This window comes from Nothobranchius furzeri, chromosome 14 (assembly GCF_043380555.1).
Source record: "Nothobranchius furzeri strain GRZ-AD chromosome 14, NfurGRZ-RIMD1, whole genome shotgun sequence".
Classification (NCBI taxonomy): domain Eukaryota; kingdom Metazoa; phylum Chordata; class Actinopteri; order Cyprinodontiformes; family Nothobranchiidae; genus Nothobranchius; species Nothobranchius furzeri.
In genome coordinates this window covers 25908582-26052760 of record NC_091754.1, presented here as the reverse complement: position 1 = coordinate 26052760, position 144179 = coordinate 25908582, and the positions used below count along the sequence as shown (strand labels likewise).

Sequence of the window (144179 nt, the reverse complement as noted above, 5' to 3'; positions counted from 1 at the left end):
GAAGATGCTAGCTGATTAAACGCTACTGAGTTCCTTATTATGATTATTATTGTTATTATGAACAAACAGGTTAAAATAGGTTTTTAGGACCTTTGTTTCACAAAGCTAACCATTTTTTTTTATCTAAAACTGCTTTTATAAATATCAACTTCTTATAAGAATGACTGTACTAGTAAAATATTTCTGACAATAAATTAATAAAGACAAAAAATGAAACCCTACGTTTTGGAACAGTTCACCACGTTCAGACTTAATCCTAGACACGTGTGAGCTAGACCTCAGTTCATCAGACTAGATCACAAAAACAAGAGTGGAGACACGTTTGCAGAAGCCGCCTCCTGCTGAAAAAACACACTCACTCGTCTTCGGTCATGAGAAATTTACTCAAACACAAAAACTAATTAAGCTGCACCGATTAATCATAACTGTTGGGTTTTTTTTTTTCAAGAAAAAAACCTCCACATGTCAATAAAATATCCTAATTATTGTTTCACTAATTGCATTATTCTGTTTTCACCCCTTGCATAACCAGCTCTCATCACATTTAAAATGTTAACCATAGTCGATGAAATGACGAGGCGGTAGATTTGATGCGAGATGTTTTCGTCCTTTCGCACACCCGATCAACAGCTAGATTTTTTATTAGGCAGCTATTTCTGAGAATTTTCCCAGAAAGTGTGAAAAACTATAATGAGCTCCTGAGGAAGAGCGGAAGATGAGGCAGATAAATAAATATCATCTGCCTGCAGGAAAGGCAAAAGGAGTCGGTCAGATCTGATCATTGAAGGCTGCTGTCAATCACCACCGAGGCTCCAGCCGCCGTGACCTTCGCTCAAAACTCTTCTTTTAAAGTCAACCCCCAATTCCCTCATTTGGCTGTTCTTAAGAGTTTACACTTAGATATTCATTTTTAATCAACCCCCCCAAACCCAACCACATAAATACTAGGGATGCTTGATATTAGCTTTTTTCTTTACCGATATCTGATATACCGATATTGCTGACCCTTAATTTCTGATATCGGTATAAACAGATATCGATATAAACAGATATCAATCTATGCAGTGTCCCCCTCTCATAAAAAAAGAAACACTTAAAAAATTTTGGTTACTAACATCACCTATGTCCTACAATACACAACCTTTGTCACCACCCTTTCCTTATTCTGCTCTTTCTACTTATTTCCACCTTTCTCGCGAGTCACTGATTTCCCTCTTTCCTAATTATTTTCTCTTTCCTTTCCTTACATTATTAGTTTTTAATCACAATTTTAATAGAAATTTTCTCATTTTGAGCATATTTTTGATTGTTATTTTTGTAATCATTATTTTTTTGTAGATGTGAAGTTCCTGAATGTTATCTTGAGAGGCGCTCGTTAGTAACGCTTCATTTTACAGTCTACTAATTACTAAGTACTTACATGGTAATTACATAGTAAGTTAATGTGTATTATTGTTTGAGTTCTTAAACAGTTATTATCATGTAGCTTAGGTTCAATTCTAGTTTTTACTTTTATTAATCATTCTCAGTAAATACTGATTTACACAATAATTACACTTTATTACAATTATACACTTTAATTACACAGTAATACACTTTAACTTACTATGTAATTAACATGTAAGTACTTAGTAATTATGGGACTGTAAAAGGAAGTGTTACAAGATTGTTTTCCTTCTTAAATTTCAATTTGAGTTCTAAATGGGAAAAGTGCCATCTTTATTTTGTCTCCAACAGCAGCTGAATCTCTTTTTCATGAAGCTAATATGTGTTTAATAGTTAAAAATGTATTTTATCTTCTTCTGTGCATTGCAGTTATGGTGATGAAACATTTATAGAGTAGAAGGAGTCACCGCTCATCTGGGAAAGGTGCTGGATCAAAAAGTGGAATAAACAAAATAAGAATTCGCACACTTCAATCTGCAATGTAGGAGTTTATTGAAGTGTGCGGATTCTTATTTTGTTTATTTGACGAAACATTTATAAAAGCCTTCAGATAAGAAAAGCGAGCCTTGGGTGAAGATTTTTGTTTTATGTTTTAGTGCTTTGTTAGCGGCTAGCAGCTGCACGTCTCTACATGCTATGAGGACAGCGAATGTTCACTACACAGGGAACATTTCTACTTCACAAGTTCTGTCAAATTAACTAAAATATCTCTAAAACTAAACCTCGGATCTGTCACGTGTTGACATTTTGAGAGATGGGAAATGCTTGCTTAGTATGAGGATTGCATCAAGTCACTGACCATTCCTTGCTGGGTTCCTTATATAGGAAACTTTTTACTGACTTGCTTAATGAACTGACCTGTATTGGAATACTTACTATGTGAAGTGCCTTGAGACGACTCTTGTCGTGATTTGGTGCTATATAAATAAACTTGAATTGAATTGAATGTAGCTGAAGAATTTGATGTTTAATAAGTGTGTGTGTGTGTAAAAGTTGTGTCATTTAAAGACTGAAAAGTGAGACCAGTACTTTTCGATATTACATTTTAATGCTAATATTGGTTGATATTAATATTACACAGATAATATCGAACATCCCTATTAGGATTGGGCGATTTGCATAATTTTCCCACCGCCAATCGTCAGTCCAATAAAAGATGATAATCGCTGCTGCGTTTGAATGCACTCTGAGGGAGCATTCACTCGCAGCCAGAGGTCACATGATCCCTTAATCACAGTCATTTTTGTTTTTAAAATAACAAATATTCATTCCATTTCCATTTTTTTTTATTAATATTTAGTCCAAAGAAGCTGATCAGAGCCCCAGTAATGTATAAGCAATGAAATTAAACTCTTTCAATTAAATTAGGAACATTTCACCTGCTGCGGCCCGAACGCACATTCCTTCTGCTCCGCGTAAACCAGGACTGGTCACCTGCAGCGTGTGCGTAATCACATGTCTCTAGAGAGTTGGCTGAAGATGTTATGAGGTTCTGGACTTTTGCCTCAGACTCATGGATGTTTAAATGTTGTTCTGGATAAATCGCAATGTTCTTTGTGCTTAATGTGTAAAATATCTGTCATTATCAAACAAACTCATGGGCAAACAAATAAATAAACAAATGGCCTCTTGCAAAAAACAATTGTAGCGGCTCAGCCCATCGTCGATGGTCGAATAATTTGTGCCATCGCCCAATCCTGATCCCTAATAAATGCATATTTCTTCCACATCTACAGATGAAACCCAACTCAACCCAACTCAAGCTTTATTTCTAAAGCGCCTTTCAGGCACAGGGGTGACACCAAAGCACCGTACAGACATGTATCAGTAATACTGGACAAGGAATAAAACAAGAATAAAAACAAAATAAAAACTGCAAACAAATTGCACTAATAAACTTAAATACAAGCAGACTAACAGCCACGGGTAAAGGCCAGATCAAATAAAAAAGTCTTTACCCTGACCTTAAAAACTGTCACCGATGGTGAAGCACGTACGTGACAGGGTAACTCGTTCCAGTGTTTCAGGCCTGCTACAGAGAAAGTCCCGTCTCCTCTAGTCTTTAAACGAGTCCTAGGAACTGTGAGAAGGAGACTATTGTCTGAGCGGAGTGCCCGTGCCAGTGTACATGGATGTATCAGTGTCTGCAAATATGCAGGAGCCAGTCCATTTAACAATTTAAACCAAAAAACTAATCTGGAAATCCACAGGCAGCAAAGTGCAAGGATTCCAAGACCTGGGAAACATGGTCACATTTCTTTCCCACCAAACATTTTGCTGCCGCATTTTGCACTAGATGCTCTGGTCACTCCAAATAGGATGGAACTACAGTAGTCCATCTGTGTTGTAAAGCATAGACTACTTTTTTCCAGGTGTTGTCTCGTCAGGAATGGTTTTTTTTTAGCTGAACGGCGCAGACGATAAAAAGAGGTGGACACGATACCTGTTTCATGTAGGCATAGCACATCGTCTCCGCCACACGTTTCCCTTCATCGTAGCACGCTCGAGGACCGATCGGGTTCACGTGTCCCCAGTACTCCTCGTTTTGGGGGTGTACCTCAGGGTCTGAAAGAATACGGATAGTTTTAAGCTTCTCGTGACTCAAAAATAACCCTAAACCAAAAATAAACAGGTGATGAGCAAGAGTGGGTCCACTCCCTACTGGTACGCCGTCAGGTGACCAGACAGAAGTGATGATGGGTAACAAGAAAAGAGCTCATCTTGTTAATGAAGGGGAAAGACTTTGCCGTTGGGAGGAGGTGTCGCCTTTGATCAGGGATGATCCGTGTCGTTAACGGCGACACATAAATGTGCAACAGAGAGCTGAGGGCATGAAGAGACGTGCTGCCTCTGTCTACTGACCCTGATCAAAGTCTTAGATCAGAATGGTAAATAACAACAACAACATCACCATGTAAATGGAAGAAAAAATAACAATATATTTATATATTTGTAGAAATTGCACATATAAAATTCAGATAATACACCCAGTAAAACAATCAAAGCTCTGTAAGAGGCATAATTGTTAGTCTGTATAAAGTTTGTAATTACTCACTTTTAATTGTGTGTAAGTGGACAGGAGTTGGGGTTGGGGGGGCTGGCTTGTCTTGGACACAGGAAGGGGATCCTCATGAAGAAAGTCTGGGAATTGCTGGTTTAACTGATGGTTTCATGACCGCTACACAAGCTGTGGAGGTATTTGAACGCCACTGTGCATCCAGGTTTTTGGCTGCAGAAAAACCCTGCAAAAGCACCTACTTTGTCTGCGTGGTGATTAATGCGTCCAAACGGTCCGCCGCTCTCCGATTTTTTGACTGAGTCAAACTCAAAAGCTTGAGGGTAGAGGGTCACGCTGCTGTTTAGCTCTTCAGGTGGGTGTTTCCCAGAGGTTCCAAAGATGATTATATTAAATGTAAATAGACATCTTTATTTTTTTTTTTAATTATTTTATAGCATTGTGTTTAATAGGGAATAGTAACTAAGGTCAATTAAATACTAATTTTGCTGCCTTTTTCAGTCCAACTCCTAGCGGGAAGCTGTCAATCTACACAGGAGTCTGTTTACACAGATTAGAAATGTTCCATTTACTCAGCCGGCATCACCTCCAGAAAGAAAAAACTAGGCGAGTGTTTGTTAGATGAACTTATTGGCTGTACAGGGCTGTGATGATGCCAGTGCCCATCACATTCTGTCTGATGGAGCAGCTAATGCTGGCTTCATTCCTGTGTGAAAACGTGGCATTCATGAAGGAGTTCAATCAGGCAGCTCTCAGGTGTGATGTGGCTGCTGACAGCACGGCCAGCTTTCACAGTAAAACCGCAAAACTCCAATTAGCATTCTCACGTGTCGCATCACTCGTCTAGTTTTTCAAGAACAGCTGATAATGTTGCAAGTTTTTTTTTTTAAAGGAGGGGGAAAACTCACAGGGTCATGACAGGAAGGACAGCAGCATTTCTATTAGTGTCAGAAGCTTCATCTTTAGACTGACTGGAGATCAGATTTTAGAGTTACACTTATTCAACTACATCAGAAACCAATGATATATGATGCAGCTTTGACTAGAACCAGCTTTCAACAGTGTGATGAGTTGTCTGCAAACATTATTTGATTTACAGAGATCAAGAGGAGGAAATAAAGCTCTGCTGTCTTAGATTCTGCATTTCTTTAGAGATAATAGACTTATTGAAAAGGCAGAAAGGGAAAAATAATAAAGATGCAATGACAGAGTATTTCTTACCTCCATAAACCTCAGAAGTTGAGGCCAGAAGAAGTCTGGCACCCACACGTTTGGCAAGTCCTGGAAGGACAACAACCAACTCAAATCTGATCTTTCACAAAACATTTGCAGGTGGAGTGGATGTTCTTGGAAAGGTCAATCAAGCAGAAAAAAACAACAAAGAAATCATAAAACAATTAAAAAGTGACACCTACTTTCTTCAGCCTGTGTCTAAATTCAGGAGTAAAGTTTTTGTGAGAACCTGTCCTACCCAGTCTATGAATGCCCGGCCATTCCTCGTCCACTAAAGCCTGATTTATTCTACTCCAGCTGCGTCGGCATGGAAACACCAAAAGGCGTTACTGCAGTTGTGACAGGATACAAGTCCGAAGTTCAAAAGGAAAAACTATCCATCAGTGCGTGTGTGCAACTCTGCAACCGAGCTGACGGAGAAGTAGGAACCAGGCTAAAGACCGGAAGTGAGCAGCTGTGAATCCTTCAGATTTACTCCACACATCAGCGTATGAATGTCAGCTAGCAACTGTGACGGCGCTCAACAAACTACATTTAACAGTAATACATGAAGAAACGTGGGACCGGTCACACAAGCTTGTTTGGGGACTTTTCTTAGTTTTGACAAAAATGTATTTATATAAAAAACAAATATACAAATAACAGGTTATCACAGCAGCTCAGCACCACCCAAAATCTGGGAAAAGCTCCTGAGTAACAGGTGCAAATGTTCATAAGTAATTAAAATATCATTTATTTTGGACTAAATAATTAATTTATTGATTGTGTTTTGTATGTGAAGAGCAGCTCGAGCAAGAAGACACAAAATGCTCCAGAAAACGATTTCCTATTGCCCATTTAAGCCCTTGTACCTGAACTGATATAATCCGAGTTAAAGATAAGCTGTGCTTTTATTTTATAAAACCATCCATGTCTGGTTAATAATACAATAGTTCAGGCTAAAGACATCGGTGTGTCCCACTACTTAGCCTGCTTGTTGCCTTCTTCGTTTCCTTTCTGCAGTAAGTTCGTTCTCTCTCCTCTTGTTCGTTCGGTTTGGTCGCCTCTCAGCTAAATTTCCTGTCTCATCCTTTCCATCCTCCTTATCTGTATGTGAACAGTTTGAAACTACAGGATTAAGATAACCCCGACTCCATGCTCCAGCAGGTGGGAAGAATTATATTAAATATTGATCCACGTGTGTTTTTGTAATACTTTGATGCTCAGGTTTCAGTCAGGTTCAGCGAGCACATAATAGCCAGACTCTTAACTCTGTGTACGATCGTAAACTTAGCTAAAAATAAAACCTCTGACAGAAAGATATTTGAGAGTTTTATATGATTTAATTATCTCCAGTATGAAATTTTATTTGTATATTTTTAATACAGGAAATTGAAAGTATAAAAAGGAACATTCTAAACGTTTGGCAGCGAGACATTTTTGTACAAGGACTAAGTTTTTTCTGGAGTTTGCCTGTAAACAGAAAACGATTCTTACTTGAAAAGGTAAATAAGATGAGATCAACTTCTCATTTCACCGTAAATCGATGAACCTTTCAGACTCGAGTGTTTGTTGCTATTGAAATAAAGACTCAATAGAATCTAAACTAGTCTTTTTTCAATGAAGAGATGGAATTGGACTTTAAAGTGCCGCTGATCAGTTCAAGGGTCTCAAAAAGTGAAAGACGATAACTTACCCAGCATGTTGAGAGTGCCGATGGTGTTGGTCTTGAGTGTTTTGATGGGATTGTACATGTAGTTTGGAGGAGATGCTGGAGAAGCCAGGTGATAGATCTGATCCACTGGGAGGGAGGAGGAGAAACAGTTTACTCCCGCTAGGAACCGATTTTCATCAGCAGGTGAAGAAATTATACTATTTAGAGGAATAAAACTTATGAAGTTCTAATCTCACTAAAATCAATTTAAGTCTTTTTAGAACAAGATATTTCATTACATTTCATAAATTTTAATTGAAATAAAAACAATTTAAAACATATGATGAAACAAGCTAATTAACATCATCAACTTTCTAATTAATGGATCAACTGCAAGAAGAACGCAGCATTGCCATTAAACCAGAGAAAAGCTGCTACAGGTAGGAATAGGAAGTAATAAAAATGTGGTTTTGGGGTCATTTAGACTCTAAATCAAAATTGAAATACAAATTTAATCACGTGGAAAAGAAAAATATATTTGTAATTTTTGTAGGTCTGGCTTTACTTTCTTAAATACTCAACAAAAAAGAGGCACATGAATGCAGAATATGAGGAATTTTATTCATGCTTTTCTTCTGTTAAAGGTACGGGTGTGTATTGGCAAGATTCTGTCAATACTATATATATATATATATATATATATATATATATATATATATATATATATATATATCACACTTCATGTGTGATAAATAACACACATACGGTAGGTTGCAATCCTAAAAGCCAGATGATATTTACAATTTTTAAGACTAAATTTTATTGAAGGAAAACTCACAAAAAACAGTGTCATGAGTCATCTCAACAAAAATAGGAGGGATCTATGTTTCACTAAAGGAAACAAAAACATTCTCAATATATTACGATACTAAAAGCCAGATGATGTTTGCAATTTCTTTAAGGCCGGATTTATTTTTAAAACTCAAGCCAGAGCCAGACCCTTCCAAGGTGCATCCTGTGTTATTGCAAGACCTTTTCCCGTCAGAATGAAGGCAGTAAAAATGGACCCCACCTAGCAGTCGATGTTTGAATTGCACCGCACTAAAGAAATACAAGTGCTTCCCTTTAATTTCTCAAAAAAATTAATTATGGATATACTGTTTCTAAATATCGATTCAGTATCATAATATGAAAAATCTAGTTAACCCTCCCACTGTCCTGATGGGTGACCCTGCGAGGAAAGTTGACCACTGAGCAGGATTGATGTTTATCCCTTGAGGTCCACGTGGCAGGGTAGAGGTGGTGCTCACTCCTCACCCCTGCCACATGGATCCAAAGGATAAACCATCAACCCTGCTCAATGGTCAACTTTCCTCGCGGGGTCACACCCATTAGGACAGTGGGGGGGTTAAAGGTTTTATAGCGTGCCATTTGAAACCGTCATTTTTCAAAATATCAGTTATTTTCATCAGCCTGAATTTATACCCAGAAATAAAACGCTATTGCCTTTTCAAAATGTGCCTACAACAGCATCTTGGGCAGGTCTGTTGTTGTACTGGCTATGGTAGTCCAGAGGTTAAGGCATCTGCCTGCCAACTCGGTTTGGCCATGCGCTTATGGGCTCGACACACGGGAGGCAACATCGCCTCTCCTCCATTCATTTTCAATGAGACATGCGCGACAAAGTGATAATCGAGGGTCTCCCTCCTACTAAGCGAAATGCGAAAAACGTGCGTGTGAAATTTTGCGCTTGTGCACGTGTCGTGCACAAGCGACCCAGCGAAGCGATCCCAGAAAGTTGAAACATTTTCAACTTTTCATCGCCGTCGCTTGGACGACGACCAATCAACGGAGGTTTCATTCATTGACCAATGAGCGGACAGGATGCTCCGTACATCTCCGAGCAAACATGAAGGAGAAGTTGATTATTATTATGTTTTATATAGTAAAATCAGAAGTAAGGTTTCACATAACTCTAGCAGCACCTTGTGAAACATCATATCTACCGCTTTTAAAACTCTGAACCGCTTAAATAACCTTAATTCCCTCCAACCTGACACAGCCAAACAACGGAAGTTTCGATTTCGCCATGGAACAGAACGTGTAGACGGCTTTGCCGCTGGCCGCTGCCGCAGATCGCCACCCGTGTGTCAGGTAATAAAAGCGACAGCGACAAATTTCGCTGATCGCAGTCGTTTGTCGCCTCCCGTGTGTCGAGCCCATAACAAGGGTTCAACTACTGGTGGTGTGGGCAGTAATATATCTAGCCAGCTGAAGCAGAATTTATGTTGTTATATTTTAGTTTTATTTATTATTTTTTGCAAACTATTTTGTGTCTCTAATAAAGATCTCTGAATGTGGTCATTTCCAAGCAGCATTTTAGTTGATTTAATCTGCTCAACTCACATGGACTTGCACTGGCTAAATAAACAAAGAAAGTACAAAAAACAGATTAGTCCCTATATTTTCAACAGTTTACCAACAAAAGGTTGAAAACATAATACTGGCAAGTGTAGCTAAAAAAGAAGAAAAAAAAATACTGCTGAGATCGGGAGGCGAACCTCTGCAAAACTACATGGCAGCTCAGCACTCTTAACCACTGGACTATCAAGTCTGCTACGTGACACCAGTCGCCTAAGCCACTTATCCTGTGCTGGCCAGGGGAGGCAGGCTTCAGACTAGAGACTAGCTTCCAGGAGAGGCGCAGGGCCTGATGACAAGACTAGCTGAAACAGGATAATGCATGAATGCAGCGACAAACTATTTTCTTTCCCATGAGGAAATAATATCACATGGTAAAAAGTCCAAAAAGAGGATTTTCTATTATATGGCTCCTTCAAAGGCATAAACAAATAAAATGTGTATGAAGTGGAACATCAATTCATAAATAATGCTACAAAATTAAAGTTGGCTATGTCTAAAGAGATGGATGTTATTTATAACCGAGAAAAAATAAAGGATGTTATATGTAAATCAGCGTCTTGAGTGGCACTTTCATCAATAAAACAGCACATTTCTGTGATGCTTTCTATGCATGTTATTATTGTAATGAGGAAGTCCAAGGTCTCCCAAGCATCGGTGAGGTGGTTCAAGGTACACAACCCGAGTGATTCACTCATAAAAAACACAACAGCTGTAAAAATTCCCTCAGCTGCTTGGCATTATCTGTCCCTTCAATCCTCGCTGACATTGCTGCTTAAACAGCAGTTCATCAACTCCACCTGCGACTCTCTCCAGCAGAGCTCAGGGATGTGTTTACAGGTGGTTCAGCAGAGACAACAAACAAAAGATGAGAAATGCAATGGTCGCTTTGGTAAACGGTTCATGGTGGATCAGATACTTTAAAAGCCTGCTGGGAAATTAATCTGCGATTCGTCTACACTGAGAAAAACGGAAAGCTGTCAGGGGAAGATAAACATAGGGTGCAAACACTAATGTCAGAGCAGAGTTTCTATGTTTATCTTGTTTGGCATCCTTAAAGACTCTCAGTACACAAGTCATAAACCTGCTGTCTGATCAAAACAGATCGAAACCATGGCAACAAGGATAAAACACACCCTGGATCTTTCATTCTTTTCGAAATAAAATTTAATTTAAGAAAATCTATATTTTCAAACTTAGGATAATAATTCTCCCAACCCAAAGGTCTTACGATGCCGTTTACATGAGGACACCAAAAACACCTGTTGGTGCTTCATGTAAAAGCTAAAATTAGTTTCTAACATTAATTCATCTACTTGAGCATTTAGAATAATTATTCCAAAAACAAATGAAATTGGGCAGACATGTCCGGTTTTCTAAATCCTGTTACCTTCTATGTAAAGAGGCTCCACCACATCATGGTTAATGAGTTCAAAATTCTCGTGGCCGATCCAGTGCTCCACGTTTCGTTTCCTCCCAGTGAAGAAGTTGTCGACCACCGTCACTTCGTGGCCGTCCATCATCAGCTTGTCAGTCAGATGGGAGCCCACAAAGCCAGCCCCTCCAGTGATCTAATAGTGGAACGAACACGGACAATAACATCAGACAGTCACCTGTACTAGGGGTTTCCACGGTAACTGGAGTGGACTCTAGTGTTAGGTGAGCTAAATGTAATAATTTGTGCTCCTTTTTCCAATGTGGAGCACCGAGGAATGGAATCACTTACTAGTTTAAGCTTGTGAATCTGAAGGACTGAGCAATAAGGGTTGATTTCTTAAATAAAGAACAAAGAAACTTTAGATGACAGCAGGTGACATTCATCTAACTCCTGTTTCCTTGAAAAAAAAATCGAATGACAGCAACACAAAGAATGTTATTACAGCTTAAAGCTACATCTGTGCAAATGTCACAGAGCTTTCTTCTTTCTAAAAGGGCGATGGAAAAAAAACAGGTTAGGTTTTTCTTCTTGGACTAAATGGTACAAGGTAACATTTTTGATATGTACAAATTAAGTTTTAATTGGAGTTTTGTAAACTTGAATGTTTTTCCAAAAGGTTGAGCAAACTATCTGATATCTTGCTAATGAAACCTTTAGATGGAAGAAGAAACAGCTCGTCCACAACTCCAGCCTCGTCTATTAAACAACGATGCCACTTTGCTGCAAATCAGGAAATCTTTGGTCATTCATAAGTGTTCAGCCTGTGGTGGTAATGTAGCATTATATGTAGCATTGCTCCTTTTCCAGGAGCCGCTCCAAAAGGTGGCGCTCATTCACAACCCCTGTGAACAGTCTGGTGACCTGAGCTTCAGCTCTTAAAGTGACAATGTGCCGTTTTCACCTTTAATCTCTGGAAATATCCATTGAAGTGTTGTTAAAAATGAATTAAATGATGCCTAGTTGTTGAAAATATTGGCGGCTTCTTAACATACAACCATAAAAATTGGGTCTAAAATACATGGGAGCGGGTCTAAGTCTCTGGGCGATGCCATATTAGATGCCATTTTTCATTCTACGGTAGTCCATGAGGACAAAAAGCATTTACTGGTTTTGCAACAAACTGTTACAAAACTTTCACCATTCATAAATGTCGTTTTACACATTTGCCTCTTCGCTCGTTGCCAGTAATGAAAGATCATTATATGTGTTTGTTATTTTGCTGGAGGTTGAACGATCTGACAAATTACTTGTTCAAAAATTGCGCTCCCAGGGATTTTTGACCCTTATGACAATTTGTTGGTAAGATCTTACTCGAACACAAAATACTGCATGCTTACAATGATTTAGGTGTGTACTGTCCCCTATCACCAGGGAAAAAACACAAAAACTCTTTAAGGGCAAAAACTCCAGGAACCCTGCATCTCTCCAGTTTGCCATCACAGCTAATTCCGTTTACAATGTGAAACCTATATTTATGTCGATGTGTGAAACTGACTGCCTGTGTTTACTTTCAATATTTATGTTTTCCCTGTGGATTTCCTGCAAAATGGTGCTGGGCATGTGTTTAGTTTTAAATGAGTAGGACAGTGGCGTAAAACATATTTTGTAACTTGAATTAATGTGCTCAATTAATTTGAAAGTATAAAAAAGCTGTGAAGTGAGAAAAAAATACAGTAAATAAAACAAAAACAAACAAAATTATATATATATATATATATATATATATATATATATATATATATATATATACATACACACACACACACACACACACACACACATTTAATTTGGAAAACTCAGGTCAGATGCTTCCACGACACATCCAGTGTTCTCGCGAGATCTCATTGTTCCGTTAGAAAGAAGCCTTTAAAAACTGCTGCCACCTAGCAGTTGGAGTTTGAATTGCGCCGCACAAAATAAATACAGCAAATGTTTGTCTGTAAATTCTCAATAGGGATGGGTACCTTTGACATTTGAATTGATCCGGTACTAATTCCCGGTACCTACGAATCGATACCGGTACTTAACGGTACCAATTTTCGATACTTTTGAGTGTTTAAAATTTTTTATTCTCTTTTATAATTAAATATATATTTTTCTCAATATATAACCATATTTGATAAATATCACGATAAATAACATTCAACTGTTTGTATTTTAACATCGTTCTTGTAGTTTTATAAGCTTATAATTAAACTGAAGCAAACATCTTTACTGTGAACTAAATTTACTGTGTATCTTCATTTCTTTTACCGTCTTTTTTCATTTGATTTTTCCTACTGGGAAGTTAGAATTTCCGAGGAGAAAGCGAACGCACCATTAGATGATAACAATGGTGGCATAGGAAGCTAACATATCAAGCTATGTTATCTTAAACAGTTTATTTAACTGCTGGAGCAGATTTCAATGATGATGCCTCACACTTAAATCATTGTCACTGGTTTCATCTTCACCCAATCACCCGTCGCATTTAGTAAAGTGAAGCCAAACTTTAGAGCGCGTTCATGTTCTAGTCGAAATTTCGAAGTTCCGAGGAGAAAGCGAACGCACCATTAGTGAAACGGAAGCTAACAAATCAAGCTAACGTTATCTTAAACATTTTATTTACCTACCGGAGCAGATTAAGATGAGGATGTCTCACTTAGATCGTTGTCGCTGGTTTCATCATCACCCAGTTACCCATCACATTTAGTGAAGTGGACCCAAGCTTTAGTGTGCGTTCTTTCTACCATGCTGCTCTGTTTACAACTCGCTCGCAGCGACCAATGACATAACACTCTTGTGCATGCGCAGCTGTCTAGGCAAGTTCTCGTTGTGAAGGACGGGTACCGAAACGAGGCACCGTTTCAAATGAAGTGAATCGGTGCTCCGTCGGTACTGTGGAATTCGGTCGGTACCATAAAAAGTACCGAATTCGGTACCCATCCCTAATTCTCAATAAATAAAATCAATACATTGCTAGTAAAAATCACTTCACTATCAGTGTATAGATATTTTCTTACAGTCCTATTCACTTCCCTTATGAATACACTTAATTTTTCATTCATTTAATGGCAACCAAACCAAACCCTGTTTTCCTCCTACTGCTCCTCTCCAAGTACATTCTGTGAGTCACGATATGTTTACAGTTTATTTACTAAATTTGTGTGGAATACAGGAGAGCTTCTGCACATTATCTGTTAGACTTTGTATATGATAAAGAGCTCAGAGAAATTGTTATTCAAAGAGCTACTATGCTTTGATAATTGCCACTTACCAAAATTCTCTTTCGATCCTTTTCAGAGAGAAATTTCACCGGCGGGTATTTCTGTGAAAAACTAAGCAAATTTGAAAGTAAATGAGAACAAAGCAAAAGAGAGAAAATTACAAATAAGCTGAGATTCACTAAAGTTTTTCTAAACAATCTGTTCTGATTACACAAAAAGTGAAAGACATAAAAGTATTTTTTTCCTGGTTAGAGGGATGTGCTGTCGATCATTTATCTGCAAAGAATTTTCACATGTAAAACATTTTCAATCCTATTTAAAACAATCTTTTATATAATTACATTCTGAGTTGACATCTTAAGGGACAATGAGGTATGAAACAAACAAACAAAAAAAACACTTCAAGATAATCCAAAACAATTCCTCTATTGTCAGCATTTCATGTAAACATGCTTTTGCAACCTTTAGAAACAGAAGTTTTGATGCCATGGAAAAGTTAAGCTGCATCTCTTTTAGTTATAAACAATAAAAATCACAACAATCTGCCTCTGCTCTCATCTTCAGGGCAGGTTAAACTGCTGTTATTTCAATAAATAATTCACAATGTAGATTTTTTTCAGAAAGGATGAACAGGCTTAAAAAAATATGACAAGCTGGGAATATAAAAAAATAAATACCTTTGCTCAAGATCACGAATCTTTTCTCTCAAAGGAGACACGACCTAAAGCGAGTTGAGAAGGGAGAAATGAGTCAGCTGTTGGTGAATCAGAAACACTGTGTTGACTCCGGTTTGTTACAGCAGCAGCTCGTTTAAAGCAGGTTTATAGGCGAAGATTTCACCTTTCTGTGTCGATTTATCCGTGAATCATGTTTTGAGTAAAAATTGTCACCACTATTTGCACAACAAATATTCTTTTAAACTAACGGCGTTGTCGCTGCGTGCACCAAGAACCCATCTCAAAACCTTCGATTCTTTTTGGTTTCCTCAGAGACAAAAAGGTGAGACATAATTTCTTGCAATTTTGTGCCTTCAATTGGTCACAAAGAGTAATAAATACCTCATGTTAGCAAGAATGAAGTTGTCAATAATGAAACCAGTGATTATGGTTAGACATAATGTGTTTGATAGTTATCATTTATTCAGTAGATTTGTAACGAAGCAACAAGCCAGAAACAGACTTTCAGTGCATTTAAGACAATTAGCAAACAGGCACTTTTCATATCTGTTTAGCAGTTATTTCCTAATCACACGGGCCAAAAGGAACTGACCTACAATACATCTAAACACACACAACAGAAAACAAACCAATAAAAGCACCAATTAAAAGTAGCTCAGCTGCTGTAAATAAACAATTATCACCTGCCAATCTGGACGTCTTAATGAATTTCTAGTGTACAACGTGTAAAAACACTTATTATATTTTCACATTAAAAGTTTAATAATTTTAAAATAACTATTATTAACAGCCCGCATGCACATGAGTCTAAACTCTAATAAAACCTTCTGGTTCCAGACTTCATCACTGAAATTCTCACTGATGTTGGTACTTCTATATAAAGTCAAGGCAGCATCACATACGAGGCTTTCAGAAAAGGAATGAGATTTCAAAGACTTGCTAACTCAGTCAACTGTAAGGTCAAAGTGATAACAAACCAATTAATTCAGTACGCGTTAGAGTTATGTGATAAGCACATGGTCGATTCAACAAACTGTGTTGGCTCACGCTAAATTCACTTATTTGCCAATTCTTTAAACTGGATGTTTAATTGAAAATCACACGTTGAGAAAACTTAAACATTGGATTTTATGTCAGCAGCATGTTTTTAGTAGTTGAACATGTGAAGATGAGAGGATTTTCAATATTAAGATGGACACACATTTCTGAAAGATCTAGAAGTTTAAAAATTCATTCCACTTTGATTTGAACAGGCACATTGGACATCAATGTCCTCTTAACTGTGACATTCCAAGAAAACGTTCCGCTTTTGGACAATCAGTTCCACAAACAGTGGAACCAGCTTCCAAAAATGAGAAATGATCTGATAATCTGTGCTCACAACTTAAAAACATACCGTAAATCCTCTAATACAGGCCCGGGCCTGTATTTGACTCAAGCTCATCAAGCTCCGGGCCTTTATTGGAAGGAGGGCCAGTATTAGAGGCAGGCATCTATTTCTATTTGAGCAAAATGAACTAATGGTTCGCTGGAGTTTTTGACAATTAAAATTGCGCCCACATTTTCAAAGTTAAACACATTTCTTTTAACAACGGTAGTTTCTGCTTCAGCCCTCTCCCCCCTCCCCCTGCGCAGCGGCCGCAAACTCACTGATGCGCCTGCAGCCTCTCAGAGTTCCTGCTGCTCTAAACATTAAAATAATTATTTCATTTTTTGTTCCTCACTTCTGATTACCTTCAATGGTGTCTGTTTGTTGCAACCACTACAAAAACTAACTTGTTTTTATTTGACTATTTTTCTGTCCTGCCTGTTTATTATCTTCCTGCATCTCCTCTCAATCCTAAAGAGAAACTGCTACCTGGGTTCATATATATTCACCTTATGAGTTACCTTTGAACTGCAGTTCTAAAAGATCTACCGACCACAAAAACAGCAGAGTGCGCGCTGCTTGCCAGCCGCATCAGTGATCAGTGCATCGGAGGACAAGGTGTGCCCCGCTCCAGCAGCGAAACACTAGCCTGGCAAGCCAGACTAAACAAATGTATTATTTAGTCTGGCCATGCTCCATTGACGGCTCTGCTGCTGAGGTTCCAATGGAGCATGCCTAGACCAAACTTTGCAAAGCAAGAATTTGGTCTCGTTCACTAGGCTAGCAAAACACATCAGGCGCAAATAACACTCTGGGGAGCAGTAGCAGGGGTTGTATGAACTAGACGACTTCACTATAGTGACTTTTTATGCCTGTCGTCGACTAGTCGCTGTCACGTGATAATGACCGGCAAGATGCAGCCCTCGAAAAAGACAGCAGCCTGCTGTCAGCAGGTGACAAGCTCCTGCGCTCGGGGGGGGCAACGCGCTGTGCCAGTGTGTCGGTACTGACACGCGATCATTCATGTCGGTTCATTTCCTTTGATGTTTTCTGTCTTTTATTTGCGCCTGATGTGTTTCGCTGCTGTGAAGCGGGGCACATCACCTTGTCTTCTGACGCACTGAAGGAAAGGAACGATCGCGTGTTAAATAATTTGGCAACACCTGATTGTTAATGTGGCCTTGCTCAGGAGGCAGATCCGACCGCAAAAACAGCGGAGTGCTCCCTGCTTGGCAGCCGCATCAGTGATCAGTGCGTCGGAGGACAAGGTGTGCCCCGCTCCACAGCAGCGAAACACATCAGGCGCAAATAAAAGACAGAAAACATCAAAGGAAATGAACCGACATGAACGATCGCGTGTTAAATAATTTGGCAACACCTGATTGTTACTGTGGCCGTGCTCAGGAGGCAGATCCGACCGCAAAAACAGCTGAGCGCTCCCTGCTTGGCAGCCGCATCAGTGATCAGCGCGTCGGAAGACAAGGTGATGTGCCCCACTCCACAGCAGCGAAACACATCAGGCGCAAATAAAAGACAGAAAACATCAAAGGAAATGAACCGACATGAACGATCGCGTGTCAGTACCGACGCACTGGCACAGCGCGTTGCCCCCCCGAGCGCAGGAGCTTGTCACCTGCTGACAGCAGGCTGCTGTCTTTTCCGAGGGCTGCATCTTGCCGGTCATTATCACGTGACAGCGACTAGTCGACGACAGGCATAAAAAGTCACTATAGTGAAGTCGACTAGTTCATACAACCCCTGCTACTGCTCCCCAGAGTGTTCTGCAGCATAATCAGCACGTTCTCTTTGAACTTGATATCAAATTTTCGCCTCCTCATCGTCTCCGCACGGTTAAAGTTACCCTCACGGTCTATCACTGGCAAATCAAAAGTGAGACGATGACACAACCGCCCCCCGTACTTGCTTGTTACCACATTCCACCCGGCCACAATAAGAGACCGGCCATTATTCACCTCCGCTGACTCCGGCACCGGCCAAAATTGGAGACCCGGCCTTTAATTGAATACCGGCCTGTGGTATTTGTAATAATCAGCTGGGTCAACATCCGTCACGTTAATACGTTTGTTTTTATCTTAAGAAACAAAGCCTACTATTGACTTTAAATATGTTATATAAGTAGCTGCAGAGGTAAGAGTTCTTTTAAAGACGAAGATGTTTAATCCTTTTTGTGAATCGTTTTATTGGTGTGCTCACCTGCACGGGGACCGCAAATGGAAATTAGCTTCAGCTAAACTAAATCTACTATAAGAGTAATGTTTTTGGACATGGTCTTTGTCAAATCAATACCATGAAACAAAATAAAATAAAAAACATAAAAAAGTAGATAAATAATAAAATGTAACTGAAATATTGACCTTTTGAGTGCTCTGGTGGTACAAGAGGGCTGGGCAATTTGGCCTAAAATCAATATCACTATATACTGAGGATTTCCCCTAAATAACGATAAATGGACAATAACTACATGTATGCGCAAAAACAAAAGTGGTCCACTAGATGGGGCTGTCCCGTCACGTGTATTACATTTCTTATGTTGTCATGTGACTCCAGGTGGTATAGCTTCTTAATTCATCCACTGCCAGCCGTTTCTTGATCAGAAAATCCCTTCGCTACCAGCGTTTTTCAGCGTTTTCACTGTTTTTTGAAGAGTCACAGAACGTTGCGCTTTATGATGATGTCAACACCAAAACTACCAAAACAAAGAGGAGACTCACCTCTCACATCAGGAAGAATCCGCGCGTTTCGAGCGTTATCCATTCTTTAATAATCCGTTGTCGAATTGTGATCGGCAGAAGCTTTTCCGGTTCGCGGCTAACTTTTTTTTACAGCAGCGGCCCAAAACGATCTCCTAACACATGGATGTTCTACTTCCTGATCATGTGACGTGTGACGTATGTGGATGAAGATCGGCTTTAGAGCTGAGATGTTTGTTCACACTGTGCGGGGGCACGTTCCAATGCCCACACAGTAAAAAAAATCCAAATGACGACTTTAGTCATCAATGGCAGTTAATGAGTTAAACTGACATGCACGTACACATAATATCAATTAGAGTCAGAAATTTCAATAACTATACATTTTGGATATATTGCCTAGCCCCGTGGCACTAAATGTAAAATATATCACATTCATTGTGATGAATTTTTAAAAACACAAGTATGTTTTTATAATAAATAAAATATATTTTTTAAATATTATCTTGCTAAATCGTTCCTAATTTGGAAAAAGCCCCATCATTAGTTTGGCACTGACAGGTTTATGTTTATGTTTGGCAGATGCTGCAGGTGCACCTTCAGGATTGGTCAACAATGTGCAGCTCCAATTTACTGAATGACTGGTTTTCTTACACTTTACTGTCCCAATAGTTGGAGACAGCTCCTGGCAGTCACAGCTACTTTCTATTCCCAACTATTTCAATTCACAGTTTTGCTTGACACATCTTTGGTGCATCCGGCTTTTCTTGCTCCATCACCGATTACAAGCCAGCTGGAGCTTTATGACACAAAATAAGGCAAATAGTTAAATTGAGACTAGATCAAGACGTTTTAGCTTTCTAGCTACTGTTAAAGCTTATATCTTTTGTTTGTTTTTAAATCAACTTTGAGATCTTGAGCAAAAACAATGGCTGTAGATGTTTATAAAGTCAAATACCAAATTTGATCTTACTTAACCAATATATACTTTTTTAAACTGTAATTCCTTCTAAGAGAACAAAATAAACCAGAGCCAGAACTTCTGTCCAAGGAGAAAGAAAGCCAACAATTTAGATCAGAAATTCTCCCTTCAACAACCTTTTAAATATCATATATTCTTCTAGATATTTTGTCCATTAGATAAATAAGAACATCAATTAAGCTGCAAGGAGTCGGGGTCTGTCTTATTTATTCGCTTTACCCATGAACTTCGGGCTCATTCTCACACCCACACAGGTCTGACGTGAGTTTTGTAGAAGTCTAAATAATTACAAACTGATATGCAACAAGGCTAGAATAACACAACTGATTATCAGAGAGGAGATTGGTTTAGGGAAAAAAGGATGTTTACAGCTGCTGGTCAGATTAGAAACAGGCTTCATGTGTTAAAAACAGAAGACTAGTGAAGCTTAGCTTTATGAAGCAAAACAACAGCAGCTTATCTACAGTTGATGAGAAAATGACTCAACTAACAACCAACACATACACGAAGCCATGTGATCAAACGTGTCCTTGGGTCTTTAACTTTGGCAAAAAGAGGCAGCAAATTGACACTAACACCTATCATTTCATTCATAACACAAGATAATAAATCACTGCTTATTTTATCAATGACTTATTAGAGGAAACAGATTATGCAATCAGTGTGGGAATAATGTCCACTCATGTTAAATCTTTTGACAGATTTAGGACAGAGGAGATTTGTCCTCTGCTGCTTTCTTCGTAACTAATTAGTGACCAAACTATTTAGTCTGTTCAACCTCCAATCAAAACATGAGCTCACTCACAACAACAGAGCTTGTTTTGGGACAATAATAATGTTCTTCAGCCCCTGATGTTCAATTCTAGGTCTGCTGCTGTTCTACAGCGCATAAACTCATCCTAAGATGTTTCTCATTGTAATGTTTGCAGCCATTAGAAACACTTTAGGTATAGACGTGTGTGTGTGTGCGTGCGCGCGCGTGCTTGTCTTTGCATCAAAGTGAGGACCAGTGACAAACTTTTCACCTGTAAAGCGAGGACATTAGTAGCGAATTGAGGACTCTTTGCCTGGTCTTCATTTGGTACAATGCTAAGCGAGGACATTAGTAGCGAATTGAGGACTCTTTGCCTGGTCTTCATTTGGTACAATGCTAAGCGAGGACATTAGTAGCGAATTGAGGACTCTTTGCCTGGTCTTCATTTGGTACAATGCTACAGAGGTCTACTCGTTAGTTTCAGAGGTATGGTAAGAATTAAGTTTTAGTTAAGGTTAGGAATATACTGGTTATGTCTTCTGTAAACTGGTTATGGTTAAAGTTAGGGTTAGGGTGAACCCTTCTTCCCACTGCACGGTAATGGGTTGCGAAATGTACTACATAGCAATTAGCCGCCGTTATAGTGGATGAGTTCCTTTCCACCAGCAGCGAAGTATGACATTTTGGACGCGCCCCAGAAGCAAGGGCACTCTATCTTTACGTTTGAGTCCACTTTTTACATGCTATGCTTCCAAAACAAGACAAACTCCACAGTTTAGATCGCGCAAGACAGAATGTTAAACATAAAGCAGTGTAATACACATCCGGAAACTTTCCAAATTACAGTAACATGCAGGTAAACGTATCATGTCATGTCATTTCCTGCTATAACCCCCATAGCCAAAGTAAACAGCAGAAAATCAACCACAAACCTCCCGCGATTTTGTGACGTCACGGGATCAGCTGTATGGAACGCTTTCACTCTCGCTTCACGTCAGAATTGCTCCCGGTTTGGAATGAGGTTGTGGGTAAAACGCCTCTATTACATTAGGCGAGCGCTTTCATAACAAGTGGAAAGCTGGGGTGAGGCACAATCCAGTCATTAAAATGTAGGAAAGTCAAAGGCGGTCTTCACAACGAATAAAAGACAAGAATGTGTGTGTGTGTGTGTGTGTGTGTGTGTGTGTGTGTGTGTGTGTGTGTGTGTTCTCAAACCCCCAGTGACTCACAGCAGATGGCTGCTCATACTCAGCCAGGTTGTGTTGGAGGTGCAGAGCATCAGCAGGGATGAAACCCAACGTCTGGTGATGTCTATGTGTTCCAGACTTCAGGCTGTAATTGACTTTGCAACCAAGTATTGAAATGTATAAGTTTGATTTATGGTTCTTATTCTGTCCCATTACTTTTGGTCCCTTAACAAGTGGGAGGCACATATGCAAACTGTTGTAATTCCTACACCGTTCACCTGATGTGGATGTAAATACCCACAAATAAAAGCTGACAGTCAGCAGTTAAAGTACATCTTGTTCCTTTCATTTGATATCCACTGTGGTGGTGTATAGAGCCAAAAATGTTAGCATTGTGTCGATGTCCCAATATTAATGGACCTGACTGTATATATTGAGTTGTTACTTGTATTTGCACTTTAAGGCTCTTCGGGCTGTTCAAAATGTCATAATGATAATAAAGTTAATGACAAATGTACCAATGACCAATCTAAGTATTTTATGTTATGAGTTTTATTATTGTGAGCATAGCCACAATATCGCAATAAATATCGTATCGTGAGGTTCATATTGCGACAATATGGTTTTGTGAGATTTGGAAATTTTTACACCCCCATTTCCTATGTGAAGTGCCTTGAGACAACTCTTGTGATCTGGTGCTATATAAATAAAACAGAATTTAATCCAATTATAAAACTTTGAAAAAATGTCAAATGGTTTTTCTGCTTAATTAATTAAGATCGAAGTGACCCAATGTATGTTTTACAACAAATGGAAATAAAAGGCACCAGATTTTGGTCTGTTTAACACATTTTCCCCTCACTGGCTCTCATACTCACAAAATTAACTATTAAAAACTAACAAAAAGCCTTAAAGTGACAGTGTGTATTTTTCCTGGCGATAGGAGGCAGAAGATACCTAAATCATTGCAAGCAAGCAGTATTTTTGTGCTGGAGTAAGGCCTTACCAATAGATACCCATTAGGGTCAAAAAGGGTCAAAAAGCCCTGGGGCCTCACTTAAAAAGCTTGCTTACGCACAAAACGCGGTCGGTAGGGCTGCTCAATTAATCAAATTTTAATCACAATTACAATCTGAGTTTTGAACGATTATAAAAACAAGCCGATTATTTACTCCTCCCACTTGCGCTGCCCTGAGTTGCAAATGAAGCGCTCCTCCCACAGTGTTGCCAACTTAGCGACTTTGACGCTATTTCTAACAGCTTTTCAGACCCCCTTCTTGACTTTTTAAATCTTAAAAGTACCTAGCGAACACCTCAGAAACATCTCTGGTAACCCTTAGCTACTTTCTGGATAACTGTCGTCGACATTTCCTGCAGGTTAGCTAAACACTCCGGACCGTTCTTCAGGACATTAGGAAAGGGAATGATGTAGTGATGTGTCAGTCGCTACAGAAACGGCTCTCAGAGCCGGCTCCCTGTTGGAGTAACCAGAGTGAGTGACACACACACCGCACCTGCGGGCTCCTGAGCCGCTAAAAACGGCTAAATGTGCGTGTGTGGCGCGCTAAACACACGTGCAGCTTGCCCTTGATTGCTGTGAGACCGGGTTGGGGGGGGTGCAGCTGTGGTTGGGACAATTATTACATTAACTGATGTACTTGTAAATAAATATTTATAAATAAGGTAGAAATAAGTTCCTCACGCTGATAACTAACTAATCTCTCTGAGGACACGGTGCTAATGCACGCTCCTACAGCACCTTGACACGACTCAATAAATGTTACACAACATTTTCTGAACATCAATTTATTTGTTATAAATGCCACTGTATAATTCTTGCTGTCAGTATTTGCAAGATATTGGTATTTGGGTCTGTACTGGTTAGACTTAAATGAGTTAAACTAAGGTCTATAGCCCTTGGGTCATAAACTATGAGCTGTAAGTATATTGGTCTTTTTATACTGGGAATCAGGAGTTATTTTAGTGACCATCTTGTTTCTTATTTATTTTTGTCCTGATTGTGCCCTGAGCAGTTTAATGACTGAATAAAAACAAATAAAATCAGCATAAAATGAAAAATAGTCTTAAATATTCAAGATCTCTATTTCAGTCACAATACTCATGATTATTATTTTTGCCATAATCGAGCAGCCCTAGCGGTCGCAAAACTGCGTAAGCAACTTTCCATGCAAACTTTGGGATTTATGAAAGAAAACTTAGCGGAAAAATGTGCGCAACTTTCAGTTGACTAAAGCTGGGCGGACACTGTGTGACTTTTTCACTCGTAGCACTCAGCTTCAGCTCAAACTGTACGACTTCCTCGCAGGGTAGATCTCACGAGTCATGTGCTCACACTGCACGACCCAGTTCTCGGATGCGACCTGACTGCTCACACTGTACGTCTGGTAGCAACACATCGAACCTAAAAATATGCTAAAAAAAATGGCAGTTTTTACACAACACGTCAGACTTTTTTGTTTTGTTTTGCCTGTTGTCCTTCGGGAGTGCTGCAGGAGGACACACAGGGAGTTATGGGGGTTGGATGAGGAAAACGAAATAAAGAAAGTAAATCGGTCTTTTGTGATCAGTTTAATTTGACATGAACACGACAAACACGCTTTCTTGACAATCCTTGTCATTGTGTGTAAAAAAACATGTAGAAACAAAAACGAACAACGGGCGAGCTGTGTTGATGCATAACTGCGCATGCGCCGTGAGCGGTTCTGGTACTTTTTGGGTCGCGACCGCTCGCTGCACCGCTTCACCCATCACAAGGAACGAGCAAAATATCAAACACTCTTGAAGTCCGTGCAAGCTCACGATTTCTGATCGGCAGCTGACAACGTGGTGTTAATCACCTCTCGTAACCCCCTGTACACTACACGACGATTTATTATTTCTATACATGTTTTGGCTGTCAAACTTCCATAATGCCCTAAGGACTTTGTAAATATTTAATCTTTCAGTTTTTAATATTCTAATCAAAGATTAAATGCTTTCTTTAAATAGTCAGTTTCATTTATAATAAAACAATTAACAAGGGAAAAAAATATTTTTATCTCCAACTCACTTCATCAATTTTCTGTTCAATCTTCACATCTCCTTGTTCCTGTATTAGCCTGTAACAGAACAAATGAGAAGCTTTAACACCTGTTAGACACACCTTACTTAAAAAGATGTGTAATAAACTATGTCATTTACCTCATGTTTGTGTATGTTCCCCAAACAGCTGAATAAAGGAAAAGTGGAAAAATAAGGTGCAGATTAATAATAGAGCATCAGATGTATTTAAAATACAAAATGCACTGATTCTGCCATACTTAAATTATTGTGTAGAAATCTGGGGAACTGCATATAGAACGTATACACAACCTTTGTTTGTTTTGCAGAAAAGAGCAATGAGAATTATAGACAACACTCATAGTACAGCTCCATCTAACCCATTATTTATAAAATATAAAGTAATTAAATTTCACGATTTGGTCAACTGGAGAATATGGCATATAATGTATAAAGCAAATAAAGGTACATTGCCAAAGAATATTCAGCATATATTTGAAAAGAGAGATAGCAGTTATTCGTTGAAGGGATTTGAAATCTTCAAAAAACCTAGATTTAGAACAAGAATGAAGGAAATGAGCATATCTGTGAATGGTGTGAAGTTGTGGAATTTCCTGGACAGAGAATGGAAAGAGTCAAGAACTCTAAAAGTGTTCAGTCTACACATTAAATCACGTGTGTTGAGTGGATATGACAACGGACAATTGATGTGGACATAATAATTAACAAATGTGAACAGTTACGGGACTGAAAGAACTGGTGAGGGACTGCACAAATATAAATTGATATTTAAGTTTAAAAAGGGGGCAGAAATAATAAGATTTTTCTTCTATCTGCTCCCTTTCATTCAAATATATATTGTGTTTTCATGAATATTGTTTAGTATCTGTTGTGTTATTTTTTTTTTGAATGAAATAAAGACAATAAAATAAAAATAAAAAAAGCATCACAATCAGAGGTAAAAGCTCAGAGTTGGAGAGCAAAAGATTCTGAGAGATCATCTGAAAACAACAGGAGAAACCCCAACTTCTAGGCTGTTGTGGACTCTGAAATGGTGGCAAAGGCAGTTGTATAGCATGAAGGGGTGAATTTTCATCAATATTTATAGTAATTACCTTGTTTTAACTCATTTAATGTTAACATAATAGAAATATTTTATATGTTTGTTCCTCAAAAGCCGCATAGTCAACATGGAAAGAAGACCAAGCAAATTAACTTTGCACAAAATGTGACAGCGGCTTCTCTGGATTTAAATATATGTTTGCAGCAGAAAGAGGGTTGTTTGCTGAAGGTCTGGGGAAAGTTACTTGGAGGTTTGGAGCTGATTGGGAAAAAATGTTAATAATGGTGTTCATAATGCTGAGAAACATGTGGCGTAATACTATCAGGGAGGTGGGTGAATCATTTTGCAACTGGCATGTTGGCCCTGAACAAAATAATCCAGTGTAATTAAAACTATCTTTAGTGTTATGAAGAACAAGAAGTCAATGATTCACACCAAGTGCTGATCTCAACATTATTAGGTATGTCTGGGTTGCTTGAGAAGATCTGAGCCAATCTACATCCTCAGGAAAACAAGCTCATCAAGAAGTTAGAACACATTCCATTCAGAGGTCTCTCAATAAATGTGAGCAAATATTCAGACAAGAACGTAAATAGTTTAGAAGGTTACTAAATATCAACTTATTTAATATTTTGCACTGTTAATAAAAATACATTGTATTAATTGTGATGGTATTCCTACCTCCCACCCACCTAAAACCTACACAGTTAGCACTTTGTGTTTATTCTGCCTGTCGCCTGTGGATCATTCAAAGCATTTTCCAGATTAAGCAAAGGTTTCGCAAATAGAGCATGCATAGTGTTGTTTAGTTCCCACAAACAGTAAAGCCCAGTGTTGTAGAAATGTCCATAGAACCTACAAAGTCTAACGATATCAAAACAATCCAGATTAGTATACTTACAGGCAATGTAGGCGATCAAAGCGAGGGCAAAGAGTAGCTTCATCATTCTTCTATTTAAGCCTGAAATCAGCCGGACGACCCGCTTCATCATCCGATCAATGCAACCGGTCCAGGAAACCAACCGGCCACTCGTTCAAGTCCAGCTAGAGCATTTTGAGTTGTAGTTCATGCCATCGGAGGATTTCTTAGTCCATAGGTAGGCTGGCTGTGACTTCAGATGTGAACGGCCAGGCGTCCAGCCTCTGCTACGTCAACACCAGGAGCAGGAGCAGTTTACGTGGCCAGCAGCGTTACTCTCTCAGGTAGCTAACAGTATCAGGTGTCACTACACCGTAGGATGATAAACACGCTCAACTACACCTAAACACATTTACCTGCTTCATTTACCCCAAAGCAGATATACCGTGTATATTTTAAAAATCTCAAAGTTAAAAAAATAATAATTCACCAGCCTTAATAATACGCTCAGAAACTAATGGTTCGCCGTTAGCTCCAGATTAGCTGCGTCTTGCTAGCAAGTTTCCATTCCGACAGCGTGCACTTCTTGCGCTGTGCTAACGTTCAGCAAAACATAAACCACACTTCGTATTTCACGTTTATATTTAAGAGGGAAAAAAAACAAAGTAATCAGCCGGTCGGTTTAATGTCGCAGAAAAGTAAACAAGTCGGAATTTGCTCTCTCAGCTGGGCCAATGAGTAGCAGATGATCGATTGCTCATTGCTTGATTGAGCAGCCTGATATTCTTTTCGTTCAGGATGACGTTTTTCACTTCATAAATCACAAGAAATTATTTAAACAATTTATTCTCGTATGTTTTCTATATTTTCACAAATATATGAGCTATATTGACGAGTATATTCTATAAAAATGTTTTGCATGACGTTTTGTTATGTTTTACAGGATGTTTTAATGGAACCATAACAATATAAATTGACTGAAGGGGAAAATATCGAGCGAGCTCTAAATCATTAGTTGTCTGATTCTGATAAATTCCAATGAGCTAACTGCAAAATCGTGCACCCTACACTCTTAAGATTTTTTAATTTTAACTGTAACACCCGGTTTTTAATCTAAATGAATCACAGTGAGAGCCTTCAGCTGCTTTTAAGGAAACAAAAACAAGAGATGCTCACTCTGTAGCCAAGCCTCAGCTCCTGAGAAGAGCGACCCCTCCGCGGGTGAGGAAGTACAACGAATACAATTCTGTCAACCATTTTCAAAGGTGGTGCTTTATTAGCAACCTAAATTTTAAATGCTGGGGTTGTTTTTGCAAAGCATTACCTGAAAAAGTACTAACCTTTATAGGTTAAATATGTTGTTTGTTCTAGGATTTCAGCTGCATGTACTGTGATCAGTCATGAATAAAATCAGAAGTGGCAGAATGTGTTGAATATTTTTCCTGAGGCTGCTGCTCTGTCATTCCTCTTTGTGTCTATCTCATCAGCCTCGAGCTCTTCAGATGCTTACAATCCACATCAACATTACTGTCTTAAATCTCCTAGAAGTGACTTCTTCACAGCTTTATGAAAATGAAGAATTTGTGTTTTCAAGATTTTTGGTGATAATCTGTGAAAGAATTAGGTTTTTCTACTTTTTCTGATGTGTAAAGGTTTTTCTGCTTTGGCTTGAGCAAATAATGAAAACTATTATCATTTTGAGGAAAAAAATAAAAACCTGACAGCAACCAGACACACTCATTTTGTTGTTTGAACTAAAAAGAATGTTAATTTTTCCTTCACCCATTTCACAAGAGCTTTTGTTTTTTTCTGGCATTTTGTGTTTGATCACCTCGAGATTTGTTTCTGCTTTAGAAATTTACCCGTGCATATTGGTTTATTTTCCATTGTTTTAGCGACAGTTAGAATGTGGGTTTCAATATTTAAATCACACTTACTGTATGTTTTATGTGCATACCACAGATGCTGAAAAGCTACACACACACACACACACACACACACACACACACACACACACACACACACACACACACACACGCACACACACACACACAAACATAATCCAGTAACGTGGTCAGTATGCAAGGGGCTTGAAAGGCTGAAGTAGAAAATAGGGAGAATGCCATAAAGTAGTGGTCAGGAAACAGAGCAGGGGTCATAGTTCAGAAACCATAAGAGCTATATGTTTGTGTGTATATGCAAAGACCAAGGAAGGAAAGGAATATTCTGGGGACATGAACGTCGTTGACAACTTGTAAGCAAAACTAGAGCATGCAAGAACACTAGACCTCAACTGGCACAAGATAATCTGGCAGTAAGGCAGAGACTGAAGCCTTTGTTTACACCGAGTATAGAACAGAGCATGGCTGTTTACAAGTGGCTGAAGATAGACAGGCACCTCCCCAGATATAACTTTAAAGTGACAGCGTGCATTTTTTCTGGCGATAGGGGGCAGTAGATACCTAAATCGTTGCAAGCAAGCAGTATTTTTGTGTTGGAGTAAGACCTTACCAATGGATGCCCATTAGGGTCAAAAAGCCCTGGGGAGTGCTAATTTTAGCAAAATAACAAGCACATCAGACTCCCTGTCATCACTGGCAACAAGTGAGGAGGTAAATGTGTAGAACAACAACGTTTAAGAATGACGAAAGTTTTGTAACCGTTTGTTACGGCTAGGAAACATGGCATCTAATATGGCGTCGCCCAGAGACTTAGACCCGCTCCCATGTATTTTAGACCTGATTTTTATGGTTATATGTTTTGAAGTCGCCAATATTTTTCAACTATGGAATAATTTCATTCATTTTCAACAACATTTTGATGGATATTTCCAGAAATTTATGGTAAAAACTACACCTTGTCTCTTTAAAAACTAAGAGTAAAATATTAAAATCAAGTCTAAAACTAACTGATAGCCAGTGTAAGTCTTCCAGCACCGGGGTGATGTGATCCCTCCCCCTTGCACCAGTCAGAAACATAGCCGCAGCATTTTGCACCACCTGCAATCTGTTTATGGAAGCCTTACTTGCCCAGTTTGAACAGAATCACAGTAGTAAAGCTTCAATGTGATAAAAGCATGGATTACAGTCTCAAACTGCTTCCTCGAGAATATTGACTTACTCCTGGACATGTGGCATAAGTGGAAGAAGCATTTCTGAACAGCTGTGTTTATATGCTAATCAAACCAAAGGACTGCATCAGTCTTCACCCCTTAACTGGTCACCACCCTGGTCTCCACAAATGAAAGTTTGGATAAATCCCCTGGAGCCAGGCAACTATTCCCTGAGCCCGACCTAAAGACAATCAACTCAGATTAACCTCATTTAAACAGAGAAGGCTGTCTGCTAACCAGACTTTAACATCCTCTAATAGAAAGAAAGAAAAAAAACATCATTTCTATAGCGCCTCTCAAGATAAAAATCATGAGGCGCTTCACAAAAACAAAAAATTTAAAATATAAAAAGAATTTAATGTATGATGGTGCTTGACCATGTAGGGCCCTAAAGACCAGAACCAGGATCTTGAAATGAACCTTGAAGTTAACTGACTGTCAGTGAAGCTGGAGGAGAGGCGGGGTGATGTGGGTGTGTTTGGAGGACTTGGTCAGAAGCCGAGCACAGACATTTTGAACCACCTGCAGACGGTTCAGGGAGGCTCTGCTCAGACAAGTGAAAAGAGTTGCAGTAGTCTAAGTGTGAGGAGATAGTAGTAATCTATTTTCAAACTTATTAACCTTATCGTGGTAATTAAAGTTCTTATTCACTCGTAATTTCATTAAATCTACTGTGGTCTCTAAATGAAAGCATTTTGATTTGTTCCCTAATCTCTGGTTCTCCTGTGGGGGGCAGAAAATGGCATGATTCTTAGTCTTACACATATTTTTAAAATTTAGCCTCAGCTTACAAATATATCAGCTTCTCTTTTTAAAAACGATTTCTGCATGTTAACTGGAAGTAAGTTGTTGCTTACTTTCTATATTTTATGATGTTTTCAACTAAACTGGAGTAAATGACTTGGGAATACTAAATTGACTGAACAAAAGACCAACAGGTCACGACAACTACCTTTATTTTAAGTAGCATCTGTAACGTACCAAAAGGAACAATTTTCACCTACATATTGATCAACATAATAACCTTTCATCTACTGAAATAAATCCACTTTCTATTTGGCCTTCCAGATCCAGAAGGTTCTGCTTAGTGCGTGCTGACATACCATGAAGACAAAACATTCAAACAGACACTCTGTCACAAGGTTCTGCACTCTTCTGCGTAAAAGCCTGGCTGCTGCATTCCTCAGTCTGACTAAAAAGTGAACCTACTCGAATCCTACATGACTTTACTTATAAGTTAATCATATGTGATGAATGAACAAGATGATTAAATGAAATGTTTGGATAGCCTGTGCTTAAATCAATGAATTAGAAATGAATATTGTTCTTAATGATCCGCTAATATCACAAATCACTATGTGTTTGATTTAACAAGTTAATCATTGTTTACACTCATACACATTACAATAAGATACATATTAAGGCTAATATTCACCTTACATAAGAGTTTTGAACATTCTTATTCACAGTGCTTTGTATCTGAAGGAAGGCGTGGCTTTCTGAGGGATGTTGGTAAATACTCAGAAACGTGTCAAATTCTGATTTGCCAAACTTGGCCGAAACTCATAACATGGTGGTTTATTAAAACAGGATTTACTTCCCAATTAATTCAGTTTCCAGCTGACTCCCGATTCGGCCAAATCGGGAAAGAAGCATCTCTTTTGAAACCATCTCCTTTGACCTTAAGTCAAAAACCTTTCTGCGACACTGCAAGTGATTACAGACACAACAGCTCTTTTCAGAGCTACTTCAACTCTCAGACATCCACCTTGGACACCTAATCTGCAGACCCCGGGTTGCATCTCATGGCCGGGGAAGCTGAACTCAGGGGAAGATACTGATCTCTGAGTATTGTGGTTTCGACGTCCAGTGACCTCACCACTCGACCGCACCCCTCCGGACCGCCGGGAGCAACTCAGTCTGATGAGGTTTTTAATCAAAACAACACTCTAGTTATAAACAACAATATATTATATTACAGCCCAGACTTAACATTTTCTCTCAGATACAAAGCTTCCATTATATTTCACACATCACATTAAATCACTCCAGATCCATCACATCACATCTCATTATTCATATCTTGTCATGTATAAATTGCTAGTTTGGGAAAAATAATTAAATTCATTTTATAAACTATATACTGACTCTGACTGAATTAATACGAAGTGTGTTTATGGTCCCTGAATAAGCAAAGAAGAGAGGGCTGGTGACTATCTCTAGCGGTCAATGGGCAATCAGGCAGGGTACACCCTGGACAAAGTGCCAGTCCATCGCAGGGCAACACAGAGACACACAGGACAAACAATCACGCACGCACACACACACACACACACACACACACACACACACACACACACACACACACACACACCTAAGAACAATTTAGACAGACCAGTCAACCTAATCGGAGTACCCGGAGAGAACCCACGCATGCACAGAGAGAACATGTAAACTCCATGCAGAAAGATCTCAGGCTGGGAAGTGAACCCAGGACCTTCTTGCTGCAAGGCAACAGCTCTAACCGCTGCGCCACTGTGCAGCCCAGCACAAACTGTTGCATTTGTAAAACCAGATGTAGGAGATTAGTGTAAACATTCAGCAATTTTAAATTGAATTTTGTTTGTCCCCTCTCCCAGGGACACAGTAGATGGTGACTTTGCCATCACAGTCCTTTTCACAGCCTTTCAATGTATTGTGAAATTGATGTTTGTTGTTCAGAGATGGATTTGTGAGTGCAAGCAAAGTAAACAAACATTATGTTTTATCAAGTCAGACGTCAATACTCATGTAGATTCAAAAGTGAACATTTTCTTTAGAACAAAAGTCTGGACCTTTCAAAATGACTCTTAAAGCTGCTATGTCAAATCTGCCAAAAAAGCTAGCTTAAAACTTTTTAATGCCTCTTAACAACATTCTAACATATTATGGCTATAAATATAATGTGGATATTAAAAAAGGGAAGAAAATAATGAAGTGGTTCTTTTGCATTTGTCCAAAAACCTCAGCCGAAAACACGGCTTGGTCCGGTTGTCCGTCTCACCAAACCTGCACTTCTACATTCACCTGGGTCCCCCACTCATTATGCATCATTTTGCAACAGAACACCACTGGTGTTCTCCGCTCAGTAATATCAGAGAAGGAGAAACAGCCGGCTGCTACCACTTCAACTTTAGGAAAAACTACCAGAGTCCCAAAAACACCATTTGAAGTTGCGGACAACAAAAGACATTTGGACCAAGAGGGAATTTCCAGCTGTGAAGCCAACACGGAAGTGACTACAATTGGAGTTCCCCCCTCATCCACTAGGGGCTGGATCCAGAAAGAAGCAAGTTCCCATTGACTCCCATGTTAAAAAGGTCAACTTCACAGCAGAAATAAACATGTTCACAACCTGGTACAAAAAATGTTTTTAGGTTTGTAGCTGCCGTCAATAGAAACATACATGTAACAAGGTGTAAAAGGTCAAGTTGAAACAACTCTGAAGGGTGTGGATTTTTTTTATAACTCGTCCAATTAGATGTAATTAAAGCTTGAAATTATGAATAATTTGGGGTATGTCTTTTTGATTGACAGATGTTCAATGAGCCGTCAGTGCTAGTGCTAGCATCTTGACCTCTTACTTGCTCCAGGGAAGGCCTCAGCCTCACGTTAAAAGTGTTGCTGCCTAGAAGGCAGAGGGTAGCAGAGTTGCCCAACCACAGTTTTCAGGCTTCAAGTGCCTGCCAACCTCCGTTAGCTTTGGTTAGATCAGTTTGCTTGGATCTACAGCGGGGAAAATAGGTATTTGACACATCAGCATTTTCATCAGTAAGGTTATTTCTAAGTGAGCTACTGACACAAAATTTCCAACAAATGTCAATTTCAACTCAAGTATTTAATTCATGCAAAGATATCTAAACCTATAGATCCATAAATTGAGTTATGTGTAATAAAGTGAAGAGACACAAGGAAAACGTATTAAACACATGAAGATAACAAGGTGCATTGTGGCATAGAAAGCCAGACCACCTGAAATCTGTTACTATTGAGAGAGAAAAGCTGCCCCCTATCAGTGCTAAACCTCTGCGTAATGCGTACCATGCACTAGAACCAGAGCCCTGACCGCTGTAATCATGAAATGCTTTGAGAAACCAGAAATAAATAAACCAGTAAGTTCATCTGTATCCTAATGTATTCCCCAACCACCTCCACCGAGCACCCCCCCCCCCCCCCCCCAAATTTCACAACATTAAACAGCTACCTCCAACCCTCAGCAAACCAGAGAACCAGACCGCCACAGACCAATCGCCTTGACCTCCCATCTGATGAAGACGATGGAGAGACTCATCTTAAACCATCTACATTCAGTGGTGAGCCCGGTGATAGACCCTTTACAATTTGCACATAAACCAAACATGGGGCTGGAGGATGCGCTCATCTACCTGCAGCACCGGGCTCTGACTCACCTCGAGATGCAAAAACGCACTGTGAGAATCATATTGTTCGGCTTCTCAAGTGCCTTCAACACCATCCAGCCGTGTACTACAACAGGAGATGAGGGGCACAGGAGTGGATGAATATCTGACTGCATGGACCATCAACTATCTCACCAAAAGGCTGCAGTATGTGAGGCTTCACAACTGTATGTGTGAGGTGGTTATGTGCAGTATAGGAGCTCCACAGGGTACGGTGCTCTAACCCTTTCTATTCACCTTCTACACCTTGGACTTCACATACAACACCAGCAGCTGTCACCTCCAGATGTTCTCTGATGACTCGGCCATTGTCAGCTATGTGTCTGAGGGGAAGGACCAGGAGTACAGGTCAGTCATCATAGATTTTGCGGACTTGTGTGAGCTCACTGACCCTGGTCTATGTTGTTCTACCTGCATGTGGCTGAACAGTTTTCTAACATGTCCAGCTGATAAAAGTGGGGAATAAATATTCATCCGTCACATTGGTGAATGTTGGCACCCCTCAAAAAGCTGTTGCCTCAGCCCATTGCTGTACAGCCTGTACACTTGTCACTAATCACTCCTCAAATAACAGTGTTAATCTCACAGATGATACAGCAGTAACTGGATTTAACACAGATGCTGGTGAGACAGCATGGGATGAAACACACAACTTGTCATTGTGATATCGTGACAACAACCCGACCCTAAATGCAGAAAACAACAAAAAACACAGTCAAATGTTCTAGGCATGGCAGAGATGGACATTGTGAGCAGCTTGGTATTTTAATCTGTGGCTTCCTCTCATAGTCTGCACATAAATAAAAGCAACTTTACTTTTCTCTACAAGATTTTATCTCAGAAAAATCTTATCTGGATGCATACTGGTTTGGTTTGGAAACATCACAGCACATGATCACAAATCAACGAGCAGCTTAAACTGCCTCCAGAAATATCGATTCATCACCACCCCAGCTTCAGGACATCTACGCCACCCGCTGCAACAGGATGGAATTAAATATCATTGAGGACTAGAGCCAAGCTCTACAGAGTCTTTCCTCTCACCTCCCCTCAGGGAAGCGCTTACGCTCTATTAATGCCCTGACCTCACGCCTCAGAGACAGCTTCTAACCCACGGCTGCCAGACTCGTAAACACTGACTCCTGCAGATTCTGTGAACTGCTTCTGTTACTTTGAGTCTTTACTGATGTTCTGATTTTTTCCTCAGGGAAAACCTTTTCTTATGTTTTCCTTTTTTTTAAGTGTATTTTCCAGCTTTTATTCTAGTCTTTGAAAGACGAGATAGACTCTAAAATAAAGTAAAACGGGAAAAAGATAACACTAGCAATCTGGTCATTAGATTTAAAATATACACCTTAAAGGTCATTTCCAGCCATCATCCTGCACTGGATACAGGGGTCAGAGCGTGGCTGCCCTATCTCTGAACAAGAAGAGAGAAACAGACCATGCATGGTGTCAGTAGTCAACCTTTTTGTAACACCAAATAACCTGACAGCCTGTGCCAGGTTCCCTCACATTGCTACACTGAACAAAAACATAAACACAACACTTTAGTTGTTTGCTCCAGTTTTTCATGAGCTGAACTCAAAGATCTGAAACATTTTCTATTTACACAAAAGACCCATCTCTCTCAAATGTCATTCACAAATCTGTCTATAAATGTGTGTTAGTGAGCACTTTGCCGAAAGAATCTATCCCTCCTCACAGATGTGGCATATTAAGGTGTTGATTAGACAGCATGACTGTTGCACAGTTGTGCCTTAACCTGGCCAGAAAAAAGCAGATTGTAATTAGCTCAGTGATTCTCCTAATCTGGTAATCTTGTGTTTGCTTTAGCTTAGCATGAACAATGTAAATGGATGGTAACAGTTAGCATTTCACGTGTAAAACCCTAACCCAAACTACTCAGTAATAATCATAACTTTATCTTGGTGACCTCAATAATAAAAAGTAACACAAAGAATTTAGAGGAGCTAATTTAGACTTGGGACTATGCTACGACAAAGAACTGCAGTAAACCGCTGCTGCAAGGTGCAAGGTCACAGCAACCCCAAATACCACCTAGTCTAAGCCAGCTGCTGTAATTCCTTCGTGTTACTTATTATTTTCATTTGCAGTGAGTATGATTATTGAGGGCACCAAGAGAAAAGTATTATGAAAAAAATTTCATCACTTTTTACATGATGCTAACTGTTACCATCTGCTTACCTTGATTATGCTAAGCTAAAGCTAAAGGTGTGCTGCCAGATTAGAATGATAGGCTGGTTACAAAATGCTTTATCCTCACTAATCTACCTCTGGGGAATAAGGCAACAGACTATGTTTAATTCAAGGGTGGAATATCCCTTTAAGACCTAAGCCAAGAGGCATTTCTCCTTTTTATTGATATTTTAAATTCATTTTTATTTTTTAGTCCTTATGGAGCGCCTCTTGATTTTTATCTTGAAAGGTGCTCCATAAGATAATTTCTTCTTAATCCTCTGCTTCTGGTCACCATCTTCTTGTGTTGCTGTAAAGGTTTTAGCAGTAATCATCTAGTTTGCCTGTACCAACAAACCAATGCTTCATCATCTCTCACCTGGAAGCACCATCATCCTCCACTCTCTCCAGTGCTCCTCTGACCTCTTCCCTGGGTTTCCCCCTCTATACTGTAAGACGGAGACAAATAAAAACAAATGAAAAATACAATTTACAACAAAAAGGTTTTATGTTAGCAACAACTTTGACTTTGTACTTTTTTTTATTATGAGCCCCACTGCGCAAAATGGTAAGAAAATTCAAATTAAATAATCAAAATGCCAGTAAATGCTTGGTTGTTAAATGATGTTAAATGGTTACCATCTTTTACTGTATGTGTTGTAAAGGGAATTAACTCTACAAAGACTAAAGCAAGGAATACCTGGTGACTCCTCTCACGAATTCCTCCTTTTGATTGAACATAATTTCTTTATCAGACTGGAGGGAAATTGGATGAAAATTAAATGTCAGGAGCAAAGAAAAAATACTATTTTTTTATAATAAAAACATTTATGAGTACAATTATCTCTAATTAGATATTTAAGTGTTAACGCGGTTATATGAATGCTTAATGATGTCCCTCAGGGGAGAATTTCAGAACAAGCCATCTGTCAGGGAAGTTAGGACATCTGACAGCTGTAAACAGTCACAATTAGAATAAAAAATGTTTTGCAGTCTGTGGGGTTTAACAGTTTCTTTGTGAAAGTCCCTCACAAATACTGATTTGACTAAATACCTGTCTGCAAGAAAACTATGAATCAACACTAAAGTTAGTTAGAGGTGAGGAAATACACAGTCTGTCCATAACTTTTTAATCCTGCAGGAAAAGGGACAACTTAAATGTGCAGTTACACAACTGCATGATGGGAAAATGAGTTTTTCAAATGAATGGCAGGTCAGCATAATAAAATAGACACAAAATAGAAGATTTCTGTTTATTCTAGACAGTATTTTAAAAGTGTAAATAAATGACTGCAGGTCATTTTGAACTGAACAAAAGCATGTGATGCCTTTGGAAAGGTTTTATTATTACATACATTTTAATTAACAACTGACAATGAAAACACCGGCAGTGAGTGAGTGTGTGAATATTGGAAAGCGCTATTTAAATATATAATAATAATAATAATAATCATAATAATTATTATTATTATTAATGTCCAGTTCTGAGATTTTGTTTTTGTTTGCTGACAAATGTCAGGTAGGAATGGAAACTGAATCTGTGCAGAAGAGAAGATTATTTGAATCGAGGCGTTTGTGTTATAGTTTTCTGCTGAGCAAAAACATCCAGGCAAAGTTTGACATTTCTGTGCAACAAGCTCTGCTGCACAAGGTTGAGCCAAAATCAAAGCTACATTTGAACCATGCATGTGAATATTTTCACAAAGCTACTGAATGTATGAAACTAGCCAAATGATCCAGCTAATATCCTGCATGTTGGATTTTGTGTCAAAACATATAAAACAAGGAAGAAAAACTGATGTTTGGGTGTTATTTCTCATCCTTTTTTACTGTAACTCTACAAGAATGTATCAGTTACAAGTTATTCCCATAAAGATTACTTTTATTGTTAAGAAGCACCATTACTAATTGAATTAGTACTAATTTCCTGATAGGACGACATTTAAATCAGCTTCTTTTAAGCTTTAACAGTTTTGATGATTTAATCATTATTGTTTTGTTGTGCAGTTCATTCAGGTTTTAGTTCTTTATTTAGCCCTAAACTTTGTTTTGTAATGATTGACCTTATTGTTATTTTCTGTGCAGTTTGCATTTTGGATACTTGATGACATGTTATTCTTGGTTAAAAAAAAAAAATAAATAAAAGCTGCAAATTATTTAGAAAATAAAAGAAAGAATCGATTCACTTCCTAACAAAAAAATAAACAAGCCTGACTCATAAATAAAGTAATACTGTCATTTTTTATGATCACGCATACTTCGAATGTCTAAAACGGATTAATATTTCATCACATGAATATAAAACCAGTCAGAAATTCATGCAAATGGACCTCGTAGTCCCAAGCATCATATTTTCTGGTGACGTAAGAGTGGCATTTCCTATAAAACGGATGCAAAACTCTGCTCTCCTCTCGATCGTCCTGGTGGAGTCTGCACTGGCAGACAGCCGAGTAGAGTGGTGACAGGATTTCTCCAAACATTAAGCAAGAAGTAATAGACTGCGTCTGTGTAGAGTTAAAAGAAAGAGTCAGACTGAGGAAGTGATGCGTAACAGGTGGTAAATGGGGTTTCAGGAACGGGTTGTGTGTCTTGCACGCAACATGGATTTCTCAGGTCCAAAAGAACAGAAATCACGATGAAAGAGTCAAGAAGGCTACAGAATTTAAAAACTTTTAAAAGGTTTGCAGAAACCCTGCAGAGTGAAGTTTAGACTTAGATGAATGGACCACGGGATGTTTTCCAGCCAGGCTTGGCTGAATTACAGCTTCAACCAGAGCGATGGTCGGGAGCCGGGGGACGCGTCTGCGGGCGAGGCGAAGCTCTCCCCGGTGGGCTTCGCGGTGCTCTCCGTGGCGCTGGGCTTCATCATGACCTTTGGCTGCCTGAACAATTTCATCGTCCTGCTCCTGTTCTGCAAATTCAAGAAGCTGCGAACGCCGGTGAACATGCTGCTGCTGAACATCAGCGTGAGCGACATGCTGGTGTGCTTGTTCGGAACCACGCTCAGCTTCGCGTCCAGCATCCGCGGGAAGTGGCTGCTGGGGCGCGGCGGCTGCAGCTGGTACGGCTTCATCAACTCCTGCTTCGGTAGGTTTCTCATACAAAACATTTTAAGTGAGGTTAAAGACATTTAGAGTTTAATGCATGTCCAAGTTGCTTTTGAAAGTCATTCGGGTTGTTAGGAAAGAAGTCCTTCAGGTTGATGTTGTTGTCACTGCTTCTATTAAAGCTTCTTATAATAATGTGATGAGTCTACTTTGTATTATCAAACTTAAATATAGAAGCTGTGAAAAACATTTGATCTCAGAGCACAAGAATCTATCTATCTATCTATCTATCTATCTATCTATCTATCTATCTAAAATCATATCTATATTACATAATCTCATTTACAGAAAACAGTTTTAAAAAATTTAACAAATAGTTTCTGGCAGTTGTGCATAGATAAACTCACATGGAAAGTGTCAGACACAACAATATATATTTGATCTTTTAATTTCATCCATTTTCCTTCTAATGTGATCTCTGAACACAATAATTTAGATTTATCTCATCTTTAGATGGATTTGCAGGATAATTCACCTGTTTGTTTATAATGAATTTTTAAGCAGGGCAGCATGTGTGTGTTGCTTTTGAGCATTGTGTTGTGGAATTATTGACAAATTGTTTGTGTTCAGGTGCAGAAGCATTCACTAGAAAACCTACCCGCTGCTTATATCAAAATGCCTGCCATCATTTCTACAGCTCCGCTGGTTTAGACCATCCCTCTCACGACAAGAAAACCCCAAATATGTTCATTGTTACGATCCAGGCTGTCTAGGGGGCCTGGGGTAACAATTGAGGACGCATGTTCTCGTGTTAAAATTAACAATACAACATTTATTTATATAAATATAACACACAACACAGATTATTGAAAAAAGACACATCAGCAGCAACTCAAAACTAGTAACAATGACTAAACGCTCTCATTAACCAAATCAATACCAAAACTTCGAAAGACCATCAGAGGTGGAAAGAGTACTAAAATTTCCTACTTATGAGTACCAGTACTTTGATAATTTTTTACTCAAGTACAAGTAAAAGTACTTGCCTGCATTTTTATTCAAGTAAAAGTAAAGAGTATCGTAAATAAAATGTACTCAAAGTAAAAGTTACTTAGTTACATTTTTGTCAGTGTAAAGATGGCTACATCAGTGCAAAACCAAACACCAGTTCACAACACGCTCGTGTGTGCACGCACACACACGGACACACACACAGTTTGATGGAAGGATTTCTATCCAGTCAGTGAGAACAGGATGTGCACATTGATTGGACGAGGTTTTTCTAGGATTGTACGTTAAAATTATTCTTTATTTTGAAAAAAAAAAACCTGTTAATTTTTAGATGCCATCAGTATGTGAGGTAGCTCAATGTTCTCATGACAAAACTCTAACATGAGATTGTGCTCTAACCTGTCACATAACAAGCTAAATGAAAGTCAAACATTTCAGATGGACCGTATGACAGCTGCTAACGTTGGCCCTGCCCTACTTTACCTCTACATTACAGTTCCTTTATCCATGTCCATCCTAGAGCTCCTCTCTGACCTTCATGCTTATTTAGAGCAGCTGATTTTTAAAGTTAGCAGAGTTCATCCTTGGTTGTGGGTTCACTCACTCATTTAAAGATATCGGTCAGAGGCAAAATTAGTTTGAACAGCATGTGTAAATGTGTATTAAAACCTTAGATGAAAAAGGTTTTTGGATTTTGATGGCTGGAATTGTAAGAAAATCTGATGTTTGTGACTGGCGCAGGAAAAACAGAAACTAACTTCCGGTCTAAGCCCTGGGCAGCTGGTGACGTTTCACATGGAGCTCTGCTGAAACAACTGTGGTAAATAACGCCTGACTCCGGTGTTTTTGCGTTAGCGTTATAGCAGAGAACAATGTGTCATCAATCAGATGTAGCTTCTGAAGCCTCTACTAGTCTATCAGATTTGTTTTTTCTCTGGGACACGGCGACGAGAACGGATATTAGATTACCGGAGCAGTTCAACCGAACGCTGACCCCGCCTGCTGGATATCACTACCAGAGGTGCAGACATGTTTTAGGCCCTGTCCACACGTAGCCGTGGATCTGCCAAAACGTAGATATTTTTCTACGTTTTGGCCTGTCATCCACACAAAAATGGAGTTTTTTTCACACGAAAACGGATCTTTTTAAAAACTCCGGCCAAAGTGAAGATCTGCGTTTTCTCCGTTTTGGGTGTCTGCGTGTGGACAGACAAAACCGGAGTTTTAAGGTCCGCAACGTCACTTTCCGCGACAAAAAATGCTGATATCACATGTGCGACCTGTGTTTACACTAGCCGACAGCATGGATGCCCTCAGAGCTGCGCTCGCTTTATCAATTGTCCAAGCGCTTTTTGCTTGTTTTTGCAAGCGGAATTACTGCTCCTTGCGGAAGAACACAGACGACGCTGACTGGATACAATTTGGGGGAAGTACTGCCGCTTACAGGTCTGGCATGTCCTTAACAACGTATTCATCCTGGTACATGTGGACAGAGTTTTTTTTAAACGAGGTGGTGTGGATGCAAGTTTTTGGAGGGGCGGATATTCGTTTTTTAAAAAACCCGGCTACGTGTGGACTAGGCCTTAGACCGTTTGACTCAGAAGACCTGTGACCCGATTTGGACATAATTCAATTTAATTCAATTCAAGTTTATATATATAGCGCCAAATCACGACAAGAGTCATCTCAAGGCACTTTACATAATAAACATTCCAATTCAGATCAGTTCATTAAGCCAATCAGAAATAATGTTTCCTATATAGGGAACCCAGAAAATTGCTGTAAAGTCACTGACAAGTGTCAGTGACTTTACAGCAATCCTCATACAAAGCAAGCATATAGCGACAGTGGAGAGGAAAACTCCCTTTTAACAGGAAGAAACCTCCAGAGAATCCTGGCTCAGTATAAGCAGCCATCCACCACGACTCACTGGGGATCGAGAAGACAGAGCAGGCGCGCGCGCACACACACACACACACACACACACACACACACACACACACACATACACATACACATACACATACACATACACACACACTCACAAAGACAAAGTAATGTGTCTATAGTTATATTGTGATGTCTTAGTAAATATTCTATTTGGTGAGAGATAAACTTTATTGTATTTATCCTAGTGGATCTATAATTAAACAGATAAACTAGTAGTAGCACATCCAACGTCAAGGAAAGCAAAAAGTTATTATCAGGAGAGGGAGAATGTTTAAGTGGTTAGCAGCAGTGTGCTGGACGATGGCCCCCTCCATGAGGCCACCACAGCTCAGCAGAACATAATTGTAGCTTCTTCTGGGGAGAAAAACACTTAGGAAGAAAATAAAGTTAACAGCTGAAATTGCAGGAAATAATGCAGTTAAAGAGCAGATTGTAGAAGAAAGCAGTAGAGTGTGAAAAGTGGTCAGTGTATCCTCCAGCAGTCTAAGCCTATAGCAGTATAACTACAGAGATAACTCAGGACTATCTATCCTATTTAGATGGAGGCATGTTGGAGGCAGGGCAAGGGAGAGCCATCTTTACCGACTGTACACTCCACCTCCCTGTACTCCCCCACTTGTCCAGATCTAGGCTAACATAAGATTTTAACCATAGGCCCTATTAAATAAAAATGTTTTAAGCCTATTCTTAAAAGTAGACAAAGTGTCTGCCTCGCGGAATAAGGCTGGGAGCTGGTTCCACAGGAGAGGAGCCTGATAACTAAAAGATCTGCCTCCCATCCTAATTTTAGATATTCTGGGAACCACCAGTAGACCTGAAGTCTGAGAGCAAAGTGCTCGGTTAGGAACGTATGGAACAATCAGATCACTGATGTATGATGGAGCTTGATTATTAAGAGCTTTGTTTGTGAGAAGGAGGATCTTAAAATCTATTCTGAAATTAACAGGTAGCCAATGTAGGGAAGCTAAGACAGGAGAGATATGATCTCTCTTTTTAATTCTCATCAGAACTCTAGCTGCAGCATTTTGGACAAGCTGAAGGCTTTTAACTACATTCTGTGGACTTCCTGAGTGCAATGATTTACAGTAATCCAGTCTTGATATAATAAATGCATGAACTAGTTTTTCAGCATCACTCCTGGAAAGGATGCTTCTTAGCAATATTCCAAAGGTGGAAAAAGGAAATCCTACAAACCTGTTTAACCTGGGATATGAATGTCATGTCCTGGTCAAAGATAACACCAAGGTTCCTTACTTTGTTCTCGGAGATTAATATAATGCCATTCAGGTCAGGTGATTGGCTAAGCAATTTCCTTTTCTGGATTTCTGGTCCAAAGATGAGAACTTCCGTCTTGTCTTGATTTAAAAGCAAAAAGTTTAGAGTCATCCAATTTTTTATGTCCTCAAGACAAGCCTGTAATCTACCCAACCGATTAGGTTCATCAGCATAACAGTGGAAGTTTATCCCATGCTGTCTAATGATTTTACCGATTGGGAGCATAAATATAGTAAAAAGAATTGGTCCAAGCACTGAACCCTGTGGTACTCCACAAGTAACCCTGGAGTATGAAGACGATTTGTCATGTACATTTACAAAATGAAATCTGTTAGACAGGTAGGATTTCAACCAGCCTAACGCTGTTCCTTTGATCCCTGCAACATGTTCAAATGTTTCTAAAAGAACATTGTGATCAACTGTGTCAAAGGCAGCACTGAGATCAAACAAGACTAGAACAGACACAAGATTCTTATCTGACGCCATGAGAATATCATTTGTAACTCTCACTAACGCAGTTTCAGTGCTGTGATACTCTCTAAAAACTGACTGAAATTCCTCAAACAGAGCATTAGTGTTTAAATGCTCACATACTTGGATGGCCACTATTTTCTCCAGGACTTTGGATAAAAATGGAAGGTTAGATATTGGTCTATAATTCATGGGGTCATCTGGATCCAGAGAAGGCTTCTTAAGTGAAGATTTGATTACAGCAACCTTAAAATCTTGTGGTACATACCTATTTACTAAGGATAGATTGATTATATCTAGAATGGGGCAGTAACCAAAGGAAATGCATCTTTAAATAATTTGGTTGGGATTGGATCCAAAATGCAAGTTGAAGTTTTAGATGAAGCTAATATTTTTGATAACTCTGAAAGCTCAACTGGATCAAAACGGTTCAAGCACAGATGAGGTTCTACAGTCACCTCTGATGCTGCCTCACTTACTGAGGAAGAAGAAATCGCATTAGGGAGGATGTTAAAGATTTTGTTTCTAATAGAATTAATTTTACTTGTAAAAAATCCCATGAAGTCATTGCTGCTGAGGGCTGAGGGAATAGATGGCTCAGAGCTATGATTCTGTGTAAGTTTAGCAACTGTACTGAAAATAAATTTAGGATTATGCTTATTCTCCTCAATTAGTGCTGAGAAATAAGCAGTTCTAGTTAGTTGAAGCTTATTTTTATAAAGCACAAGACTATTTTTCCAGGATAGGTAGGCCTCCTCATGGTGCGTAGAGCACCATGTTCTCTCCAATTTCCTAGAGTTTTGTTTTAAGGCTCGTAAATGAGAATTAAACCAGGGAGCCAACTTCCTGTCCCTAATTACCTTCTTTTTTAAAGGGGCAACATCATCTAATGCCACACGTAAAGAGGAATTAACATGATGAACTAAGGCATCCATTTGTGAGGGGCTAGAACTGAAAATATTGCCCTCTGCTACATGCCTCTGAGATGCTGAGGACAGTAAAGATGGAACAGTTGATGTAAAAGATGCAACTGTGTTGTCAGACAGAGACCGACCATAGAGGATTCTGTTCATCTTCAGAACCAAAATTGGTACAGTTTGTTTACTTTTCTTAAATATTTCATTTCTGTGCTCCACTGGGAGCTCTATGCTGACAAGTTCTCAGCTGGTCTTAGCTCCATCATGTGTCCCAATATAGTTCAGTAATCTACAGTTTTACTGCTGTGTGTATTTATTGATATAACTCTGGAAAATATTTAACCGACAATTTACCAGAATAAATCTTCCTGATGCTGGAGTAACTCCTTAGCTCAATTTGTTGTTTGCACTAATTCAGGATGTCAAGGAGGTTCTAATGTTGAAATATAGAGATCTTCTTTTAGATTATATCTGTGTGTGTGTATGTGTCCCAAAGGACTTGTTCTTTCCTTACCGTAGCTAACACGGTTAGCAGTTTTGATGCAGTCATGCTAATGGGACTCGTCTGGAGTCCAGAAGTAGCGTTGCGGTTCTAGATGGATTTATAGATGTAGGTTATTATTTTAGATGAGACCTGTTATTTAATAATGCATGTAGGACAAGGGACACATGGCTCAGACCTTTTGCTGCAGCTGTAAATGCAATTTTACGTAATAATTAGAAGCATGAAAGTAAACAAATAACAGTGACTCACAATACTAGCATCAGCAGCTACCTTGTTTCACGTGCTGGAGTGACGTATGCGAAACACAGTTCTTCACTGTCTGGAGGAGAGGATTTGGATTTTCTGTAATGATTTATGACAAAAGTCCTTAACAAAATAAAAAACTGAACCCAGTACATGTTTATATAGATGGTAAAGTGTAGTTATTCTGCATTTCTACAATTTTAATGCCGAGCCAGTACCTTTAACCCTTCACCATGGAAATCAGTTTGTTCATTCCAATCCTCCTAAATAATCCTCCAATCATCCAGCTAGAATCCTTAAAGGTCCCGTAACGTCCATCCTGTCAGAACAGGCCTTGGGAGCCCAGGTGTTACTAGAACTAATGGTGTCTCCTCACCAGCGTGAGCCTCGAAACTGTGAAGGTTGGTCTCCAAACATGAACTTTAAATTCATGATTTTATCTCCTCTTGTAACACTTTAACATGTTTTAAAAGGCTTGTATCATGATAAGTTACACCTCCCAGACCAAAGACAGGTCCAAAATAAGTTAAAATATTATCATAAACACTGCAGAGACGTCATTATTTATGAAATATGTTATTTTCCTGAGCCATTACTTCAGCCTAGATGTAGGATGCATGGGTTTGATGAAACCATGCTGTCTCATGCAGTCCTATATGTGTAACACACACACACACACGCACGCACGCACGCACGCACACACACACACACACACACACACACACACACACACACACACACACACACACACTGCAGCATGTTAGAATCTTTTGAATGGCTAATTTAACTACATTTAATTGTTTTTGTAATACTTTAATCTCATATTCTGGAGTAAAATAAAGAAACAAGCTAAATCATCACATATCTATGGCATCAAGAAGCATCTTCTGAGTTCAAATACAGGGATGGAGCACAATGTTTACACCTGAACAGTATCAGGATGTTTTAACTCACAGAGGCCTGCAGGTCTTCTGTTTTATGAGCAGAGCGCTGAGAATCCGCTTGTTATGAGCGCTAAACGCCATCTTGCCGCTTCCGTGTGGAGCGGTAGGGAAACACATTTCAAACACGAAACGGAGTCTGGCTACCAAACCAAGCAGAATTCTGATGATGTCACACCGGTGCGCGAAGGTGCGGCTTCCAACCATCAACATATAAATATGTAAACAGCAAGTGGATCACAGGGACTGAACTGATGTTTTCGAGCAAAACTGCGGTAAAAATGGCTGTTTGTCTTCATTATCAAAAGTGTACCCCCCCGGTTTAGATGCGGTGCTCATGCAGGTGTCTCTCTGTTCTGACGCTGCTACACGTAATATTTTTAATTTATTAAGCCTACAATTCATTTTTACTCAGTTACAGATATGATTTAAAATAGCGAATTACAATTCTTTTTTAAAAATGTACTCAAGTAAAAGTAAATGGTAAATGGTAAATGGCCTGTATTTGATATAGCGCCTTCTAGAGTTCTTGAAACCCCCCAAGGCGCTTTACAACACAATCAGTCATTCACCCATTCACACACACACATTCACACACTGGTGGGGATGAGCTACAATGTAGCCACAGCTGCCCTGGGGCGCGCTGACAGAGGCGAGGCTGCCGAGCACTGGCGCCACCGGTCCCTCCGACCACCACCAGCAGGCAACGTGGGTTAAGTGTCTTGCCCAAGGACACAACGACAGTGACAGACTGAGCGGGGCTCGAACCTGCAACCTTCCGATTACGGGGCGAGCACTTAACTCCTGTGCCACTGTCCCCAAGTACAGATTTTAAAAACGACAAGTATAAATATACAAAAAAGCTACTTAATTACAGTAACGTGAGTAAATGTAATTCTTTACTTTCCGCCTCTGAAGACCATCACATAACTTCCATAACCAAGTGATATCTTATTAAAAGCAAAGCAAAGTGTAAAGTTTCCTTTACACTGAAAATGGTTGCAGCTAAGCAGAGAGTTTTTCAAAGCACCCACCAAAGTTGTTACATTAAACTTAATTTAACAAAATCAAATGCTGCTGAGGAGATAACAGACCAGAGAACCTCTCTGTTCAGCTGCTCACTGAATTGGGGGCTGGCTGATTTTTATGTTGCTGGCAGAGCTGATCATCAGGAACAGCTGGGAGAGTCTAACTGGGAGGCAATCTAGTGAGATGGGAGACAGGTGCGGCATCTCCTCTCACACACAAACACTCTAAAACTCAGGGAAAAACCCAAATGGCCCTGGGCCATAACTATCATTATGAAAAGCTATGGTTCCTAAAACCACTCAGGCATTGTCATTACTGTTTTCTTCTTTGTGAGGCTTAAAATTAAATTTTAATTTAAGTTTCTTTTAGAGCTGGTCAATACGGCCTAAAATCAGTATCACAATATACTGAGGATTTCACCTCGATAACGATAAATGGACAATGACTACAGGTATGCGAAGAAACAAAAGCTGTCCAATAGATGGGGCTGTCATTGTTGGGTCACATTTTTACATGACTCAAGGTGGTACAACTTCTTAGACAGACATGAACTTTGCCAACCTACACACATATTTTCATTTTTTATTATCAAATGAGGGTTGGACAATAAATAGAAAATTTAACGTTATTGAAATTTCTGACTCTTATCGAGTTAATTTTTCCCATGTCAGTAAGTTTGATAATAAAAAAATGAAAAGATGCGTGTAGGTTGGCAGCGTTCATGTCCCTTTAAGGAGCTGTACCACCTAGAGTCACGTGACAGTCCTATCTAGTGGACAACTTTTGTTTCTGCACATACCTGTAGTTATTTTTTGGGTGGGGTGCTGTCATGTTGTCTGTTAGATATTAGATGCTCTAACCACATATCACCACTAGGGTATGCCAAATTACCATTCTTATGATAGAATCCACGTTTTCCACCGCAACAATGACACTAAATAAAAGGGCTGTAATAAAGCTAAATACACATCTCGAGAAAAACACTAGCAACAATGCAATGTGATCCTATCAACAAGCAGCCGTTTAAAGCCCAGACTCATCCTCTTTACAGCAATACAAGTACCATTACTCTACCTGCTAAACTCAAGGAACGTAGCAGAGAAACAAACAAAGCTAATTTCATGAAGTCAAATGCATAAATTCAGTCTTACCTTTGCTGGTTTTTGGTAATCTGTGTTATTGTAAAAAAAACTTGATTCTGTAGTCCAATGTCTCAACATCACACTGAGCAGGTTCTCGTGCTTTTTTTACCTGCTGGAATGGTTACAAGTCTCTGATGCTACATTCCAGCATTTTCTGGTTCTTCATAATAAAAAACTCTACGAGGTGTACTCAGCTGCTCTACAACAACAAAGGACGGTGAACTGTGGAGAATTTCCGCTTCTGTCCTGACCTGAGACTCTGTCCTTGTGGTCTTCTGCACATGTCTTCACGGTCGCTATACCTCTGCCCCCAAAGGCTCTCCTATTCTTTGTTTTGGAGGGAGGGATCCAGCACGCATGCAGCAGTTAGCGTAGGTCTATGGTAGAGATTGCTGCACCCTAAAGGAACAGGAAATACTTGGCAAGACGATTCAGTCGTGGTAAAAGTGTGAAAACATTTTAAACACCTAAATGCAAATTAAATACAGCACTTATAGTATGTCTGATGTATATATTGTTAAGTTTAATATTCATGTATTTTTAATAAATATTCTGTTATGCCTATCTTCTTCCTCTTCCTGTGAGACTGGTGGGGCGGTGCCCTAGCGCCCTCTATGGATGAGCCACCATTGGGTTAAAGTTGAAATTAGTCTCCTATATCTATTTCCTGCATTAGCCACTGATAGAAAATATAAAGAAAAATTGAAGACATTAAAAAAAATTATTTATAGACTTCGACTCCCCATCTTGCCTCAATACCGGGAAAGGCTGTTGTTGGTTGTTGTTGTGGTTGGTCCAGGAGAGAGCAGAGCTCGTCTCAACCTTCGACATATATACTGGACAATCCGTTTCCATAGGCTCCAATAATAAGTTTTTAAGCCAAAATGGGAAGTGGCCACCACCGCCATTTTGACCGTGTCACAGGTTCTGTCAAGTCCAGACAATTCCACAAAAGGGAAAAGAAGTGGAGCTGAGGGTGGGGCTGTAAGGCTGGGATCAAATCTCGACACCCGTCGAACTGAAGCGATGTAGCTAAAAGCTAACCCAAAGCTAACACGGAGGTGGGAGCTAAGCAAACGGAGGTAGCTACGTAGCTACAATCGGAGTTAACTGTGCACAACACTGGAGCTTCTGAGTCAGAGATGCGCCAGGCTGACCGCTGGGTAAAACCAGGTGGAACACAGAGGTCTCCTGAGAGCTCCACAAGCCGGCAGCCACGCAGCAGACAGGCGCCGCTGCGGTCAGAGATGCGCTGAGCTGCCGCTGAGTGGAGGGAATCATACCGATAGTAGGAACCCAGCTCCACCAACATGTTGTATATCAACCCATTTTCAAAAATGCAGCGTTATGTTAAATGCACTGGGTTTTACCCTATTACATTTAAATTTCATGGTTAAACAGTACATGTTAAAATCTAAGCTCAGCTAGTGGAAGAGCGGCAGTGACCTAAAATACATAAATATAATTTTACTTACCGAAAAAAAAAAGGAATTTTTAAGTGGCTAGTGCTCCCTTTTCAGAAGAACAGATTGAATTTGTTAATATTTATTATCTGGAATTGTTGGTATGATATACCTATGTCATTTACCTATATGCATATGATCTCCCATTTTCTGATGCTTTGGCCAATTGTCTAGATCTGTGCTAAAATTCTAAATATCCAGGGCATAATGAATATATCCGGGTACCAGCAGTTCAAGCGGAACGCAGATCGGGTGGTCGCCAAGGCAAAAACCCGGGCATGGGAGGAGTTCAGTGAGACCATGGAGCAAGACTTACGTACAGCTTCAAGGAGATTCTGGTCCACCATCCGGTGCCTCGGGGGGAAAGCAGTGCACTACCAACACTATCTGTAGTGGGGACGGTGTGCTGCTGACCTCTACTCAGGATGTTTTGGATCGGTGCAGTATACTTCGAAGACCTCCCCAATCCCACTGACACATCTTCCAGTGAGGAAGCAGAGTCTGGGGACTTTGGGTTGGCCTCTCAAATCTCTGGTGCTGAGGTCACTGAGGTGGTTAAAAAGCTCCTCTGTGGCAAGGCTCCAGGGGGTGGATGAGATCCGCCTGGAGTTCCTTAAGGCTCTGGATGTTGTGGGGCTGTGTTGGCTGACGCGGCTCTGCAATATCGCGTGGGCATCAGGGGCAGTCCCACAGGACTGGCAGACCAGGGTGGTGGTCCTCTTATTTAAAAGGGGGACCACAGGGTGTGTTCCAACTACAGGGGGATCACACTCCTGAGCCTTCCTGGTAAGGTCTATTCAGGGGTTCTGGAGAGGAGGGTCAGTCGGATTGTTGAACCTCAGATTCAGGAGGAGCAGTGTGGTTTTCGTCCTGGCCGTGGAACACTGGACCAGCTCTATACCCTTAGGGGGATCCTGGAGGGTGCGTGGCAATTTGCCAAACCAGTCTACATGTGTTTTGTGGATTTGGAGAAGGCGTTTGACCTCGTCCCTCGGGGGTCCCAGTGGGGGGTACTCCGGGTGTATGGGGTACCAGGCCCTCTGATACGTGCTGTTAGGACCCTGTATGACCGGTGCCAGAACTTGGTCCGCATTGCCGGCAGTAAGTCGGGCTCGTTCCCAGTGAGAGTTGGACTCCGCCAAGGCTGCCCTTTGTCACAGATTCTGTTCATAACCTTTGTGGACAGGATTTCTAGGCGCAGCCAAGGTTCGGAGGACATTTGTTTTGGTGGCCTGAGGGTCAGGTCTCTGCTTTTTGCAGATGATGTGGTCCTGTTGGCTTCATCAGAACGTAATCTTCAGCTTTTGCTGGAGCGGTTCGCAGCCGAGTGTGAAGCAGCTGGGATGAGAATCAGCTCCTCTAAATCTGAGACCATGGTCTTGATTCGGAAAAAGGTAAAATGCCTTCTCCGGGTCAGGGATGAGGTCCTGCCCCAAGTGGAGGAGTTTAAGTATCTCGGGGTCTTGTTCACGAGTGAGGGAATACTGGAGTGTGAGATCGATAGGTGGATTGGTGCTGCATCTGCAGTGATGCGGGCGTTGTACCAGTCTGTTGTGGTGAAGAGAGAGCTGAGTCAGAAGGCGAAGCTCTCGATTTACCGGTCAGTCTACGTTCCTACCCTCACCTATGGTCATGAGCTTTGGGTAGTGACCAAAAGAACGAGATCGCGGATACAAGCGGCCGAAATGCTTTCTCCGAAGAGTGGCTGGGCTCTCTCTTAGAGATAGGGTGAGAAGCTCGGCCATTCGGGAGGGGCTCGGAGTAGACCCGCTGCTCCTCCACATCGAGAGGAGCCAGTTGAGGTGGCTCGAGCATCTGGTCAGGATGCCTCCTGGACACCTCCCTGGTGAGGTTTTCCGGGCACGTCCAACCGGGAGGAGACCTAAAGGTAGACCCAGGACACGGTGGAGGGACTATGTCTCTCACCTGGCCAGGGAACGCCTTGGGATTCCCCCGGAGAAGCTGGCCCAAGTGGCAGGGGAGAGGAAAATCTGGGCCTCTCGCCTTAGGCTACTGCCCCCGCGACCTGACTCCGGATAAGCGGATGAAAATGGATGAATGGATGGATAATAAATATATAAATAGCCTGTACTTAACTTCTTATCTATGTATGTCTGTTACTTTTAGCTTTTATGTCAATGAAAGTATTTTATTAGGAATTAACTTTCAGTTAAAATTGATTCCTGGAGATTATTCCAGGACCCTTTATTAGAGTGGGGTCCTGACCCTTGCTAAGATATGGTGATCTCAATAGGCTTTGTAGGAGATTATTATTGAGGTGATTGTCGTATGTGATTTGAAATGGCATCGGAAGGGGGGGGGGGGGGGGAAACTCCAGGAATGTTTAACATGCTTTTTAACAAAAGTTTAATCTTTTAAGGTGACATTTAACAATCCCAACCAGCTGAAGGAGGCAGGTGGTTGGGATTCAGGTAAAAGTACAAGAAAAGATCATGCAGTGACATTTAAATATCCATAAAGGAATGGAGCTGGTATGCATGAAAAGGGAAGTGAATTGGGGACTTCATTTTATGTTATTCTTAAAAACAAACATAATTTTTAATACCTGTCTTTACATATGAAGCCTGTGCTCCAAGGGACTAATAATGAACTTAAATAATTTTTGGTCTTCTCTTGCTTCCTTCTTTATCACATCAGTGTTTTTATTTTGTCATAACAAAAACACATTTCTTCCCCTGGGATTTTTCAAATTCCACTTTAATTTATTGTCATGTCCTTGTTTGTTTGCTCATTCGTCGTATCTCTGTGGGTGTTTTGGTGGAGCAGAATGTTCATTTACCTAACAAACACAATCATGTACTTCATGCTGTGTTGAGATCGGCGGGTGTTTTGACTTAGTTTCTTTTTACTTTACTGATGGCCTTCAGGATCTGCATGAGAAAACCTTGATTAGGTGGATCCTTGAGCTGATTGTATTCCATGCATAAGACCAGACACAAGCAATTCCAACAGATGGTTTTATTTTAGAATAGACTGAGCTGAAGTTACGGAAAAGATGGAGGAACACCAACTGGGTGAACTGGTGTTGGACCATTGGACAAAAAAACCATTATGCCACCTTATTGGTGTAGTCTTCTCCACCCCTACCCTTGGCTCCAACAGATGCTCCTGCTTCACCAGACACATCTACATTACAAACAAATATCTAAAATAATAGTTATACGCTGAAAAATCGCAATAATTTGTTTTTTGATTCTGAACCAAAATTTATTTGTGTTGATTTTTATTTAGAATTCACATACAAACATTTACTGTATTTCTTCTGTGTGGTGCAATTCAAACTCTGACTGCTAGGGGGCAGCAACTTTCACCACCTTAATTCTGATGTAACTATGAGATTTTGCATTAACCCTGGACATGTCTTAGAAGTGACTGGTCTGAGTTTCTCAATAGAGTTAATTCTTAAATCTTACAAGTATCACCAGATTATTACCGAATCACAAACATGTCCTATAATACCAGCTTAACCCACTGAACGGTCTCAGTCACTTTAGATGGTCCTTAGACACCATAAGCTGTCCCAAGTAGCTCACAACTGGTACAGACTACTCTTTTTTTTTGTTTCCCATGTTCAGAATTCCTCCATCCATCTAGTTTGAGTAGGACTTTGTTTTCTTCTTTTTTTTCTGGATAATCTGCAGCTTATTTAGTTTTCCTGAATCTTGCATGCAGATCTTTGATCCACCAATTGGGAAGAAAGCCCCTCCTGGGTCACTGCCTAAGGAGAAATACTGGGCATGGATGGATGGATGATTGAGGACAGAGAAGTGGAGCTATGGTGGGTCAGACGGCAGATGGGTACATGTGTAAAGGAGGTGGGGGGTACTGTATCAATCTGGGTTATTGCTCAATGAAAGGAAGAATCTGAACAGGCTGCCAGACGTTCAAGGTCAGAGTGATGATACTCTACGATAGGCAGTTTTGGATTGCTTTTGACACCCTGTAGTGTCTGGTTTGGTGAACCAATGTCTCCCCAGCCTTCATTAGTGTCTACAGGAGCGATTCACCACTAAATTAAACAAATCAGCTGTGTTCATGATCTAAAACACACAGGAGATGTGCTAGAACCAGACTGCCGCGCCAGGTATGTCAGCTCAATTTTTTTTACATGTCCCAACAGAGTCTCAAGTTGCTAGTGGCATATTCTGGCCGGGGGGGGGGGGGGGGGGGGGGGGCTGGGTGATCTTTCATTAACCCTGTAAAGGGTCAAAATGTTTAAAAAAAAATGAAAAGGTCGCAAAGTATGCAAAGTTTCCCTTAAACTGTTTGCCTTGTATTCTGAGGGTTGCAGGGTTAGGGTTAGGGCCACAATGTGGCCACAATGCAGCTCTTCATCATCAGTGTGTGAACTGATGATCGACTGACTGGCGCCCTGTCAAACACAGGCAACTTGTCACCATGTCAACTGGTTCCACTAAACCTAGTTTCTTAAATGTGGAGAAATATACATTCTTATACTTTGCCATAGGGCTGGGCAATTAATCAAAAATTTATCATTATCGAAATTTCTGACTCTTATTGAGAATTTTTGTCATGTCCCTTTAAGAAGCTGTACCACTTTGAGTCACGTAAAAATGTGACTCAATGTAACACCTGTGACAGCCCCATCTAGTGGACAACTTTTGTTCCCGCGCATACCTGTAGTTATCGTCCATTTATCGTTATCGAGGTGAAATCCTCAATTTATCATGATATTGAATTTAGGCCATATCGCTAGGGCTGCAGCTATCAAATATTTTTGTAATCGAGTACTCTATCGAATATTTTTTTCGATTAATCGAGTACTCTAATAAATTACCCTTTTGTGTTTGTAAACCATTATATCAAATAGCATGTTATAATTATGAAAGACCTCTTAAAATGAGCAAGCAGTTGCCAGTTATTCTTCAAGTTTTATTCAAAATTAGTTTGCAAAACTTCAGCACTTCAACTTTACTTCACAGTAAACAAATGCCTGTGCAAAAAATAAGTACACAACTTGAGCCGATTTTCCCCTCGTGCGAGAATCTGCTAGCCTGCAAGCCAGAGGATAACTGTTGAAGTAGCGCTGCGGGCGGCTGCGGCCGGCTGTGGCCCAAACAGAACCAGAACCGCTCACGGCGCATGCGCAAACAGCTCGCCGGCTGTTTCCCTATTAACACACGTCCGTTTTAATTTCAACACTTTTTTTCTCACACAATAACAAGGATTGTCGAGAAAGCATGTTTGCCGTGGTTTTGTCAAATTATACTGATCACAAAACATTTATTTACTTTCTTTCGTTTTCCTCTCATAAATACCAGTAATCCTGCAGCAATCCCGAGGGACAACAAATATCAATAACAACACAGTAAAAGTCCGACGTTTTGTGTAAAACTGCTATTTTTTAGCACATTTTAAGTCCGACGTGTTGCTACCAGATGTACAGTGTGAGCTGAAACTAAGTGCTACAAACGAAAAAGTCGCACAGTGTCCGCAGAATATATAGAAATACAGGCTAAAAAGCATTATCTTGTAGAGGCTCCGAGTCCGCTTGCAGAAGTGACATTTACAGGTGCTGCAGCATGGAGGATGTGGTGTTGTGGTAGGCTAAATCCATTTTGCAGTATTTTCACTGGACTACGTTTTCCACCTTACAACGTGAAAAATGGTCCCACATCTTGACATTTTCTGTCTTTTTCGCACTCCACCGGGGTTCAAGTTGTCCGCCATAGCTTAAGAGAAAGTTAAGTTACATTCCCTACTCGCGTGTGCGATTCAGTCCAGTGGGCATGTGCGTCACTTATTTCAGTCCGGGTGAAACATGACCACGGGCGACTGCAAAGCCATGAATTAATTAAATATGAATTAAACGAATCCTCGAGGCAGAGAATTTGACTCGAGGATTTTTTGGACTCGAATTATTCGAGGTACTCGAGGAATCGTTTCAGCCCTACATATCGCCCTGCACTACTTTGCCATGTTGAAAAAATAAATGTACATTACTCTTTACATTTAAGAAACTAGGTTTAGTGAAACAAGATTATATAACTTGGATAAGAAAATTCAACACTTCCTTTCTTGGAGTGCAGTAGCATATTTTAAAACCATACAAATCCAGTTTCTTGTGATTATCAGTTCACTATATTTGAAGAAGACTGAGAGCTCACCGCCCATCAATGTCTGACTTTGTTCATTTTCTTTGTTTTTATTTTAACCATGCAACAATTCTTTCTTTGGTGGTTTTACTTCTGCGGGAAACCTGTTTCAATACATCATCACCAGCTAACAAAGATTTACAGTTCATCATTTGTTGCTGTTGGTTTGCTCAAATCTTAAAAAGATCCCTTCACACTGCCATTAAAGCTGCTGTCTTTTCAAACTTCAGTGTCATATCTCTCTGTAGTCATCCTTTCATTACCCTTGGTTCTGTTTTGGGAACCATGTGCCAGGAACCTGCAGGATGACTCACACTTGTCACCCTTCATTTAGCTGTTGATGCCTGGTTTTCTCACGCCCATCAAAGGTCCTTGTCCACCAACATCCAGCCTACTTCCGACTGATTTATTTTTGTGTTGACATATTTTGATTGTTTTGGTTGTCTGTGGAATGTGAGCTGCATGTTTTAAGTACTTCTAAGCATGGGAAAATGTTTTGCCGAGCCCTTGAAATACGCTCCTGGGAAAAGCTGTTGATGCCCTCAGTGTCAAGTACATCACAGTAAACACAACTGTCTAAAGAATCCTAAATAATAGCTAAATGATCAAAAACCTGCCAATGTTCCTCTGATAAACTTTTAAACGGTTACATTTCTATGCCTGACAGATATCTCTGTTTAATTTCACTACAATCTGCCTGACTCATTAAATATACGAATCCTTCCAACAGAATATATCCTGAAGGTATGGAAAGCTGTTTATGGGATATGCAGTGTGCTCCAGTCTGCAGCAGACTCTTTGTGTGAAGGATTTAAATATCCAGATGGGTTCATTTAACCCAAAGGCAGAGTTCTGCAATATTTCAAAGGTTACTTTTTCCTCAATTTCACAGAGAAATATGAAAATCCTGCTGCCCTTGACCCATGCATGACCTAGAAGGGCTTTATTTTGCTGCTCACTTAAAAAAAATAAAACCACACAATTATAATTTGATCACTTTAATGCAAAGTTAACATAAAATCAAAATTTTATTGAATACAATTTTCTAAAATTCACTGACAAATTTGGGATGTTTTTGTTTTAAGACTTTTGCGTAACGGGCTGTTCGGCATCACAGCCCTGCTTATCAGCGCATTCTGGAGACCACACTTTTAAAAAAACATGTTAGTTTCCTTACATTGATCTAAATAATTACACCGACATTTCTTTATTTTACCAAACAAACTAGAGGAGGCAGACACGGCAGACTGACCCGTTGTTGGCCTCATATCCCTGTCTTTATTTCCAAGCTTTTCCAGGCTCAGCGCTCTGATGTTGGAGCTCAACAGGCATTTATTTCATAACTTTCAAACTGAAGCACATTTAATAAAGGCTGAATTATCCCATTAAGTCTGATGGCAGGGTAACAAAGATATGTCATGCATGATAGTGTTGTTCATTAACATTGTTTTATTGGATTATTGTATCTCTCTGACTTTGCTGACCATAAAATTTATCAAGTCAACAAACATCACAAAATGTCATTTTTTTTCTCTCAGTCAAAATGCCATAATCCTGACCATGAGTTTTGCAATCATGTATTTCATTTATCATTATTTTCCTTATGTCCACTGTTTTTGCTTGAATGATTTTTATTTTTCTTTGTCAGTCTTTATGACTGTAGTCTACATAGCATTTGATTATTGTGAATTGTAAATATATATTATCTTTAAATGTCAAATGGCTGTTTCATCATCAACATAAACATGCAACTTGAACACTTAAAGAGCAAGTCACCCAAAAATCAACTTTTTTTTTGCCGATAAGCTACATAAATGAGTGTATAATTGTGCTGTAGACACGTGTAGTCAATAATTTGGCACTTCAGTGCATCTTAGTTCAAATTTAAATATTCTACCTAAAACTGTCAGTGTTGCGCCGTCGTCAGGTAAAAACTCTGTACTGTATTTGGATTTCAATCTGCCACCGCTATTGGCTAAGAGGTATGCTATAATGTTAACTGGTACATTATGATGTCACAATGCTGTTGTGAGCTTGTGGGCGTTTCTCAATGTCAAGGCGCCTGGCCTTGCGAGGTGATGTCTTGAGAGGCCAGGCGCCATGTTTACGAGGACACCGTCCTTCCTTGGTCAAAGAAAACAGTTAAATGCAACAGACTTGCATCGCGGTCACGTAACGTCACGTGCCACAGGAGACAACGTTATATTTTATACGTATTGGTTTCAATATAAATATATAATGAGTCTTTAACTTTTTCAATTGTGTATAAATTTGTTAAATTAAATATATGAGTTACTATCCGCTAGCCACTGAAGCTGCAACTAACCAACCATAGCTAACTTCTTTGGATCTAAAAAAAACATTTAAAATTAGTTGACTTACTTTTAAACTTGAAAATTGTCCCCAAAGTAGCTGCCGGCTTCTGATCCGCCATCCTTTTGGAAATATCGCAGTGCGTTCTGGGTAATTTTTGACCAAGGCTAGGCTACAAGACACCTTCCGTGTATCCTTGCTCAGCTAGCTAAACGGCTAACAAACGGAGAACTCACACCTCGGTAGAACATGAACATTGGAACACGTCTTGGCGGCTCACAATAACGTATCTCCTAGGCAACCGGGGCGGGGCCAAGACATCAAGGCAAGGTTCCTTGGCATTGAGAAACACCCTGTGTTTGTGTATTTGTTGGCGGCTCCGCCCTCTCGGTCTGCCAGGCAACAGCATTTCTTGCATTTTTCGAACATGAAGTGGGAGAGAAGTAAGTTTCTTGTAGGGGGTGACTTGTTCTTTAACCCTCTCACTGTCTTTATGGGTGACCCCGCGAGGAAAGTTGACCATTGAGCAGGATTGATGGTTTATCCCTTGAGGTCCACGTGGCAGGGGTGAGGTGGTGCTCACTCCTCACCCCTGCCACATGGACCCAAGGGATAAACCATCAACCCTGCTCAGTGGTCAACTTTTCTTGCGAGGTCACCCATAAAGACAGTGGGAGGATTATGTATACAGTATCTGTTCCCATGGCGATGCTCTTAATGTGAATTAATCCCCTTTCGTTGACTCTAATTAGCTTTCATCAGTGTGTGTAATGCAGCTTCTGATAATTCAATTACCACATTCTCTCAGTTCCCATCTTAATGACATTTTTAGAAACATTCTTATGGGATCTTCACCTCATCTAGAATAAATCTGTTTGTGGTAAATTGCTATTGTTTTGCCTTTTATTTGTTCATCATCTCTTCTTTGTTGCTTTTACTACTTTCTGTTTCTCTGAGCCTGAGGGTGTAGTTCTGGATTTAAAACTTTGATATTAATTGTGCATTTGAGTCAATTCTCAGACTTTCCATCAAGTTGCTGCTGGTTTCAATCAGAGAATGACCACGGCTGCAGCAGGGGGATGGCATGGTGTTAGGCTGGGATTTATCTTCTTTGTAATTGAAAAAAAATATGATGGCTTTTTGGTTCCAGACCATATATATATATATATATCTATGTATCTATGTATCTATCTATCTATCTATCTATCTATCTATCTATCTATATATATATATATATATATATATATATATATATATATATATATATATACAGCAACAGGTGAATTAAACAAAAAAGACATTTTACATAACATTTCAAATAACTGAAATGTATTTTTCTTAAAAGCATTTGTTTTTCAAATTGGAGTTAAGTGTTTTGGATACATATTGTTTATTTATTTTTTTTAGTTAAAAACAAGTGAAGGAGCAATGCAATGCATCGCCACAGGCTAAACTCCCAGAGCTACCACAAGGACCAATATAGTGTGCCACCCCAGCATTTCTTTGGTCCTGTCTGGCCACCCTTATCAAAAATTTCTGGGGGCGCCCCTGGACAAGACACAAAAGATTTCAAATTAAGTTGAAAGTTATCTTCTGACTGTAGGTCATCTTAATATTCAGGAATGGGTTAGCCAGAGTCAAACATTGAATCTGGTCTGAGAAGGTAGTTGGAGGTCAAGGTGATGATGAGAAGAGCTTCTAGCCTCGCTGCTCATCACTAAAGAAAATATAAAGTCTGTAAAGGCCACCAGCTGCTCTCATAGACAGCCTCCTATAGCCATCAGCTGACTAAGCCATTACTTCTGTACCATTTAAACAATACCGCTAGGAGTATCCAACCCAATTTGTCCACCAGTAAGCTTAAAGTCTCTTTCCAGAGTATTTCTCTTATCCAATGGCACCATCTAGTGGCTGACAAGCATATCACACAAAAAGTCTGTCGCTCTGTTCTTTTAAGATGGTGACTTCATGTTTCTGTTTATAAATGGGCTGCATGGTGGCGCAGTGGTTAGCACTGTTGCCTCGCAGCACGAAGGTTGCAGGTTCGAAACCCGGCGCGGCTGCGGCCTTTCTGCGTGGAGTTGCATGTTCTGCCCATGCATGCGTGGGTTTCCTCTGGGTACTCCAGTTTCCCTCACAGATCACAACATGCCCTATAGGTTATAAATCGTAAGTCGCTTTGGATAAAAGCGTCTGCTAAATGAATAAACATAAACATGTGCTTCTGTAGCCGACAAACAGCTAAAACACGTTTTACAAGTATTATTCTCATGTCATGTTGTGTTTTCATATTTTTATATTCTAAAGACTTTCTTGTCCATGAAAAGTTCATTAACTTTGCATCAGCTGAGGTATTCCTTAAATTTGAAGCATCTAAGCAGTAGTCTAACACTATTGGTTAGTTCTGGTCGACGCTCCGTTTCCTATTGCACAGAGCTCTGCGGGGCAGGGGGCGTGCTTAGCAAAAATAATAATAATAATGACATATTGCTTACATTATTTCACAGTTCATGATAAGATAATCACTTTTACGGATTTCTGAAAATCCATACACAATTTATGAAAGTAGAAAACTCCGGAAAGCCACTTTAATAGTTCATCAGATGTGTATTTTCATAAATCACTGCTCACTGTTTCTCATTAATTTAGTCATGCACATCTCTTAAGGTTGGTCATTACTGACCTTTTCGTAAATGTTTTCAGGATGTCATTAAAATTTTACTCATTAAAGTCTGAATAGATTTGTCTTCAGTGGAAGATGGCTCTGAATGGTCGATTCTCCTTTTGTTTTGATAAAGTGAATGGCTGCTGACGATGTTTTTCTAGAACTCTTCAGGCTTTTTTTCGAAGGGTTGCCTTTTAAAGGAGTGAAACACTTATTAGTCAATCCATTTGCAGTGGTCTCTAGTAGGAATTAATGCCTTGTAAGTTGTATTCTGGGGAAAACAAAGTTCTAGTGCACCATTTTCAGGAACTAGAAGTGAGCCACGCCTAGACATGAATACGTAGATGTCCCATTGGGTGCTGGAGAGCGTAATAGCGTCACCGTCATATTGCGTGGGTTCCTCATGCTCCAAACCCAACTGAAGTCAACACAGAGTTAGCAACTATGCCTGTTTTTTGTGCAGCCTAGGTTTTATTTACCATCAGAAGGTATAGCTGTATGACGCTGACCGTCCCTGTTATACACCTCTGTAGTCTAAGTGAGTAAAATAAACTTTTTAGGATGCTGGAATAACTGCAGGATATTTTCCGCTGTCTGCTGGTCATACGGGTAAGGGTTAGGGTCAGGTCTCTGAGACAGGGGGGATCTCTTCTCTGTAAAATGGGGTAAAATATGAAGGGTTTCCCACCCAAAACGGGAGACTGACAGCTATGCTGATTGTCCAGATGTGAAGCTTCCATAAGCGTCCCAACAGAGCAGTGGAATCATCTGGCCTCAGGGGGCGATAGAGGCTGGGTGGCCTTTCATTATCTCTGTAAAGGGTCATTTCAGCACAAACTGGCTATAGAAAATAATTTAAAAGTATGAAAAAGCTGCAAAGTATCCCTATAAAAAATGAAATGATAAAATGTGTATTTTTTTGTTTGTTTGATCTTGTTTGGTGAATTAGTTGAATTAGTAGAAATAAATGCACTGGGGGCAAATCAGAAAATAACATGTAATGATAAAAAAAAAGTTCAGTATTCCCCATTTTAAACATCATCAGTTTTTAATTAATGAAGTTATGAAGAATCTATATCTGTTATTTTGCTAAGATGTTAGGTGTAAAACTGACCAACCAGAGCTTGAGTCACATGATGTTCTGCAAGTTCTTATATTAGGTTTGTTGTTTGGTCACAGAAGAGCCACAACGTGCAACAGCAGCTTCGTTCTAACACTACAAATCCGTGTTTGCTGTTGTTTTTCAGGTTCAGGTGTTTGTAGAACCAAGACACAATGGAATATGGGAAAATAAAAAAGGCTAGTTCTGCAAACAGGAAAAGCTCTGAAGATGTATCACAGAGATGGATTTAAAAACAAGGCTATTTTCCAGAACCAAAACAGTATTCTGTATTCATAATTTGTTTTCTGAGTGACCTATAATGAAAACATAATGCAGACCCTGCAGGACAGAAAATGTGGCTCTGTGCACAAAGCTGCTACAGGGTGGACCACTTTTCCAATTAGCCATGATAATAATAATAATTCAAAAAACACAGATAGTGTAAGGGAACTTACTAGAAATGAACGTGTATATCAGGGGGAAATGTTGCTGCAGTGATAATACAGCAGAATCGATCTACTTTTCCCCATTTTAAAATAAATTGCACTTTCACAGCTTCCAGGCTGAATTTATATTCACTCTGATTCGTTTGTTTCCTGCACCATTTAAAAGGCCCCTTACAGATTAGCTTTAGAGTTTGGCTTAATGCGGTGACATATGCGTAAAATAACGCCACCGTTCAGGAGTTTTAAAGACATGCTGTAGTTTTTTTTATTTTTTTGCAGATTAAAGTTGGATGGAACTCTGATAGAAAGCTTCTTGCGCCTAACTGCTTTTCTGGTCCAATATTTCCCAGAAACCATTTAAGCACTTAAATCTGGATGTGTTAGGCCTGTCTTTGTCTGTTCCTGGACTTTTAAACATATTTCTTCCCACGGGCTGTGTGTCTTTCTGAGAATGAGGGATGAGAGGTGCACCGACTTGGAAAGAATTGGGTTGAACTTGGAGACCGTCGGGATTGCTCTGGTTTTGCTCCGACACCATAAACTTCTCAGCAGAAGCTCATAATTGGGAGGTGTTTGGTTTCCTGATTTCTTGTTCGTCATATAGTTTTTATTAAGGTGACAAAAGTGTCACATTTTGAGTCGGCATTTCGTCTTTTGGTCCTGCGGCGTAGAAACGTAGCCGTTAAACTTTTAGAGAACATCTCATGTGGAAGATGCTCTAGATAAGTTCCAACATGTGTCGGTGATGAGCCAAATTTAATTAACTGCTCAGTGAGCAATCGCTGAAGCAGCAGTAAAGGCTTTGCCATGCCTCAGAGAGTAGCTTTAAATCAAAGGAGCAGCTGACGGTTGAGTGGGGGTTTTAGTTTAGTCACTTAGGGTGAAAATTGTTTCCCTCAGGTCCAAAACCTCTGATTTGTCATTTATGACCATATATCTGCAGGACTAATGCCCCCATACCAGTACCAGCCCCCAATGAGTGCAACCTCAGGGTTGTAGGTAGTTTAAAAGGGATTATTTGGGTCATTTTATATAAAAGTTATGAATAATTGACACCCTACTCATTGTTTCCTGAACAGCTTTGTTTTAGAGAAAAATAACTGATGGCCTTAAGGATGTGCAGTCAAGACCAAAGTGTTCAGTGTCCTAAACCTTGCAGCAGTTCATGCAACATGCATTACATAATAATTTTGGTAATACTGTTAAACAATTGGAGTTGACCTGTGGATGCTTTTTAGAGCATCTAAAGGTGTGCGTCTCCTCCTCAGGTATCGTGTCCCTGATCTCGCTGGTGGTCCTCTCCTATGACCGCTACAGCACGCTGACTGTTTACAACAAGCGTGGACCAGACTACCGGAAGCCACTGCTGGCTGTTGGGGGGTCTTGGCTCTACTCCTTGTTTTGGACGGTCCCTCCACTACTGGGCTGGAGCAGCTACGACATAGAGGGAGCGGGGACAAGCTGCTCTGTGTCCTGGACGGCCAACACCGCTCAGTCACACGCCTACATAATCTGCCTCTTCATCTTCTGTCTGGGCCTTCCTGTGATGGTGATGATTTACTGCTACGGCCGACTGCTATGGGCGGTCAAACAGGTAGAGTTGATGTGTGTGCGTTCATGTGTGTTTTACACCTGGTTTTGGTCTATTCACCATAAAAATGTACCTTAACTATACAGTAACTCGTCCCAACAGCTTGTTAACACCTCAGTCCAAAGTGGGATTGAGTCACGAAGCTGGAGTAGCAACGGCAGGATTGTTGCAGCTGTTTGACATGTTTTAAGGCACAGGCAGCCTCCTGTCAGCGGAGATAAAATGAGCCGTGAATGGTTATCTCAGAGTCCTGATCCATGAACGCGGTGAACCATGTGCACAAAGGAGGGATCCATGTTTTATATTCAGATCAGTGTGGAGCTAAATCAGTAGATATGCTGCTGTTCTCTGTTAGAGGACCGAAACTAAGCAATACAAAAAAGAAATACTGAAAACCTGACTGTAGCAGCTCTTTACATCTCATAATTGTATTAAAATAAATCCCTGTTAAGTAGATGTAATCAGTTAATGAAAAAAGAGATAATAGAAGAAAAAGGAGGAGGGGGTCGAAGTACCTTGAAGTGTAAAAATGTTCATTATTATTAATAAAATATCAAAAATATAAATGTGCCTAAATCAATAGTGAAAGCACAAAGGTTACATTATAGAGACTCGTCAGACCAGGCAACTTTTTTCCAGTCTTCTATCGTCCGGTTTTGGTGACCCTGTGGGAAATGTAGCCTCAGTTTTGTGTTCTTAGCTGACAAGAGCAGCACCTGGTGTGGTCTTCCGCTGCTGTAGCCCATCTGCCTCAAAGTTTCACATGTTGTGTGTTCAGAGATGTTCTTCTACATACCTTGATTGTAACGAGTGGTTATCGGAGTTGCTGTTACCTTTCTATCAGCTTGAACCTGTCGGGCCATTCTCCTCTGACCTCTGGCATCAACCAGGCATTTCGACCACAGAACTGCGGCTCATTCTCTGTAAACCCTAGAGATGGTTGTGTGTGACAATCCCAGAAGGTCAGCAGTTTCTGAAATACTCAGACCAACCTGTCTGGCACCAACAACCATGCCATGTTCAGAGTCACGTACATCACCTTTCTTCCTCGTTCTGAAGCTCGGTTTGAACTGCAGCAGATCGTCTTTATCATGTCAACATGCCTAAATACATTGAGTTGCCACCATGTGATTGGCTGATTAGTAACATGTGCTAACAAGCAGTTTTCTGGTGTACCCACTAAAGTGGCCAGTGAGTGATTTTTTTTTTATTAATTCGGTAGGTTTTTGTTAAGTTAAATGCATTTTTCTACACTGTAAGAAAAGAAAAAGTTGAATTTACCTGAATCCTGAAAGACGTTTTAGGCAAACAAAGAAACCCTAGAGGCGACTGCTGGGTTGGGTTTGTGGAGCATCAGGGAGGGACTAGAAAGTAGTTGAACTCTCAATGGTTCATTTTAGAGAGCAGAGGAAATGGCAGTGGGGGAGATTAGAGCTGCATTACGCCTCGAACAAAGCCTAAACCCAAACCCAGTTTTTTTGTTGTTGCTTTAATCCACAATAAAGCACCTTTAGACCTCAAACTGACCCCACTGTATCAATAAGCAGCTTTCACAATGTGCCTTCTAACTGTTAAGATGTCAGTGCAGGTCACTTTAGAAATAGAGGTCTTGATTCTGGTTTCTTCTATTTTAATGTCCTTTTCCTTTTCAAACAGAATATGATCATTAAATTTTTGTGTGATTATCAGTGTGATTTTATTTTTAATGTCTACAATGACTTTGTTATTATTATTATTATTATTGTTATAATAGTTATTTTTATTCTTATTATAATGTTCGAAATAAAGATTTCATTCATTCATTCATTCATTCATTCATTCATTCAAATGTCTTTGAACCAGCTGGGTAAGAGAGGGCTTTAGATTTTGTGACGTTTCACCAACTTTTAATCAGTTTAGATGAATATTAGGAGATTTTAGGCCATCAGTGCTTTGCCTTTGTTTGTTTTATAACACTGCTTTGAAGAAAGTTGATTTTATGTTTCTATCTAGCAAAAAGGAGCTGGACTGTTTGGTTTAATCAGAAGAAATAATTGGTAAAAAGGAATTTTAAGAAAAAGATTCTGAGTAAATGAACGTTCCTGCTAGTTAATCAGGCTCTGACTGTTCAGATGATTACAGATATTCAGTGCATAGATGCATATCATGTGTTATATAGAGAGGTTTTCTCCATAGAGTAGATATTAAATAAACATGTTACCTAATTCCTTTAATACTATTGACATTAAAGTGGTTCTTTGCAGCGGTCTGACCCTGTGTGTCAAAACTGTGCTCAGCTTTAATGTCCTTGTCTTCCTTTCTTCATAAAAGAAGAAAAAAGCAGAAACATAACAAGTGTATAATCAACAAAATATTTTATTTTCTCCAAAAGTTGTGAAAAATTCAACAATCTGAACTGGAGGTCGTCCCATTTAATATATTTTAACATTAACGGCCTCATTCCTTGACAGATTGAGGATCGACAGACTCCTTTCATGCACGAGCGTTAAAGAAGTGAAACGGTGCAGTTGGAACGCTTTGATCCCGAATCTTACAAGACCTCTCGTGATTATGACTGACTCTCAGCCACAGTCACATGATCTAATTTCATCCTAATATTTGTAAAATTGACCAAGTTGTTTGTTTTGAATGGAGCTGACAACAAAAGGTGTTCAGTGGTAAATAAACATTCATTGATTATTTTCTAACTGGTTGATTAAAGTCAATCCAGTGGTTGATGAGATAGTCCTCGAACACATCAGAAAAACATTTTGACTGTTCGCTCAGAGCTCAGCATCTGTTTTCTATAAAGATCGTTTTGTTTATTAATGCTGAAAATGTTAAAACGTCCCCGCTGGTCGAGTTCTGGTTTTTGAGTCATGACTTTCTGCTGCTAAAAGGTTCTTTGAGTCAATAGAAAAGCTTTCTATTTTAGATCAATACTGGATTTACTCAGCAGGATGGGAAAGTTCAAGGAGCTCAGTGCAGATTTAAAATGTGAATGCAGAAATGTCAACAGATCATAAGACGACCCATTCTGTCACTTTTACACATTATGGTGATGAGACGCACCATATCGTAGGGTCTGATTAAGATGTCATGTCATGTGATATAAAATAACCCAATTTATTTCTGATTTGACCCGATGATAACAACAAATGGAGCGGATAAAAGCTAAAAATCCATCAGAAGTGATTTAAATATCATGCTAAATGTGCTGAATTTGACAGATTGTTTAATAAAAGTGACCGAAAGAACAAGATCGCGGATACAAGTGGCCAAACTGAGTTTTCTCCGCAGGCTGTCTGGGCTCTCCCTTAGATATAGGGTGAGAAGCTCGGTCATCCGGGAGGGGCTTGCAGTAGATCCGCTGCTCCTCCATGTTGAGAGGAGCCATTTGAGGTGACTTGGGCATCTGGTTAGGATGCCTTCTGGATGCGTGAGGTTTTCCAGGCACATCCAACTGGAAGGAGACCCAAGGGAAGACCCAGGACACGCTGGAGGGACTGTTGTCGCTCGGCTGGCCAGGGAACGCCTTGGGATTCCCCTGGAAGAGCCGGCCCAAGTAGCTGGGGAGAGGGAAGTCTGGGCATCCTGGCTTAGGCTGCTGCCCCCGCGACCTGACTCCGGATAAGTGGCTGAAAATGGATGGATGGATGGATGTTTAAAAAAAAGGCTTTTGTCCCTGCAACAGTAAAACCTTTCCAGTTCCTGGCCTAACAAGACACAGTTAGGAGTTCATTGGCACCACTGATGCCCCCACCCCCCACCACCAACCCCACCCCCTCCAAAAGGAAATTTACAAGTAGCAGTGAGAAGGAATCAGCTGGGAAAACAGATCCATCCGAGCGCACATGTGCATAAATATTGAAGCTTAGTAAAGTCAACAATGTCTAAAGCTCGACACACATGGGTGTGTGTGTGTGGGGGGGGGGGGGGGGGGGGGGGGCTTTTGTTGTTTGCATAAAAGCATTTTTTTATTTCAAAGATGACTAAGGACCTAGACTTCTCCAACATATTTTCTTTTTTTAACAAGAGTAACAGATAAAATGCATCATGCATACTGCTGTAAAGCCATAATATACAAAAGTAGTGAGATATTAAATCTGCTAACGGTTCTAATAAAGCCTAGCGAAGAAAGACAGATTGGACCAGAGTGCATGAAGTGACTGCAGTTTTAACTCAATGTGACCCGAGTCTGAAAAAGACATCTCATGCTCCCTGAACCCCATTGGTGAAAACTTAATCCTGGCATTGTCATCTTGAATTATACTTGTCCCATCACGGAGGGAAAAGACAGCAAGACAGACACGCTAAGATAAGATGATTACTCGACTTTATTTGATGTTCTTACTTCCCTGCTGCACACATCGCTCCGGAACAGGGTGAACTCAAACCCAGCAGACCGTCTTCATTACTTCAGAGTTTATTCTTCTTGACATATTAAATCTTTATTTAGACTATAGTTGTTTTTTTTAGCTTAAATTATTAAAATGTGTCAATTCTCTGATCAAGATTCTCTGGCATTTTTACTCCAACAATCCGAATGGGTGTGTACATGGACGTCAATCGGAATGATGATCGGACAAAACCACCACTGTCATTAGAAATGAAATGTCATTACGATCGGGCCGTATCAGATCAGAATATTCCGGTTTACATGAAGAGTTTTTTATTTGACAGGGCATTCATTCAGATTATTTGCGCATGTAAATGTAGTATTAAAAATCCTCTGATGTCCCAAAAAACATTTTAGCCTTACCCCTAGAAATCGGATAAACGCAAACCTGACAGCCCAGACAGATACACAGTCAAAAATAGGGGTACTGAAAGGGTACATTGTTGCGCGCCAAGGGATAAAAATGATGTTGACCCAGTCTAAGGATTATTATTGTACCTCAGGGTATCTATCTGTACCTTTTTTGTTGTTGGAAAGGTACATATATGTTCCTTAGTAGCAAAAAGTACACCTTTATAACAATTCTTTCAAAAGGTAATGTAACCGGATTACAGGATACAATAAGATAATTAAAAGAAAAAATAAACAAATGGGCCAATAATTAGGTTCGGGGAGAATTGGAGGTTGTTTAAGAATGACTGGAGTCACGGGTATAGCATGAAACGGTTTATATACTAAATTTTAATAATAATGGGAAATATAACATAAAGATAGCACACAAAAACAGATGAAAACAATCGACAATAGTAAAATGGTCGGTATGAGATTTGATCATATGAGTCACAAGTCAGCCGGCGTCAAGTCAAATCCCCACGCTTGGGGTGAAAGTCAGAGTCCGGTGGTGCGATTTTTTCCTACCGCACCGTTGAGATTGTTCACAGAAGAGAGCAGTCTGCTCTTCAGTTACTTGAGATGTCCTGGTTCGTTCAGTGGTTAAGGCTCGCCATCTCCCTCGTCAGGAAGAAATCCAGTTCTCGTTCCAAGTGAGTGATCATAGGAGTCGGGATCAAACCCAAGGAAAAAAAAAACCCAGCCTGTAAACAACAGGACTGTTAGCGAGTTGGCATCGACCCTTCTCGTCACATCACAGCATAAAGTCTTACAGACTTAACAAATGCTTCACTCTATTGGCATAGCCAATCATGTTTGGGTTCACAGTTCAACTAACATAACATCAATTTGATTGTCTATTAAAATAATTCTCAGTAGCTCTGGAAATATAATTACATATGACAACAATTGTTCAGCTCAATAGGCTCAGTTAGATTCTATTACTCTACACTATTCAACAAGAAATACATTCATGACAACAAGGATACATTTAGTTGTGTTTCTATACAGCATTGTGACACCTTGTATATCTGTAACACAATAAATAAATAAATAAATAAATAAATAAATAAATAAATAAATAAAATGTTCTATAACAAAATTCAACAAAATATAAATTCTGGTCCTTTGGTCCACCTTTGTAAAATAATTCCTCCCTAATCAGTTAGCTTTTATTTATTTTTATTTATCTATTTTTTTTTATTATTAAATGTTTGGTTAAGGGACGCATTGCTAATTCTATGGCGTTAGCTATAACGCCCCTGAGGACCTTGTACATCTAGGCCGTACCACCATTAACTGGCGGTTTGAGCCGTTAACTCCTGGGAATCCTATATGCCGTACCGCCGTTAACTGGCGGTTTGAGCCGTTAACTCCTGGGAATCCCATATGCCCTACCGCCGTTAACTGGCGGTTTGAGCCGTTAACTCCTGGGAATCCCATATGCCCTACCGCCGTTAACTGGCGGTTTGAGCCGTTAACTCCTGGGAATCCCATATGCCCTACCGCCGTTAACTGGCGGTTTGAGCCGTTAACTCCTATATGCCCTACCACCGTTAACTGGTAGTTTGAGATGTTAACTCCTGGGATCTAACGTCTAGCAGCCCACTGCTGTCACCTCGGTTGCTGTAATTAGCTTTTTGAATTTAATAATTTACTGAATTTAATCTCATTCACTCACCAACGCGCTCCAACGGTTCCCTCCTACAGAGGATTGGTTCACTCTGTCGTCTCCACACAAATCTATAAGAATGGAATTAATTTGATAAGCTATTTAAGTTTCCTTTTTTTTTTTAAGTTGCATCGTTAGCTTTTTCTCTTCTTTTTTCTTTACTCACCGCGTTGGTTCCAAGTTCCTAGCTCTTATTAGAAGGAGTCAAGTCCGCCTCTCCCTCTATCTATGCGGCACCCAAATCAGGGTTCTTCACGGCCTCGACCGTTGTTTTTTTTTCTCTCTCTCTCTCTCTCTAACCGCTCAGTCTTTGCTTTCTGTATCTGCGTGCTGCACAGCTGTTTGTCTCTCCTCTCGCTCAGCTGCGTCGCACGGTTTTATTTCGCGGAGGCGGGACTTATTTCTCTCAGCCAATGAAATTTCAGATTCCCACCTGGACCAATAGTATACAGCTTTCCTCTTCTGTTTCTGTTAGGGATGTTCAAGATTCTTGTTTTAACCGATGTTTAATATTAAACTCGTTATTTTAGTTATTCACCCTTCCAATAATTCATTATGAAATTATCTATTAGTTAATTAGATATCTATTAATTAGTATTGTTAATTTCCTTAATTTATATTTTATATTTTATCTAAATTGAGGATGGATCATATTAGTAAGCCAATTAGTTAATACCTCATTAAGGTTCTAGCTTCTGGGTTACATCCTCCCCCATTAAATATCATGCACGTCCCTGTGCATTGTTTCTACGGGGTACACAACTTCTTGAGTAAGAGAGTCAATAAAAGCTTTATTAAGTCCTTGGAAAAGGGACCTAACTACGGTCACTAGTGGATTGCCCAATTGAGAGTAAGTTAGTCTTTGAGGAGGCTGACTACTTCGTTCAGATCTCCTGACATACATCTTTGGTTGCACAGTATCATGCTCATCCGTTTCGGTTTGATTCTCAACTGAGACAGGACGAAGTGAGCTCTCTGTTTCCGACAGAGCTGATGAGCTATTCTCTAAGACTTTGGTCTTTTCAGATGTATGTGTCTGATCGTGTATGATGGGTTCAAAACTTACATCACGTTGCTGCGACTTTAGGACACCATCCAATTGAGGTAGGTTTGTGTTAGTTTCATCCCCCGTTTCTACGTCAGGTAAGTATACTTCGTTTTTTTTCGTTTTTTCAGGTAAGTATGTTGCTGCTTCTTTCACTCTTTCAGGTAAGAATGTCGCAGTTTCACTCATTCTGTCAGGTAAGAATGTTTCGGTGTTGATGCCTTTGTCAAGTAAGGACAATTCAGCATTTTCATTACCAGCTAAGGTTGGTTCCTTGCGATCCCCTGTGTGTAAGGATAGTGTGTTTTGTTGTTGAATATTATTTGAATCTGCTATGAGTTCCCTATTTGGCAAGGTGACCGCTATTTGATAGGATGGTCGGTTTAGCACTTGTGGAAGATCAGAGTAATAAAACTCATCTACCTCTTCGTCAAGTGGCTCATCTGGGTCAGGTTCTAAGGCTGAACTCTGTCTTGTATGAGGTCTGCTAGGTTTCGTAACGCGTTCTGTTTCATTTTCTAATGAAGAGAGAAAACCACAAGGCAGTAAAAGATCTCTGTGGAGTGTTCTGTTGGGTCCTTCTCCGTTCTCTGGTTTTACAGTGTATACTGGCAAGTTTTCCATCTGTTTGAGAACTATATACACTGTTTGCTCCCATTTGTCTGCTAATTTATGCTTTTCTCTTAAGCGAAGATTTCGGACTAAAACACGATCTCCCACACCTAGTGTGGACTCACGAATGTTTCTGTCGAACCGTTCTTTGTTCTTCCTCGCTGTTTTTTGAGAGTTTTTTATGACAATGTCATAACTCTGTTCCAGATGACTCTTCAGTTCTTTAACATACTGAGAATGAGTTATAGAGGGCTTGTTCAAATGCGGTAACCCAAAGGCAATATCTATAGGCAACCGAGGCTGCCTACCGAACATTAGCTCGTAGGGAGAGTATCCCGTCACGTCATTTTTTGTACAATTGTACGAGTGAGTAAGTGGTTTTACAAAATCGCGCCAGTGATGTTTCTCAGTGGCTTGTAAAGTTCCCAACATGCTGAGTAATGTACGATTGTACCGTTCAACGGGGTTGCCACGAGGGTGATAAGGGCTCGTTCTGACTTTACGGATACCAAGTAAAGAACAAAGTTCCTTGATTGTACGTGATTCGAAATCCCGTCCCTGATCACTATGAAGACGCTCAGGAAACCCGTAGTGGACTAAAAAATGTTCCCACAGGTTCTTCGCGACGGTGGTGGCTTTCTGATCTTTGGTTGGGATGGACACTGCATACTTTGTAAAATGGTCTGTAATCACTAAGACATCTTTAGTGTTCTTACTGTCTGGTTCTATGGAGAGAAAATCCATGCAAACTAACTCCATAGGTCTGGTGGTGGTAATACTCACCATTGGAGCAGCTTTGTCAGGGAGGGCCTTCCGACGGATACATCTTTCGCAAGTTTTAACTTTGATTACGATATCACTAGCCATTCTTGGCCAGTAAAAACGGGACCGAATGAGATCTGTCGTACGTTCAACCCCAAGATGCCCCATATCATCATGTAGGCTTTGCATGACTGTTGAACGTAATGAATCAGGCAAGACTAACTGCAATGATGTCTCTGGTCCTAATTGGCGTCTCCGGTACAGTAAATCATTTTGAAACTCAAACCGTTTCCACTCTCTCAAAAGGTTAAGAACCACCGGGGGTTCTGCAATAGTATCAGTTGGCGGTTTATTGTCAGTCATAAGCAGCTGAATGACTCGGCCAATGGTTGGATCTTTCCTCTGCAAGGAGACAAGGTCAGCATGGTTATACTTGGGCACAGCAAAGAAACTGTCACTATTGTCTTCCAACTGGAATAGGTCTGGAATGGCCGCTGCAGACATGGCAAGTGACTGAACTAAACCACAAGGAGAATCAGCCTCATCCAAGACCATGTGCTTTTGGCATGTTGCCTTCACTGCTTCGGCTTGAAGTTGAAGCTCGACTTCTTTGACAGAGGATAAAAGATGAGATCGGAACTCATCTAGTCGTTGGCATTCCTCAGTGAATTTTGAGTTGTCTTCAGGTTTATCATGCAGCCTCCTAGACAGGCCATCCGCGTCAACGTTCTGTGTACCTGCACGGTATCTGATGTCAAAATTATAGGTGGACAACGCAGCTAGCCAACGATAGCTCGTTGCATCGAGTTTTGCCGTTGTTAAGAGGTAAGTTAACGGATTATTATCAGTAATGACAGTGAATGTGTTCCCATACAAATAGTCATGAAACTTATCTGTTATGGCCCACTTTAAGGCTAGAAACTCCAACTTGTGCGCAGGGTACCTAGTTTCACTAGAGCTTAAACCGCGACTTGCATAAGCGATTACCTGTGTGACACCGTTTTGCACTTGGTATAGCGCTGCACCGAGTCCGGTCGTACTAGCATCTGTGTGTACTAGATATGGGAGTTTTGCGTCAGCGTAGCCAAGAACTGGCGAAGTGGTAAGTTTTTCAATAATAGTTTGAAAGGACTTCTCACAGTCTTGGCTCCAACGATTCCCAAAGGGTTCTTTGGGGTTCAAGTACTTTGATCTACATGGTGGTGTTTTAAAGTTTTTCCGTTTGGGTGGATAACCAGCCGTGAGAGATGTTAGTGGCTTGACAATATTTGAGTAATCTTTAACGAAGCGTCGGTAATAACCGGTGAATCCTAAGAAAGATTGGAGTTCCTTCAAAGTCTGAGGCTTCGGCCATGTTTTGAGTGCTTCCACCTTATCTGGATCGGTTTTTATGCCATCTCGAGATACTATATGTCCAAGATAACGCACAGATGTCTGGAAAAAACGACACTTATCTGGTGATAGCTTGAGTCCGTATTCTCTAAGCCGTTCAAGAACGTGAGAAAGTCTGGTTTCGTGTTCTTCCAAGGAGTTGGAAAAGACGATCAAGTCGTCTAGGAAAACTAACACTTCCTTCAGATTAATGTCCTTCATACACTTTTCCATAACCCGTTGGAAAGTGCTTGGAGCATTTGTTATTCCTTGTGGCATACGGTTAAATTCATAAAACCCAAACGGGCAAACAAAAGCAGTTTTAGGTTTATCCTTTTCACACATCTCTATTTGATAGTAACCTGACTTGAGGTCCATCACAGAAAACCACTGTGATCCAGCGAGAGCAGAAAAGGACTCCTCCAAGTTAGGCAGGGCATATGCGTCGCGAATGGTTTGCAGATTAAGCTTTCTATAGTCTATACATAGACGTACCTCACCATTCTTTTTCCGAACTACCACTATTGGTGAGGCAAATGGAGACTCCGACTCTCTTATTATACCGGTTTCCAAGAGGGCTTCCAAATGTTTTCTCACGGCTTCATAATCATGTGGATGGATCGGCCGAGATTTCTGTTTGAATGGGGTCTCGTCTTTTAAGTTGATGTGATGTCTTATCTGTTGTGTATGACCAAAATCAAGATCGTGGTGCGAAAACACATCGGAGTAAGTGTTAAGTTTGTTGGTGATCCTCCCTTTCCATTCTTCGGACAAGGGCGAAGTACCGAAGTCAAAACTGAGAGGAGGGTTTGAAGGTGAAGTCTGTTGCTGCGAACTACACGCCGCAAGTACTTTCTGATCACTTTTGTCAGGTTCTGGATATGGCATAACACGATCGGCTTTAACTAACTCAGCGATCACACAGTTTGTGGGTAATGTGATGTCATGGTTAGTTTCGTTTCTTAGTACAACAGGTACTTTGTATGGACCATGTGAAGGTAAGGAAATGAGGCAACAGTCTACAATTATACCCCCTGGTAGAGAACCATTGGTGGGTTGTTCAATGAGTGCATAAGGCTCATGCTTGTTTTGGCTGGGTTGCATAAACCCTTCTAGTAACAGTTTTTTATTTGCAGGGAGAACTTCTTGGGTTCTCCCTCGAAGCTTCACCACACCAACTCGTCCATCTTTGCTTTGTTTTTTTCTGACTGCTAAGGCTTTTAGCACGTGTTGGTACCCATAAGAGAGTGCCTTGGAATCAGGTAAGTTATTGGCAGACAATTGCTCATACAAAGGATCGAGTGTGTTTGTGCCAATGAGTAGTGGTGTATCAGAGTTTGAGCTTATATCCGGAACCACTAACGCAAGGGTAGGTAACTCAAGTCCAGACTGATCGAGCTCTTTTGGAAATGTGACACTTATCTCTATGTATCCTAAATAAGGAACTGCTTGACCGTTTGCGCCCTCGACTTCTAACAGATTACTGATGGGTTTAATTGAGAGGTCAGGTAAGTGTTCTTGGTAAAAAGAATTGGCAATGGTGGTTACCTGGGACCCTGAATCCAGTAAACAATTACATTCAACACTGTTAACTGAGACTGTAGCTGTGCATCGCCCACCCACTAATCTTTTGGGAAGTTTTGGCACTGAATGAGCATGAACTGGCTTGCAAAAAAGTCTCTCTGTCCTTTCCTTAGAGGGACTTGGTTCTACTTTAGCACCTATCTGTCCCACGATAGGAGCTTCTACCGGTTTAAAGGAGGAGACTGAGCAATTGGCTTTGACATCTCCCACTCGCGCTGCTTCTGTCTAAGAGCAAGTCTTTTAGTTGCAACTAGTGCTGGATTTGGCTCGTTGCTACAGCTAGAAGCTATGTGCCCATCTTCTCCGCACTTAAAACAGTATCCAGGCTTTGGTCTGGGCACCACTGCTGTTATCTGCTGAATCTGTTTGGGCTCATCTGGAATTTTAGTCCCCACACGGGGTTTTGACTCTTTTTGAGTTTTCTTTGCCTTTTTATCTGTGTTGTTAACCTTAAGCTGTGCAATTTGGCTCCTGAGCTCAGCGATTTGTTTGCGTAAGTCATCACAGTTATCATCTATTTCCAGTTCACAAGTGTTTTTACTCTGAGAGCATGTTGTTTGCACATTTGAATACACTCTAGTTCGTTGTGCCCCTAAGTGTTGTTTCATGCGTGCTGCTTTAGTAGCCTGTTTGTCTTCTTCAGTGCGCAGTTTGAGGAGAAGTGCTGTAAAATGAGGCGGGTTGTCTTTCTTTTGTTCGAGTTGCAGGTTTGAAATCAGCGAGCTGTCCCAACAGCCTCTGCAAAACTGCTTGAGCAGCTGCTGGTCGGCGTCACTGGAGGAAATTCCATTCCTCTGAATAACTAGGTTTAACAAGGTGTATAACCTCTGAAAGTAATCGGAAGGTTTTTCACCACTGTCCTGGTTTGTGTTTAAGAAGCGAGCAAAGAGCTCGTCGCCGTCTTCGACAGCTGCGTAAGCTGAATCGAGATGTTCAAGGTACGTTTCCGGGTCGGATTTTGGACTAAGAGCTTTAACGATGCTCGCTGCTGGGGCTGACAGACTCTCCACGATTCTTCGTACAATTTGGGACTTGGTGAGTGAAGGATCATTTATGCATAACACTACACTACTACGCCAAGTATCATAGTCAGTTTCAAAAGAAGGGTGTGGAACTCGCCCTGAGAACGGTTTTAGTCTGTATTGTGAAGTAGGCGGAGGGATAACCTCACTGCTTTTAACAATGTGTTCCACAATAACTCGCTGAACCTCAGGTGTGTTTAAAAGATTTGGTGGAATGCAAGGGTTTTGTTTTCCAGTCTCTGTAGGTGGACAATTGTCCTTTGAGTTGTTCATATAGTTAACTTCTGGTGTTAAAGGCAGGGAATATGTAACTTGGTCACTATGGAGCATTGGCTCTGGTTCAGTGACTGGTTCAGATGCATGGGTATCCCTTCCTAAAGATTCCCCAATTTTTGCCAGTTCCTCCATTAGAAGGTCTTTAAATGATTGATTGCTACGCGCAGCTATGTCCCTGAGCTCTGACAGATAGGCATCAGTGGCAGATGTGCTAGTTTCTAGACTGTACGCGCTGGCTAGGTCTTGAATATGAAAGAAAACATCTGGGTTCCTAGTACAAGGTTTGTCATAGGGTAAACATTGTTTCTTTAATTCCTTAACAGTGGCTTCATGTTGAAACTCCACAATAATCTGATCACAGTTTGGTAACTTAATGCGCCTGTTAACTGGTCCGAATCCTTCCATAAACCCAAAGACTTCGTTATCAAGGTCTGTATCAGTTAACCCACTGATTAAAACAGCATTTGAAACTTTGACCTTTTCTGTTTTCACAACTTCCATTTTAAAACACTCAAAAGTACCAATAATGCCAAAATGGCAAACCACTGTGACCTCCAGGCACTCTTATGATGTCAGTCAATGGTTAGCTAAGGTAACAACTCTACAATTCTCCTGGCTGGCTCGCCAAGTTTTATGTAACCGGATTACAGGATACAATAAGATAATTAAAAGAAAAAATAAACAAATGGGCCAATAATTAGGTTCGGGGAGAATTGGAGGTTGTTTAAGAATGACTGGAGTCACGGGTATAGCATGAAACGGTTTATATACTAAATTTTAATAATAATGGGAAATATAACATAAAGATAGCACACAAAAACAGATGAAAACAATCGACAATAGTAAAATGGTCGGTATGAGATTTGATCATATGAGTCACAAGTCAGCCGGCGTCAAGTCAAATCCCCACGCTTGGGGTGAAAGTCAGAGTCCGGTGGTGCGATTTTTTCCTACCGCACCGTTGAGATTGTTCACAGAAGAGAGCAGTCTGCTCTTCAGTTACTTGAGATGTCCTGGTTCGTTCAGTGGTTAAGGCTCGCCATCTCCCTCGTCAGGAAGAAATCCAGTTCTCGTTCCAAGTGAGTGATCATAGGAGTCGGGATCAAACCCAAGGAAAAAAAAAACCCAGCCTGTAAACAACAGGACTGTTAGCGAGTTGGCATCGACCCTTCTCGTCACATCACAGCATAAAGTCTTACAGACTTAACAAATGCTTCACTCTATTGGCATAGCCAATCATGTTTGGGTTCACAGTTCAACTAACATAACATCAATTTGATTGTCTATTAAAATAATTCTCAGTAGCTCTGGAAATATAATTACATATGACAACAATTGTTCAGCTCAATAGGCTCAGTTAGATTCTATTACTCTACACTATTCAACAAGAAATACATTCATGACAACAAGGATACATTTAGTTGTGTTTCTATACAGCATTGTGACACCTTGTATATCTGTAACACAATAAATAAATAAATAAATAAATAAATAAATAAATAAATAAATAAAATGTTCTATAACAAAATTCAACAAAATATAAATTCTGGTCCTTTGGTCCACCTTTGTAAAATAATTCCTCCCTAATCAGTTAGCTTTTATTTATTTTTATTTATCTATTTTTTTTTATTATTAAATGTTTGGTTAAGGGACGCATTGCTAATTCTATGGCGTTAGCTATAACGCCCCTGAGGACCTTGTACATCTAGGCCGTACCACCATTAACTGGCGGTTTGAGCCGTTAACTCCTGGGAATCCTATATGCCGTACCGCCGTTAACTGGCGGTTTGAGCCGTTAACTCCTGGGAATCCCATATGCCCTACCGCCGTTAACTGGCGGTTTGAGCCGTTAACTCCTGGGAATCCCATATGCCCTACCGCCGTTAACTGGCGGTTTGAGCCGTTAACTCCTATATGCCCTACCACCGTTAACTGGTAGTTTGAGATGTTAACTCCTGGGATCTAACGTCTAGCAGCCCACTGCTGTCACCTCGGTTGCTGTAATTAGCTTTTTGAATTTAATAATTTACTGAATTTAATCTCATTCACTCACCAACGCGCTCCAACGGTTCCCTCCTACAGAGGATTGGTTCACTCTGTCGTCTCCACACAAATCTATAAGAATGGAATTAATTTGATAAGCTATTTAAGTTTCCTTTTTTTTTTTAAGTTGCATCGTTAGCTTTTTCTCTTCTTTTTTCTTTACTCACCGCGTTGGTTCCAAGTTCCTAGCTCTTATTAGAAGGAGTCAAGTCCGCCTCTCCCTCTATCTATGCGGCACCCAAATCAGGGTTCTTCACGGCCTCGACCGTTGTTTTTTTTTCTCTCTCTCTCTCTCTCTAACCGCTCAGTCTTTGCTTTCTGTATCTGCGTGCTGCACAGCTGTTTGTCTCTCCTCTCGCTCAGCTGCGTCGCACGGTTTTATTTCGCGGAGGCGGGACTTATTTCTCTCAGCCAATGAAATTTCAGATTCCCACCTGGACCAATAGTATACAGCTTTCCTCTTCTGTTTCTGTTAGGGATGTTCAAGATTCTTGTTTTAACCGATGTTTAATATTAAACTCGTTATTTTAGTTATTCACCCTTCCAATAATTCATTATGAAATTATCTATTAGTTAATTAGATATCTATTAATTAGTATTGTTAATTTCCTTAATTTATATTTTATATTTTATCTAAATTGAGGATGGATCATATTAGTAAGCCAATTAGTTAATACCTCATTAAGGTTCTAGCTTCTGGGTTACATCAACATTTCAGGTTATGATCTCTTTCACTAAAACCACCCATTAGCAAAGCTTCTGCAAATAAATTTAATAGTTTCACAGTTTTTGTAAAAACAAAAAGATCATTGTAAAATAATTTGTTGGATAAAAAATTATAAATTTTAAATATTTATTAACTAATTCATTATTTTTGAAAGCATTAGGGATATGAGAAAATATCAATATGACAATATATTGTGATTTTTCCCCTGTGATATTATATCGATATTCGAAAGCTGTGTATCGCATTTTTAGAAGAATTTACATGCAAACATTTGTATATTTTCTTTTTTTGTGTATGTAATTCAATCGTCGACCACTAGTTGGCAGCAGTGAGCAACATGTTTTGTTTCCACCAATGAAATGTAAATCCCTCTATTATGGTTCTGATACCGCATGTTAAACATGTTATTTATTACGTAATAAATTAGTCCAAAAAATTGCTAATGTCGTGTGGCTGAATATATCGCAATATATCGTTACATATCGTATCATCTCCCCGTATCGTGATACGTATGGCCAGATTTCACCAATACACATCCCTAAAGCACTTGTAAGTCGCTTTGGACAAAAGTGTCTGCTAAATACATAAACATAAACATAAAGCATAAATATTGGGATAACAAGCATTATTCTAATAGGATTTAATAGCTTTTCACACGTATTATTGATAACAGTTTGTAACTGGGCTGCACTGTATTTGAAAACTCAATAAATGTAGCAAGTATTTTTTTTCATTTGGATATGATATTTTTGATCTTGAAATAAACACACACACACACACACACACACACACACACACACACACACACACACACACACACACACAGAGTGATGCAGTGGTTAGCACAAATTTGTTCCCTGAAGTACAGGTTTGGTGTGTAAAAAGATACAATCTATAAGGGTACTGATTTGTATTGTGAAAGGTACCAAATGGTACCTTTGAGGGTACTACGGCGACAAGCTATTGAACCCCTAAAGGTACAATTCTGTACTTAAATTTCTGAGTGTGTAAGATGATTTAATACTTTGGCTTCAATGACTTTTTTTTTTACTTCACTTGTTTCAATGTCATGTGAAATTGAATCATTATGGAAACTACAGTTTCATGTGTGCAACATAAGCTCCTTTTGGCTCAAAACAAATGATCACAGAAGTAATAATTTTTCTATTTGGTGTCTGAAAGAAAGGAAGACAGATGCATATATTACCTCTCACCTTATGGTCCAGGCAGCAGCTGTCTGAGGTTGCCTTTTGTTCTTGAATTAGTTCAATCTACGAGCTCAGGTCCAAATGAACTCCTGATCTTTATTTTATAATGTCTGGGAGCCTGAAATGAGTCTGTGACAAAATACAGGATTACATATGGTGCCTGATGATCTGAGTGAGGGGAGAAAATCACACAACCTCACCTTATTCATCCTGATGACAGATAATTGGATGAGATTAAAGGAGAGCTGAAGACGAAGCCTTTCGAAGAGTTTCATTTGGAATAATTTTAAGTGGTTTAAGGTGCTTTATTTTTTTAGATCTTTTGATGACTTTTGTGAAAATATTTGTAACAATTTAAAGTTGCATGAAGCTCTGTCATTGACCACAATGTGGAGAAATTGTTGACAAATGGCTAATCCAAGCATTGGTTAAACAATAATCTCTAGCTCTGTGATTATTCGGATATGAGAAAATATCGATACACTGAAAAATCACAATATTTTGTATCATGATACTGAATTGAAATCAGTGAATTTTTGAGAATTTCTATTTAAACATTTACTATTTTTAGTTTGTGTTGTGCAGTTCAAACTTTGATTACTAGTTGGCAGCAGTTTTTACCGCCTTCCATCTAACAGAACAACAAGATCTTGTGATAACACTGGATATGTCTCGGTCCCAATCCCAATACTCGCACTACGGTCTTCAGCAAAGTGCACTTGGAGGAAGTGCGCAGTAAGGCTTTGAGTGTGTAGTAAAAAGTGTGTAAATAACTGATGGTTTGGGAAAGCGACCGTTGCATCATCAAAGGTGCTGATCAAGGGTGCAAAAGCAGCGTGATCAACTTCCACACTTGAGCATCAGGACAGCCTACGCTCTTGCAACCCTGGATTGGAATGCGTGATTGAAGGGCACGAGGGTAGAAATGCAAGTATTTGGGATTGGGCCTTGGAAGGGTCTGGCCTAAGTTTCCCCAAATTAATTCAGTCTTTAAGGTGATTTATGTAGAAATAAAGTAAAAATGACATCCTGTGGTAAAAATTGATTGCTGCAACTACTTTAAACAACTCTGGAGCTTTTTTAAATTGTTGGTGCTACAGTTTTAGCTCACAGGAGACACGGCAACCCCACATCACTGATGGTGAACAGTAGCTACGTCCCTCCTTCCTTTGTTTTTAAAGGAGAACACCCGACAATCCCCGCAGCCAGATGGATATATGTTTCAGTATAACCTTCCTACCAAAATGACTGAAACATTAGACTCTTCTGACTCTTCTGGGATTTTTTCACTGTAAAATTCTCACTATATTCTTACATACTGTGCCTTTAAAAACTCTAAATAGTGTCTGGCTTTTAGTATCACAGTAGCGTCTCCCGTGTATTGTGATATATATTGTATCACCAGATTGTTGCCAATAAACATCCCTAGTAAGCCGTAGTTTACATACAGTCTTGTTTATAAGGACTCAGATATTAACCATCTTCTAGTTGGAGACAAAAATTGGCGAAGAGCAAGTTCTCTGAAAAGCTGTGGTCACTGAGATTTAGAAGCATGCTGAATATGAGAATAGCCTTCTACCCCTATTTCCTGTATGAGCCGCCAATAGACAGAAACGCTAGGATTAAAAATGTTACTCAGATCAACGTCACACTGTTAATTAGCATTTATGGACTCATCCATCCTGACTGGCAATGTAGAAGGCTGTTGATGATGTAGTGTCCAGGAGAGAGCAGATCATGTTTCAGCTAATAGAAGCTAACTGTTAGCGTTAGCAACTCCTCAACATGACAGAAATCTTTCAAGCTTGTGCTATTTGTGGAGATAAAAATGTGCTGAAAAAACTTTTAAACAAAATAGAGATTTGTGATTTGGCTGGAAGATGTCAACCAGAATTAAGAATTGTAACTGTGGATTTCCATCTGATTTTCTTACAGGTGGGGAAGATCCGAAAAACAGCAGCCAGGAGGAGAGAATACCACATCCTGTTCATGGTTCTGACCACAGCGGCCTGCTACCTGCTCTGCTGGATGCCTTACGGCGTTGTAGCTATGATGGCGACATTCGGCCCGCCCAACACCATTAGTCCTGTGGCCAGCGTGGTTCCATCACTTTTAGCCAAAAGCAGCACAGTCATTAACCCTCTCATCTACATACTGATGAACAAACAGGTGAGCAAACTTCCTTTGTGGTACACAAACGTTAAATCATTTGAAACAAATTGGAATGTAGATTAACTTTATTTACAATGTAAAAAGGACATAAGGGCTGAAACCAAACAAATGGCCCATTTAAAGCTTCCTTCCGGAGTATTTCTCTTATTCAATGGCACCATCTAGTGGCTGACAAGCGTATCACACAAAAACACTGTTCCTCTGTTTAAGATGGCGACTTCACGTCTCTGTTTTATAAATGTGCTTCTGTAGCTGACAAACAGAGCTAAAACATGTTGTTTTACAAATGTTATTCTCATGTCATGCTGTGTTCTCATATATTTATATTTTAGAGACTTTCTTTTCCGTGAAAAGTTCATCAGCTCTGCATCAGCTGAGGTTTACCTTAAATTTGAAGGGTCTAAGCGGCAGTCTAACGCTATTGGTTAGTTCTGGTCGTTGCTCCGTTTGCTATTGCACGGAGATCTGTGGGGCAGGGGGCGTGCTTAGCAAAAAAATAAAAATAATAAAAAAGACATATTGCTTACATTACATCACTTTTACAGCTTTCTGACAAATCATAGACAATTTCTGAAAGAGGAAAACTCCGGAAAACAGCTTTAAATATCAGTAAAAGAAAAGAGCATTTACAGAGAAACTTTAAACCATGATCACCCAAAGGCTGCTGGGAGTAAAACAGGATTTTCACCCCCACAGACCTGCAGAGAGGAAAACTATAACATTCCTTCTGAGGCGGGATTGTTATGGAAATTCCTGCCTTATTTAACCAAAACAAGATACTACAGATAAAAGGAGAGGAACATTTTAGAACCACTGTCTTTAAACATCACCTCACTACTTCACCACCAACACGTATTAAGCCAAATTAAAGAGTTTGGCACAATAAAACGTAAAGGCGCCACACTTAATCGAGCACCTTCAGGTGATTACTGAAAGCTACTCTGCAGGTGGATGTGGTCCACAAGCATGCATTAATGTTCTCATAAACCACTTTGAAGAAAATACAAACTTAAAGCACCGTCGCCTCCTACTTTAATTTTGATGACAGTGACTCGCAGCACGACACAGACAGTTGAGGACGGAGCCCTGATCCTGATTTGCATGCTCTGTGTACCAGAAGGTAATCAGAGGCAAGCTGGACAAGATGTTCAGGGCTTTGTGCACCTTCTCACAATCACAAGCATGTGCTTGGGGTGATTTATCTCTACTGAGATGTAAAAACCTACAGGACTTAAGAAGAATCCTCCAATTTCCTTTAAAGTGTTTTCTTCAGCCTCGATCTTTGCGGTGAAACGCTATACTAGAGCTGTCCCTCTCCCGGGGCTGGGTATTAAACCTGATTCTCTTTATTGTGATAACAATGAGTACAAAACATCTCTAAGCACTGATCAGCAGCACTTACTGACATCAATCCTGTATCATCTCATCAGGGAAGTGCTTTCATGGTTTTAAGTTAAAAAAAATTGAGCATCAATGTGATGAAATTCCTTTAGACTCAAGGTAATTCACTGAATTAGTTTTGATGACATAATCTCAAACACTGATCAACACAACATTAAATCTTAGAAATTAATCTCCTTAGAATAAAAATCCTTAATCAGCAGGTCAAGGCAGGGTGAGAAAGAGAGAACTGTCAGCAGATTTTTACCAACATTTAGTTTTTATATTATTTTAAATGTATTTTATTTTTCATTTTGCAACAAATTGGCCCAAGTGGTGTTCTTTTCCAGGTTGTTGCACACCAAAGCATTTTTCATGCAAAGGAGTACATGGATTTAGGGATGTTTTGCTGCCAATTTGAAGTTCAACTGGAACATAACGTTCCTCCTGAGACCCGAGGTTTAGTTTGATGTTTCATTTTTTACTTTCCCCTAAACACAGTTAGTAGGCTTTATAATCAGGTGCCTTCAAGAGCAAGTCTCCCAAAAATACGGACAGCTAGTTTAAATTCTGGTGCAGGATAAACCAGTGGCCTCATTAGAGGGTCCCAGGACGAAAATAACCACATTTACCTAAATAACGTTAGAATGTTGGTCCTTATTATATAATTGCATAAACAGGTTTAGAAAAATATCTATTTTCTATACTTTTTTTTCAGGATTTTTTAAAAAGGTATTAAAGCCTGAGATGTTTAGAATCAGCACCTAGTGGCTGTCTGTGGTATTGCAGTTGATCAGCAGTCCAAAACATTACAGCAGCTTTATTCATGACATGTGCAGTATGTTTGCTCAGTGGTTGGTAACAGTAAGAATAAAGGTTTTTATTTTATTTTAATCAGTTTAACAGTGCAATCAGAACACTTACTGCGTCTGCAGCCCAGGAGAAATGCAGTCAAGTTCTCAAAAGCTACGTTTTTCCACACATTGTTATTGTGTAATTAAACAGACCTGTGTTTGACCTCATTACATCTACTTCACTAATGGGACGCTGTAGGCAAGCAATCCCCCCCCCCCCCCCTTTTTTTATATACATATATTTCACAAGTTAAAAACTGAGAATAGAAGTTAAAATAGAAATATTGTTCATGCTGATGTCTGAAGTTTAGTTGTAAGCATGCTAAATGTTGGCTGAGCAAACAAAATCCACTAGACTGTCTAAAAATTATTTTGTTTACATGTGAAGATGCTTCAAGTCCCAGAGTGGTACAGCCCGGGGCCATCTGTGGCCCTGGGGTTAGTTTTGTGTGGTTCCCTGTTTAATTTCAAGAATGGTGGAATTTCGTCATTTCAGCAAATTTGACATTTTTATGTTCAAATTTGTGCCAATTTGAGTCATTTTTCAGCAAATTTCTGTAACACCCCCCAGGGGAACATTGGACTTGATTTCAGCCCTCGTCTCAAACATTTGGACACCCCTGTCCTAGAGTAGTGAACAGCTCCATGGCCAGGTGTTGGGACACTTCAGGACACACAATACTCAGTAATCAGTCAGGTTTTGAGGGACATCAACATGATGTGAGCCAGGTGGGTTTAATGTTGTGGCTGATCAGTGTTAAATTATTTACAAAATGTACAAGTTTACAGTTTATTTTAACATGTATAAAAAACATTGATCTGAAAAATGGCACCGGACATGTATAAATACAGCTACATTTAATTTAGGATTTTATTTTTATTTCTTTTTATCAAATTCTAACAAAGTGATTCATCTTTTTTTCCGCCGTTTTAATACCCAGCCCAGGTGTAAAAGCTCTATTCACCTATCTTTTCTTAAATCACTACAAAGGTCACATTTAAAGAAAAGAAAAATACATTTATTTTACGCAAAATACTTTCTGGCTGCATTTCAGCACAAAGAAAAACACTTTCTTTACCATGCCTAACTCGCACCTTCACAGCTGCATGCAGATGTGGCTCCACCTCGTTGTAAACATAAAAAAAAATAAAAAATAAACAATTCAAATCCAAAGAAACTACAGGTCCATGATACTCTCCAGTCTCAGTCGTTTAATGCACTTCACGCATTAAAGACAGAACCCTGCAGCGAGCTGCACGTGTGCAGACAATACAGCAGAGATGAGCTCCAGTAGGGGTTTGGCCACAACAGCCAGTGGTTAAATTACATTCAAGACCACGTGAACAGCGGAAGGAGCAGCAAAGAAAAACCACAGGGGGCTGGTGGACGTCGAGGCGGAGATGAAAAATGCTAGTAAAACACGACAGCTCAACGAGTCTCGTCGCCATCAGAGGGACTGGTACTGCAGTCCTGCCACAGTACCAACTGCATGTGTGTGAACGTTCACAAGGCAACCAGAGGAACGTGTTCAGCTGACCGCCAGGCACGGGGTTATGGCTGATCTGAGCACCTGGTTAGGTTTTGGCCCCATTTACTTTCATGCTTACATAATTGCACTCAAAAGGAACTGAAATGTGAACTCTGCTCTCTTTGCTCACCGTGCTCAGACAGGAATTAAATACTAATAATATCAGTAGTGGGGAATCAACGAGCATATGTACAGTAGATCCACCTGATGTGTGTGAATGTGACATTCAGAGTGGATGGTTTGTTTACACCACTCAGGACTATCAAATAGTAAAAAAAAAACAGTGGTATTTCCTCTCAGTGGAGTACCTGGAACTGTAAGACACAGATATTTACTTGACACCACGTTTTTGAAAACTCACTCTTCTAACTAAAACACACACCTGGTGCTACCCCTAATCAGCTTCCAAGCTGACATGGCTCAGCTAAAGCAGAGATTTTTTTTTTACCAGCTCCAGTCTCTGGTAAGGTCACCCAACTTGATGAAGAGGAGGTCTTTAGACCATCTCCACATTGATCCCTCCCCAGATGGCTATGGCTTTTGCTCTTCATGGGTCTGATTTCAAATTTCAGCCTTCATCTACTGCGGCTTTATTGCAACTCTCCCTAGAGCAGCCAGAAAAGGCTAGTGTATGTTAGTTTATTTAGGCTCAGGGTAGGGCGGGCGGGGGGGTCAGGTTTCATATTTCAGACGTCACAGTCGATGGTGCTAAAGCCTGGAAGAGTAGCGCAGCCCTTCATCCTGAGGTCGCTCTCGGGGCCAGAGTTGACCCGCTGGATCAGACTCTTTTCGTAGAGGAGGGGGTGGTAGGCTCCTAGCGTGCAAGCGGCGTCGTAATAGTTCTCGTGGTAGTGGCACAAATCTGTCTGCCTCAAGGAGGGGATGTACTCGTACACATGAACCTCCTCGCACAGCGCCATCATCAGGAGGATTCCTGTGGAATTAATTAGAAACAAATACCGTTAGTAGTCACAAAGGTGAAACAGGGTTTTAAAGCATTCTACTTTGGTGTGACTAGCAATAGCGTATCAATCCAATCCAAATGAAGCAGTACTGATCTAAAACTAAGCTGTTCAAATAGCTTTCTCTAATAGCTACAATATAAAATGCTTTCCCCACAACTCCTTTAAAAAAATCTGTTTTTTTAACAGCTACCGCTATTTGTCCATGCTGTCCTCAAAGAGGAGAGAAACTGTTCTAAAACCAAGTTGAATGGTTTGAGTCACACAGAACAAACTCATGACTGCGCACGTCTCAAGAGAAGGTTTGTTGAACCAACGAGACTAACGCAGAAGTCAGGTAAAAATAAGTGAGACCAGCCTCTACCAGCTGCATTTAACACATGTATGGAGGTTATTTTAGTTTATCTAGAAGGTAAGGCTGTAACAAACAACTCTTTGGATCATTGATGAATCGGATGGGGTCTCGACTCGGTTAATCAGATTAAACGGGAACATTTAAGCATTGCTAGGGAAACTACTTTACTGTAACTAGAAAACTGTTCAATAGCGTGCTAAACAACATGCTATCACCTAAAAATACCCCAATATATCCACAATTAAACTATGATCAGTCAAATTTTATGCATTTCATCAACATGTTCAGTAGTAGCTACTGGAAATGCTAACATTTAATTTCTACTGCTTAAAATGTAATAGTGACATATCTATTATGTACGGGTTAATAATAATCTAGTTTAAATTACGTTCACAGATAGACTTGTTTGTGAGTTAAATGCTACAGTGGCTTGCCGTACACCTTCAGCAGCGTTGGACAAAGCAGACTCGAAGCAGCAACCTGACTGCAGCGGCGCCGGTTCTGCTCTGCAGCGCTGCAGACAGCTAATGAACAGGATGATGGGGACTTCTCTTCCGCTTGTAGAGTTGAGATGTTCTTAGTTTCACAACTATCTTGCTTTTTCGGAACCCAGCTACCCTCTAGCATTAGCTAATCTGCTTGTAGTTACACTTTTGATACCAAACTTTGGACTGTTTCTGCCCCTGTGTCTTTGCTGGTTTCTCCGTTTTCCTCCACAGCACCTAGATTAGCACATTGTGCGCCAGTGAAAAGCATCTTCATTACACAATAATTATACGGGCAACATATTTGTGTCTCTCGTTCTGATCTGCCTCGGTCTGCTCTGCAGCCGCATCAGACTCTGTGAAGTCTCATTGGCTGTTGCATAAAGGATGCACATGAAAACAAGTTGAACTAATCAATGGCGAAAAGCGTTGCGAACGCATTTCTTCATCGAATTGTATCGATTCGTTGTTGCAGCCCTACTAAAAAACAAGAGTAGGCTGAATGAATACTATTAGTGTGAGTTTTTGTGTAAATCCACATCCAACTTTCGGAGTTTCTATGCAAAAAATGCAAGAAAAAATATTTACAAAAATAACTTTATGCCACTTTCCAGAGCTGGAGATGTGAAGTGGTTCGTTTTTGGCTTAAATAAATAAAGTTTAAATCTGAACCAAACTTCTCACTTCTCAGGTGTAAAAATAATAGAAAGCTAAACTTCAGCTTTCAGTGAAAAGCATCACACGTGCAGAGTTAAAACACGTTCCATGAGATGACTGAAAGGGTCCTTGAAGGTGATTTTTTTAAAAGGGCCTTGGTGTTCCCTTCATGAGCTCCTTCCTAAGAGCAGCTGTCGTGCAGTGTTCCCTCGCTGCTTGTCACTCTCCTGCTGATTTCGGTTTATCATTTTCTCCCTGGTGGTTGTTATTCTGTTTACCACTCTCCTCCATCTCCACTGCTTCCCTACCGCTGTTGCTACTGCAAGAAAGTAACCCAACTGATTCCTCGCTTTAGTCTGGGGACGTGGTTTGATTCCCTAAAAAGGTTTTAACGGTCTCAAAAGTAAATCCAGACAAGATGGTCAGAAAACACACACACAAAAAAAACCTAACTACCTTAAAGTGAAAAGGTTCATTAATCACGTTCTCTGTCCGTGTTCCTCCCAGTTCTACAGGTGTTTCCTGATTCTGTTCCACTGTTCCCATTGGTCGACGGAGAACGGCAACATTTCCATGCCCTCCAAGACGACCGTCATCCCTCTGAACCGCAGAGTCTACAGCAACACGGTGGCTCAGATCTCCACTGATGACCTCAACTAACATGTGCTCCCCCCCCACCTCCTCAACAAGCCAACACCTGGACCCCCCCCCACCACCACCACCACCATTCCTGGACCATTTGCAGTCCGGATGACTTTATTATTCCAGAAAGACTTTCCAAACGTTTTTGGATTCTGGCTGCTTGGCTTTGTTCCGCTGGTGATGGACAACGACGACATCCGGCTCAGTCAATCTGAAACATATTCCACGGATTTATGCACAAACCTTAAAGTTGTTGCGTGTTCGTTTCGTCCTCACAAACTTTTCACCAGACAGAACTTGACTCCTCTAAATGTTTTTTGCAACATTGTGTGAAACTAATGCAAAAGTATAAAACGTGGATGCAAGTTTCCAGCCACTGTTCATGTTTCTGGTCTTTTAGTTTGTTAAATATACAAATATAATCAAAAAGTGGTTAATTTTATGCTGGACTGGAATATTTTTGTTCTCAGTGTTGCAGAGAAACGTTGCACATCTGGTTGCTTTTTATTTATTTATTTATTTTAAACCAAAGTTTTGTTTTTACTTGGAAAAACTGCACCTGCAAGTTCAAGGATTCAGCCCATGTAAACACTGTTGCTTTCACATAGAAAGACCATCATTTTGAAACAATCCCACATTTGTGCTTTGATGCATAGTTTAGTGGAAGTCCCTTTTCCCGTCTTCACTCTAGCTTTGTAGTGTTGTAAACGCTAATCACCAACCTTCATCTTGTATTTAAAACGGTCTGCATGAATTCCACTTGTTTGTCATTTGTTGATCTTTCCTCCTAAACTATTTACTTGGTCCGGTTACCCAGTCTGTTTTCTCTGGATGCAAGTTGTGTACATGTTCATCGTGAGGATTTGTCTCATAATAAAAAAATTCTACTTGCAACACGAGAAAGGATTCATGCTGCCAATAAAAACACTGAAGTCTGAAGTTCTAAATATTTGTAAAACACCAGGTTTGTTGGCCAAATGTGGTTCATTAAATTATTTAATCTCTCCAACAGGATCATAATATTCTAACCAGCCTGTGGATGTACAGCTGAAATACCACTTGACCTACAAGTCCCAGAAAGCACCCGGGCATGCGGCGCTATCAGCTCCTATATATTCTGCAATAGTTTGATTTAAATGATAAATAAATTACCTAAAGCTCTGTGTTGGTTTAGAGCAGGAATCTTTTTGCATCAAACACATTTATAAGCACAGCTTTACTCGTTCATTTATTCATGCTCCCGTGCCCCCCCCCCCCCCCCCCCAACACCCCTTTCCTCAACATTAAACTGTCCCTGCACTTTTGATTTAACTTATTTAAATAGATATTTTTTAATTATTAAAACCTCCTTTGAGTAAAAGACATTTTTAAATAACATGCACCATGCCGCCCCCTTCTGGCCATAAGATGTGCTTTCAACTGCAGATGTGGAGACTGAAAAGGATTACATTTTCTTTAGTTCTTAAAAGCATAGAAATTAGAAAATCCTAAATGAAATGTCTCTTTACAAAGAAAATCAGCTGCAGATGATTATTATGTAAACAGCCATGTTTGGGTTATGCTCACATCTGCATATGGTGGTAGTTTATTAGCTTACCAAGAAAATGTCCAACATGCATTACAATAAACTGCAACTTCCTGAATCCAAACACTAAAATAACAACCCCGCCTCTTGTGACGGAGGTGTTTTCAATGGTGACCCTTGTTGAGATCAGCTACATTAAGCCCCGTCTCAAGAGACAACGTTATTGGCTGATCTTGAATTGATCTTTTTTTTTTTTTTTACCTTTTAATAAAACCATCTTATGTGTGCAAACAGGTACTGAAAGCTGGACATGATTACTTTTATGAATTCGCCTCACAGTATTTTCAACTTGGCTGAGTTTGAAAAGGAATAAAGGCTTTTTTTAAAGTCTACGTCATGAGTGAAACTAGCTGCAGATTGGAAATCTGTCAATATGTTTGTGTTTGGCTGAATTAGGAAACTAAAGACATGGTCAAAAATAAGAAATCACGTCTGAAGCATAAACACACTCATGTGTTTCTGATGATGTGTCTCACTTCTGCCATTTCCTGCAAGATGCACCAGAGACCAAAGCAAACATTAGCTGCAGGCTGGAAGACTCTGAAGTCTGAAAACAGGTCTGAACCAAAACAACATTCATAATGAAGTCATTATTTATTTGAGCTGTGTGCAGGTCTGATAAGGCAGCGAGTCGATGAATGGATGGAGGAAACTGTAGGAGAGGAGTTAGGCTCTCAGAGTGTAAACTCACCAATAAATCCAGATGAGGGAGGATTAGGCTGGATGTTCTCCTGAGTGTTGCTCTGGATCAAATCCCAGAGTTTCCACACATAGCTGGGGTGAAGGATGTAGGAGAGCTGGTCCGGGTGGCTCAATCGATGATCCACATATGGAACGAACAGGTTGTAGTCTGGATTGGCATACCACTGAGGAGAACAAAAACTCATCAGTCAATAAAACAATAAGTCAAATTTTATTTCTATAACGCCTAATAATGCACAGCACAGGAGCCACCACAGAAAAAGATCTACCACCCTTAGACTGATCAGCTGATCTCAACAATCTGGATGGAGCATAAGATTCAATAAGTTCACTCAGGTATGAGGGAGCTGGCCCATGGAGACATTTAAAAACCACTAACAATATATATCGATAAAGAAGCCAGTGAAGATCATCCAGCACAGGAGTAAAATGGGCAGTTTTCCTTGTCTCCATCAAAAAAGCTGCATTCTGCACACTGTAAATGCTTTACAGCATACTGTGGTAATCTGATGTACAGCGGCGCATTGAAATAATCCAAACGAGAGGAAATCAGATCATGGATACAAGTCACCATAAGATCAGGTGGGACATAAGCGTTTATCTTACTAAGGAACCTCAGCTGGACGAAGCTAGCCTTAACCACAGCACAAAATGTGTGATATTTTCAGTAATACTAGTGGGCTGGAGGGTAAACAAAATTTCATTTGAAATCATCATCAACATCATGTAAATAAAAATTATAACTGTTTAAATTGGTGAGGCAGTTGCTGCACCCTTTCTTTCATCTTTTCAGATAAGCTGGTGCTTCAGATCCATCACCTGTCCTAATGCACCGTTCACACTCTCACTGGAATCAGAAACAAAAAACAAACTGCTTTCTGAATCTTAATTTAGTCTCTGATCACATCAGAGCAGAAGATCAATCTTTTTCATCTTAGTCAACAGAACAACAGGCTAATGAAGAATTTATCTCTGACCGGTCGTAGATGGTTGTTTGGCAGATGAGCTAACCATTAGCCACAGTTATGTGGATCTCAGTGGTCTTAAAAACAGCCAGTTAGAGTTTATATTCAGCATCCAGCCAGCTGTCAGAGTCTCTTACATGCTTGTTTACGCAAAAATGAAGTAAAATGCAGAGCTGGAACCGCTACAGATCAGTGATTATTTGTATTGTGTCAAACGTATTGGGAAGTTTGCATATGAACTCATGACATCATGTTCCTTTAATCTACAGGGATTAAGGTGAAACTGGCCCATCGTTGCATTTATAACAGCTTTAATTCTTCTGAGAAGGCTGTAAACAAGGTTTAGGAGTGTTTGTATTCTCCCAGAAGAACATTTGTGAGGTGATGTTGGACTAGATGGTCTGGATCACACATCTCTGGTCTGAGCTCAAGATCGGGTCTCTGCAGATGGAACTTTGATGGAACACCTTAATCCACTGATTTGTTGGAGCGTTCAAATACTGTTGATTTAGTGTTGCTAGGTTATAGCTAACTTCTACAAATAACCACATAATTAAATGGCCTGTTTTTGTATAGCACCTTTGTGGGGTTATACCACCCCCATCTTTGACTAAAACTAACAAACTACAGCGTTGCGCGATACAGTTGTCATTTCCGCCTTTTTCCTGATTGGTTATTTTTTAGCTGGCTAGTCCCGCCCCTCATGGTGCTCTCTGCCTCTGAGTATCCAGACTTATCCTCTGTGTAGAGTAGACAGTTATGTAACTTTACCACTGGAGAGCACTTGCCCAATTCCCAACATTTACATTAAAAAAGTTAGCTTAAAAACTGAGATGCCGGATCCTAGCAGACAGTTACCGGACATGTACTTTCAAAATAAGACAGGCACAAATTAAGCTCTGGCGCTAACGACAGTTATCCTCGTTTGAATACAGTGAAACGACCCGCTGCACCTCCTTGCTGTGAACCTGTTCCCGGCTTCACAGACGACCATGTACGCAACATTACTTACGAAGCCAACAGCCCAAGCCATCTGAGATCTGCGGACGGAACATCACCATGGCAACGCTTCCAGCTTCTGGGACAACCATGTTTCTTTTAACCATACAAATGTTGTGCTTGTTGGCAGCATGTACAGGTGCAAGAATGGAACGCAGCATTTGTTAATACTCCTGTGCCTTTGCTACCTTTGCAAATTAGCAGCTGCTGTAACACAGACCTAGGTCAAGATATTGTTGGTTGCCCTCCCAGATATGCTTTCTTTAAATGATCTGAATTATTTCATTTAAGTGGAATTACTTGATAAAATCACAGAAAACAGGGCTGGCGCTTATGAAAAGTTGTGATTTAGATAAACCTTCAACAAATCAAGTGCCTAAATTCCCTCTGATTAGCCTGACGCTAACCCTTCTCTAAATGCTTCTAAAGTTTCTGTGTTTTACAACTGAAAGGTTCCTCTAGCAGCACTGGACTGATTGATGCTGTAAAGAATAAAAGTTATTTCTCAAAATTAGATGGAACAAAGTAAGTGACTAATATCTGGGGGCATTTTTAATGTTCCATCGTAAAACAGGCAACTAAATTAAAAGCAGGCAGGGAGCGGGCTTCCCACGGCTTCAGCAAAAATGCAAATATATTTTAATTACAAATCAGAAAGCAGCAGGATCTTTGATTGCAACAAAAAAATTCAAAGGATGCATGAAAAAGATGAGGGGTAGAGCAGGAGTCTTCTGAGCTCTGTTAGAAATGACCACAACTGTTGCCATGGCAACATGAGAGAGCACGAACATTCACATACAAATACTCATAAGGCTTTCCAGTGTTTTCCACCCGTCAGGATGGTGCAGCCATCGTGTCTCCTCCACCCGAGTGGCTCACCTTGTATAGGTCGATGGCGTAAGGCGCAGGATCCCACGCCACCAGGGCGACATCCTTAAACATGGAGCTGGTGTTGAACTGATGACTGGGGTTTGTCAAAATCTGCGGAGAGAAAATAAGATGAGACATTCATTTGGTAACTATGAACACAAAGCACGACGCCATCATCTCATTTCCAACAATATAAACTTGTTTTTCCTGAACGTTGATCTGGAACATAAAACATGGATTCATACATCTGTAGCATGTTATGATTATGCTGAGGCGTCCAAGGCCAGACTCTCTCTTACCTGTGAATTTATTATTCTTATTGTAGTTTTGTTCCCCACATCTCGCTCGTAACCCTCTGTAGGCGCAGCGTTGAACCGTAAAACTGCATCATGCGAGTCTGAAAGATGAAGCATGAATTGAGCCGAGTTTCAGGTAGACGCATTATTATTATTGTTATTATTATTATTATTATTACTATACAAACATGAACAGTTAGGAAGCAAAAATAAGGCCACTGAGCTTCAGTTCAAACATCAAATCTCTGACAAACACTTGAACATGATGCAGCGTTTTTGTCAAGGTCGGTATGGAAATGTGTGGCTGCAGCGATGAAACAGCCAACAGCAGGAATGAAGTGCTCTCCGGTGGTGAAGTTACATAACTGATTAGTAAATAAAATAATTTTTTTAAGTAGGTTTTTTTTTGATAATTTTTTTCCACAGTTCAACAAAAAGAAAAGTCTGACATTTCCAAACACATCTCAGCTTGTTTGCTGATCGATCCATCAACTCACGTCGTCTTGCTCTAGTGTCGATCTGACATTTAAGTGGATGATCCTTCAGCTCAGATGTGATGCTGCTTCATCAAAAACTGGAGGAGCTGCTCTTCTCAGTCAATAAAGCATCATTAACGAGGTTTTTCTCCAACAGAACTAGACCAGAATCACACACATTCACAACGATTTTTCATCTTCATCCAGGCAAAAAACTGGAGGTGAAATGTCAGACCTTTTTCCCATCACTATAAAGTTGAAGATTGATATATGATGTCACAAAGACACACAAAAAAAAGATCAATGTTGTAATGTTAAAATGAGAAATCTGAAGTTGATGGTTTAATTTATTCTAACAGCACATCAGACAAGAACAAAGGTTCTTTAGCACCTCCAATACTTATAAAGGCGTCCCCCAGGGATCCACATTGGGTCCAACTTTATTTCAACATTCATATAAATCATTCATTATTGTGCAGATGATGCCATTTTATAAAGAGTGCTATAAAACATCTGCAATTGTCTTTATCAAGAAATTATGAATCAAAGAAAAATGATTATTACATTAAATCATAAAAGTGTTCAAATACCTGGGGTTAACTGCCTGATGAAAAAACTTCACAAGGAGCTGTAATGGTGATAGTGCCTTTTAAAGTATTTGCGCCCATGGCTTAAGAGTCAGAGACATCTTATACTGGATTATCTCACGATTATGGATGATTTTAAAAGTGGGATTAAGGATTATTTGAATGCTGAATGCACAAATCCAATTATTGCTCTTTAACTTGTGTTTTTTTATGTGCAACTATGATGCTCTCTCTGCCAGAAGGGAATCCGGATCTCAAAGGGATTATTCCTAAAGAAATAAAAATTAAATAGTAAAAAAATAAAAAGTTCTGTCAAATATAAATACACCACAAGAGGGCGACAGTTCCAAAGTAACTCTGAACATTAATACGGACCTTTATCCTGTTTACCATGTAAGACTGAAGCAAATTCCAGCTTTTAAATAAACAGAATAAGACTCCCAAATGTTTCTGTCAAAAGAAAATCAGAAATTCCACTAAAGAACATTTGCTTGTTTGCAGCAAAAATGTGGATCTGCCTTCTAGAGCTGAACTGATGGCATTTTCTCTGTTGACCAGGTGGTGGCAGACACACACCGTCACACATCCAGACGTCACACAAAACCCAGTCCTGAGTGATGAAGCCCACACATCTGGCCTACACATCTGGCCCTCAGCCAGTGAAAACGCCTAAATCTAAATGCCAAATTATCTGCATGTGGCACAGAAAATAGAGCAGATTCTCATCCTGAATCAGAATAAATCTCAATAATCATGCAGGTGATGCAGCGTCTCGTTTTTACTATAGACAGAAGCAAAGAGAACATCAAAGCAGTTGTCAAAGCTAAACCTGACGCTGTCTCTAAAGCAGCTGCCCTATTCTTCAGGATGCATCTGGAGTCGTCTTTGTTTCTCCTTTTAGAGAATCGAACCCAAGGATGACGAAACTCTGAACCAATACCTGCTGTTATACGTTATTAACATCCATGTGACAGCTCTCGCTGAGGAGAATCATCAATATTTACTCACTGATCTTCCTTCTTTAAAATGTCTTCATGGAATCTGACAAATATCTTTAACTGATCTGTGACAGCAGGGAGAGATCGACTTCCTTTGCTTGTGGATGTGAATCTGTCACATCACAGAGCAGAAAGCTAAAAAAGCTTTAAATAAATAAGTGACAGTAAATGTGCTTTTACAGACTTTCAGGTGCTCTCAAATCCACATTTAGTCAGCATTTCAGGGGATTTGCAGAGAACCTGTTAGTGCCTTCAAGCTACTTCACATAAAGGAGTGTGGAGAGTGTTGACCGTCTAAAGCAGGAAGACTGATGTTTCCACTGACACAGCACAACAAGTTAATTCCACTGTGACCACAGTGTCAAGTGCAAATGCAGCTTCCCATTACCTGCATCTGATTTTCATAGAAACCATTTCAGTCTCTCCTATTCTCAAGGACAACCTTATATAAAGCAATAGCCCTTTACATTAAGCTCAAACCTTACAGAAATGACGTTATAAAGCTCAAATTGTCATGTTTATTTCAGCGTTCCCTCCAAACAGATAAACTCTGATATGAATGCAAAGGAAGCGAGCTATGTGTGATGTGAAGAAGCCTGATTGGATACCAGAGGGGGTTCTGCTTTTCCTAGTGAGCCATCTGTCGTTGAGTTCACACTCTCCCCGCTCACCGGAGAGCCGCCAAAAGTCTACTACCCAAAAACGCACGCATGCAAAAAAAGACATGCAACCTATTAGGCACGCACTCAAGCAAACACACAGTCGGTTTGATGAGTTCATCTGTGAAAGCAACAGAAAACACGAGCAGAACAAACGTCAATCAAGACATACGCAGGTTTGTGGATCCCTTAAGGAAAGGAAACGTGACTGAAAAAGGCCTCACAACAGTGGTGGCACTGAGGCGCCACCCTCCCTTTCATGAAGGGAGAAGAGTAACACACACACACACACACACACACACACACACACACACACACACACACACACACACACACACACACACACACACACACACACACACACACACACACACACACACACACACACACACACACACACTATCACTCCTGGGGCACTGGGGAAAGCACAGCTGGCCAATTAGCATCACAGCATTTTTTGTCTCTGGGTGCTAGCCGATAGCAACCCTAGTGCAGAAAATAGCTAACTACCATGCTAGAAGGTGTTGGATCCACAGACATCATATAAGTAGACTCCCTGTGTACTGCAGCTGTCTATTGGAGCTGGCTTAGGAGTGGGCCGCCATCTTGGATGGGTCCCTATTTGCATCTAGTGCACTCGTTTCAACTGAGGAGGGTGCTTACCCAACTTAAAACATTTTATTTTTCAGAAAGTCAGACATATAGTAATAATTAAAACATAATTTAACTAATTAAATCAAATATAAGATCCTAACAGGTAGGCTGGAAAAGTTTTTAGTAATCCCACGTGATCGGTTTTCAATAGTGCGTCGGTTGTTGCAACCATAGGCTGCACAAAACAATGGGCATTGTCGCCCACTCTGCGTTGACTCCATTTGAGTTTGGAGAGTGAGCCCATTATAGTGGCAATACTGTTACACTGTCTAGCGCCCAATTCGGCATAAATAAGCCACCCAACCAGCTACGGTTGTGTTTAAACATACAGAAAGTTCCTATCTTTGTGTTGAATCTACAGTATTTCAACATCGAATAGTATTTTTACACCAACAGGATAAATTCAAAAAGGAACAAAGAGGCTAAACTTTTGATAGTTTTTTCTTTTCGTTAAAAAGATCACAAAACTAGATGAGTAGAGGACAACTTTGTAGCTAAGTTGTGTTGAGACAGAAGAAGGGTCGCTCTCTGATAAACAGGAAGAGCTGGTTTATAGAAAGCTGCGTATAAGGTGGACCTTGCTGATACACAATAACCAAACTTAAGACATGCTGGTTTCCCTTAAATCATGATTCCAATATTATGTAAGCAGTGTGGAATGATGTTGCCAGTAAAACAAGTCAAAGATGAATTACAATGAACTCAACAACCTTCCAAATGCCTGAAGAACACCTCGGAAACTCAGGATGTGCAAAAGAAAACAAAAGAATTCAACTATTACAGCTCGTTGGAATCAAACGATTTTCCGTGTTTACTGCATTTCCATTGATGTTTGAATATGTAACAAAATTAATCTGCAAAATTTCCCATTTTACATTCAAATTATAAAAAAATGGGCATCGCTCAAGACTAGCAGAGATGCTGCAGCTGCATCAACAAGGATTTAAAACCTAATCCACAGATTTGCTTGATAACTTGCGCGAATTTGTTTTTTTCTTATTTATCTTAGTAACATTAATCCATTTCAGATGCTCCCTGGTGTCCTTGACAGGTGAAAGCATCTTGTTTTACTCAAATCGACTACATTGATGTTTCTTGCTTCACATTAAGTACAACAAATAAGTACCCACATTAAGGTACAGTACAGAGATGAGAAGTAAAGAGATTTGAAGGATTGTCAAAAACCTAAATCCAAATGAAGCCTGATGACTATAAACTCCATAGTTGGAGCGTAATGCCATTTGGCAACATTTAACCACTGCAGAATTAGATGATGCAGCTCACAACAAGAGGAAAAACTTCATTTATAAAAGGACCAACAAAATAAAAGCATGAACAAGTTATCACTTACCGATTTCTTTCCCCAGTCGCGAGCGCAGGATGGCACCAGCAGACGTGACCACTGCGCAGCTCTTGAAGTTGTTCTTCAGTCCTTTGCCGAGCTGCTCCAGAGGAAGTGACGGCACAATATCCATCCATCCCAAAGAGCGGAACGGCTCCTCCATCCCGTCTACTGTTCTCAGTTTGGCCTGGGCCTTCATCTGACAGAGCAGCTGCTTGGCTGTCAGTGAGGTTGTGCGATGTCCTTCATAAATGACATCATGCTTGTTCGTGTTCATGTAGGCCTTGAAGGCCCGCTGCAGACGGGGGCTCAGCATGCTGAAGGACACGCGGCCCTTCCACAGCCCCTGCATCAGAGACTCAGACTTGTAGGAATAATATTCGTCTAGCTTAGCAGCTCTAATTTTGCTCCTGTCTGCTTTAGCTGTCTGTATGTTTTCCATCTCGTCATCATTCTCCTCCTCTTCACCATCTTGGTGATAAGTGGCATCAACACGGTTCAAATGGTCTTTGATCTGAGTGGTTCTCTCACGACTCCGGAAGGCAGGATCTGAATAGGAGTCCACATTCTCTGTGCCAAAGGAGGACCAGGCAGCTAGGCTCTGTGGGTCAAGATAGTCCTGGCGGTTTGCTTCCTGGCTGCTATAAGTAAGGTACGGATCATTGTCTGGGCTCCGGTTCACCTCCACAATGGGTTCTGGGGTTGCAGAAGGTCCCAGTTCTGGTTTTATTCTGTGATATGTTGGGCCAAAGTTCAGAGATCTATCTGGTCTGGAGTCCGGGATGGCATGCTGATGATGGGAGGCTTGTAGGGAGGTCAGCCGGCGTGTGTCTGGGTGCTGAGAGAGCACCGAGCCGGCTGACGTCAGAGTTTCGTCTGCATGAGTATCCAGGAAGTAGGATAATAGGGCGAGAAATACCAGTACCCAGACCAGCATGGCCACCAGAACCTTCTTCCAACATTGCTTCATTTTAGACATCATTACCTCTCATTCACATAGACTGGGCTGGCCCACCAACCACAGCAACCCTGCAGCCAGGACTGGGCCCAGAGGTCAGCTGGAGGGCCTGTAGAACAAAACTCAGTTACTCCCTCAAGGAAGTTTTAAAAAACAACCAAAAAGCAAAAGCTTTAAAGTTTTACCTGAAGTAAAGCTTTAATTTTTCTTATCCATCTGTCCACCTGGATATAAACATGACCCTGAAAGGAGGAGTGGAAACAGTTAGTGGAGCCAGGAGAACACATGCAGGCATGAGGGCGTGTGTGTGTGTGTGTGTGTGTGTGTGTGTGTGTGTGTGTGTGTGTGTGTGTGTGTGTGTGTGTGTGTGTGTGTGTGTGTGTGTGTGTGTGTCAGAGACAAGATGCCTTCATTTTTCTTGTATTTTACATAAATGACCTCTTTGCAGCTTCGATGATCAAAACTTGAGAACCAAAGGACAGTTCTAGTCAAGTAGGAAACGCTTCATCAAATGAGATTAAATGAAATTTAGATGTTGCACAGACAGGAAGATGACCTTTAATCCTTGTTAACAGTTAAGCTTAATTGTATCCCATCATTTGAAAGCAAGCTTTAAATTCTACTTCTGTCAGGGGGTTGAAGGTAACACTTCCTCACCTTCAGCCAAATACCAACAACTACAGTACAGCGCTACTCAGTTGCTCAAATGCAGTGTAACATTGGTATTGGAACTTGAATATTAGTTTGATAATCTAAAGATTTGAGTAAACATGGCACATAAACCTGTGGCATTCCCTCCGTTCTAAAGTATCAGAAACATGGTACCCGTTTACACAATAATAGGCCAAGTCGCACCTCTGGTTCTCATTAAAGTAGTAGAACAGGCTCAGACATATTATCCTAAAGAATTGAAAAGGACTGAACACCAAGGCTTACGGCTGATTTATACTTTTTCGTCGGCTCAAGAGTGGAGTCGCGCACATGCACTGATGGAGAAGTTTCCCTTTCAGACTTCTCTATCAGCTGGGGAGTGTTGCAAAACAATTCCCTGCCACAACAGAAGAGGGCGTAGCGCTATTTGGGGGTATTCTGCCACCACAGTCATGTATACTATCAGATTCTTGTTAACACTGATATATTTGTCCTTCATTCTCCTCCACCTCTTCACGTGGTCAAGACCTCTAAACCCACGTTTTCCGTCATTTTCGTCCACGAATAAAACGCTTGTGCGTATGTTCGCACTCCTTTAACGGGTGAATAAACATAAGTAACTTTGGACTTGTAGTGTAAGACTTTCTTCAATCTGTTCCATGTCTGCTGCTAAATATCTTTGGCTCCCTTTAGTTTTTTGAAGGTGCAATGGTGGTTCTGTCGACAAAGTTAAAGAGCTAGTCACCTACTACCAGAGTCTTACTCCACTCCCACTTCCTGTTTGAAAAATGCAACAAATCCTGTTGTCTGGCGGACCGAGAGGGCGGAGCTGCTAACAAATACACACGCAAACACACACACAGGCTTACAACAACATTGTGACATCATAATGTAGCAGCTAACATCATAGTGTACCTATTAGCCAATAGCGATGTTAGATTTAAATTCAAATGTAGTGTAGAGTTTTTACCTAATGACGGTGCAACACTCAGTTTTTGGCAGAATATATTAATTTGAACTAAGATGCCCTAAAGTGCCAAATTATTGACTACACATGTCTACAGCACGATTAGACACTCATTTATAGAATTTATCAGCAAAAAAAGTTGATTTGGGGGTGACTTGCTCTTTAAAGGTAGCAGCATCCTGACCAATCACAAAACTTGTGGGGTGTTTCTCCATTTCAAGGCAGTGCCTTGGTAGGCCAGGCGCCTTGCTTACGAAGACATTGTCCTTCCGTGGTCAAAGAAACCGTTAAACAGATGTAGCTCACATGACGCATGAGGTAAAGTTATATTTTAAACGCATGCGTTTTAATATAGATGTAAAATTAGCCTTTTACTTTTTAAATTGTGTATATATTGGTTAGATTAAATGTGTAAGCGAGTTAGCACCTGCTAGCCAACAAAGCTGCAACTACTAAGCAACTAACCAAACAGACAACTGCTTTGGATCTAAAAAACATTCATATCAGCCCGCTAGCTACAATTAAAACTGGAAATTTCCCCCGAAGTAGCTGCTGGCTCCTGATCTGCCATCCTTTTGAAAATACCGCGCTGTATTATGGGAAATTTTTGACCAAGAGAAGGCAACAACACACCTACTGTGTATCCTTGGTCAGCTAGCTAAACAGCTAACAAACAGACAGACGCCTCTGTAAAACATGAACATTGGAACATGCCTTGGCGGTTCCTAGGCAACTGGGTCAGGACCAGGCCCCCCACAATGCAGCTCTGAAATTGAGTCAAACCCGGAAGTGAAATAAATTGCAGTTCCATCCTCATCCGCTGGGGGCTGGTGTCAGAAACGAGCAAATCCTCATTGACTCCCATGTTAAAAATACCAATTTCACAGCAGAAATAAACATGTTTACAGCCTGGTACCAAAACATGTTTTTGGTTTAAATGATCTAGTTTACACTCATGACAACTCTGAGGGGGGTGAATTTTTTTCTCACTCTTCTGTTTAAGTGTATTAAAAGCCTAAAATTCTGTATAATTAATCAGCATCCGACCCACGTGACCGCAGAGCTAGCTCCGTGGAAAGGCCTCAGTAGAGCCTCGGTCTGGCTTGGAAACTGCTCCGGGATTTTGAGTCTCTGTGTTTGTGTATTCTGTTTTGGATATTTTTTTGCGCAATTGTTGGACAAAATGACTTGATGTGGCATTAATTGCACTAATAGAGCGTCCAAGGAGTCTCCACTTCATTTTTTTCGGTAAGTAAAATTATATTTATGTATTTTAGGTCACTGCCGAGCTGAGCTTAGATTTTAACATGTACTGTTTAACCATGAAATTTAAATGTAATGGGGTAAAACCCAGTGCATTTAACATAATGCTGCACTTTAGAAAATGGGTTGAAATATAACATGTTGGTGGAGCTGGGTTCCGACTATCGGCTTGTGGAACTCTCGGGAGACCGATGTTTTCCACCCTTATCCCCTCCCCGCAGCTTGGCGCATCTCTGTCTGATCGCGGCTTCTGTCTGCTGCGCGGGCGGCAGGCTTTCAGCAGCTTTCGGGAGACCTCTGTGTTCCACCCGGTTTTACCCAGCGGTCAGCCCGCTCAGCACCACCTCTCTTCCCTTTTATGGAATTGTCTGGGCTGGACGGAACCTGTGACACGGTCAAAATGGCGGTGGTGGCCACCTCCCATTTTAGCAGAAAAACGTGTTATTGGAGCCTATGGAAACCCATTGTCCATATATTTATGTCGATGGTCAGGACCAAGGCATCAAGGTGAGATTCTTTGACATTGAGAAACACTCGCGGTCTCCATCACTTCCAACGGATAGTTAAAAATTTGGAAAGGTCTCTGTCAGTCTCTGTGAGGCTGTCGGATAGCCCTTGTGCCGATACATAATGGCGTTGCGTGTCTCTGTACCCATGCAGACGGAGAAGTATAAATCAGCCATTAGGTGTAGTCTACCATTTACAGGTACTGCCAGGGTTCAAATTAAAAGGGGAGCCCAGCTGACTCGAACGACGGGCTCCCCTGGAAGCCCTCAACATACACACCCAGGGGGAGACTAAAAAATGTTTCTGGTTCTACCTAGATTACATTATTTATGTGAATTCTCCGGGGATTCTTTTGAGTGAAGAGGACGCAGAGCCCTGATTGTTGATGGGCTCCAGGCAGCTGCGTCCTACACACGGCCACATTCTCAGTGTTGCCACCCCCAAAAATATAATTAACGCACAATTGTTTATGCCAGCTCATATCCTTTGGTGCTTTCTGTCTTATTTGTGACTGATGCACTTCGCTGCTATTGGAGCGAAACGCATTACTTGTGTTGTGCTCCGGTGACTTCACCTCATTGGTGCACCCAGAGCGCGGTGCACACTTCGCTATTTTTGCTTTGATCTGCTTAGTTCAAAAGTAATTGATGAGGTTAACATATAGGAAGCCAGGCAGCAGTTTTTCTGGAGGACAGAGAGTAGATGCAGGAAGGTCAGAGGCAGACTGGACAGAAAATTTGTCAAATAAAAAACAAGAAAACTAAACTAAGTGTTTAAAAAGGAAAATGTAGGTAGATTAATCCCACTACACCTTTTTAACTTTCTAAAGCAATAATTTATAAGCATGTAATTTTTATATATTTGATACAATTCAAATCACTTTCAAAACTCAGTCCCACATCCAGGGTCGTTTCAAGGCATTTCAGGGACCAAGGCAAGAATACAGCCCCCCACCCTGTCTCACTGGGCTCCCCCAGAAGCCTCTATGTAATTTGTATCCTGGGTACTGCCATGCTTTTATAGTATTAGACAAGGGTGTGTACATTTTTTCAACATAAGAGCTCAAATCCTTCAAGGCCAACAAAATATCTTTTTTCTATTTGCTTTATTCTATTTTTTTATTAAAAGAATGCTAAAATTATTCATTTATTTCATGATTTTTTATTTTTACTCTTTAAATTGGGTCCAAAAGGCACATAAAGGCATACATCTGAACTTAAAATGAAAGAATTGATGAGCCTACTGGAGAGATGAAGTTCATCATTCTAGAAATGCAAGGGATGCAATGAAGACATACTTGAAGAGTCTGCACAATCCTGCCAAAGTCCTGCATGCTAACTTGTACATGTTTTTCTACGGATTCATTTAAGTTTACTTTAAAACCAGCACATTTTTTATTATACAAAAACCATAATAATGCCTGTCGTAATAATGCCTCCCCAAAACAGCTTTGATAAAGCTCTGGTGTACAAACTGTTTGGCTCACTGACAGATTGTGTGAAACAACAAAGATGAATAAATGAAGCAATAAAATTGTCCAACATCAGAGGAGAGAAAACCTCTCAGCCACACGTAATTATGACTTTAGGTCTCCTAATGGGCGTGAGTTTATGCCAATAGAGAGAGAGCTGCAGAGAAGAGTGTCAAGTCTCCACTAGTCCTAATTACAGCTTCCTGTGTCTGAAGCCGCTGAGCCCTGCAGAGTGCAGCAGGAGAGATTTCAGGTGTCCCCCTGCGGCCCGCCCCCTCACCAGACCTCTGGGCCACACAGACGCTCACCCTGCTGACCCGGTTCAAGCAAGAAGAAAACAGCAGGAAGAGACAGAACCGCGGGGAGCAGTAACAGCGTGGGGAGAGAAAAAATAAAACTGAGAACTGATGTGGGCCTGAACATCTGCACAAATACACAAATCTGATTACAAATTTGTGTGCTCAGCCTTAGGCCACAGGCAGGTTGGGGGGGGGATCAGCATGTGATCTGTTGTGGATCAGTTTCAACATGTCTAGCACAAATGAGGTTAAATGTTGCTCTGAGTAAAATGTGGCTTTCAACATCTGGAAATAACAGCAATTATAACACTAAACCAAAAACTAATTGAGAAATAAACAGGAAATCATGTAGCCGCCTGGTGGTGACGTTGTGAAGAAACAAATGTCAACGCACGTGTCGCTGCCAAAGCCCACTGTGGCAAGTATCCCGAGGCATATGGAGCAGGAGTGTGTGTGTGTGTGTGTGTGTGTGTGTGTGTGTGTGTGTGTGTGTGTGTGTGTGTGTGTGTTCTAGCCTCACCTGGTTGCAATCAGGAAGTGGGTTTCATTTACTGTGTTCAAACAACACAAATGCGTGGCACAGATGGAGAGGCGGAGGTGGAGGACGGCGCTACACAAGGAAACAACCAAATGGGAAGCAGAGGAAAAAACACAGACTGCCAGACAGCAAACGGTGACTAAATGATTTGGCAAGAGCCCGTGAGCAACGAAAGCGAGTGTTACAGATAGAAAAAATAAAAGTGTAGGTCTTGTAAACATGAAAGTCAGACGCAAATAAACTGAAATGAAAGCGCTGAAGCTTCAAGAGCAACGACGAAGATAAAGGTTGGTGAACCAAAGCTGCTTTGAGAGACAGAAATAAGAAAGCAAAACAAACCGAGAAAAAACAAACACAAAATACGGATCTGATCAACTGCAGAGGAAATTCGATAAAGCAACGACTCCCAAAAACCAGTGAGAAGCAACGAGCACGCCCATCCAGCTGTGATGATGATGATGATGAGTTAATTTGCCTCACGCTGCTCAGGTCAATGAGTTGTGCAATTATAGGATTTTATGTCCTCTACCTCCTAAGTCATAAGTCTGTTAGTTGCATTTTTAGACTCACTAGGTTGTTAAAAAGATTTGTACACGTTAACGTCAGCTGGAAAAGTCATTATCTCACTTCCTGTGTGATCTTTCTAAAGTGCTCCCATCAGCAGAACTTTTCAAGAACTTAAGACCTACAAGAAAGGAACATGGAAAAGTGCACAAATGTGATGAACAGAGACACTATTCTGACTACTGTTCACATAAAGGGGTTCCACTGCCAGTCTATTTCTGTCATTTACAAGAAATAAAATGTCAAATTCTACATGAAACTCGAGTTTAATTCTACAAAAGTCACTTAATTCAGATTTTTTATCCAGTTATGGGAATACTTTGCACCTTTTTTATTTTTACATCCTTTTCTTGAGCCAGTGTGTGCTAAAATGACCGTTTACAGGGTCAATAAAAGGCCACCCAGCGACGATCGCCCCCTGTGGACAGAAAGTTCCACTTGCAGCTTCAGAGTGCCATCTGGTCGGTTGAACGGACATACCTGGTGCTGCAGTCTGATTCCAGCATGTTTCCTGCATGTTTAAAGCCTAATTTATACTTCTCCGTCTGCGTCGGGACGGACTCACGCAACACTATTATCTGTCCTTGCGAGCCTGTTGGAGAGCCCTCGTAAGGACGGATGGAGTCGAGCTCTCTTTTCTAAACATCCATCCGTCGAGATGGAGAACGCAAGCTTGTGATTGGTCAGGATGCTGCTGTCGTCTACAGCGCAGCCATTGTGCCCTCGAAAAATGAGTCGAGGATATCTCTGCTGTCGTCTACAGCGCAGCCATTGTGCCCTCAAAAACAGAGTTGAGGATATCTAGTGGCAGACATGGAGCAGCTTGAAGAATACCTTGCAGAAAAACTCTAAAATATGAAAGTTTTATTCCCCCATGACTGGAGGAGTGAAAAGATGCGCAGCAAGCGTTTTATTTGTGGACGGAAATGACAGGAAACGTGGGTTTAGAGGTGGCGAGCGCACGAAGAGGTAAAGGAGAATGAGGAACAAATTTGTCCGTGTGAAAAAAATCTCTTGAATACTAAAAAATAAAAAACCACAATATGAACACACCATCTTGGACCAGATACATGACTGGATACCACAGAACAGCGCTACGCCATCTGTTGTCCTGGCGGGGAATTGCTTTGCAACACTCCCCAGGTAGGGCTGTAGCGAAGCCTCGATGACGTTGACGGCTCGATTCTAAAAATTTGTCGATGTCAGATCCGGTAGTTGACGCACCACACCCACTTGTTGCATCCCCAGGAGTTTGTAAATAGAGGTGGAATCTGCCTGTTTTTCCTCCTCTAGTTCGCCCTCTTCTCCGCCTTCAATAACATCTCCACCAAATACCGAAGACCCGAAACAATGTCCGTCCGCTACGAGATTCCTTTCCTGTTTTGCCCGCCTTCGTCTCCCGGCAACGGACCACAACTTCCGGGGTCAGATGCGCTGCTTCGTCTCTACTGCAGATGTAGAAAATCACCGGGAGCGTTTCTCCCTTCATAAATGAGCTTCTTTCAGACATTAGGAGAGCTGTTTTTGTGGTAGCAGTCTCTCCTCTGTGCTGGTCTGTTTGCTGCTGGGTGTTTTTGGTTTATTTAAACTGGTTAACTTGAACTTAACATTGGTAAAGCTACTGTTAGCATTTTCGCTAACAGCTCCTTGCGTTTGGATACGCTGTTAAGTTTTGGTTTAGAGTTCATCTTTTTGTGGTGTAGATCTTCCTTTTATTACATTTAGAGTGTTGTGGGTTTTCGGTTTAGTTTAAAATATCACCTTGAGTTTGGTTTAACCACCCAGTTTAGAGTTTGGATCTTTGGAGATCCTTATTTTGGTCCAGAACCCAGTAATCTTTGCCCAGTGGGACATCCCTACTTATTTGTACTTTTGTTTTAATTCCCCACAGGCAGAATTAGTTTTATTATTCCCAACCTGTGGATGGAGAGATTTATGTTTTTTTGTACTTGTAAATAAACCTGATCATCATTTTAACTTTTAAATCCCGTGTTATTGTCCCTTCCTTTTTGCACACGAGCCAAACTCCCCAGGAAGAGTCGTAACACCACTCGCCTCACACATATAAGTGACCAAAACAAAGCAGCATGGAGACACTCTGGCTCCAGCCACCTCTCAGGCAGCAGCCTGCACTCCCAAGTTCTACATGTCACCAGAACATAACCAACCGCAACACAATAAAAGCAGTGTTATACAAAATGGAAGGCATGTAGTGTTTATTCTCTTACAGTAACAATTAATCAATTTTTTTGAGGAATTTATTAGAGATTTTTTGGTTTTTATTAACAGTGCAATAGAAAAATGATCATTAGATTAATTGTCTAAATAGTCATTAGAATAGTCGACTATTCGATAAAAAAATCGTCAGAATAATCGTTTTAAAAATAATCGTTTACCCCAGCCCTATCTCCAGGAGACAGAGAAGTATGAGAGCAAAACGTCTGTCCGTGCATATCTCTCCCTCGTGGAGCTGACGGAGAAGTATAAAATAGGCTTTAGATCATGAACACAGCCGATTTGTTTAATTTAATAATGAATCACTCCTGTAGACACCAAAGGAAGGCTGGGAAGGCGTTTCAGCTGTTAGAAGAAGGTGTCAAAAAAAGCGAATGCACAGCGAGGAAATAAGTTTCATTTTTGCTTTTGGTTCTACAAACGGATACTAGGGGGTGCTAAAAGCAAGCCAAAAACTGCCTAGTCTCCTTTGAAGTGTAAAATGCAAGAAATGATTCACGTCAACATTCTGGCCCTTTTTCTGCATTTAATTCTCACTGTAAACATTCCATCAAGCAGTGGAAATAGTTGATAGGGGGCTGTTGCTTCTGAAAAATCAAAACCAGCAGGTTTACATGTTGATTTATTACAGAAATTAGATAATCATCCCTCATTTGTTTATTGGTTAGATGTGCTGACGATCTGATGAAGACACAATCCACTAAGAGCCAAAAATGTTTTGTTTTTTTGTTTTACTATTTCACAGTTAAGTATAAGTCTTAAAATACTCTTGATAAAAAAGCAAATAAGCATGTTGAAAAAGGTTTTACTTCCACCTAAATACAGAGTCTGCCCACCAAACTCTGCACATCAACTCATAAATTAGCAGTCAGTGTTCCTAGAAGAAGCACTGCAGATTACAGATGACAGGTCAGGAGGTTCCATTAATCTCTATGGAAACGGCGGCAGGCCGAGGTCCCGTCTCCACACATTTCCTCCCAAACACAAGTCACTGAATCATTTGTTACTGAAATAAATTTGGAAATCATCACAAGTCCATTATGTTCACTGACCACGCTGCTGTGATTGCAGTGGGATTTTAGAGGTTTGTAAATCAAAAGGACACAGATTAAAAACATAAAATAAATGGAGCAACATCATATCTGTAGACAGGCTGGATATGTCTAAAAGCCCCAATTACATACAAAAAAACAAGAACATTAAACAGGATTTTTTTTTTTTTGCTTCCAACTAAAAAGATTAGGAAACATTTAACAGTAAACACTTTAAAATTGAATAAACTGTCTAAATAATTTAAATCTGCATCGTACTTACACATCGGGCTCGTGACTTTCCTCTGCTCACTGACCCTTGGTATTATATCAGAGGTATGCAACAAGCAATTAACCCAACGCACCAGATGGTTTGTTCCACAGAACCACCTGGGAGATAATTGTTAGAGGTTGCAGGTGGCTTCAGAAGAAATCCTTGTCAAAGGCTTAAATTATTAGTCACTTTCAAGAAAGTCATTCATCATTTGGTGTTTAAATATCTATCCTGGACCAAACTGACTATTACTACGCAGAAATGATGGTTTCCAACCATGAGAAGTACAGCACACCTTAGATTAAAAAAAACTTATCTGAAAAAATTTACAGGGGAAATGGAGTTTACCTCCATGTGGTTATTTACCATCTCAGCTGTGTAAATAGTCCTTTCCATTGCTGGAAAAGACACGTATTGCAGGATTTCTCACTATGTAATGAGAAGCTTAAATAGCCAATAAGTACACCTTTTTTCATAAAAGACATGATTCTCAAAGAGCTGAGACACAAATCTGGTTATTACAAGCAAAGCAGGTCTGAGGACGTTTACACAAGAAACTGTGTAAATAAATCAGAGTAATGTGTACTATGGGTTAGGTTTCCACAAGGCAGCATATGATGTACAGATTAAGATCAGGGTTATAATCTGTTCAGTAAACCTACTGTTGCATCAAAGACTCACCTATGTGAGAAATAGCTGAGCAATCTAACTTTAACCCCTAAAGATAACTGGAGCTTGTATCTGGACCAGTCATGCAAGTCTAATGGATCCCTAAACTTTCGCTGCCAAAGGTCCGATGTAACGTAAGGTTGAACACTAAAATTAATACAGAAAAGACAAATTCCTTTTTGATCCCCTTCCTCCTCTTCTACAGCTAGCTTGAAGCTTATTGCCTACAATTAATTCAATAAGGAGCCTTGGTCTCCTCCCCTTTCGGTCAGCCTATGGGTCCCTGGAAGAAACAAAATATGAATGCAAATCAAAAGGGCTAAAAGAGCTATTTTCTAATCCGCTTAGCTTTATGCCCTGAAATGTTGTACTTCAATTTACATTAAAAGAAATTATGGATGTTTCCACCACACCTGTCTCGTACTTTGAGATCTGTCAGCTTTCAGAAGTTTGTAATTCCTACAACTACAAATAAGTAATTGTACGTCACAAATATGCAAACACCACAGAATCTCCTCTGTCCCTAGCATAGCTGCTACTTACCACATGGGAAGAGTTCTTTCCTCCCAGTGGAAGGACTCGATTTTCCTCAGCTTTTCTCTGTGTCTGGTTCCATGACGTCAATTTAGTGATGCAAATTTCGTAGTCCTGGACGTTTTTTCACAAAAAAACCTCGAATAACTTTTGCAGCCATTCAAAAATAAGCGCTTTCCTGGCATTAGATGTGTCTTTAACTCATTCACTGCCAGCCATTTCCTGATCGGTAAAGCCGTTCGCTGCCAGCATTTCTCACCGTTTTTACTGTTTTTTTAAGATTCACAGAACTTAGGGCGCTAGGATGATGTCATCACCAAACTACCAAAATAAAAAGTAGACTCACCTCTTACATCAGGAAGAATCCGCACATTTCGAGCGTTATCCGTTCTTTCATAATTCATAATTCGAATTGTGATCGGCAGAAACTTTTCCAGTTTGCGCCTCACTTTTTTTACAGAACAGTCCAAAACGATCTCCAAACACATGGATTTTCTGCTTCCTAATCACGTGACATGTGGCGTACGCTAGATCGGCTTTAGAGCTGGGACGTTTGTTCTCATGGTGTGGGGGCTCGTTACGATGTCCACACAGTACAAAAATGCAAATGATGACATTAGTCACATTAGCGGTAGCTCAACAGGTTGAGCGGGTTGTCCAGTAATTGGAAGGTTGCAAGTTCGATCTCTGCTCCAGACAGAGAATTCTGCTGTTGTGTCCTTGGGCAAGACACTTAACCCACCTTGCCTGCTGGTGGTGGCCAGAGGGATCGTTGGCGCCTGTGCTCGGCAGCCTCGCCTCTGTCAGCACGCCCCAGGGCGGCTGTGGCTACATCGTAGCTCATCACCATCAGTGTGTGAATGTGTGTGTGAATGGATGAATGATACACTGTAGTGTAAAGCGCTTTAGAGTCCTTACTCTGAGAGGCGCTATACAAGTGCGGGTCATCGGAGATTTAGTCGTCATTGGCAGTGAACGGTTGGATTTAAAATGACAACTTTAGTCATCAATGGTAGTGAATGAGTTAAAATTTGTGGACATCAAATGTGAAGTCCATGGCACACAACAAACAGGATTAGAAAACATTTTGTCGTTCTTCCGGGGACCCGTGGTCCACAAATAGTTGGGGGTGACTTAGGCTCCCCATGCAGGTCAAGGTGGCATTCAAGCTAGGCTGGTTCATCACCCTGCAGTGCACGCTGGGAACTGGGGTGCATTCTTGTTAAATGACAGCTCCTTTTTGTGTATACACAACTCAGTTGATCAACAATTGTAATGTAATTGTAATGATTTGTTTTACTGTAGAGGCCAGGGGAGGGGCTTAGGAGAAATACAATTTATGAAAGATTACTCCCCCTTTACATAGAACAAGGTCAGGTTTAAGCATTTTAGAATTTACGTTAGAATGTTTAAACTAAGTGCAACAGCTTTAGTTTCAATTAGGGATGTGTATTGGTGAAATTCTGGTGATACGATATGTATCACGATACAGGTGAGACGATACAATATATCCCGATTTATTGCGATGCATTCAGCCAGATGACATTAGCAATATTTTTAGACTTAATTTACTGTAGGAACATTTCTAAAAGAGCTGGGTTATTCTTACCTTAGGCTATAACCATCTATGACTTTTATGTAACGAGCATGTCTAAATGACCTCAGCATAATCCACTGGCTAGCAGCCATTTACATCATGTTTTCTGATTCATCTCAATTTCTACACTTTGCCTGAAAGCAGAACCAAGGAAAAGCAGCAGGTGTCATTTTATTTTGTTGATTTCTAAATGTAATGGGTGTATGAGCCATACATCTAACATTAACAGCAAAAACCCTTTTAAATGAGTATCATTTTTTATTTTAATACCGCATATTCTCCCAGCATGCTCCGTTTCAGCTTCCTAGAATATTGTGAGTGAATTCCAGACATTTTTTTGGTAATTTCAGACCTTGAGGCACAACTGAACTGTAGCTCAATAAAATCCCTGTAATTCTGCCCTGCTGAAGATCAAATGGACGGAGGATATCTTTTGAATACTACAACCGTGAGCACTTTGAAAGCTTCTGACTCTAGACCAGAAACCAATTTCAATGGCATGTACAAAAAACACAAAGTAAATATTAAGATTTCCTTTAGAGGTTAATCCTCGTCTTCTTACGACCAGAATTGAATCATTTGTTAATTCAGAGAATCTGATGAGGGAAGAAAAGACAGATCTGTTATTTACCAGCTGCATCAAACAAGAAAACAGACACCTGTTGATCTCAGGAAAGGGATGGAAAATTAGAACAAGAAAATTTTTAGAGTGGTTCTGCAACACGAGTCTGTGTCCTTTCCTCTTCTTCTCATCACATTTAATACAAGATTGTGTTAAATCACACCAGAGGGCTCATTATTCATAACTTTTTAAGCCCCCCCAAGTAGAGCTGATGCCCTTAAAACAAACAAAAAAAACAGCCTTTATCTAGTACAGTACAATGGTACAGTAGCTAAAACAATAATCACAGCTAGGCTGGAAAAACATAAAAGGACCAAAATGAGTTTGGGTTTGATGGCTAATGGCGGTTTTCCATTCTTAAACAGCTTTGACCTGCTGGCTTAAACAATTTAGGGTTTATGTAAAAGAAAAGTAAATTCCAACAAATTAAAGGTGTGGATTACTTGTTTAAGCAAAACATGCAGTGGTCTTCAGTAGTAATGAATGCCTTGCAGGCAGAACTCAGGGCACATTAAAAAAAAGAGATCTGTGAGGAGTGAGTTTCACCTATCAGAAGCTAACGCAGAAGGTATGGTGTAGGGGACTATTTTTATGTTCAGCCTGCATGAAAAACTCAAGAGTGACCGATTATAATCAGAAAAAAATATTAAAAATGTCTTTCAGCCAACCAAACCTTTAACATTTTATTCACAAACAAGTAAATTATGATTCTGGAAGTAAAAACTTCCACATGGAAGACCTGTTATGGTAAATGGCCTGTATTTGTATAGTGCCTCTTTGGGATTCTACAACCCCCCAAGGTGCTTCACAACACAACACAGTCATTCATCCATTTTTACACACACACACACACACACACACACACACACACACACACACACACACACACACGTGTGTGTGGATAGTGCAGCCACAGCTGCTCTGGGGCACTGACAGAGGCGAGGCCTGCCAAACACTGGCACCACCAAGCCCTCACCACCAGCAGGTTAAGTGTCTAAGTGCCATTATTTTTCCAGTTCATGGTTTTAACCTGTTTCGTAAGATTTCCCTTATTCCATTATAAATAATAGTGCAATAACAAGTGGACCCTTTACCATTAGACAGTAAAATCAACCTGGGTTGAAGAGATTGTCATCTGCTCTACATGCAAATGAACACGTCACCCTAATGCTACCTCATTTACACTTGTGTGTTTTTTACTTAACTAAAGTGATCTTACTTTTGCAGCCTACAGGCCTGCAGAACTCCTGAACTCCTTATTTCATAAGGAAGAGGCTGAACATGTGCTGCAACACTTTTTGAATACCTTAATTTGTCTATTGATTTACATGTTCAATAAAGAAAGAAATGAGAAACGCTGCACAGATTACTGTGGTTTTATTGACAGAGCAAAGTGCAAACATTACAGCATTAGAGAAACCTGCTGAAAACACAGTACATTTTTATATGAAATAGTCTTCGAAACATTCCCACAGATTGTTGCTTCTATATTTAAAACATTTTTTTTATTTTAGCCATTATTTTTATGGATTTATTCATTCATCTTTGCCTACAAATGGCTATTCTGGGAAACATGCAGGTAATTGATCTGACAGTGTGGAGACTCATCAGATCAGCAGCTGGTTTAATGTTCAGACCTAAAGTGGAGAAATCTGTCACAAACTACCTCTAAATGTGCCGTCCACTTTGTGATCAGAGCACTCATTTCATAACAGAATAATATTCAAAATCTCATCTAACACTGGATTCTCGCTGTGCGGAAATCTTGTTTCTACTTTCAGATCCGGCAGCTTTTCATGGGAAAATGACTCGTTTACTAAAGTCTTCATAATAGAAACGGCGTCTTCGTTTAACTGACTGTGACAGCTTGTGAACTCTTAAGCCTGATTTATGCTTCTCCGTCTGCGTCAGTGCGGAGACACTCAACGCCATTATCCGTCCTTGCGTAGGGCTCCGGCAGGCACGCAAGTACGTACGGAGTCGAGCCCACTTTTTTAAACATCCGTCGAACGAGACGGAGAACGCAAGCTTGTGACTGGTCAGGACGCCGCTGTTGTTTACAGCGCCGCCATTGCAAAGAGAGCCGAGGATAACTAGCGGCAGACACGGAGAAGCTTGAAGAATACCTCGCGAAAAAAACTCTAAAAATATGAACGTTTAAGTGAAAAGATGCGCAGGAAGCGTTTTATTTGTGGACGGAAAAGACATGAAACGTGGGTTTAGAGGTGGGGAGCGCATTAAGAGGTGGGAGAATGAGAGACAAATATGTCCGTGTTAAAAGTCTCATATATACACAAAAAACACAATATCTTGGACCGATACATGACAGGATACCACAGAACAGCGCTACGCCCTCTGTTGTCCTGCCGGGCAATTGCTTTGCAACACTCCCCAGGAGACGGAGAAGTATGAGAGCAAAACACTTCCGCCAATCCGTGCGTGTCTGTCCCTTGCGGAGCTGACGGAGAAGCATAAACCAGGCTTTAGTTGCTACATTATCACCTTGAAGTTATTTTAGTGGAAAACAACAAGAGGCTCCATTAACATTGTTTGTATAAAAGATCTTAAAATAATAAAGGTGTGGTTGACTGAAAACCCTTTTTTTATTATTTCTGATTAAAATCGTTCCCTCTGAGTTTTTCATATAGACTGAACATGAAAGTCTCCTACAACTTTCTCCTGCATTAGCTTCTGATAGAAAATAGATGGTAAAATACTAGGATTTGATAATCCTCACATATCTATGTCACACTGAGAATTTGCATTAATGGCCTCGCCCATCTTGGCTTAGACCCGCACACAGGGAGGCTTTATTTTTTTTCCTTTTTTGCAGCGAGGAGAGAAAGCAGACCGTCTTGGTCAAAGTGACTTTGCAAAATGCCTGAATGCGTTCTGTCAGCCAATCAGAAGTGAGGTTAGGGCTGTCGCGGTTGAGGAATTCCCCCTGCGTTGATTCAGGGTGGCTTAATATTGCGGTGTGCGATATTATTGCAGCCCTTTTTTATTGCAGTACTATCTAAACATAATGTTTACACATTTAAAAAGGTTAAAATTGCCGTGCCTTCTTTAATAACACTTTACTGAATGCAGATCAAAGGGCAGTAACAACACAAATCGCAGTAACGCTTGTTTCTCCGACAGTCGGAGTCCGACTGAACTTAAAAACAACAAAATTCAGGAGAAGGTTAAACTTTTAAATGCAGATTTGGCTGCAGCATCTAACAAATAAGAAACAAGTCCCCATTTTGTTTAGTTGTTTAAAATCAAGCATAAAAAATTACATGTACCGGGCGCGCGCGCGCCGGGGGGCGGGCGCACTATCATTTCACTTTCACTTTCACACACACAAATGACGGTGATTTATAGCTCGGTCACGTCCTTGTTACCTACAAGGAAAACCAGCATGTTAACTACGGTTTGAGAGAGGATCTGAGAGGGGTGGCAACATTTGCAGCAACACTGAAAACCCTCTCAGATGGAGCGCTCGTTGCACTACGCACACGTACCTGCGTGTGACTCTGGCGAGCAAAGGGAATCTCTCCCGGTTGTTGCTCCACCGTGTCACGGGGGTTTTCTTTAGGGTGGATGCATTCCTCCTGCAGGTAGCGAGTGAGCTCCAGCTCGGCTCAAACTCTCTTCGGGACGGCTGCAGAAGCAGTGCTTGTCCGGGAACTTCAGCAGGTCTCCGAGCATTTATTTATTTATTTTTGCCGTTGGTGGCAGCTCTGTCTCGGCCAAGGACTCTGGCTGCGCAGCAGCTGACGTACTGAAAACCAAAGTGCTCCCAAAGGAGCGAAGTAACGTTTCGTTTTGATACCAGTGCAGCCATCCTTCTCAACATGCATCATTGAGTTGAACCAAGTTCAGTAATCGCGGTGGCGCATGATGCAGCGCGGTGGGCTTCTTCATATCGCGATATTTCATTTTTGCGGTTACCGCGACAGCCCTAAGTGAGGTGTGTGCATATCATTAATGATGATGACCAATCCTGCTGTTTTCAGCACACCTCTGCACCAACAAACTTCTGCAACTCAGATCAGGAGCTTCATAGCTTTTATTTGTGACTATAAGGCATTGATTTACACTAGAGAACATTGAAAGTGTACTAAATAAACTAGTAAACCACATTAAAAACTTGGGTAAATAAAAACAAATAGATTTGAGGAATACAGAGGGAAATGTTGAAAAATCTAAGAAAAAATAAGTATGGAATTTTCCCAACACCTCCTGGGTAATTTCTGCAACTATTATTGATTGAGAGATTTAAATTTTTAATTGCTGAAATATGAAAGTGAAACTCCAGCCCGAGTCTCCCAGGACCACATGAAAACAACCAGGTATAGAAGCTAATGCATGGGCCGTCGCATTGTGAGGGAAAGCGATTTTCCAGTGAGGTGCTACATGGTGGAGATAACGGCTGCAGTGGGCGTAAGCACTTTCACAACCGGGAACTGATGTTATTTATAAGCGTCTGTGGTTGGAGAGAGATTTCGGTTGAACGTCTGGTTGGTTTCAGTCAAAAACCTGCACAGCCTCCACCTGAGTAACGCCCAAACATTTGCATCAACCTTTAACTGACTTTATGGAAAAAAACAATCTAATTTTCTACCTATTTGATGCCAGAAATAATGAGTCTGTTCACTAAACTGTAAAAGGTCACATCTGGGAGCAGAATTAATTCAATTTCTGATAAATGCAGGCAGCCAAACCTCAGAGTCAAAAACACACAACCTTGTCTTTAAAGTTAAGTGCTCATCAGAGCATCTGACAGCTTCTAAAACCTCTTCCTTTTAGACACCGCAATACTGCAGGCAAGAGGGACGTACTTGTGCGCAACCAAATGTGCAAAAATGCTTCCTGTAGCACGAGTTAACATTTTTGCCACATCTGCATGGTATCTGAGCAGGCAAAAATCTGTCCAGCAATAAAACAATTCTGTAAAACATTCATGTTCCAGCCTGTTCAATAAAAATAGAACTGAATTTACTTGTTTTACGTAAAGCAATACTACACATATTGTAATAATAAAAATAATAATAATAATAATTATTATTATGAATAGGATTTGTATAGCGCTTTTCACGGCACCCAAAGTGCTTTCCATTAGAGGCCAACCGATATGGGTTTTTTAAAAGGCCGATGCCAATTTTTTAAGAATTTTGTTGCCGATGGCTGATATCTAAAGCAGATTATTATGCCTGATTTTATACACACACACACACACACACACACACACACACACACACACACACACACACACACACACACACACACACACACACACACACACACACACACACACACACACACACACACACACACACACACACACACACACACACACACGCACACACACACTTTAGCAGCACATTGATTGTGAAAGACAAATGAACACTCACTGTGTACAATATAAATGAAATAAGTCAATAAATCTCTTAATATTTTTTGAATTTCAAATATGAAACAAACTCAAAACATTTAAAAAACGGTGTGTTGGGGTCTTTTCCTCAGTCTAGTAGTGGCAGCAGTTGGCCACGCAGGTGCCTGAAATTTTATTTATTGATTGATTGATTTATTGTATTGATTTTTATTTATTGATTTATTAAATTTATTTATTAATTTTTTTATCGGCTGTTAGAAATAATATCGGCCGATGGCGATAGACAAAACTTTAATATATTGGTCGGCATTTACTTTCCATTATTCACGCACTCTCACATTGACACACAACCGGTGAGGGTATGCTGCCATGTAGCCACAGCTGTCATCGGACGGTCTGAGAGGTGAAGCTGCCATTTCTTGCCATCGACACAGGCAAGTCGGGTGAAGTGTCAATAGCAGACTACCCCTGGCGGGAGCCGGATTCGAGCACACAGCCCTCCGATTATATGGCAACCTGCTCTTTCTCCTGAGCTACTGAGATGTGATGCCGAAAATTCTCTTCCACCCATCTAGGATGAAAAACCTGCGTCCACACCAGCTTGTTTTCAACAAAAAAAAAAAGTACTATGCATTGTAAAGCATGATCAATCCAAGCCTGTAGGCGACAGTAGTTCCCCAAATTATCAGTGTCTTTGCTGAAAAACATTCCTTGGAAGTGCCACACCTGGGTGACGGGCAACAACCATTGGGAATACTGTCATCCTTCGCCTGTTGTCTTGAAAATACAAGCGTCGTGGAACCTAGAACCCGGTTGTTTACGTCCAGAGGCAAATGTGACAAACGAGAATTCACAAATTTCCACTTTGGTTGTTGTTTTTTAAAGAATAATTTTTGGTGCTGTTTATATTCACTTTCAAGTGGATGATCGTAGAAAATATCTTCGTGTAAATATTTCTTAAATTACAAAATCCATACAAATGTTCTTTGCTAATGTCCAGAAAGAGGATTTAGCAAGTGATTAGACTTCAAATGTGTTCATTCAAGTAATTCTGGACTCAGGAAGCGGGAATTCTCCCTTACAATGTGAAGTTCACTGACAGATCAAGTTCACACCAAAATGGAGGGTGTGACGACGCAGCAGTGAGCAGCTGGAGCAGAAACTCACAGAGTAAATCCTGAAGGTGAGGACAGGCGAATACCAGCCGACATCACCAGACCGGCATTGCTTTTTAGTTTGGTTTTTTTGTGTGTGTTTTATTTTGCATTATTTGTTTTCTCCTTTCATTAATATAAGAAAAAAAATTGTGTACATATTTGTTTTCTCCATGTTTGCCAAAGCTAAACTGTAAACCAGGTCAAACAGTTTTTTTTAACTATAATAACTTTGTTGTCATTTGTAATTATTTTGGTTAAGGGGAACAGATAACAGTTTTGCTTCTTTCTTTTCTTTTTTCATTTTTGTTTTCGCAAACCTGTTTTGTGTTTTGTTTTTAATTGTCAAAAAATTTAAATAAACTTGAAAAAAAAATGCAAACACTACTTTGTGTGCATCTGCATGCAAAAAAACCTGGTTTGAATTTCTAATTCTACATGTGATCACCACATGGAGTCGGATTTAAATGGCTGAGCCCATGACTTTGTATAGCAGTTGGAGACTCCAAAGTGCTTTACACTTCTCAGTCACACACCCACACACACACACACACACACACAGACAGACAGGGGCAAGGCTACCGAGGACAGACACCATCAGTCCCTATGACTACCACCATCATATCTGGATTAAGTGTCTTGCCCAAGGACACAACAGCAGAATTCTCTGTCCGGAGCCAGGATCAAAACCTGCAACCTTCCAATTACTGGACAACCTGCTCTATCTCCTGAGCTAATGCCTCTGATTTTCTAAGTATCACAGTGAAAGGTGGAATTAAAGGCCTACCATTCTAGTTTACCCCATGGCTAAACACGACTGCCACCCAGATTATAGATACGGTTAGCGACAAGTCCTTCACTGTAATGGAAGGGTTATGGTTTCCCAGAAATTGCTTCAATCACATGCTGTCGGAATACATCAGAAATCATAATCATAGCTGCTTCCAGTGGCCTCTGAAAGGTGGAGTGAAAAGTCGGCTGTCACAGGGATGGTTGAAGGCCTCGTTCTGGTGAAGTCTCTTCTCATGAACAGATGCTGCTTAGTGCAGTCGTCTAGACTACCCTGGATGTTCATTTAAATGTCTGTTTGCAATGAATCATAGGCTTTAATGGCTTTTATTGATTATTATATTAAATTTATTCAAAGAATCAATATTTGCAGTGTTGGTCCTTCTTTTCCCAGACCTCCAAAATTCACCCCGATTCGCTCTTGATACTTCCGGGCCAAATCCTGACTGATGCGGATCATTCCTGCATATTCAATAATTGAATTTTGTAAGAATTTGGGATATTATTTGCATTCCCACCTCATGTTTAGTTACGACTGTAGCCCCCCAGCACTGTGTAGGAAAACCTAAAGATCTTAACTTGCAGCTTTATCATGTTTAGTCCCATTTGTTAAACTAAAACTAAAATCTATCAGTCTTTTAATTTACACACTTTTCAAACACTGCACTTTGAATATAGACTTTGAAATAAAAAAAACATGTAGCTTACCTTTTCTTTTTTAGATAACCCTCAACACACCAACTCACCAACTGAAACTAAATGCATCAACATTAGAAGAAACTGTTCCAGGATCAGCAGATTGTGCTAGAAAAGCACAAAATGCACCACTGCAGTAGTAGTCACCTCTGCCGACACTTTACAAATGTTTGCCTAACACCACTATAGACTGTCCTGATATCTCTGACGTGTGTGTGTGTGTGTGTGTGTGTGTGTGTGTGTGTGTGTGTGTGTGTGTGTGTGTGTGTGTGTGTGTGTGTGTGTGTGTGTGTGTGTGTGTGTGTGTGTGTGTGTGTGTGTGTGTGTGTGTGTGTGTGTGTGTTTCATACAGGCAGCGGAGAAAAGTTTGAGGTTAAACTTTCATAGAAATGAATGAACTGTTGAATCAGGTGAAACTTCCTTTTATGGAAACACCACAACCACTAAATGGTACAATGACAGAAAAGGTTTGTTTTACTAGCACCCAATGTGCCAAAGTAACTACTGTACACACACACACACACACACACACACACACACACACACACACTAGTAAATGGTAATTGTAAATGGCCTGCATTTGTATAGCATTCCACAACCCCCCAAAGCGCTTGACAACACAACCAGTCGGTCACACGTTGACACACTGGTGGAGATGAGCTACGATGTAGCCACAGCTGTCCAGGGGCGCTGAAAGAGGCGAGGTCAGGCATTAAGTGTCTTGCTCAAGGACACAAAAGCAGCATTCTCTGGTCAGAGTCAAGATCGAAACTGTAACCTTCTGCTTTTTGGACACCCTCTCTACCTCCTGAGCTGCTGCTGCCCTAGAAATGTGTAAAAAAGTTTCTGCAGACACTCTAGAAATCAGTCTGAATAAATGATCGCACTGAAGATCCAGCAATTGATTGGGACACACAGACACCATCTAAGTGTGAAATTAAGAAATCTAATGTTGATTTAATTCTAAATAAATAAAAACACATTTTGCTGCATTTCCAGCCCCGCAGATGTTAAAAAATGCTCCATTACCACCACATTTAGGAGGCATTATGATCACTATTCTCTTGTAGGATAAAACCAGCTTAAATTCCCATCACTTCTAAAAAGCTTCGCTCTATTCTGCTCAAATCTGAACCACCTCCAGACCATCACAGTGCAATTTCAGGCTGCATGACTATTTGTTTCCTTGAAAAAGAATACAGATATTATATCCAAGTGACCCCAGAGGTTGGAGCTTTGCTGTAGGCTGCTTTTCCTGTTCATTAAAGTGTACCAAGCTTGTATCTTCGAGTTACACTTCACTCAGAAGAGTCTTCTTCGAGTATTTTGAACCAAAGTCTGAATAAATTACTGTTAACAGGAGGCTTCCTGTTGGTCGTAGCACTGAGGAAATCTCAAATTAATCCCTTTGGTGTCGAGTAGTGAAGAAGCTTCACGGAGCTACGTTTTACTGTGAGAGCTGCTGAGTAAGTGAGAGACAGGAAGAAACAGATATCAGGCCAGGAGTCAGTGAGGCCCAGATCTCTGACTCTGCAAGGCTTCTATCAGATAATGAAGCAGCTGATTAAAATATTGTATCTCAAGTGAAACGGCATTTATAAAACACATTAAAGTAGAAAAAAATTATATCTCTTTGTGCTTTGTCACCAAAAAAGTAGTATTTTTTCAGCTGCACATAAGATAAAGAAAACATGGGGACAAAATGAAAACAGAGGTTTGTTGGTGTTAAAAACCAAAGTTAGAAAGTCGAGTCTAACGTAGAAATCCAAAGAGCTAAATGAAGTGAGGCGTTCTTTGCTCACTTTATGAAGCTCTGACTACATGTCCACCTCGTTTTAGCCTCCAGAGCCAATGAGGCTATTACCATGTGGGAGAGGAGACTTCGCCCTGTGTAATTATGCTGGCAGCATCTGAGCTCTCCAAAGGGTCCACTGCACTTCATTACGTCTCCAAACCCCAGAGTACTACTGTTCAGAATAGCCATTAGGCCGAAAGCAGCTGAAGTCCAGATAAATGAGCAAGTGAAGACAGACAGGAGAATGTCAAAGCTGAAGCTGTTTCTTTATGTGAAAGAAAACCAGAACTCCGACTCTCCTTTTGTCATATCTGCCAATTTGTCTGTAGGACATCTGAATGGAAGGGCTATTACCTTTTATTTCCAAAGCAACAGCTCAAAATCACGGAGTTTAAACCTCCATATATATCCTGTTCTAATCCTGTAACTGCTCCAACATAATGACATAATGAAGGGCTTCCTCCTCGCTTTCCTTCTACAGCTCACCTTCTTTTCTTCCCCTATCGTTTCTAGTCTTATGTGACCTACATTCAGCTGCAGAGCTGTGCATGTAAGTGCAGGCGCCGCACCACTGGCTCTATCTGTGACCACACACGTTTGCTCTCGGTTATGGTAAAGCTGTACTGTACCCACGCAGAGAACAGAATTGATATCAGATTCAATGCTGCATCTGTTTGGGACGGAAATGTGTGCAGTCAGCACTCAAACCGCCGGTGTTTCCAGTTGAATGTGGCGTAAAAGCAGCAGCAGCATCTAGCACGAGGTGGTGAGAACACACTGCAGGCGATAAAGCTCATCCCAACCACAGATGTCAATCACATGCACGAGAACACGCAGCTGCGTGAGATAGCTCGTCTAAAACCACAGACAGCAGCAAATACAACAAAACAAGATGTAATTTTCTGATTTTGCTGCAGGGGGTGAAAACAGGCAGGAAAACAAAAGAAGCAGGTAGGCTAGGTTCTGCCTGACACCAACCTGCAGAGACTTGCTGTGCAAGTCAACGGTGCAAGTCAACGGTTTCACTTGCGAAAAGATTCCATCATCAGTTTATGTTTCATCAATAAATGAGGTGTGGCGTCTCCACAGCAAGTAAACACACACAACAATTAGTGAGTCTAGACCTGATTTAGAGATGCCAACAGCAGCATTTCTTCAGATAATCTCTTGACTGTCAAACTACCTCATACAGCAAAAACTCCTGGACCCCAAGCAGGAGAGCCAGTGTGACCATATTCTCCACTCCGGCGGCATTTAAAGATAAAATACATAAACATTCATAATTTAATGACAGAAGTATTTTTAGACATGTTTACCAGAAAAATTCTGACTGAGAAACTGTAATAGCAGTTCTTCTGAGTTGCATATGCATGCCGAAAGTGAAAGTTTTCTTTTAGTCCCATCGCCTAAATTAGCCGCAGAAAGAAAACAGATCGGGTCAGAAAACAATCTCTCCTGCATCTCTGGGAAACTCGGTGTTTAATAGGAGTGGGACGATCTACTTGAACTCACGATACGATGCACCTCGATATGTCTGAGACACGAAACGATATCACGAAGAAAAAAAAAGGAAAATATTACTGTATAATAACAACTTGTTTTTTTTTCCAGTTGCACACAGGGAAACACAAGGCCTAACTGGCCAAACACAAGCAAGAACACCCTTAGTGCTGCTTTAACCCTTGGTTAACTTATCTCAGGACTGGTTCTTCAAAAACAACTAACATATCAACATGTTCTGGTGTAATCGGTGATCTTTGAGCAGACACAATGTCTCCTGCCATGGAAAAGACACGCTCACTGGGCACTGATGTAGCAGGAATGCAAAGGTAGGCTTTGGCAAGGGGGGCAAGTATGGGGTAAGCATAAGCATTAACTTTCCACCACTCAAGTGGACTTCTGTTGAGTGGGATGGGAATCCCACTCCTGTAGGACTGCATCTCCATTTCAATCCCTCTGCTGGTCTGCACTGTCTCAACAGTAGTGTAGGAGCTCCCAAGATCTTCCAACGCTGTCTTCTTTGGTGGGGGAGGCTGTGCCACATCCTGCATCTGCCTTTCTCCTTCTACTGGCTCTTCCTGGCTCTGCTCTGCTCCCTGTGCTGCCTCAACCATGACCCTGGCCTGCTCTGCTGCTGCCCCTGATGTTGAAGCGCTGAACCTAGTGGTTCTTTCATCAGTGTAACTGGTCAGAAAATAAATAAAATAGAAAAACTAGTTAAACATTTCTGTCCTTCACTCTCATTCACTCTCTCTCTCTGATCGACTAATAAAAAAACATAAGTTTTCAGACTCTGGCCTGCACATACACAGTTACACACATGCAGCAGGAAACCTCAATTTTTTTATTTATTTTTTTCAATAAAAGTTAGCCTCCCTGGTTGCGCTGCTCATGAAGTGCTGAAGCTTTTTCACGTATTCGGGCATAGATGGACTCACGTTGTTCATCATTCAGATGGGACAGGCTTCTGAATCGTGGGTCAAGTGCTGTGCACTCCTGCAGCATGTCATTACAGTCCCCGGTGCATCGGTCCGAGATGTCGAGTAAGATGGCGCTTTTCATGTTGGCGATGGTCTGTGTGTCATTTTCGTTTGGTGACATGCTTTGCTCGATCATGTACTTCAGTGGCATTATCAGTGAAACAGTGGGCTCTTTTTCATCACAGACAACAGTTGTGGCTGTCTTCAGTGGCTTAAGCAGTTTCACTATGTCTTCTACATCTGATATATCAGTGTGATCCAGAGCGTCGATTTCTTTCGCATTCCTTTGGATTTCTGGGCAGCTCAACGCTGCTGAGACAGCTGCTTGCTGCTCCAGGTAGCGCGCCAGCATTTCGTACGTGCTGTTCCACCTGGTCTGGACATCGGTGATGAGTTTATGCCGAGGCAGTTCCAACTGGGTTTGCTTGTTGGTCAGGACTGCGGTGGCCGTGGTGCTCTTGTGAAAAAATGTAGTTATTCTTCGCACACGACCAAGAAGGCGCACGATGCGGGATACAGCCAAGCCTCTCTTACTCGCCAGATTCACAACATGCGGCAAGCACTTGATGTGAGGGTGGAGACCGCTCTCTCTCACAGCAATGTCCATGTTGCTCACGTTGTCTGTGACACAAGCAATGGTTGTGTGTGGCCTTGTTAGCTCCCACTCACTCAGTGAATTTCTCAACACGTGAGCTATGTTAACACCAGTATGACTTTCACTTAGCTCACGAGTTTGCAACACAAAGCTTTTACTCTCCCATTTTTCATTGATGACTTGTGCTGTGATGGTGATATAACCGTGTTGCACGCGAGGTCCAGCCGTCGGTGGTCAGAGCGGCGCAGTCAGCATTTTTTAGACACTCTTTCACACTTTGTTTCATTTCATTGTAAATTTCCTGGATTACCTTCTCTGAAAAATGTCCTCGGCATGGCAACTTAAACTTGGGCTCCAGCACCTTGAAAATTTGGATGAATTTTCTGTTCTCTACTATGTTAAATGAAGCTATGTAGTCTGCTATGAACTCACCAATGAGCCGGGTTATCCATTTTGCACGTGGACTTGACGGACATAGAGTTGGTGTCAGTGCTTGTTTCATGGTCAACTGTCCTTTCAGTAGGCTCGTTTTCGCCACGGCCGTCCTCATATTTTTATGGTAACGTTGAAGGTGGTGGTTCACGTTTGCTGTGTTGGAGGTGGTGTACGGAATGACAGCATAGCATACACACAGTCTTGGTCTTTTCCGTTACTCTATTGCCATCATTGTCTTTTTTAACTGGAAAGCCAAAATACTGCCAGACAGATGACCTGCATCCAGGAGGAGCGTCCTCAATTTCGACCTCATTTGACTCCATTGTTCTGCTGTTTCGGGGCAAGGCAGTTGGTGGCACCAACTTGGTGCTAATGTGAATATTTGTTCGCTCGCTTGTTGTTGTTGCAACATGCTCTGTGACTTGACGTCACGACGCACTGCACCATTCCCCGGATGTTTTTTTTTTTTGTTTTACCCTGCTTAATCAGCAGAGATGGTGCCATCAGCCTGCCACCATAGACTGTATGCCTGCCCTACTACTACACAAATCATGCAGCAGTGCCGTCTAGTCTAGTTTCGTGGTCCATTTTTTTACCTCGATGCATTTTGTCACGTTTTGTATCGTGAGATTTCACCAAACGATATTTTGTCACATCCCTAGTGTTTAAGGGCCCCGCCCACATTGGCTTGCAACTGTCCGCGCGAAGGAAAGAGCAGAGCCTTTGACAAACTTCTACCTCCTGAAACAGGATCACAGGAGCAGCTAATCACTCGTTTTGATCAAGTCTGCAGCAGGAAAACATCTACAACTGGCAGGAATAAGGCAATCACGATGCTAGCACACTTCTGCTAACGCTACAACAGGCTAAAACAATAGTTTGCTAGGTTGAACGCCACACTAATCACTTAGCTCCAATTAACAAAAGATGAATATCCTTTATGTTCCCCTCCCTCATACTCTACAGTTAGCTTGAAGTTTGCCGGTTTAGTTAGCATTCAAGCTAGTTTGGTGTGCTAACTTGTGGGTTCTATGTCTTTGTTTACTGGCTCACGTAAACGATTCATTTTGCTGTAGAGGCCGGGGAGGGACTTATGGAAAATATAAATCATTAAAGATTACCAACTTTATATCATAGAACAGGGTCAGACAGTCAATTTTATGCATTTTTGAGTTACTTTAAAACATTCAAACTGTGTACCCCAGCTTTAACAGTCAACATTTAAAATCAATAGATTCAAGTAAAATGATCCATTCCTGATTTGAACCTTGTAGAAATGGTTTTCATTGTTTATATAAAAAAGCTGAATCAGGACTTTAACAAACCACATTCAAATGTCGCGGCTACAGTATGTCTTAGTGACTTCACACTGTCTCTTGTTTCAAAGAACAAGTATTACATTTATTTATTTGTACATTTCTACTTAAAAGTTATCTGACCAAAGTTCCCAAACTAAACTCCTAATGTTAGAAGCGGTGATACTGAAGTAAAAAAGTCCTAATGAGTGATTGTGCCTAAAAGAAATGGTTCATTTGGAAGGTTGTCACTCCGAAATTACACAAACTGAACAGAATCGCTTCCCTTTGTAATAAAATAGAAAAGAGCTTAAAAGGATTTTTTTTTCTGTGACGTTACACTTTTCCCCGTCAGCTGTCAATTGTGTGATCAGGTATGAGTGTAGTTCTCACTTGACACCATTTTACTTAACTTTTTATAACGTAAAAAAAAAACTTGAATCAAAGCATATTTACAGACTTATTCAGCAGCTGATGTTAAGGTGAGCTAATCAGACGACCAGGACGTTCATTAAGAGCCTTGGTGCATCATCAGCACTTTGAACTTTCTCATATAAGCGGATGGCTTTTAGGATCTGTGGTAAATGCAGCCGTTGAGCTGTGTGAGCAAATACAGTCAATGTGAAGCTTATAAATAACAAATAGTGGAGCTAAAAAGACAAAAACACATAAGAATCCAAAAATATCCACCTGTATTACAGTTTTTTTCAATAGCTAAAATGCATTTTTCAAAACTGCACATACAAAACCTCAAACAAAACACACTAATTCCTAAACCGTGGCTTCCTTTTGCAACAAAACCCTGCCATCACATATCGTAACATGTTCCCAAAATGGAACACATGTCTTCATTTGGTAAACACAGCCACATTTTCCCATGACACACACATACCATTCATTACTTAAACACAAGTAGCCTTTGGGTGAACTCTACCAAGCATGGAAAGTACATTGAAGAGCAAAAATGAAAACACAATTGTTTAAATGGAACGTAATGAATTACACACTGAATGTATGACAGTGCCCACTTTTCTCTGAGACAAACATTAGACATCACACAAATTTTGAAACAAAACATTTTATTTTTACTGTGTAACCCCCCCCCCCCCCCCCCCCCCCACCACCACCACCCCCCCACCCACCCACCCAGCCAACCCCTCTCCCATTTAAGCATAATCATGGGGCATCATGCCTCCGGTCTCTGTCTGGCCAAAGGGCCTCATCAACATCCTCCTGGTCCAAACAGAGCTGGAAGTGCCGCCTCGAGTGCCTCATGAAGTCTCGACAGGCCTCAAAGGCCACATCTCTACAAGCCTCCTCCATGGCTTGCAGCAGTGGGACCTGCTCTGTGGATTCCTTTCGTACACCTTCCACCTCCAGGCTGAGAAAAACTCCTCAGTGGGATTGAGGAAGGGGGAATAAGTTGGAAGGTGTAAAATGGAAAACCGTGGGTGGTCCTGAAACCACTCATATACCTGGGTAGCCTTGTGGAAACTTGCTTTTATGCTGCAGTCCCTGATTGCAAATTGCTCGCCAGATCCGAAAGTTTAGAGATTTGAATATTTGTGTGTTGTTGATTGAAGCTTTGAGAATTTATGTGAGAAGTGTGTGTAAACCTAAAAATTGTGTGCTGTGTTTTGACAGCAAGGTAATGTGAAATTGACATCAGAGTGTAAAGGAGGAAAATCAGAGTTCTAATATAAGAAAATCTTAAGTAGTGATAAATTGAGTCAAGTGACTGGGAACAGAAGTAGAGGTTGTGAAAATTGTGCCTCATTTTTGCTTTTTGAGTTTTAGCATTCGAAAAAAAAACTGTAATGACCTCCCAAAGCTGAGAAAGCTAGATAATGGCTCCTGTATCCGCACAAATTAGCAACTATTTAACAAAAACTGTTTTAACTAAGTTTGGACACGAAGAAAAAATACATGGTGCACTTTTTGTCAAATGTTCTAAATAAAAAGATTGATGTCCTTCATTCCAGTTCTCCCTCTAAGGTAAAAAAGACCAAACTCATGAGAAACTGCCTCATACTGCTGCAAAAACCAGGCGCTGCAAGGTCAGAGCAGAAAGCACCAACTCCATTAAAGACTGAGCCCTCCAAGGGAGATTAGGTCCGTCCTGTCGCGTCTAACCTCCTCCAACTAAAAGAGTGATTAGATCAGTGGAGCAAAAATGTCCTTTTTTACAAAGTTGTGCTCAGGAGCTCATTAATCTTACTCCAAAAAATGAAAGTACACCTAAAAAAATGGCCAAGGGTGCAGGAAGTTAGAAATCCATCTCACATGCAGACATGCATGCCAGTCCTGTTGTAGATAATTCACACTTGATTACCAACCACCAAGTCACTTATTGCACGGTCAATGAACCTCTTCCTACCCAAGCAGCACAAATCAAGTTCAAGTCAGTTGTAATTACGAAAACAGATCAGGTTTATAATTGTATGAAACGTACCTTTGATTTGCTTACAGAAAACAATGATAGATGATCCTTTGAACGTGTTCGCTGAAGCATGACTAAAAAATGAAAACAAGTCAGTCTCCTTGCTGTTGAAACATGGCTTCCATTAACGGTTTTAAACCAGCAATAAATCAGATACAACAGCAAACCAACCTTTGATTCATTGAAAAAGAGAAGCAAAGCTCCAACAGCCCAACCAGGCATCGAGTGCCTTTTCAGTTTGACTCTGAAGTCTGAAACCAATAACAAAAATGGTGAAAAGAAAGGTATTTAGCAGGCTTACACAGATATCTCTGGTAAAATCACACAAGGCATGGTTAAAGACAAGCATCTTGGTGAACAGGTTTTTCTTATAATTAGGATTATAAACAAGGCACAAAGGAAATGGTGCCCCTTGCTTGGGACCAGTGACGCCCACGGCATGACATAAATGGAAAAACACCCAAAAGTCAACTCAGAGATGACACAACTCTCCATCTTCATTGGGATTAAAGAGCATGAGAATGCTCAAAGACTGCAGGATTTAAATTCAAAATGTACGTTCATCCATGACCGAGGAACAAGAACTCAGAACATGAGGGTTGTGCAGAAGGCCACAAAACACTAACAACTTCTTAGCAGGTCTTACACAGGTGAAGCTAGAAGCTCCGCCCCTAAGCGCTGACAGAACTGATCCACATCAGCATATCACATGAAGGCTGATGCATTTGGGAAATTTCCACTAAACCAGCAGACTTCAGCGCCACAGCACTTTCATCTCAGAATGTTCACTTCTTTGTAATCTGCGTGAACTCTGGACGCTTGCTTTTAAACACAGACTGAGATTAGCAGCTTCTCTGAGACTTACATCGCAGCTATGAAAGCTGCACCACAATAATCTGCTGGAGCACCCACTCGTCCTTTTTGAGACGACACACCAGAACTGACCGTGGTGTCTCAGCTTCAAGGAACTTTACGGCCAATTATCACAGGCGTGTGTGTGCTTCCTCTAAGTGCTTCCTGTAAACTCTGTCAGGAGTTTGGGGCACAGCTGGTCCTGATGACTCCAGCGCTCCTGCTTTTGAAGGCTGAGCTCATATAACTGCAGGCCTCATCGGTTAGAGCGCATCTGAAATTACACCTCCACCTTCTTCCAGAGAGCCCGCAGAGTCCCAGCTCACCTCTGTGCACAATCTGTACATATGCAGACGGAATAAAAACTACAAGGTTACGTTTTCTAGGAATAAACTAAAGAATGCAATCTAACTCATCTATTTAATTCTACTAAATTGCACAGGGAGGTCTCTTTTACCATTTTAACATGATTCACTATCAATAATAGTAATGTTTTGCAGAGCAATCACCAAATTCATCTTTACATTTTAGCTTCTATTGTTTTCTCCTTTTGATCCTGTTGCTTTGCGTAGCTGGAGGCTGCAAAAGCTTTCAAAGCCTGCTCAGCAGTGTACAGCGGATGAACTCGACTAAAAGCTGTGTTGTTTTGGGCCGTCTGACACGGCAACGTCAAATTGGGGGTGAAATGTGGTAATTTGTGGTCATTATTCCCTTAAAAAAGGAAATCTGATGCAGGATATGAGGGGCTTTGGTAATTATAATCTTCTGTCCATGTGGGTAAATGTCAAACCGACAAGACAAAAGCGTCTGAAAGCGTATGTGGACACACGGGTTGTTTAGAGCTAGAGGTTTTATCAGCCCAGACTCATGCTGTGTTAAATACTAGGGATGCACCGATACCTGTTTTTCCAAACTGATACGATACTGATACTTGGATGTAATTACTCGCAGATGCCGATTACCGATACCGATACTTCCACCACACAAAAAAATGCAATGATTTGGAATAAAGATTTTCTTTTCTTCTCTGCTTTCAACAGGAAAAGACTGTGAGGTAGATAAAAAGTAAAATATATGAATGGAAATCATCACAAAATTAAAATATTAGGTGAACACAAATGACAAGTTACAGTGAAGCCATTTTCAAGCAACTGCATTGGTATCCGTTAACTTTTACCATACTGATACTGGTATTGATATTGGTATCTGCACCGATACCGATACCAGTATCGGTGCATCCCTATTAAATACATTTGATTATTGAAGTTGGATGGAGTAAAAGTCCAAACATGAGCTTCATTCCTCTGATTTTTATTTATTTCCAACAACCCAACAGTTACTGAACATGTCAGGATGACATCAGCATGACAAGTTCTGCAAAAACAAGTTTTAGCAGCAATAAAATAAGGAAGCGTGTGAACTTTTAAAAGCACCAGTTTCACTATTACACCATGCTGAACTAATATTGGCATATTTCTTAAACCAGAGCAGATTTATAGCTCTGCAGTTGAGTCATTCTTACTGCTGCAGGTTTTGTGCCACATTTAGCATGTTAATTTGGTCCAGATCAGTTGATAGGTTTAACATACACTTCTGTGAATTGTACTTTTTCTGGATAAATAAGCAAACAAATCAAAGCTTGTGACTGCAAACCTGCTGATTGGTGAGAAGTCTGCTCAAATAAAATGCAACATTCCTCATTGTTTGAGCTAGCTATTTAAGCTTTTTTATCCCGCTACAGGATAGCGTTTGGTTCAAACCTGCAGCGTACACCATGTTGTTGCATCAGATCTAGGTGATTCACACCAAAAACAAACTTCTCATGAGTCCATTTGGACCCATAGTGAGACCTTTCTTTTGTTATAGTTTTAGCCCGTCCTGTTTACAGATGATTGCCACACCAAAGGAAGAAAAAGAACCACAGTTTGATCTGAAGGTGATTTTTCTTATAAAAAGGGCTGAATAGTGGCAGTTATGTAAATCTGGAAACTTACAAGGCATTCATTCCTAATAGAGACCACTGCAAATGTATTAAAATATGAGTCAAGTTCAACTTAAATGACTGAGTCATTACAACCTTTAGGCATCCAATAATAACTGAATCCACCCAAAATGCCCCAAGGTGCAGGCTGCAGAACAAGTTTAAACTCTGGTTCCTCCACGTAAACAAGGCAAAGGTTTCCTAAAGATCTGCTTTACCTGTAAATCTAACCAGTTCATTCTGGGAAGTTGATTACGCAACAAAGTCCTGAAAATCCCAATCATCTAAAACTCCACCAACATGCATCTTCTTTTGTCATTTGAAGTCTCCAATGTGAACAGCACACCAGTATGAGCTGCAGTAGTCGGTCACTTATTTAACCATCTCTTCTACACAAATCACTTACCGCCTGATTTCTGATAGGAGCCGTGTGTTTTTCTCCGCTTTTTTATTCCTGTACCATAATAAGCACTTGCCAAGATGCCCCTTTATTTTCATAATCCGTTTGCAGAGTGAATTTGAATTCTAACGACAAACTGTTTTGATTTCCTCGGGGTTCCTCTATTCTGCAACATTTAAAAAGGTCGAGAGGGAACAGGTGTAGCGTCATGAATGTCCTGTTTTTGACCTAAAGGTCATGATCTGTTGCGTCTGCTCGAGCAGAGACATAAAGTCTCTGACAGTCTAATCTACATGAGATATTGGCCAAGGTCTTTCATGCACTCTGCTCATCTGAACTGCTTCACCTCTGTTACAGCTCAACATGAAGACGGAGAACTCTCTTGATGAATACATAATCAAACGTTTGTTATTACCAATTATAATGTGAGCCCAATGTTCAATCAATCTGTGAAATGACAATGTTATTACTTGATATTATAATCCTGTGATCAGTAGTATTTTACAAGTAATTATAATCTTGGACAGCTGCACTAGACACGTGATGACACAGAGTAATGCTAAAGTCACACGACACATTTCCTTTTGTCTGATCCAATCAGAACCTTCATTTCTGGCGCGAGGCATGGTTTTCTGTGGTGTTTGTATAAACCCTCTTTTGCATGTCAAATTCTGATTCGCCAGTAAACCAAAATATGACAATTATAAAAACGATTCCACGCCACCTTTTCTTTAGTTCAAAGCGTTCTAGAGAAGTCTCGGACAGGCCATCCGGACTTCCTCACCAGCCAAAAGAACCTCGACAGGCCGGATAAAATCTGCTGCAAGTGACACCTGACCACAACGGTTCCTTCAGAATAAAAGCTGAACCTCATGACCCCTTAGGGTCTCGCTGACACCAATGATAACCTGTTGTGACCTGGAAGCATTCCAAGACTAGTTTGGTCGGCACCGCTGCTTTTCTACCGGCTTCGGTTCCAAGGAGGGTCCAAGAGGACCTCGAAATTCTGGATCTAACGGAGGCTTCCCCTGGGGTACGTAGACCGACAGATGGCATCTCATGTGTGTTATTAATCTCCAACTATAGTTTAGAGTGAAACATTCACCCCCACTCAGAACTAAATGCTTCTACGGATCTGCTGGTTCTGAATAACATTCCACACACACACCATCACTCATCTCACGTCTCACTCCACCTTAGTTCCATCAGTCCATCGAGTGTTTAAAGTTAGTCTTGTTTAAATTGTGTAGAAATAAATTTCTTAACTATTTTTAACCTGACTCTCTCTCTTTCCTTGGAGTTAATATGAAGTGTTGCTTAATCCCTGCAATAAAAAGTTCTGATCTTCTGGTTAAAATATTCAAAGATCTATCAGATTGATATTTCATATTTCTATGGAATCTCACATTTTATGGTTCATAAGTAAGATTTAAACTACCCATCGTTACACAGGTAAACTGAAAAGTAAACATCAGCACAAAAATCAGTATAACATATTAAAATTTAAGCTCGCTGTGATAAAAAACAAAACGGTCTTTGCTGATTTCTGAAAAGCTGGTCTCAGTATCCCTGCGATGGACTGGCTCTCTGTCCAGGGTGTACCCCGCTTGATTGCCCATTGACTGCTGGAGACAGGCACCAGCTCCCCCCACGACCCTACGTGGACAAGCGGGTTCAGAAAATGGATGGATGGATGGTCTCAGTATCTAATTTCTCTGCAGAAAGTCTGAATGCTGCAGGCCTGCCGAGCTGAGATCGGTTAATAGGTCTTGGTCAGTATTGATTAAGCGAACGTGCAGAGGAAAGAAAAAAGGGTGTAAAAAATCTCTGCTTTAATGTGGTTTGACACTGAGATAGAAGGGCTGGATGTTTGTTTGGATGAAGGCAGCAGCACACCTGTATTCCACCTGCACATGCACAGTGGATCACATTTCTGACTGTAACTCTGAAAACACAAGAGATTAAGACAGGCAAGCCAGTGTGCAGCAGCATGCAGATTTCTTTTGTTTAAAACAAAAGATATTTTGGTGTTTCTGCAGCAGCAGGGGGGATGTGTGGGGTCCTCACGAGCAGTCAGTGCCGTACCTGCATTACAGAGCTGATAGCACATTCTCAATTTAAAGCAACGGTGTATAGTTTGTAGGTTTGTACCTTTAACACTTTTCTGGTGGCGGACGATTTCTAATACTCGATGTGGCTGCAGCCAATCGGTTAAGTCTGCTAAATATTAACAAGTTTGTAGGGGAACTAGGCAGGATTAATAAAATATAAATAAATATCACCTCCCATGCATCTCGTGTCCACATTAATAAATTCATGATGCATTTATTTTACATTTACACACTAAAGGAAAAACAAGATAAATAATTCATCTGATTTTTTTATGCATTTGCTGCCAAAAAGCACCGTCCATATAAATTCCACTTTTTGTTCTAGTCATAACCTCTCTGAAGCCTCCAACAACAGACTGCACATAATTATTCAGCAACCGCGTACACACACAAAATGAAAATTTAGTCTGGGATCCAATGTCAGCATAACCTGGAGAGAAGGTGTGAATGTTATCTTAATGCGCCGTTTACTCTTCAGAGGATTTCGTCGGATTCCTCAAGTGTGTGTGTGTGTGTGCGTGTGCGTGTGTGTGTGTGTGTGTGTGTGTGTGTGTGTAGGTTAAAGTGACATAAACGTGCGCTTCTGTTCCTTGAGAAAATTCAGAGTGATAAAATGATCTAAGAAATCTGCTCCAGGGACAACCAGATGTCTTCCATGTTTTGGCTCCTGATGTTTTAGGTGTGTTACTTTGGCTCTCGGTCGTGCAGCAGGAATATGATGAAAAACATCCCGACCACCATTAGTTGTTTTTTTCTAGTCCAAAGCGGATTCTGCATTTGCTGCTTATTGGTCAGATCACCGGATAAAATTTGCATTTGGAGTTTAACAGCAGTTTTCTTCTTCGCTGTTAAAAGAATTTTTTTTCTCCATACAATCACAAAAACACAAACCACCCAAAAATTAATGATATTATGTTGTCAGTCACATTCTGCTTTGCAAGCATGATCATATTTTTGTCAAGTCTTCTGCTCCTTCCTTAGGCTAAACTCACATGGGCCTAGTCGCAATCCTCACACTTCCACACTTTCACCAATTAATTACGCGTTTTCGTCCAGGGCTGTGCGAGTGGCTAAGGAGTTCTGATTCTCAAGTGTGGAGCTTGGCTCCGCCCCTTTTACATAATTAGTCTGCACTTCAAAGCCTGCATCGGTGCAGACCTCAACGAAGGGTATTACCCACAATCCATTGCTGTGTGGGAATTTTGATAAGGCGGAGAAATGACTCAACTGCCCATTTTGTAAACTTGTATTTTCAAGTAAAATACTGAATTTTTTATTATTGTGTTTATGATTACGATCAAATGTTGCTGATTAAATCATGCATGACATGTTTGTAGAAAAATATTTTCTGCTGATTACTGTACCTGTGTGTGTATTTTTTAACATGACATGGTTGCAATTTAATCTTGTGTTTTGAAATCATTCAGTTTTTAAAGCATTTCAAGCAGCAAATTGGCACAAAAAGCAACCAGCATTTAGGAAGTCGTGGAGATGCAATGCAGTGGCACGGTCGTTATTTGCACACTTGTTTACGCACTTGAAGCCTACATGCACTTTCACCAAGTGCACTTCACAGAGGACCATAGGCAGCAGTGTGGGTATTGGGACTGTTTGAAAAGGTCACGGCAGGTCAAACCCTACTGAATGAGGGCAAAACACACCAACAGCATGTTTTGCCTTCATTATTATTTTCCGCAACAACACCTGCGACACATTATCCTGTTGAATTATTACACAATTCTGTTTCCAAGTATCACTGTCTCATTAAAATAAAAAAAAAAGTTAAAAATCATTGTCAGGCACAGCGGCTGCCTGCTTGGACATGTACGCTCCTGTAGCTAGCAGCTCTGTTTCTGACTGATGACTAAACAGGAAGTTTTATTGGTTTGAATATATAGATTTGAAGCTAAATGTTAAATATATGGTAAATGGTCTGCTTTTAAAAAGCACCTTCTAGAGTCCTGGAACCCCCCAAGGAGCATTACAGCACAGCAGCCACACACACACTCATGTGCTGATGGTGATTTAGCTGCAGCTACTCCTGGAGAAGAGAACAGTGACATATATTGAGATACTTCTAAAGACACACTTGAAATACTTCTAAAAAATATTTTCTTCATGGGTCAAAGAGCAAATTTTATCTCATAACTGAAGTTTTAATCACCTCACTCTGCCTCCTGCTCATTTAAATCTGTTTGCAGTCTCCTTAAAACGTGATCTGTCTCTAAAGTCAGTAGTCAGTCACAATAAATCCAATTTTTTTACAACAAACAGACGTTTTAATGCAGTTTTCATCAGTCCCTGTGTGAGCTGCATTGGTGAAGTCACTGATGAATGGCATTTTGGTGATAAAGAAAAGGCAAACGTCTTATTTTTAAATGATAAGGTAGTGATAATCAGAGCGGACTGCCAAGTGGAAACCCTCCTGAAAGACTCACCGGTGCAGAACTGATCGGGTTTGGTCAATAATTAGCAAAACCATTGTCCATAATGTTAATTAAATCATTTGTCTCAACAGACAATAAGCTAAATTAGCTGCTTTTGGGCGAGCCACTGAACAAATGAGGAGATTTACTAAAACAAGACGCGGATTTTGCTGCAGATTCTTGTAAAAAGCTATTAAAACGCTGAATAGTGACGCTTTAATTCATCCACACGTCGTGCATCCTGACACAAAGCGGCTCTGGAGCGGTCCGGACTCCGAGCACCGAATGTAGAACTGTGGCAGGGGAGAGGCGAACAAAGCCTCACCTTAAATGCTGAGCGGGTCCCGGCTGGATGCTGCTGCTGACGGCCGCTTCATAGCGCTGATGCTCGGACACGCGGCTCGGTTCGACCCGGTCCTCCACGGAGCGGATATCCCACACAACTGAGAGCCGAGAGCCCGTGCAGCTTGTTACATTGTTGCTGCTGGCCCTTCTCCTTTGCCTCACATGCGCGTCCAAATTCTAGGGGGCGGAGTCTAGAGAGAGAGAGAGAGAGAGAGAGAGAGAGAGAGAGAGAGAGAGAGAGAGAGAGAGAGAGAGAGAGAGAGAGAGAGAGAGAGAGAGAGAGAGAGAGAGAGAGAGAGAAAGTTGGCAGGATTCAAATGAAGAGAGGAGAGGATTTTTTTATGACATCCTCCTTGAGAATCTCACCTATGATTGAACATGATGGATAATTAACTCTCTGCTAATTACTTTCTCTCCATTTTCCATCTGTCCATTCTAAATTTTCTATCTGTCAAGTCTAAATTAAACTGGAATGGTTTCTTTCCACAATCAGACGAGCAACAATGGCGTTCACATCTTGTGCATGTAGGATAAGATTTGTAATGCGCACAGATTTTGAAACATTTTCTCATCCACAGCTACAGGTTAATGTCAGCAGAAGCTCAGATTACTCTGAATGCTGTTCAGAAAGAGTCCAGGCCTGTGTGTTCCTGTACCATTTTCCTGATTTTATATCTAAATGACCTGTTTTTGTTTAGCACCTTCTTAGGGTTCTACAACCCCCCAAGGCACTTCACAGCACAATCAGTTTTCACCCATTCACACACTCACACGCTGGTGGTGGTGAGCGACAGTGCAGCCACAGCTACCCTGGGGCACCACCTGTCCCGCCAGCAGGCAAAGGGGGTTAAGTGCCTTGCCCAAGGACACACTAGCAGCATTCTCTAGCAGGAGCCAGGATCTTGCCTGCAACCCTCCGATTACCAGGCAACCTGGTGTACCCCCTCAGCCACTGATGCCCATACAGGCTATTTGTATAAATCAACTTAAATTGAAGATACTAGCTCATCAATCAATCAATCAAATTTTATTTCTAAAGCGCTTTTCAAACAAAGTGTGATTCAAAGTGCTTTACAAAATGACCCCAGATTCCCATAACAGGTTAAAAACATTTACAAACATATGCAAGCACACGCACACACAGACTCACACACACACAAACAAGTAAAAATTATATTAGGCTGAGTCCAGATGTGCCAAGTATGGTAACGCAAGGAAACGCCATCAGAGGAGCTGTCTGCCCCGGCAGCATCAGGTCTTCCACACTAAGTCAGGGCGCTCAGTGGAGGGGGAGCATAGACCCCCACCTATAGAGCGTCCAGGAAGCTACAGTCGACCACCGCTCCCGGGGCAGAGGGCCCCCACAGAGGAAACACTGGATTAAAATGAGTAAAAATGTAATAAAAGAGCTAATATAAATGACAAAAATTAGAAAATAAGTAATAAATAAAATGATATAGACAGTAAAATAATAATTTAATAATAAAACTGTGCTAAAATATAATCATATAAAACATGCAAAGCAAGTAATAAAATATAATCATGTAAAACGAGAAATAAAACTATAGAAAATATTTAGATAAAAGCTAACCTAAAAAGATGGGTCTTGAGTCTTGACTTAATAACATGAACGTTCTCTGCGGCCCTGAGGTCCTCTGGCAGCTCGTTCCAGAGGCGAGGGCCATAACACTGGAACGACGCCTCGCCGTGAGTTTGTGTCCTGACTTTAGGGATGACCAGGAGACGCCTGCCAGAGGAGCGCAGAGGCCGCGAGGGTTCATATTGTAAAAGCAGTTCTGATAGATAAGAAGGCCCAAGACCGTTAAGACACTTAAAAACCATTAGAAGAACCTTAAAATTGATCCTGAAACATACAGGGAGCCAATGCAATGATTCTAAAACCGGTGTCATGTGCTCCCGCCTCCTGGTTTTCATCAGGACACGTGCTGCCGAATTTTGTAGAAGTTGTAAGCCTGAGATGCTCTTTTTGGGAAGACCAGAAAGCAGGGAATTGCAGTAGTCTATTCTACTGGTGATAAAAGCATGCATCAGCATCTCCGTATTGGCCCGAGAGATAATGGGGCGGACTCTGGCGATGTTCTTTAGATGATAAAAAACAATTTTTGTGATATTTTTAATGTGTGGAATAAAAGTCAGCTCAGAGTCAAAAATCACACCCAGGTTCTTCACTCATAGTCTTAATTTACTTCATTTACTACTCAAAGTCAAAGCTATAAGGTTAAGTGAGTTTTTCCGGATGTCCCTCCCCTGGAAAGAAAGAACCACGCTGGACTATGGTCCCCCAGAGCTTTAGCCAGCCATGGATGGATCCAGCACCACATCAATTTAAAGATAAAAACATTTTTACTGGAATAGCAGGATCCAGATCAGCTGCAAATTGCTCACAGACTTCTATTATACCTACGGATCAAACTCATTAAATGTGTCCAGGTGAACTTCACACAATGTACTCTGCAAATATTACTGTGTGGTTTTCGGGATGATCGGAAGACAACAGTGTTATAAATCATCAGTCTACACACACGAGTCACTTTACACCTGATCTGAGTCATTGAAATCCTGTGAGCTCACCATCAGGGCCGGTTCTAGGTGGTGTCCCAGATAGGCCAGTGTAACTGACAGTGAATTTATTTCACGTTTACACTTGTATATATTTTTATTGATTCTTTTGTTGTTTTCTTTGAATTGATGCTGTGAGTCGGAGCTCTAAGTGAAGCGGAACTAATGTTCAGACAAACCTTTTTTAGAGCGACACACAAAAGTACACATGCAATCGCAGTTGTGCTGCATGTTGGCGCCGTTCAAACAAGATGTACTCTATGTTGTTGGGCAACAGTGGCACAGGAGTTAAGTGCTCGCCCCATAATCGGATGGTTGCAGGTTCGAGCCCCGCTCAGTCTGTTGCTGTCGTTGTGTCCTTGGGCAAGACACTTAACCCGCCTTGCATGCTGGTGGTGGTCGGAGGGACCGGTGGCGCCAGTGCTCGGCAGCCTCGCCTCTGTCAGTGTGCCCCAGGGCAGCTGTGGCTACTTCGTAGCTCATCACCATCAGTGTATGAATGTGTGTGTGTGAATGGGTGAATGACTGATTTTGTTGTAAAGTGCCTTGGGGGGTTCCAGGACTCTAGAAGGCACTATATCAAATACAGGTCATTTATTGTAGTGAATTCCATGTGTTCTGATTTCAAGCTGATGAAAATGTGATGCCAGTGTCGGTACGAAGATAAACATCATTTTCTCCCGTTTGTTACAGCAGGTGACGAGGTGCATTCATTTTTGGCTCTGTAAATTTGAGTTTTTATGGATAATATGGTTTAAGGTACATTTGATGCTAGTGTAAAGCATGTTTATGGTTTGTGTTAACCGAACAAGTAGATTGAGTCAAAGTGATAAATATTTTCAGTTTTGATGCTGTCTTTGTATCTTATTTATAATTTTGCATGTTTTATTTCTTTTAAGTTCTCACGATGGCAAC

The 144179-nt window shown here is 40.6% G+C and overlaps 3 protein-coding genes across 4 annotated transcripts in view; 1 reads left to right on the top strand and 2 right to left on the bottom strand.

The window, feature by feature from the left end:
* uxs1 (UDP-glucuronate decarboxylase 1) overlaps positions 1-27778 on the bottom strand; it is a 37267-nt gene extending 9489 nt beyond the window's left edge. The window contains exons 1-9 of one of the 2 annotated variants that reach the window (XM_015966159.2): positions 27098-27778; positions 25275-25302; positions 25144-25192; positions 15071-15114; positions 14444-14504; positions 11140-11320; positions 7371-7475; positions 5684-5743; positions 3890-4011 (exon numbers count right to left, since the gene is read on the bottom strand). In XM_015966159.2, coding sequence (XP_015821645.1) covers positions 3890-4011; positions 5684-5743; positions 7371-7475; positions 11140-11320; positions 14444-14504; positions 15071-15114; positions 25144-25192; positions 25275-25302; positions 27098-27188 — 741 coding nt within the window. In that variant the 5' untranslated portion in view covers positions 27189-27778. Of the gene's footprint in view, positions 1-3889; positions 4012-5683; positions 5744-7370; positions 7476-11139; positions 11321-11475; positions 11518-14443; positions 14505-15070; positions 15115-25143; positions 25193-25274; positions 25303-27097 lie in introns of those variants that run through there. The other variant, XM_054746812.2, reaches the window with a different exon arrangement.
* An 11456-nt stretch (positions 27779-39234) lies between these two features.
* tmtops2b (teleost multiple tissue opsin 2b) lies at positions 39235-92279 on the top strand. Its single transcript, XM_015965567.3, has 4 exons — positions 39235-39910; positions 64749-65074; positions 84097-84330; positions 91063-92279. Exons 1-4 carry the CDS (start codon positions 39544-39546, stop codon positions 91213-91215), a joined length of 1080 nt encoding a protein of 359 aa, XP_015821053.2. The 5' UTR covers positions 39235-39543; the 3' UTR covers positions 91216-92279.
* Positions 84381-140861, bottom strand: st6gal2a (ST6 beta-galactosamide alpha-2,6-sialyltranferase 2a). Its single transcript, XM_015966162.3, has 7 exons — positions 140665-140861; positions 102474-102530; positions 101340-102397; positions 96618-96715; positions 96328-96429; positions 93474-93648; positions 84381-89030 (listed from the first exon to the last, which is right to left on the bottom strand). The coding sequence occupies exons 3-7, from the start codon at positions 102310-102312 to the stop codon at positions 88783-88785; spliced, it is 1596 nt and encodes a 531-aa protein (XP_015821648.1). The 5' UTR covers positions 102313-102397; positions 102474-102530; positions 140665-140861; the 3' UTR covers positions 84381-88782.
* Positions 140862-144179: the final 3318 nt, after the last annotated feature.

What these genes read in the sequence shown, in the direction of transcription:
- st6gal2a (XM_015966162.3), bottom strand. Translation starts at nt 102,312, where the DNA reads ATGATGTCTAAAATGAAGCAATGTTGGAAGAAGGTTCTGGTGGCCATG. An exon ending in GCGACTGGGGAAAGAAATCG is followed by an intron (nt 96,716 to 101,339) that starts GTAAGTGATAAC and finishes TTCATCTTTCAG; the next exon opens with ACTCGCATGATGCAGTTTTA. An exon ending in ACGCCATCGACCTATACAAG is followed by an intron (nt 93,649 to 96,327) that starts GTGAGCCACTCG and finishes TGTTCTCCTCAG; the next exon opens with TGGTATGCCAATCCAGACTA.
- tmtops2b (XM_015965567.3), top strand. Translation starts at nt 39,544, where the DNA reads ATGGACCACGGGATGTTTTCCAGCCAGGCTTGGCTGAATTACAGCTTC. An exon ending in TGCTATGGGCGGTCAAACAG is followed by an intron (nt 65,075 to 84,096) that starts GTAGAGTTGATG and finishes ATTTTCTTACAG; the next exon opens with GTGGGGAAGATCCGAAAAAC. An exon ending in ACATACTGATGAACAAACAG is followed by an intron (nt 84,331 to 91,062) that starts GTGAGCAAACTT and finishes TGTTCCTCCCAG; the next exon opens with TTCTACAGGTGTTTCCTGAT.